Raw genomic sequence first — 118893 nt, 5'->3', positions numbered from 1 at the left:
CATTCCTGGTGCCAACATGCAGTCCCTTAGCAAAGCTGACTCTTAGTTTTTGAATATCTTAAGTGGTTTTGTAGCCATAAGTGCTGTTCACCATGTCTAGTTCTCTTTCCTTACAGGCACATGAAATAACAGTTATTCCCACCCTCTTCAAGTCAGGCATACCTCATGCCTTGCTTTGTCTAATGAAATGTAAGTGGTATGTCACTTCTTGGTAAAACTATTTAAGAGCTGGGGCACAATTCTCAATGTTCTCTCTTTTCTTGCAATGGTAATTGTACAAGACTATGTTGACTTTGAGAGACTGTAAAATCAAAGCAGTATGAATTGCTGAGTTAACACATGGAAGACAGTTACCTGGAAAGTCATGCAGACTTGTAGTGGACTTCCAATGAGCAAGAAATAAACACTTGTTATCTAAAACACTAATTTTCTGGCTTTTTAGTGTGTAATCTGGTTTATTCTGAATGATGAAAAGAGTCATGCTGCTATGATTCTAGTTAACATTGTCATTTCAGGATAATTGTTGACATTTTGGCATAAATATTCCCAGGCACACATTGTTGAATTAAACTGAATGAAATGTTTACGTACCAGTCACTGTTCTAAGCACTAATAATATAATTGTGAACAAAACCTTTAAAAATTCCTGCCCTCATGAATCTTACATTCTACTGGTGAAGACAGATGAAATGGATAATAAATATAAATAATAAGTAAATTAGACACTATGTTGGTAGAAGATGATATGGAGAAGTATAAAACTGGATAAAATGATGGGATTAAGATTATGAATGAGATTAGATTAAAAGTTAAATTTTGGACAGCTTTTAATTGTATATTAAGGTCTGTATCAAAACCAAAGTTTGGCTAAATGAGATTACCAAGTGGCAATTCATATTGAGCTAAAGCCAGATATCACTTTCACAAAGTTCACTTCTGAGATTAATTAAAAACCCAGAATTTTATCCAAAGATGTATTATCAAATTGTATATTAATAGATTCCAGATGGTTTTACAAAGTTTGACGTTATAATGTAGGACACATAATTTTCAGTGCTGATAATTATTACTGGCAGTGTGATGAAATTTTGTGGTGTTAAAAAGATATTCAGGCCTGGAGAAGTGGCTCACCCCTGTAATCACAAAGCTTTGGGAGGCCAAGACAAGAGGACTACTTGAGGTCAGGAGTTCCAGACCAGCCTGGGCAACACAGCGAGATACCATCTCTACCAAAAAAATAAATTAAAAATTAGCCTGGCATAGTGGTGTTTGACTGTAGTCCTAGGTACTCAGGAGACTGAGGCAGGAGGATTATTTGCGCCCAGAAGTTTGAGGCTGCAGTGAGCTATGATTACACCACTGCACTCCAGTCTGGGCAACCCAGTGAGACCCTGTCTTACATAAATAAATAAATAAGGCCAGGTGCAAGGTTCACGCCTGTAATCCCAGCACTTTGGGAGGCCGAGGCAGGTGGATCCCTTGTGGTCAGGAGTTCAGAACCAGCCTGGCCAACATGGTGAAACTCTGTCTCTACTAAAAATACAAAAAAACTAGCCAGGCGTGGTGGCGGGTGCCTGTAATCCCAGTTACTCAGGAGACTGAGACAGGAGAATGACTTGAACTCGGGAGGTGGAGGTTGCAGTGAGCCGAAATTGCGCCACTGCACTCCATCCTGGGCCACAGAGTGAGACTCTGTTTCAAAAAAAAAAAAAAAAAAAAAAAAAATTTAAATTACTAAATAGGTAGATGTATAGATATTCACTTTCAACTGAAATCTTTAGAGGAGCAAGATTTTTTTTAAGGCAGATTATTCTAATATTTCCTTCTTTTCTTCATATTCTTTATATTTTTTGTATGCCTGTATGGCATACAAGACCAAAAAAACATGTGGATGATCAAAATGATCCCATTTGCTTTTACTATCACCATAGTTCTTCCTAAAGTCCTCATTGAGTTCCAGGTTTTGGTTAATATTTTCAGGGACAAGTCAGTGTCTCACTATTTCTCCTTTTGAACCTGGCGATCCTGTCCTCTTGAACCCTGGAAGTTCTCTTGACCAGTCAGATAACTGCGTTCCCCACCCCTTCCCCTTCGGAAACTTCACACTGTGGACGAAAAGAACGAAAAGCAGCAACTAGGGGGCTGGTGAGGAAGGATGTCTCGGCAGTGTTTACTAGGCCTCCAACACTAGAGCCCATCCCCCAGCTCCGAAAAGCTTCCTGGAAATGTCCTTGTTATCACTTCCCCTCTCGGACTGGGGGCTGGGAGCGGGCGGTCCCCTCCGCCCCCGGCTGTTCCGCCAAGGCTCGCTGGGTCGCAGGCGCCGCCGCGCAGCACTGCTCAGATCGAGGCGCACAAGCTCGCAGCTCCGCGGCGCCCAGCGCTCCGGTCCCCGCCGCGACGCGCCACCGTCCCCGCCCGCGCCTCCGCGCGCTTCGAAATGAGGGTCCTGGGTGGGCGCTGCGGGGCGCTGCTGGCGTGTCTCCTCCTAGTGCTTCCCGTCTCAGAGGCAAACTGTGAGTAATCAATAGCGTCTCTTCTCCCTTCCCCAGCATTGTCGACTGAACTACGTGCCCTGGTTAGTAGGATTTTCTTCTCTAGAACTGCAGCCTCCTAGAAAGTTTCAGTAAGTACTGACAGACACCCAGCGGATGGAAACAGCCGTGGATAGAGCAAGCAGTGTAATGGTGGGGCAGGATCACTATTTGCACAGTTGCGAGAATGTATTGCCTACAGTACAGATGTAAGAACCTGGTTGACACTAAGTATCAATGGAGGGATGTGAACACCTGCCCGTTTCCCTTCAAAGCTGAAGTTCCCAGTCAGGATGAGCAGATTCTAGCATATGAGTAGGGAAGAAAACGTAACACACTGTGTTTTCCCTTTGTCCAGGCGCCTGCCCCCAACCTACACCGGTCTCCTGAAACCTACCTCCCTTTTGCAATTTCTGGACTTTGAGCTTGGTTTGCTTGTCTCACATTAACGACCTGTTTTAGGATGACTGAGGGTTTGTATAGCAGTAGATATATGTCACTTTCTAACCCTGAAATCAAAAGGACTGTTAAATACTGTATTCTATTTCTCAGATCGTTTGTACTGAGGATTTTTTAACACTGTGCCACTGATCTGAGGTGGTGGCATGAATTCTTTATCTTTGTGTTTCAAGTTATTTACGTCCTTATGCCCGGGTTCAAGACAGGATATTAAGTTTTCTCTGAAAAATATATAAGGAATAGCAAGGCAATTAGTACATTTTAGTGGTCAGTTAATTTGTTTTCTAAAGTTGTGTGTTTGTTGAATAAAAATGCCTTTTTGTTTGTTTGAGAGGGACTGCTTTGCTGCCCAGGCTGGAGTGCAGTGACTCCATCTCCACTCACTGCAACCTCCGCCTCCGGCTTCAAGTGATACTCATGCCTCAGCCTCCTGAGCAGCTGGGATTACAGGTGCCTGCCTCAACACCTGGCTAATTTTTTTTTTTTTTGTATTTTTACTAGAGACGGGGTTTCACCATGTTGGCCAGGCTGGTCTCAAATTCCTGACCTCAGGTGATCCACCCGCCTCAGCCTCCCAAAGTCCTGGGATTACAGGCATGAGCCACCACGCCTGGCCAAAAATGCCTTCTTGTTTTTTATGTTTTATTTTCAGGAATTGGAATGGGAGTGAGAACTCTAAATTACAAATAACTTTTAGGAGCCTAGAGCTCCAAAGTAAACTTTTCGAAGATGGAAATTTCTAGAGTATTATATATCAGTTTGCTAACATTCCACTAGTTTCTATTAGTCATCAGGATGAATGCAGTACTTTAAAAATCTAACTTGGGTCTAAAACATTATTTTTTGATCTTACATTAAGGAGCTACAACTGCAAAACTTCAGCATTCAAACCCCTATCATTAAGCCAATTTGTGACTCCAGGTGCTTATTACCTATATAGTTCATTAGGACAATTAAATATTTGCTTCATAGCTAGTGTTTTGGAGAGGAGAAAGGCAAAGTAGCTTGCCACACTTACTCCTTGTCATCATAGAAATTTGCTAGGCCTTTTCTTTTTGTAGAGATTGTTACATTTTGACTGAATCTAAGCAGAGGTAAAAATTATATGGGTTTGTGTGTGTGTATTATATATAAACATATGGGGAATTACACTTGTTATATATAAACACTGATAGAGCAGACAAATTAATTCTTCAAGTATATCACATAAAGAATAGTTGGCCCCATAATGCCTTTAGTTAAAAAGTTTTTGATTGCTTAATTGGATTAAAAGTCATCTGTGGTTTACTAAAGAGGAAATTTAGATATAGATGTGATGTTTTTAATCCATATGGTTTAATTTTACTTTATTTTTACTTATTTATTTGTTTTTTGAGACGGTCTGGTTCTGTCACTAAGTCTGGAGTGAAGTGGCATGATCACAGCTCACTGCAACCTCCCCCTCCCAGGCTCATGGGATCCTCCCAGCTCAGCCTCCTGAGTAGCTGGAACAGGCATCTGGCACCATGCCCAGCTAATTTGTGTGTGTGTCTGTGTGTATGGTTTTTTTTTTTTTTTTTTTTTTTGGTAGAGTTGGTGTTTTGCCATGTTGCCTAGCCTGGTCTTGAACTCCTGAGTTCAAGCGGCCTGCCTACTTTGGCTGGCCGAAGTGCTGAGATTACAGGTGAGAGTCACCATGCCCAGCCTCTATATGATTTTAAATTTGAGATATAATTTGAGTTATAAATATTTTATTTGTAATTCATTGTGTAGTCCCTTATTTAGAATTATTTATTTATTTATTTAGAGATGGAGTCTCACCCTGTTGCCCAGGCTGGAGTGCAGGAGTGCAGTGGTATGATCCCAGCTCACTGCAACCTCCGCCTCCTGGGTAGCTGGTATTACAGGCATCCTCCCACCTCAGCCTCCCGTGTAGCTGATATTATAGGCATGTACCACCACACCCAGATAATTTTTGTATTTTTTGTAGAGACAGAGTTTCACCATGTTGGCCAAGCTGGTCTTGAACTCCTGACCTCCAGTGGTGGTCTTGAACTCCTGACCTCCGGTGATCCTCCTGCCTTGGCCTCCCAAAGTGCTGGGATTACAGGTGTGAGCCACCACACCCAGCCTATAATTCATTGTTTAGGCCATAGAAAGCTATGGACCGTTAAAAAAAAATTTTTGTGATTAAAAAAAGTCTCGCTATCTTACCCAGACTGGAGTACAGTGACTATTCACAGGTACTACAGCTTTGAACTCCTGACCTCAAGCAATCCTCCAATCAGCCTCCTGAGTATCTGGGACTATAGGTATGCACCACCATGGCTGGCTTATAGTTGTTATTTAAAGAAAAACATTTACAAATCATAGTTTTATTTTAGGAAGAGTTATTAGAAATAATCTAATTCAACTTATTTGTTTAAAAATAAAAAAAGAAATTGTTCAGAGATATTAACTAATTTTCCAGAATACATATAATATATATACATACATATATATATGAGAGAGAGGGATGAGAATCTCTGTATTTAACATATATACTGTCACCCAGTCATGGTTGCTCACACCTGTAATCCCAGCACTTTGGGAGGCTGAGGAGGAAGGATCGCATGAAGCCAGGAGTTCAAGACCAGCCTGAGCAACATAGTGAGATCCTGTCTCTACAAAAGACATTAAAAAAAAAATTAGCTGGATATGTTGGTACCCACTTGTAGGCCCAGCTCCTCAGGGGTCTAAGGTGGGAGGGTCACTTCAGCCCAGGAGGTTGAGGTTGCAGCGAGCATGATTATGCCACTGCGCTCCAGCCTGGGTGATAGAGCGAGATCCTGTCTCCAAAAATAATGAAAATAAAATGGATACTGTCTACATATTTTAATCATTTCCCACTTAAGGCATGTGGTGAGGGGAAATAGGAGAAAGAGGATGTCCCTTTGGCCTTATCTAGACTGCCACCCTGGGTGAGTGCAGGCTACTGTAGACACTACTGACTCATATTTTCCTCCTCTTTTGTACCCTTTTTTTCCTTCTCTAACTATTCCATTTGCTATGTATGAAGCCTTGTCTTTTCTTAAATTATCTTCACTAAAAAGTCCAAAATGTTGTGCTGATGGAGAGATGTTATCAAGGTTAGATTATAGTCGGAGTTTGTGCTGGAAGAGTTAGAAACAATTTCTAATGTACAGCAATACATCAAACCCTATGCCATATTCTCCACTATTAATTCTATGCTAAGAAACAATGGGCCTTTTCTGTTCACCAAGTTTGTATCTTTGCAGCTTGAGGGATCTATATACATACTTAAACCTTCAAAATATTATGCCTGAAAATACAGTATTCTTTGCCTATAAGCAACAGTAATGAACTCTTGCTCACTAAAGGAAAGAAAAAGGGAAAAGAAAAAAGAGAGGAAGGAAGGAAGGAGGTGTTGAATAATTTATTGGAAGGCTACTGGATGGCTAGCTGAACAACCAGGACTACAGAAGCCAGGAATGTAAACATTTAGGTGACCTATACAATGGGAACTCATGTGACAGTACTTTAGGAGCTGCCAATCAAATGACTCAATTCTGTCTTCCAGTCCTGTGTGTCTCTGTGAACAGTTCAAATTCCTAGGAGACCCTGATCATTTTGCCTTAGCCTGGCACTGGAGTCCTGTGATTGACAGCTCACTAGAATTGCGTAGAGTGCTAGAAGAACAGTTCCCACAAAAGAATGGATGCTGGGAAGGACACAGAAATAAGAAAAGTCTACATATTCTAATTATTAGCTGTCTAACATATACACTTGCCCTTCTTTCCATACACACCATTTGAAAATATTTATCTAATATAATGTACATGACTACTGCACAGAGAAAGAACCCTCTCCTCGATTGGTTCCAGGAACCACATCCATAGAGGAAGGCTTGAGGCTCCCATTTCCTAGGTATCATCAAGTGATGGCCATGATTCCTGTATTTCTGTGCTATGCTTTATGGATAAAATGATACATTATAGTGTACCAACACATCTTATATGCAAAAAAAAAAAAAACAAAAAAAAAAAAAAAAAAAGGAAAAGCATAAACAAAAATACAGGCAAGGGAATACAGGTAATGGTTTTAGAGCTTGCTTGTCTCTCCCTTGGTTGCAAGCATGAGCTGGTATTTATGACTGTTTCCCTACCCATTTCATAGCTCTCTTGCCCTCAGGATGCAAGGGCCTCATGTTTGTGTTTGCTCAATAAGATGACCCATAGCATAATCAGGAAGAATCTGAGCCCTTATTGTCCCTACCTATGGATAGTCCATCCATTGTTTCTTTTCCTATTTCTCCTGTGGACAGTAGTCATCCTGGAGGGGCTTCACACCTAACCCTAATTAGTATGTGGCAACAACATTATTTTGCCTTGATTATTGTCTTCCTTCTAACATAATCCTCTTATTATTATTATTATTATTATTACTTTTCAGCAGGTAAAGAGCTTCAAATGGCAACACAGCAGTCTTAGCTTGTAATTCAGTGGGAAATAGGTTAGGTTCCCTGGTGAATGCATTCCTTGGAGACCATTCTTGGTTTCCAAATTTCTAGGTGAACAGAATGCAGTTGTGAGGACAGAATGTAAAAAATTTGAGATTAGGTAACTGTATTAGTCCCCTAGGACTGCCATAATAAAATACCACAAAGTGGGTGGTTTAAACAACAGAAAGTTATGGTCTCACGATTTTGAATTCTAGAAGTCCAAAATCAAAGTATCGGGAAGGTTGGTTTCTTCTGAGGGCTGTGAGAGGAGAATATGTTTCATGCTTTCTGCTAGCTCCTGGTAACCTCAGATGTTCCTTAGCTCTTGGGTGGCATTATTCCTGTGTCTTCACATCGTATTCCCTCCATACATGTCTGTTTCTGTGCCCACATTTCCCCTTTTTATAAGGGCACAAGCCTCACTGGATTAAGGCCTACCCTAATGACCTCATCTTCATTTGATCATCTACAAGGACCCTATTTCATAATAAAGTCATATTTACAGGTACGAGGGGGTTAGGACTTCAGCATCTTTTGGGGTCAGCCCATAACAGTCATTAAACATCATACCATGACAAGTACTTCTTTCCTTTTTCTTTTTATTTCTGATCTGTGTATTTCGGCTTTAGTAAAATAGCGCTGTATTTTATTTTATTTTAAGCCAGTCAAATTTGCCAGTTGGGGGTTACTGATACTAATATTAAGAAGCTCTGATAACTCAGTACTATTGGACCAACCTACAATCTTTTTTTTTTTTTTTTTTTTTAAGACAGGGCCTCATTCTGTTGCATGGGCTGGAGGAGTGCAGTAGTGCAATCATGTCTGACTGTAGCCTTGACCTCCCAGGTTCAAGTGATCCTCCCACCTCAGCCACCCAAATAGCTGGGACTATAGATGCATGCCATTACCAGCTAATGTTCTTTTTGATTTTTAATAGAGATGAGATATTGCCATGTTTCCCAGGCTGATCTTGAACTCCTGGACTCAAGGGATTCTCTGGCCTCAGCTTTCCAAAGTGCTGGGATTACAGGCGTGAGCCACTATGCCCAGATAGCACTATATTTTAATGATTGCTGGTACAGAGAACATACCACATTTTTAAAAACCATATTTTGAAAGATAGTGTTGTCTTACAACAACAAAGATAGTTGTGTCTTACAGTGTGTGAGCCCTCAATAATTGGTCAGTTCATCATTCCGTAAGGTTAGCTCCTTCCAGGTATTAGGATATACAGTAAGGCCAAGGAAAACTACAATCATTCCACTGATTTGTTTTCTTAATTGTGGTGTTAATTCCTTAGAGGTAGTGTTGTGTGGCTTAGCATAAAGCATTGAATAAGTCTACCAATAGTTGTGCTGACAGAAAAATAAAATCCCAAAAAGTGTGTCTACCTATGCTGCTCCTCCGTGATGGAAGAGCCCTTTTTAATCAACAATCCACCAGATATCTGATTGAACTTTGTAATATGTTCAACTTTCAGCAGCCCAAGGAATAGCAATCCTGCAGACAAACTTGGTGTTTTTACTTTGATAGCGAGAGTCTGGGCAGGCCCTAGTGAAGGAAAGTTCATGTGGCAGATCCAGTGTGGCCAATGTGTAGCCTCCATCCTTGCCACTGTGACTGCCTTTTTAAATAAACATTGGATAAACATTAGACTGAGGGCAACCCGAAGGCCATATGTGGCCTATAAACTTCTGTGTTTGGCCCTCATACATATCAAAAATTGGAACACTTCATGTCAACATCTGGTTTTATGGCTTCTCTTGAAAAACAAAGGAACATCTGACAACACTGGCCCACCTCCCAACATGGTAAGATTCAGCTCAAGCTGATTGTGAGCTGCGTTCTTCTCTTTTTTTGTTGAAACAGAGTCTCACTCTATCACCCTACCTCAACCTCCCGAGTGGCTGGGACTACAGGCTGTGCCACCATGCCCAACTAATTTTTGCATTTTTAGTAGAGATGGGGTTCCACCATGTTGGCCAGGCTGGTCTTGAACTCCTGAAATTGTGATCTGCCCGCCTTGGCCTCCCCAAGTGCTGCGATTACAGGTGTGGTGAGCTGCCTTCTTTAGATAGAATGTGCCCTCTCCAGTTTGCCACAATGCTGAGCATCTCCCATTGTCTTTAACCAAATTATCTTCCTTCCAAATTATGCTGCCTACTGGACACTTAGAATTTTTAGTCTGTGGTCCTTGCACCAGATAGACTTGAGAGGAAACATAACTGACGGTCATTAAGTAGGTCATTCTGTCCTCATTATTATTAAGAACTTCTCTGGTGTGGGGCTGTCTTGTGAATGTTCATCTGGAACACAAACATTCTCATCTCTGGGACAATTCTTGCTTGAACTTCATCCCTAAGCCTGTGATCTACCTCTTTACAAGTCACTGAACCTCGGGAAAGGCCATTTGCAATCATCTCAGGCAATTTCTCATTGTAGGCAAGGTGAACAATGAGAAATTCCACTTATATGTCTGCCCATAGTGAGGGTTTTGCTTCTCCAGTGCCTCTCAGGACTGCCCCTGAGAGAGGTTAGTTTGTTAGTTTTTGGCTGTAGCTTTATAGGAGGTCTACATCTGGCTCATGTTGGTATACCATAGAGAAACATCTGTTGATATGGTTAGGTCTACATCTGGCTCATGTTGGTATACCACAGAGAATCATCTGTTGATATGGTTAGGATGTTTTGTCCCCTCCATATCTCATGTTGAAAAGTGACCTCTGTCCAGGTGCAGTGGCTCATGCCTGTAATCCCAGCACTTTAGCACTTTGGGAGGCCGAGGTGGGTGGATCACTTCAGGCCGGGAGTTTGGGATCAGTCTGACCAACATGATGAAACCCTGTCTTTACTAAGAACACAAAAATTAACTGGACGTCGTGGTGTACACCTGTAATTCCAGCTACTCAGGAGGCTGAGGCAGGAGAATCGCTGGGACCTGGGAGGTGGAGGCTGCAGTGAGTTGAGATCATGCCACTGCATGATCTCGTTCTGGTGACAGAACGAGACTCTATAAAAAACAATAAATAAAAAAGAAAAGAAAGAAAAGAAAAGTATCGGGGAAACCTGCCCCCAATATTTCAATGTAGGTTCTTTCTATTTTCCGTAAGTGTCAGCCAGCTGAGAAATAAAGAGAAAGAATACAAAGAGAGGAATTTTACAGCTGGGCCACCATGGGTGACATCACATATTGGTAGGACCATGATGCCCACCTGACCCTCAGAACCAGCAGGTTTTATTTTGGATTTCAAAAGGGGAGTGGGTGTAAGAACAGGGAGTAGGTCACAAAGATCACATGCTCCAAAGGGTGAAAAGGAGAACAAAGATCACAAAGCAAAGGGCAAAAGCAAAGATCACAAGGCAAAGGGCAAAAGCAGAATTACTGATAAGGGTCTATGTTCAGCAGTGCACGTATTGCCTTGAAAACATCTTAAACAACAGAAAACAGGGTTCGAGAGCAGAGAACCAGTCTGACCTCAAATTTACCAGGGCGGAATTTTTTCCCTACCCTAGTAAGCCTGAGGGTACCACAGGAGACCAGGGCGTATCTCAGTCCTTATCTCAACTGCATAGGACAGACATTCCCAGAGCGGCCTTTTATAGACCTCCCCTGAGGAATGAATTCCTTTCCCAGGGTCTTAATATTAATATTCCTTGCTAGGAAAAGAATTTGATATCTCTCCTACTTGCACATCCGTTTATAGGCTCTCTACAAGAAGAAAAATATGGCTCTTTTTGCCCGACCCCACAGGCAGTCAGACCTTATGGTTGTCTTCCCTTGTTCCCTAAAATCACTGTTATTCTGCTCATTTTCAAGGTGTACTGATTTCATATTGTTCAAACACACATGTTTTACAATCAATTTGTACAGTTAACACAATTATCATAGTGGCCCTGAGGTGATGTACATCCTCAGCTTACGAAGATAACAGGAATAAGAGATTAAAGTAAGACAGACCTAAGAAATTATGAAAGTATTAATTTGGGAACTGATAAATGTCCATATTAACATGAAATCTTCACAATTTATGTTCCTCTGCTGTGGCTCCAAAAGGTCACTCCATTTGGAGTCCCTGACTTCCCACAACAGAAAAGAAAGAAAAGGAAAGGGAAGGAAAGGGGAGGGGAGGGGAGGGGAGAGGAGAGGAGGGGAGGGGAGGGGAGGGGCTTCCATAGTAGGAGGTGGTACCTGGTGGGAGGTGTTTGGGTCATGAGGTGGGTCCCTTATGAATGACTTAGCACCAGCCCCTTGGTGATGAGTGACTTCTCACATGAGATTCATAGAGGTTCACGTCAGATTTGGTTGTTTAAAAGTCTGGGACCTCCCCTTCTCTCTCTTGCTCCCATTCTGGCCATGTGATCCACCAGCTCCCCTTTTGCCTTCTACCATGATTGGAAGCTTCCTGAGGCCTTCACCGGGAGCAGATGCTGGCACCATGCTTCTTGTACAGCCTGCAGAGCCATGATCCTATTAAACTCCTTTTCTTTATAAATTATCCACCCTCAAGTATTCCTTTGTAGTGAGGCAGACAGATTAACACATTTGTAAGCCAGAGATTTTCACCAGTTGGTCATAGATCTCTTCTTATGAGACCAATGAGGGGGTTTGAGGGTGAGGAGGAAATCGAGAGTGACCAACCCATGTAGGCAACTAAGTTATGCCTTCAGTCTCATCCTATTTATACCACTTTAGCATGGTTTATGCTATCACAACTACATAGCTCAATGGAAAAGATAGCATCCAGCTTATGATAAGCTGTTCAAATCTCATGGTCACCAGGTGTCCTATGGTCAGATTTTCAGACTCCACTTAAGTCCCAACAAACAAACAAACAAACAACAACAACAACAAAAAACCAAGAGCAGTTTCTCAAAAGAAAGAAATTACTTGTCGAAGAAAACAAATTACTTGTTGAAGGAAATGAGACTTGCTCACAAATCATGGGGATCTCTACTGAAATTTCTCTTCTGAAACTTGCTGCAGCTTCTGAAGAGGACCCTGCTCTTTTATAGAAAATTTGAGCACGGTTGGATCTGATGGATCATTGGCTAGGCCAAGTGACAGAGCACTTGAATTGAACTTTGAACTAGCTGGAGAGCATTCTCTTATTGTGGTTCCCATCTGCATTTGGCAGCCTTTCAACTCCTATGATAAATAGATCATGGTAGAAAACCTTAAAATGGAATATGTCTCAAAAATAAGACATTTACCAAAATTTATTCTTCTACCTTAGTGATGGACACTCAGGTACATAACAACTTCTCTCACTTCTACAGCTATGTTCCAACATGACTAATCTCTTGCTGAAAATAGTCCACTGCTCTCAGTCCTCAGGAAGGAATGAAAGCCTTGGGTTTGAATCTGATTGGGCCTATAGTTAGATGGTTTTAGGACAGAATTCTGCTTATCAGCTGACTTGCATAAGCCTCAGTTCCAACCAGCATATGTTAATCAGCATACCTTAGGTCTTAGACATTTTGCTTCCTCAAAGGCCACTATCTAATAATCACTAAAGGTTTTTGGGATATTTCTCCTCAGTATAGTTATTCAGGTAAGATACCTTATTTTAGTTTGGACAAACTAGGAGAAAAGCTTATAGTATGAAACTGTAACAGAAGGATACTTCTTCAAGGGTCTCTCTCCTCTCCTTCACTCAAGAGATTCTGGATCAGTCAGGTAACTCAAAATGCGTGATTAAGGAGAGGCGGTGATTTATTTGTATTGTGATTGAAGTACAGCCTCAATTTGCTAATATAGGGAGTTTGTGCATGAAACAGTGAAGAAATCAGTGGGTTATCTATTCATCTTAATCGCATGAGATCTCTGCTTGTTAATCCTTTCTCCAAGATGTGATCACTACACACACCCCAGTTTTTGTTCAAGTGAGTAACAGCTGTTACCTAAACTCAGCCACCCCTGTTTCTTCCCATTGCACTTGAAATCTGGGGGCTCATTTCCATTTCTGTCCCTCCCATCAGCATGTTTGGTCTAGGGAGAACTGCCAGTAAAATGCTTATTAAAAATTCCAGTAGTTTCTCCAATAGTCTGTTTTTCACAGGATCAGTGAAAATATAGTCTTCTCTTCTATACTGGGGGAAAGGGGGGATGATTGAGGAGAGAGAATAGGTAGGGGCGACATAAAAAATTCAAGCCAGAATTTCTGTCTCCTAGTCTTTGTGAATTCTTTCTGTTGAATTATGCCAAGGAATGTCTGGCTTTTCAATGTTATTTAGTGTGTGCCAAGATTGGTCTAGGATGGCATTAGCCAACCAAGCCAACTGTTAGAACTGAAGCTGGCAGCCCTAGCTAGCAAATGGAATGAAAGCAGCGATATTACCACATTCAGCCTGATTAAAAATTGTGCTATCTCTTTGTGTATTCATTTTCTATTGCTTTGTAACACATTACCACAAATTTAACAGCTTAGGAAAACACAATTTATTATCTCACAGTTGCATTGGTCAGAAGTCCAGGCACAAATCCAGTTAAGTTGCTCAGAATCTCGCAAGGCTAAAATCAGTGGGTCGGTCATTGTTGAGATCTCATTTGAAGCTTGAAGTCCACTTCCAGGCTCCCTGATTGTTGGGAGAATTCACTTCCTTGCAAGTATAGGATTGAGGCCCTCAGCTTCTGAGGCCTCTCACCATTGCCATCATGTGGCCCTCGCCATAACATGGCAATTTGCTTCTATAAAATCAATTTAAAAAGCATCAGCTGCTGCTTTTTGTCTCCTATGTCTGTTTCTGAAATCTGAATTTGGCATACAAAGCTCAAAATCTAGGGGATTCCAGCCTTATCTCTTCCTACAAGTGACCTTTCCCTGCTTCTTCTCTCAAAATGGACCATTCTCTGTCCCTTCTCCCCTATGGCCTTTTCACATGCTGGTCCTTCTGTTTGAAAGACAATTCCTCTTTGTCATCCTCCCAATCATCCCCGGTGATCTATCCAAAGACTACTCGAGTTTTAACATACTTTATGATTTTGTTTCCCTTTTTCAGAATCATGAATTAAACTATGATAAAGCTTTGTAGATCTTAATTTTTCCATTTATAGTAAAGGATAATTTAGAAAATTGTTTTTTTTTTCTCAATAACTAGTCTCTAAAATTTTAAAATCCATCTTTGCTTTTTTTTTTTTTTTTGCTCTTTTGTTTTATTGGTTATTTTATTCAAGGAATAAACCTGAACAACTCTATTTTATCTATGTGTTTTTGCTTTGATTATAACCCTCTGATTTTTATTATTAACAAAGAAACAAATTAGCACATTATTGAATAACGTCTGTTACAGGTATTAGTTTAAATGTTTCATACCCTTATATTGGTTAAGATAAGATAGTCTATGAAGTGATAATACATTCATCCTCAAATCTCCAAATTGATTTTCAAATTTCTAAATCTTGATGACTTGGCAAAATAAAAATTTATTTCTTAATCATATAAAGTTCAGTGTGGTTTGCATAAATCTCTTCCATCTTTAGTTATACCATCTGGAATACATGGCATCCAATGTTCCTGAAAAAAAAAAAAAAAGAAACAATGGAGGTGGTGTACTTGTTTTTAACTGCCTTAGCTTAAAAGTGACACACGCACTTCTACTTATAGTTCAAATAGTTCCAACTCAATGAAGCACATGGGATATGAAGCTTGAGTTTTGGAAAGTTAAGTCCTGAAAACATGGTCTATAACTCTGCTACTCCAATGTGGTCCATGGAACATCACCATCAGCTTTACCCAGGGACTTACTAAAAATGAAATATATCTGGCCCTACCCTAGATGCACTCATCCAGAATATGCATTTTAACAAGACTTTCAGATAATTTCTATCCACATTTAAAGTTTGAGACAGTCTAGTTTTTAAGGAGATTGAGAAGATAGAGAAATGAACAAATTTTTGCAGAATGTCCAGAGGTAGTAATTAGGGCAAGAGAAGAGGATATGTCAGAGAAGGGAGAAAGAAAGCTGAGCACCATGGCAAGAGAATGCAGCTTGTGGAGAAGTTCTCCAGTGAGAAATTACTAGATGTGAGGTGGAAAAAGACTTTTAGGAATGGGCATTTCTTTTTTCTTTCTTTCATTATTTTAAAATTCCTTTTTTTTTTTTATTGTTGTTATTTTGAGAAAGAGTCTTGCTCTGTCCCCTAGGCTGGAGTGCGGTGGCGTGATCACAGCTCATTGCAGCCTCAACCTCCTGGGTCAAGCAATCCTCCTGCCTCAGCTCCTGAATAGCTGTGACTACAGGCATGAGCCACCATGCCCGGCTAATTTTGGTCATGTTGCCTAGGCTGGTCTTGAACTCCTGAGCTCAACGGATCCTTCTACCTCAGCCTCCCAAAGTGCTGAGATTACAGATGTGAGACACTGCACCCAGCTAGAAGTGGCATTTCTAAGTTTCAACTTTAAATTACAAAAGTTGCTTAAATATAAACAACTGAACCCCTAATTCCTCTGCCTCCAATGTTTTTTCAAAAAGTGTTGATTTTCACATCTAAATTGATTAAGTACTCTATTAGTCTGTTTTCATGCTGCTGATAAAGACATACCCAAGACTGCGCAATTTACAAAAGAAAGAGGTATAATTGGACTTACAGTTCCATATGGCTGGGGAAGCCTCTTTGATTGAGAATAACATTGCATTAATTTAAAAGAAAACAACCTTTGTGATGAAAAAGAAGTCTTGACCCTTGTTCTATTAGATGATACAAATTATTTTTACCTAAATATTCCTGTTTTATAGGTTTTATTTTACCTATATCTTACAAAAACATGTAAGTAAAAATAATAATAATTTAGGGGGGTTGGGTGATAATTCAATACTTTTATTTTATTTTATTGTTATTATTTTTTGAGATGGAGTGTCACTCTGTCACCCAGACTGAAGTGCAGTGGCACGATCTTGGCTCACTGCAACCTCCGCTTCCCGGGTTCAAGTGTTTCTCCTGCCTCAGCCTCCTCAGTAGCTGGGACTACAGGGTGCACTGCTGCGCCCAGCTAATTTCTGTATTTTTTTAGAGACAGGGTTTCACCATGTTGTCGGGCTGGTTTCAAACTCCTGACCTCAGGTAATCTACCTGCCTCAGCCTCAGGCAGAACTGTGAGTCAATTAAGCCTCTTTTTAACATAAGTTGCCCAGACTCAGGTATTTCTTCATAACAATGTGAGAACGGGGTTTGAGCATCCTTGGATTTTTATATCTGCTGGGGTTTTGGAGCCAATCCCCCAAGAATACTAAAGGACAACCATGTTTATAGGGTACACTGTAGTGTTTTGATATTTTTATACATTGTGAAACGATCTAATTGTGCAAATTAGCATATCCATCACTTCAAATATTTGTCATTTCTTTGTGTTGAGAACATATTAAGTCCTCTTTTAGTTGTTTTGAAACATACAATCCATTATTAACCTTGGAATTTGGGTCTTTGTGTCTCATTGGATATATTTCCCTGGCTTACACTACCAGCTGTAAGCCAGTGATTCCCTAATATTTTAAAACTATTCAAGAAATCCCTGTTTAATGCAATCTAATTTGAAAATATAGATATGCAATAAAAAATGCATCTGTAGTAACACTGACCAGAGACCAATGTAACATTTTGTTCTATATTCTTTGAAGCTTTTGTCCACAGATACACATTCTTAGAAATGAAAATACATGGAATTGTGCTCTATATAATTTTTGTAACTTGATGTTTCATGTCATAAAACTATGATTGTTTTTATATCAGTAAGTTGAAATCTATATCACCCTTTAAAATAGATACATAATTTTCCTTTATGTGTGCTTACTATAATATATTTAACCAAAACTATATTTTGGACTTTTAGATTATCTCCAATGTTTTGCTTATATCAATTATATTGTAATGAACACATTCATATATATTTCTTTATACATGCATTCATATATATTTCTTTATACATACATTGATATGTATTTCTTTATATATACATGTTTATTTCTTAATTTTCTAGAAATAGAGTTGTTAGCTGAAAGTCCATATAGTGTGCCTATTTTGAAAGTTTGGGATACATATTGTTACATTTCCTCCTGGGAATCTGCTTTTAAAAGTAGATTTTAAGGGTGACTTATTCCTCTCATCTTTGCCAAAGTTGGACTTTAACTTCATTTTAAATCTTTGTTAATGCAAACATATTAAAGACTTTTTTAGGGAGGTAGAGGGAGTGGATGGAGTGGATGTATTAGTTTGATGTGAGACTTGCCCAAAATGCTTTAAAAAACTTGGCAAATACTGGCATCTCTGGATCATAAAGTGAGGGTAAGAAGATCATGAAATTCAGTCATAAATGTTAATGTACCCTTGTGTGTATCCACTGTCTTGTGAGGCTTGAAAGAATTCCGATAACATTTGTGTGTATGTGTGTGTGTCTGTGTGTGTGTGTGTGTGTGTAGGGGGGAAGGGGGAGAGAGAGAGAGAGAGACAGAGAAACAGAGAGAGAAAGAAAGAGAGAGAAAGAGAAAGAGAGAGACAGGGTATCAGTCTGTTGCCAAGGCTGGAATGCAGTGGCATGATCTTAGCTTACTGCAGCCTCAGCCCCCCAGGCTTAGGCAATCCTCCTACCTCAGCCTCTTGAGTAGCTGGGACTGCAGGCATGAGCCATCATGCCCAAATAAACATTTATGTTTCTTTCAACTTCTTAAATGTCCTTATTAGTCTTTTTTTCCCTTCTTTTATGAAATGCCTAATTATGTTTTTAGTTTATTTTTTTTTCTAGTAGAGCTTTTCTTTTCTTATGGATTTGTAAATTTTCTATATATATTAAAAGCATTAAATTTCTTTCATAGAAGTGGCATGTTTTTTCCTACTTTGCACCTTGATTTTTACTAGTACAGATTGTGTTTTTGGATGCAGACATTTTTGCTATTTATGAGCCACATCGGTTTTTGTATTTTTCTTTTCAATTTTGACTTTAGTGTGGTATAAAGGAAGGTCTCTCCCACCTCAATAATATATAAATATAGTAAAACCCTGCCAAATGTGATAAGTGGGGTACAAAATCTCAATTTTACACAAATAGGTTACATTGATTGAGAGTTCATAAAAATGACAGACATGAACCCATTTAGCTAACCTCACCGGCCAAGTTTCGGGTCTGGCTGCAATATATGAAGGTCCTTGTTGTGGTGTGGCACTGCCTAGTGTTGTTGTCTGCTTAGCTTAAATGTTGATGAGAATGATTCTTGGTCCTGGCACTAACTGAGACTTTAAGGACAGCAGTGATGTACTCTAGGAATCTCCTGCTTAGTGAGTGCCTCTTTCTCCAGAGCAATTTAGAGACACTGGTCCATGAGAATCCTGGAGCCTGATAAACACATATTCCATGGATCTGTTATTCTGTTACTGTGCCATGCTTGCAATGTTTTTATTTCTCTGGCACATTTTTGATATCTGAAAAATGTAACTAACAGCCAGATTCTTGCTACCAGATACTTGCATAAAATCGGGAGCTTGAAAGAAATGAATAAGAGAAATGTATAGAACAAACAACCTCAAAGGAAATAGAGGTAATTGAAGTCACACAAGATATCTTTTAAAAACTTGTAACTAATATACTAAATAAAATAAATGTGAGAGGATCTGGCACCCATAAAACAAAAATAGGCTGCCATGGAAAACAAAAATTAGAGAACTAAAATATGATCTTTAGTCTTAAAAGTTATTTTCATTTAAGTTCTGTTTCTAAACATTATTCTTTGTTTATCATTCTAAATGGTCTTTATAAACAACTTTTAAAATTCTTCAACAACAATTCATGATTTTAAGTGAAATTACATCAACATTACAGATTAATTTGGGCATTACATCCTGAAAGTACTGGACTTTCCTATTCAGGATCCTGAGACATAAGACTTTTTTATGTCTTCCAGTAACATCTTATTTTTTTTGCTATATCATTCTTGCCCATGACTTACTTATTCCTTTGTATTGAATAATTCTTATTCAATTGTATCTCCCCACCACACACTATGTAGGTTTTCTGATTTTTGATGGTGTATAGGAAACCTATTGATTTTTTTTTTTTTTTAAATCTCAGTCTAGTCCAGGCGCGGTGGCTCACGCCTGTAATTCCAGCACTTTGGGAGGCCGAGGCAGGTGCATCACCTGAGGTCAGGAGTTCGAGACCAGCCTGGCCAACATGGTGAAACCCCATCTCTACTAAAAATACAAAAAAATTAGCTGGGCATGGTGGCAGGTGTCTGTAATCTCAGCTACTCTGGAGACTGAGGCAGGAGAACCTGGGAGGCAAAGTTTGCAGTGAGCCAAGATAGCGCTACTGCACTCCAGCCTGAGTGACAGAGTGAGACTCCACCTTAAAAAAAAAAAAAAAAAAAAATAAATAAATAAATAAATAAATAAATAAAATAGAAAAAAACTCAGTCTAGTTTTTTTAATACTCTTGTTAGTGCTAATGAATTTTTAGAGGGTTCTATTGGATTTCATTGGTAGATAATCATTCACCTGCATATCCTAATTTGTCTTTGCCCATACAATATTTATTTTATTTTGTTAAAATATGCATAACATATAATTTATCATTAAAACCATTTTTAAGTGTACAAATCAGTGGTGTTAAGTACATTCACCTCGTTGTGCAGCCATGACTGCCATCCATCTGCCATACTTTTCATCTTGCCAAACTGAAATTTTATAACCTTTAAAATATACCTCCCTTTTCCCCTATTCCTGCATCCCCAGGCAACCATTCTATTTTCTGTCTCTATGAATTTGACTACTCCAGGTACCTCATGTATATGAAATCATACCATACTTATATTTTGGTGTCTAGCTTATTCCTTTTTGCATAATATTTTCAAGTTTCATTCATGTTACAACATGTGTCCTATAGAATATTGTTACTTTGCTTCTTTTCATCAATTATTATTTAACTAAAATTTGGAACAGTGACAAATGATAATAATGATTTTATGTATCTTTGTCTTGATCTCGAGTTTAATGAGTATATCAATAGTGTTTAATTGGCTAATGTTTTTGTAGTTGGTCTCTGGTATGTACTCTTTGTCATGTTAAAAAAGATTCTTACACTTTGTAGATTCCTAAGGCTTTTACTTTTACTGTTAATTTTTCTTTTTTCTTTCTTTCTTTTTTTTTTTTTTTAAAAAAAAGAGAAGTCTGGAGTGCAGTGGTGTGATCTTGGCTCACTGCTACCACCACCTCCCAGGTTCAAGCAATTCCCCTGCCTTAGCGTCCTGAGTAGCTGGGACTACAGGCACGCACCACCACCCCCAGCTGATTTTTGTATGGGGTTTCACCATGTTGGCCAAGCTGGTCTCGAATTCCTGACTTCAGATGGTCTGCCCATCTCGGCCTCCCAAAGTGCTGGGATTACAGGCATAAGCCACTACCCCTGCCCAAGTTTTATTATTAATTTTTCTTATATCAGAAATATTTTCTGTTTTTTTTTTTTTTTCAATTGAGTTTAGGCAGTTAATTTGATGTTGTACTCATTCTGTAACACCTAATCATTCTTATATTTCTATAATAACATCTACTTGGTCAGGTTGTGGGGTTTTGGGGATCCATTATATTAAAGTAGTCAATAATTTATTTAGAATTTGACCATTATACTCCTGTCAGATCAGTTTATGTATTTTCTTTTCTGTACTATCTTTATCAGGTTTTGGTTGGTGTAACTATTTTAACTAAAAGAAATGTGAACATTATAGAAAGTCCTACCTGAAGCTATATAGAATACTAAATAGCTGGGCTTTAAGTAGAATCAGAATATTATTAATTTCAAATAGGGTTCTCTTTCCATGTTTTTCTTTTCTTTCTTTCTTTTTTTTTTTTTTTAGTAACTTTACTGTTGACCTGCCCCACTCGTGAAAGGTAATTAATTTTATTCATCCTCTTTTCTCCACACCATCTGAGTTTGACAGTAACATTATTTTTTCCCTCTGTAGGATTTTAGGATATTGTCTCTATTTATGAAGTTCTAAAATTTTCCTAAAAAGTCTTAAGTACAGATTTTCCCCCCATTTGCCTTGATCAAAAAATGAATATACTTTGAAGCCTTATGTCTTTTAACAGATTAGGAATTTTAAAATATTTTTTAAATACTATTTTAAATTATTACCTTCCCTCCGTTTTTTTAATTATTATTATACTTTAGTTTCTAGGGTACATGTATACAATGTGCAGGTTTTTTACATATGTATACATGTGCTATGTTGGTGTGCTGCATCCATTAGCTCGTCATTTACGTTAGGTATATCTCCTAATGCTATCCCTCCCCCTTCACCCCACCCCACGACAGGCCCCGGTGTGTGACATTCCCCTTCCTAAGTCCAAGTGATCTCATTGTTCAATTCCCACCTATGAGTGAGAACATGCGGTGTTTCGTTTTCTGTCCTTGTGATAGTTTGCTGAGAATGACGGTTTCCAGCCTCATCCATGTCCCTACAAAGGACATGAACTCATCCTTTTTTATGGCTGGGAATGCTTCCAGTTTTTGCCCATTCAGTATGATATTGGCTGTCGGTTTGTCATAAATAGCTCTTATTATTTTGAGATAGGTCCCATCAATGCCTCGATTACTGAGATTTTTAGCATAAAGAACTGTTGAATTTTGTCGAAGATCTTTTCTGCATCTATTGAGATAATCATGTGATTTTTGTCTTTGATTCTGTTTATGTGATGGAATATGTTTATTGATTTGTGTATATTGAGCCAGCCTTGAATCCCAGGGATGAAGCCAACTTGATCGTGGTGGATAAGCTTTTTGATGTGCTGCTGGATTCAGTTTGCCAGTATTTTATTGAGGATATCGAGGATTTTTGCATCGATGTTCATCAGGGATATTGGTCTAAAATTCTCTTTCTTTGTTGTGTCTCTGCCAGACTTTGGTATCAGGAAGATGTTGGCCTCATAAACTGAATTATGGGGATTGCCTCTTTTTCTATTGATTGCAGTAGTTTCAGAAGGAATGGTACCAGCTCCTCTTTGTACCTCTGGTAGAATTCGACTGTGAATCCATCTGATCCTGGAATTTTTTTGGTTGGTAGGCTATTAATTATTGCCTCCATTTCAGAGCCTGTTATTGGTCGATTCAGGGATTCAACTTCTTCCTGGTTTGGTCTTGGGAAGGTATATGTGTGCAGGAATTTATCCATTTCTTATAGATTTTCTAGTTTATTTGCGTAGAGGTGTTTATAGTATTCTCTGAGGGTAGTTTGTATTTCTGTGGGATTGGTGGTGATATTCCCTTTATCATTTGTTATTGCGTATATTTGATTCTTCTCTCTTTTCTTCTTTATTAGTCTCGCTAGGGGTCTATAAATTTTGTTCATCTTTTCAAAAAACCAGCTCCTGAATTCATTGCTTTCTTGAAGGGTTTTTTGTGTCCCCATATCTTTCAGTTCTGCTCTGATCTTAGTTATTTCTTTCCTTCTGCTAACTTTTGAATGTGTTTGCTCTTGCTTCTCTAGTTCTTTTTATTGTGATGCTAGAGTGTCAATTTTAGATCTTTCCTGCTTTCTCTTGTGGGCATTTAGTGCTATAAATTTCCCTGTACACACTGCTTTTAATGTGTCCCAGAGATTCTGGTAGTTTGTGTCTTTGTTCTCATTGGTTTCAAAGAACATGTCTGTTTCTGCCTTCGTTTCGTTATGTACCCAGTAGTCATTCAGGAGCAGGTTGTTCAGTTTCCATGTAGTTTAGTGGTTTTGAGTGAGTTTCTTAATCCTGATTTCTAGTTTGATTGCACTGTGGTCTGAGAGAGAGTTTGTTATAATTTCTGCTCTTTTACATTTGCTGAGGAGTGCTTTGCTTCCAACTATGTGGTCGATTTTGGAGTAAGTGTGATGTGGTACTGAGAAGATTGTATATTCTGTTGATTTGGGGTGGAGAGTTCTGTAGATGTCTATTGGGTCCACTTGATGCAGAGCTGATTTCAATTCCTGGATATCCTTGTTAACTTTCTGTCTTTTTGATCTGTCTAATGTTGACAGTGGGGTGTTAAAGTCTCCTATTATTATTGTGTGGAAGTCTGAGTCTCTTTGTAGGTCTCTAAGGGCTTGCTTTATGAACCTGGGTGCCCCTGTTTGGGTGCATATATATATATGGTAGTTAGCTCTTCTTGTTGAATTGATCCCTTTATCATTATGTAATGGCCTTCTTTGTCTCTTTTGATCTTTGTTGGTTTAAAGTCTGTTTTATCAGAGACTAGGATTGCAGCCCCTGCCTTTTTTTGTTTTCCATTTGCTTGGTAGATCTTCCTCTATCCAGTTATTTTGAGCCTATGTGTGTCTCTGCATGTGAGATGGGTGTCCTGAATACAGCACACTGATGGGTCTTGACTCTTTATCCAATTTGCCAGTCTGTGTCTTTTAATGGGAGCATTTAGCCCATTTACATTTAAGGTTAATATTCATATGTGTGAATCTGATCCTGTCATTATGATGTTAGCTGGTTATTTTGCTCATTAGTTGATGCAGTTTCTTTTAAGCATCAATGGATTTTGCAATTTGGCATGTTTTTGCAGTGGCTGGTACCAGTTGTTCCTTTCCATGTTTAATGCTTCCTTCAGGAGCTCTTGTAAGGGAAGCCTCGTGGTGACAGAATCTCTCAGCATTTGTTTGTCTGTAAAGGATTTTATTTCTCCTTCACTTGTGAAGCTTAGTTTGGCTGGAAATGAAATTCTGGGTTGAAAATTCTTTTCTTTAAGAATGTTGAATATTGGCCCCCACTCTCTTCGGGCTTGTAGAGTTTCTGCCAAGAGAGCCACTGTTAGTCTGATGGGCTTCCCTTTGTGGGTAACCCGACCTTTCTCTCTGACTGCCCTTAACATTTTTTCCTGCATTTCAACTTCGGTGAGTCTGACAATTATATGTCTTACAGTTGCTCTTCTTGAGGAGTGTCTTTGGGGTGTTCTCTGTATTTCCTGAATTTGAATGTTTGTCTCCCTCGCTATGTTGGGGAAGTTCTCCTGGATAGTATCCTGAAGAGTGTTTTCCAACTTGGTTCCATTCTGCCCGTCACTTTCACATACACCAATCAGATGTAGATTTGGTCTTTTCACATAGTACCATATTTCTTGGTGGCTTTGTTCATTTCCTTTTACTCTTTATTCTCTAAACTTCTCTTCTCACTTCCTTTCATTCATTCGATCTTTAGTCACTTATACCCTTTCTTCCACTTGATCAAATTGGCTACTGAAGCTTGTGCATGTGTCACGTAGTTCTCGTGCCATGGTTTTCAGCTCCATTGGGTCATTTAAGGACTTCTCTACACTGTTTATTCTAGTTAGCCATTCATCTAATCTTTTTTCAAGGTTTCTAGCTTCTTTGCAATGGATTCGAACGTCCTCTTTTAGCTAGGAGAAGTTTGTTATTACCGATCGTCTGAAGCCTTCTTCTCTCAACTTGTCAAAGTCATTCTCCATCCAGCTTTGTTTCATTGCTGGCGAGGAGATGCAGTTCCTTTGGAGGAGAAGACTCACTCCGATTTTCAGAATTTTCAGCTTTTCTGCTCTGGTTTCTCCCCATCTTTGTGGTTTTATCTACTTTTGGTCTTTGATGATGGTGACATACAGATGGAGTTTTGATGTGGATGTCCTTTCTGTTTGTTGGTTTTCCTTGTAACAGTCAGGACCCTCAGCTGCAGGTCTGTTGGAGTTTGCTGGAGGTCCACTCCAGACCCTGTTTGCCTGGGTGTCACCAGTGGAGGCTGCAGAACAGCAAATATTGCAGAATGGTAGATGTTGCTGCCTGATCCTTCCTCTGGAACCTTCGTCTCAGAGGGGCACCCAGATGTATGAGGTTCAGTCAGCCCCTACTGGGAGGTGTCTCCCAGTTAGGCTACTCGGGGGTCAGGGACCCACTTGAGGAGGCAGTCTGTCCGTTCTCAGATCTCAAACTCCATGCCAGGAGAACCACTACTCTCTTCAAAGCTGACAGACAGGGACATTTAAGTCTGCAGAAGTTTCTGCTTCCTTTTTTCAGCTATATCCTGCCACCAGAGATGGAGTCTACAGTGGTAGGCAGATCTACTTGAGCTGCAGTGGGCTCCACCCAATTTGAGCTTCCTGGCTGCTTTGTTTACCTACTCAAGCCTCAGCAATGATGGTTGCCCCTCCCCCAGCCTCACTGCCGCCTTGCAGTTGGATCTCAGACTGCTGTGCTAGCAGTGAGTGAGGCTCTGTGGATGTGAGACCCTCCAAGTCAGGTGCAGGATATAATCTCCTGGTGTGCCGTTTGCTAAGGCCTTTGGAAAAGCACTGTAGAGTGGGAGTGACCCGATTTTCCAGGTACTGTCTATCATGGCTTCCTTTTGGTAGGAAAGGGAATTCCCTGACCCTTTGTGCTTCCCAGGTGAGGTGATTCCCTGCCCTGCTCCGTGGGCTGCACCCATTGTCTGACAAGCCCCAGTGAGATGAACACGGTACCTCAGTTGGAAATGCAGAAATCACCTGTCTTCTACATCACTCATGCTGGGAGCTGCAGACTGGAGCTGTTCCTATTTGGCCATCTTGAAACCTCCCCCACTCCGTTGTTTTATTTCCAGAACTTATATTGATTCTGAGTTTTTTTACTGTGTCTCTTATTATTTTTTTCCAATTTTGCATTTATTTATTATTTTGTCTATATAACAGGAGATTTTCTTGACTTTATCTTTCATGTTACTAGACTGAAATTTAGCATGGCCCATTCTATTTTTCAGTTCACCCATTAACTTCTTATTTCAATCATACTTTAGTTCTCTATTTTTTTCTTTTTCATTGCAGGCTACTTTGTTTTTTTATGGATGGCAGAGCCTCTCAAATTTATTTAGGATATTAGATACACATTTTTTAAAAGTTTTCTTCTGTGTCTTCAATTACCTCTATTTTCTTTTGGGTCATTCTTGTTTATTTCTTCCATGCTATTAACTGTATGAAAATATCTGGTGATCTTTGATTGTTAGTTTATACGTTTTGAAGAAAGTCCTAAGTAAGCTGGATAAACTAGGTAGTGGGCATGAGTTCTTCTGTTTTTGTTTACGTCTGTTTCCCCAACAGGGCTTTCTCTTAATTGAGAAACTTTTTATCAGTCCTATAATTGGGCAGATGTATCAATAATCAGGCTTCTATTGAGGTGCCTATGAGAAAATTGTGCAAGGGCAATGCCAAGGTAAGGGGGGAGGGCATTTCTCTTTGAAAATAACTCTTTCTAGTTGCTTTATTGGCTTTCTCCCAATCTTAAGTGAGATGAGGTTTGGAGTGACTGGAAGTCCTGCTCTTTGTCATCCCAGATCCACAGATGGAACCTTCCTTCACGATGTCCTCCCTATCTTTAGGGAGCAGTTTTTAGGTTTTATTTTAAAGGCAAGAATCTTGGCTTCTTAGCTTCTGCAAACAGAAAAGGGAGAAAGGGAGGTTTCAATTGCTTTCTTATTCTGAATGGAGTTGTATAGTTAATCTGATAGTTATTCTTAGCACTGGTTGATTCTGGAACTTCTCTGGTGCCAGATGTTTTAAAATTGTATCATACTATGTCACAATTTGGTTTCTTTTCACTCATTTGGATTGGCACTCAGTAGACCCTGCTTATATGAAGACTATCATTTCTTATTAGCTCTGGAAAATATTCTACTCGTATTTATATAATAATTTCCTTCCTCCATATCTTCTGCTCTCTCCTTCTGAAACTTTTCCAGGATTGATTCTTTATGACTTTGACTCTTATGTTTTCTACCTTTTTGAAATCTTTCTCTAGATTTTAGGAGATTTCTTCAACGTTTTCTTTCTATTCCCCGCCTGCCCCCGCCCCCCACCAGGAAACAAACCTGGGCCTCCCACATGGCACAGGAAGGAGTAAACTTTTTCATTCAACACTTCTATTTTGACAATCATATGGTAAATTTCTTGAAATTTCTTTGACTTTACTTTTGTCCTCTTCTTTCTTGAATGCGTTATCTTCTTAAGACACTATAAAGATATTCATTTTACTTTTCAGTTTGTTTTTAAAGTTGTTTTTTTTTTTTTTTTGAATTATCTCCAGTCAGTTTTCTTGGTCATTCTTTTTCATGTTACCGGTAGCTGTTTTCTTCAATATTTCTGATGATTTTTTGTTGTCTTTTCATATATAAACAGCAAAACTGGGTTAGTTTTAGACGGCAGGTATAGGTTTCTTCTGCTGTTTTATGTGTTTATCTGGTTTTGTGTTAGTCTTCTACATGGGAGAGTTATCAGGTAGTTCTCTAAACATTTATTAGTTTTTTTTTTTTTTGTATACGTATGCAATGAATGTGTATTGGGTACCCAATCTGATTATATTACTGTCATGTGTGTCCATGTGAAGAGACTACCAGACAGGCTTTGTGTGAGCAATAAAGCTTTTTAATCAGCTGGGTGCAGGTGGACTGAGTCCAAAAAGAGAGTCAGCGAAGGGAGTTGGGTTGGGGCGATTTTATAGGATTTGGGTAGGTAGTGGAAAATTACAGTCAAAGGGGTTGTTCTCTGGGAGTTACAAGGTGCTCAGTGGGGGAGCTTCTGAGCCAGGAGAAGGAATTTCACAAGATAATGTCATCAGTTAAGGCAGGAATCAGCCATTTTCACTTCTTTTGTGATTCTTCACTTGCTTCAGGCCATCTGGATCTATACTTGTGGGTCACAGGGAATATGATGACTTAGCTTGGGCTCAGAGGCCTGATATTCCTGTCTTCTTACATTAATAGAAAAATAACATAAAATAGTGTTGAAGTGTTAGGGCAGCAAAAACTTTTGGGGGGTAGTATGGGGAGATAATGGGCAATGTTTCTCAGGGCTGCTTCGAGCCAGATTAGGAGCAGAGTGGGAACCTAGGGTGGGAGAGATTAAGCTGAAGGAAGATTTTGTCATAAGGGGTGATATCGTGGGATTGTTAGAAGAAACATTGGTCATATAGAATGATTGGTGATGGCCTGGTTATGGTTTTGTATGAAATGAGAAACTAAACGGAAGACACAAGGTCTGAATAAGAAAAGGAGAAAAACAGGTATAAAGGATTAAGAATTGGGAGGACCCAGGACATCCAATTAGAGAGTGTCCAAGGGGTTCAATGTAATTACTTGCTTGGTTGGTGAGTTTTTGGGCTCTATCCTTGACAGAGTCCTCCTTTTTAAGTTGGAGGCTGAGCTTGGTGAGGTGTGTTTTTAAAAGACCATTAATCCATTCTACCTTTGCTAAAGGTTGAGGATGGTAAGGGATATGAAGGTTTTACTGAATATCAAGAGTCTGAGAAACTGCTTGGGTGATTTGACTAGTAAAGGCTGGTCCATTATTGGAATATATAGAGGTGGGAAGGCCAAACCGAGGAATTATGTCTGACAGAAGGGAAGAAATGACCACGGTGGCCTTCTCAGACCCTGTGGGAAAGGCCTCTACCCATCCAGTGAAAGTGTCTACGCAGACCAAGAGGTATTTTAGTTTCCTGACTCGTGGCATGTGACTAAAGTCAATTTGCCAGTCCTGGGCAGGAGCAAATCCTCAAGCTTGAAGTGTAGGGAAGGGAGGGGGCCTGAGTAATCCCTGAGGAGTAATAGAATAGCAGGTGGAACACTGAGAAGTGATTTCCTTGAGGATAGATTTCCACAATGGAAAGCAAATGAGAGGTTCTAAGAGATGGGCTAGCGGCTTGTAACCTACATGCAAGAAGTTATGAAATGACAACAGAATAGAATGGGCCAGTGAGGCTGGAAGGAGATATTTTTCTTGGTCCAAGAACCACTGCCTTGTGTGGGAAGAGATTGATAGGTGGAAGTTTCAGTGGGGGAGTAGGTGAGAGTGACTGATGAGAAGGAGAAAAACTGGTAGTGAGGGACAGAAGTTGGAACACTAGCTGTTTCTTTAGCTACCTTAACAGCATAAGCGTTGCACTGAGTGATGGGATCTGATGCCTTTTGATGGCCCTTGCAGTAAATGACTCCAGCTTCTTTTGGAAGTAAAGCAGCCTTGAGAAGAGTTTTTATTAAAGAGGCATTACTGACGGAGGACCCTTGCATAGTGAGGCAACCTCTTTCTGCCCATATAATAGCATGGTGGTACAGGATATGGAAGCCATATTTAGAGTCAGCATAAATATTGATGCATAGTCCCTTTTGCAACAGTGAGGGCTCGAGTTAAGGCAGTGAGTTAGGCTTGCTGAAAAGTAGTGGAGGGGGGCAAAGCAGTAGCCTCAATTATAGATGTGGAAGATACTATAGCATAACCTGCCTTTGCTGGTGAGTGGTAATTAGGCCTGGTGGAACTGCCATCAATAAACAAAGTGTGATCAAGGTGAGGAACAGGAAAGAAGGAAATATGGGGAAATGGAGCAAATATCAGGTGGATCAGAGAGATACAGTCATGGGGGTCAGGTGTGGTATTCGGAATAATGTGGAAGGCAGGATTGAAGTCCGGGCCAGGAACAATGGTAATTGTGGGAGACTCAACAAAGAGTGAGTATAGCTGAAGGAGCCAGGGAACAGAAAGTATATGCGTGATGTGAGGAAGAAAATAGATTTTGGAAGTTATTGAGAGGTGAAACCGGCTGGGCTTCTGGGACAGGTGGGGACTTGGAGAACTTTTCTGTCTAGCTAAAGGATTGTAAACGCACCAATCAGCACTCTGTGTCTAACTAAAGGTTTGTAAACACACCAATCAGTGCTCTGTGTCTAGCTAATTGGGTAGGGGACTTAGAGAACTTTTCTGTCTAGCTAAAGGATTGTAAATGCACCAATCAGCGCTCTTTGTCTAGCTAAAGGTTTGTAAACGCACCAATCAGCACTCTGTGTCTAACTAAAGGTTTGTAAACACACCAATCAGTGCTCTGTGTCTAGCTAATTGGGTAGGGGACTTAGAGAACTTTTCTGTCTAGCTAAAGGATTGTAAATGCACCAATCAGCGCTCTTTGTCTAGCTAAAGGTTTGTAAACGCACCAATCAGCACTTGGTAAAAACGGATCAATCAGCACTCTGTAAAATAGACCAATCAGTTCTCTGTAAAATGGGCCAATCAGCAGGATGTGGGTGGGACCAATTAAGGGAATAAAAGCAGGCCACCCAAGCCAGCAGTGGCAACCCACTCGGGTCCCCTTCCACGCTGTGGAAGCTTTGTTATTTCGCTTTTCACAATCCATCTTGCTGCTGCTCACTCTTTGGTTCCACGCCACCTTTATGAGCTGTAACACTCACCGTGGAGATCTGCAGCTTCACTCCTGGAGTCAGCGAGACCACGAACCCACCAGGAGTAATGAACAACTCTGGACACGCCACCTTTAAGAGCTGTAACACTCACAGTGAAGGTCTGCAGCTTCACTCCTGAAGTCAGTGAGACCATGAACCCACTGGGAGGAACAAACTACTCCAGACATGTCCAAACATCAGAAGGAACAAACTCTGGACACACCATCTTTAAGAACTGTAACACTCACCGCGAGGGTCCGCGGCTTCATTCTTGAAGTCAGCGAGACCAAGAACCTGCCAGTTCCAGACACATTATGAGAACTGTAAAGAGTGAGTTGAGCATAGTTTGTGATTTTGAGGGCCTCTAAAAGTATTAGGGCTGCAGCCGCCGCCACACGGAGACATGATGGCCAGCCTAAAACAGTAAGGTCAAGCTGTTTGGACAAAAAGGCTACAGCACGCGGTCCTGGTCCTTGTGTAAGAATTCCAACCACACAGTCCTGCACTTTGGCTGTGTGTAATAAAAAGGGTTGAGATGAGTCAGGGAGAGCTAGTGTGGGAGCAGTCTCTAAAGCTGTCTTCAAGAAATGGAAAGAGGAGTGGGGAAAGGATTTAGGATCTATGGGGTCAGCTAGATTTCCTTTTGTGAGTTTATATAATGGTTTTGTTAGGATGGCAAAACCAGGTATCCAAAGGCAGTACAGCCCAGGTAAGTTGCTGGGACTGATGGGTGTCAGGTCAGTACTGGTAAAAGCAAAGAGAGGCTGGGACTAGGGGTGCAGAGGAATAGTGAAAAAAGCATCTTTAAGATCAAGAATGGAATAGTGAGTAGTAGAGGAAGGTATTGAGGGCAAAAGAGTGTACCGGTTGGACACCACATGGTGGATAGGCAAAACAATTTGGTTGATAAGGCATAGATCCTGAACTAACCTGTAAGACTTGTCTCGTTTTTGAATAGGTAAAATGGAATTGTAGGGAGATTTTGTAGGTTTTAGAAGCCCATGCTATAGCAGGCGAGTGATAACAGGCTTTAATCCCCTTAAAGCTTATTGTGGGATGGGATACTGGCATTAAGCGGGGTAAGAGTGATTAGTTTTTAATGGGATAGTAATGGGTGTGTGATTGGTTGCCAGGGAGGGAGTACAGGTGGGGGGATATGAGAGGAAGATGCGAAGGAGGCTTTGGGTTGGGAAGAAAGGTGGCAATGAGATGTGGCTGTAGTCCAGGAATAATCGGGGAAGCAGATAATTTGGTTAAAATGTCTTGGCCTAATAAGGGATCTGGGCAAGTGGGAATAACTAAAAAGGAGTGCATAAAATAATGTTGTCCAAGTTAACATGAGAGTTGGGAAGTTTTAAGAGGTTTAGAAGCCCATCAATACCCACAACAGTTATGGAGGCAAGGGAAACAGGCCCTTGAAAAGAAGGTAATGTGGAGTGGGTAGCTTCCATATTGATTAAGAAGGAAATGGACTTACCCTCCACTGTAAGAGTTACCCAAAGTGTCTGTGATGGTCCTGTAGGCTTCTGAGGCGATCAGGCAGTGTCAGTCTTCAGCTGCTAAGCCGAGAAGATCTGGGAAGGAGTCAGTCAGAGAGCCCTGGGCCAGAGTTCCAGGGGCTCTGGGAGTGGCTGCTGGGTGAGTTGGACAGTCTGATTTACAGTGGTGTCCCGCACAGATGGGACACAGCTTAGGAGGAATCCCGGGCTGTGGGCATTCCTTGGCCCAGTGGCCAGATTTCTGGCACTTGAAGCAAGATCCTGAGGGAGGAGGTCCTGAAGGAATGCCTGACTGCTCTGGCTTAGGCATTTTGAAGTTCTTGTGTGCTGGAGGTGTGGCTGGGGTTTCTCTCACAATGGAGGCAAGGAAATGCAACTCAGAAATACGTTGCTACTTGCTGCCTCTATTATTGTATGCCTTGAAGGCAAGGATAATTAAGTCCTGTTGTGGGGTTTGAGGGCCGGAATCTAATTTTTGGAGCTTTTTCTAGTGTTGTGAGCAGATTGGATAATAAAATGCATATTGAGAATAAGACGGCCTTCTGAACTTTCAGGATCTAAGGTGGTAAAGCGTCTCACGGTTGCTACCAAACAAGCCATGAACTGGGCTGGATTTTTACATTTGATGAAAAAGAACCTTCTTGCTAACTGATTTGGGAGAGGTTGGATTAAGAAAAAGGAGCATTAACCTTGACTATGCCTTTAGCTCCAGCCACCTCTTTAAGAGGAAATTGTTGGGCAGGTTGGGGAGGGCTAGTCACGGAACGAAACTGTAAGCTGGACCGCGTTCTTACTTCCACTGTCGGCGTCTTTAGGCAAAAGTGTTCTTATTTCCATTATAACTCTGAGTGTGTATATTGGATCAACTCTTCCTCTCCCTTGTTTATTCACCAACGGGTTCTCATCAGCTTTCCAGCTTGGAGAATTTATTGAAATCACTTATTTAATAAGTAGATAGAAGGGTTATAGGGTGGGGGAGCGGAGGCTGAGGAAGAATTGGAGCCTGATTCAGCCTGGTGGGGAGTGACCTGAGGAGGAGAAGTCTGGGGAGGAGGGGAGAGGTCAGATGGGTCGGTAGAAAAGGATGATTGAAAAGAATCAGTGGCGCTTGGGGTTGGGACTGAGGGGACAAGTGAGAGGGAAAGAAGGAGGATTTGGGATGAGTCGCATTGGGAGGGACTGGTATGTAAAAGAATGCCTAGATGTCAGGCACCTCAAGCCATTTGCCCATTTTATGACAAGAATTATCTAGATCTTGTAGGATAGAGAAATTGAAAGTGCCATTTTCTGGCTATTTGGAACAACTGTCGAGTTTGTATTTGGGTCAAGCAACATTGCAGAAGAAAACAAGACATTTAGGTTTTAGGTCAGGTGTGAGGTGAAGAGATTTTAAGTTTTTGAGAACACAGGCTAAGGGAGAAGAAGGGGGAATGGAGGGTGGAAGGTTGTTCATAGTGAAGGAAGCAAGCCCAGAGAAAAGAGAGGGTAGAGACACGGAGAAGGGGGGTGGGGAGCAGCCCTGGGCTGCAAAGTGGGTTTGCAGCCAAAGCAGGTATCCCCGCAATTGATTTGCCACCAAGGGAACGTGGGTGAATGACCAAGGCAGGCGTCAGACACCAATGGAGTGTGGGTGAATAATCAGGCAGGCGTCCCCGCAGTGATTCAACACCAAGGGAAGACTGTCTTCCTGAGTCCGTGACTGGCGCTGGAGTTTTGGGTCCATGGATAAAATGTGTCTCCTTTGTCTCTACTAGAGAGGAAAACAACTGGAATTGGAAGGACAGGGAGACTGAAGGGTAGTGAGAGAGGGAGATTGAAGGGTAGCAAGAGAGGCTGGAGACGAGAGTGAAAAGACCGCTTACCCAAATTGAAATTGGTGAGATGTTCCTTGGGCTGGTTGGTCTGAGGACCCGCGGTCATAGGTGAATCTCCTCATGGAGTGAGGGTGAGGACAGGGGACCAGTCTCCCGAAGGAGTCCTCCTGTCCCAGGTCTTAGGCACCAAATGTCACACGCCTCCATGTGAAGGGACCACCAAACAGGCTGTGTGAGCAATGAAGCTTTTTAATCACCTAGGTGCAGGCAGGCTGAGTCTTAAAGAGTCAGCTAAGGGAGATAGGGGTGGGGTCATTTTATAGGATTTGGGTAGGTAGTGGAAAATTACATTCAAAGGAGTTGTCTGGCTGGCAGGGGCAGGGGTCACAAGGTGCTCCATGGGGGAGCTTCTGAGCCTGGAGAAGGAATTTCACCAGGTAATGTCATCCGTTAAGGCAGGAACTGGCCATTTTCATTTCTTTTGTGATTCTTCACTTGCTTCTGACCATCTGGATCTATACTTTCAGGTCACAGGAGATATGATGGGTTAGCTTGGGCTCAGAGGCCTGACAATTACTTCATGTACATTGGGATGGGGAAACTATTGTTGGTGTGTCATTGGGGATTTTAAAATTAATCCCTCTGCTTCTAGTTGCCTTCTCCCACCCTCCTGCTGATGCTATGTTAAAGTCTTTCTGAGGGTCTTTAGGCGAAAGCGTTCTTACTTCCATTGTAGGCGTCTTTAGGCAAAAGTGTTCTTATTTCCATTATAACTCTGAGTGTGTATATTGGATCAACTCTTCCTCTCCCTTGTTTATTCACCAACGGGTTCTCATCAGCTTTCCAGCTTGGAGAATTTATTGAAATCACTTATTTAATAATGACCCCTCCCATGCTCTCAATTGTTATATTTTTTAAACAAAAAACATGTTTTTAAAAATTCTCTTACTCCTTAAAATTTTTACAAGCGTTTATCTTAATATCATTTTTACGTGGTCCTAGAGGGAGAAGACAGAAATACTCTCTACCATCGTTAACCGTAAGCATCACTTTCTATGCCTTTACAGAGAAGCTAGAAATAGTCCATTACTTACTTGCCTTGTGTATTAGTCTGCTCAGGCTACTACAACAAAACAACACAGACTTTGTGGCTTAAACCATAGAAATTTATTTTCTCGTAGTTCTGGAGTCTAGAAAGTCCAACGTTAAGTTCAGTTAATTCAGTTTCTGCTGAAGAAACTTTTTTCCTGGCTTGCAAATGGCTGCCTTCTCGCTGGCTACTCAGATGGCCTTTCCTTGGTGTGTGCACAGGGGATAGAGAAAGCACAAGAGAGCTATAGAGAACTCCCCTAAATCCCTTATAAGGACACTAATCTCTTTTTATTATTATTATTTTTGCTTTTATATTTATGTATTTATATAATTTTAACTTTTGTTTTAGATTCAGGGGATACGTGTGCAGGTTTGTTACATGGGTATATTACATGATGCTCAGATTTGGGGCAAAATGATCCTGTCATCCAAATAGTGAGCATAGCAAACAGCAGTTAGTTTTTCAACTCTTTTCCCTTCCCTCTCTTCCCCTTTTAATCATGATCAGTGTCTATTGTTGCCATCTTTATGGGACACTAATCTTAGGGGGTCACATTATGACCCCATCTAGTCTTAATTACTTCCTTCAAGGACCTGTCTCCAAAGACAGTCACACTGGGTGTTAGGGCTTCAACATATGAATTTGGAGCACGGGGTGGGGGTCGGGGGGGGCGGGGGGAGTGGTGCGGGGGGGAGATGAGGACACACATTCAGTCCATAACACCTTGCCAAGTACAACGAAAATGCTTATTTTATCATTTTACTTACTATGGGGAAGAAAAAGGTAGTTTTTTCATTTTGTCTGTGGCTGACTTTTTTTTTTTTAATGTAGACTTGAGTTTCTATGTTAACCGCCTCTTTTCTTGCTGCTTGTTTTATTTTTATTTTTTTCCTTGATTCCTTATCCCAATGATGTTCTCTCCTTTCCTTCATGAGTTATTGTTTTCACTGTTATTTAGACTGTGTCTTAAAACCTTTTGGTTATTTGACAGAGGGTTCTGAGATGCTGGTAGAAACTATCGAATTAGAAAGACTTACTTGATGATATACCAATATTCCAAGTAATCTCACTTGCAAATAAGCATTTTAATAGATAAATTATATCCTAAGAGTCAGGGGAACTCCATTGATATCTGGAGTCCTTCTAAGCTTCTAAGCACAGTTTCAGACTTGCTTATTTCAGGGATGTAGGGGCTATGGCAAGTAGGGGGATATTGCAAAATTAGGAGAATTCTTTTACTATTGCCTTTTTAAATGTCCAGGAACACTTTGCCTGTTGCTTTTCCAAATATAAATACAGACCCAGGTCACAGGACTAATAATATTGATGTAATTATAACAAAATAAGTCAAATAGAACAAAAATAAAACATTTTCTGTGCGGTAGCTTCTTGGTGCATGATGTCAAAATCAAATAATGTTTTGGGGTCCTAGCGGGTAGGAGATAAAAAAAGACAGTGAAAGCTGACTATGGGCATATCTTGCTGCACGTCATGAAAAAGACCTCCTGTTGTAGCATCAGGAAACATAACCAGTTTGCAATCTAGTGGTTAGGAGAAAAAAAATAGAGTTGTAGAAAATTCCTTCTTTATCCTTGCCAACATCTGAGCTCTTGAATCCCTTCAATGAAGCGTCTTCATTTATCACTGACCAAGAACAAACAATTCAAATAAAATAAATGGTCAGTGTAACTTTTTATCTGGGTAATAAAGCTGCCTATTTTATCATTTGAGTAAAGATATTTGCTGTTTGGAGGGAATAACTAATGTGTACTGCTTTCTCTGTCTAGTTAAAGGTTTTCATCTGTGGAAACAATGCCGGAGTGACTTTTTTTTTTCCCCTAGAAAGGGACTGTAAATTGAAGTTATAATTAAATCTTGGAGTAAGGAGAGGTCCATTTCACTTCTGTTGTAGTTAAACAGTTCAGGCATTGCTCCTATACTCATTCATTGATCTGTTCCATAATGGAGGGTCAATAGTCACATTTTTTTTTTTTTAAATGCCACCAGTGGCTTTTCTACTTCTAAATAAATGCCAGCCTACACTCCCCTATCCTTAATGTTTTAGAACTCACCTTTATATGTGCAACATTTCGTTCACAGATTACTTCCTCTTTTTCTCTCCCTGGATTTCAATCTTCATCCACACCTATCTCTTATGATCTTTGACTCTCGTAAAGTATTTCTCATCAGTCAGTATTTGCTCAGTCCTTCAAAAAGACCTAGATACAGTTCATCATTACAGAATGTTCTTTAACCCATTCCAAACCTTAGCACAATGTGAGAAGAAATTGTTGCACAGCAGCATAATCCTCACTGTGATACAAAGTGTACAATCTAGAGAAAAGCAGGGATAATAGTTGGCCAATCCCTACATAAAAACCTATCTTTGAGTTTTCCTTAATCCTGGCAACCTTCACATTTTAAAAATTGCTTCCTTTCCCCAACTAGAAATTTTCTGTGGTAGAAATCTTTATGAAAAATAACTGAAGTATTTTACAGTTAATGTAATTATTTTAAATACATTTTTGAATATGCAGCCATTTTTACCATTATTATTTAGTAATTTTTACCATTATTAACTAGCCGTGTGTGTGTGTGTGTGTGTGTGTGTGTGTGTGTGTGTGTGTGTGTGATGGAGCCTTGCTCTGTCACCCAGGCTGGAGTGCAGTGGTGCAATCTCTGCTCACTTCAGCCTCCGCCTCCCGGGTTCAAGTGATTCTCCTGCCTCAGCCTCCTGAGTAACTGGGATTAGAGGTGCCTGCCATTACTCCTGGTTAATTTTTTTTTTTTTTTTTTTTTTTTTTGAGACGGGGTCTCTCTGTCTCACAGGGTGGAGTGCAGTAGTGCAATCTCGGCTCACTGCAACCTGTGCCTCCTGGGTTCAAGTGATTCTTCTGCCTCAGCCTCACGAGTAGCTGGGGTTACAGGCATGCACCAGCACGCCCAGCTAACTTTTGTATTTTTAGTAGAGATGGGATTTCACTATATTGGCCAGGCTGATCTCAAACTCCTGACCCCGTGATCCATCCTGGCTAAATTTTGTATTTTTAGTAGAGATTGCATTTCACCATATTGGCCAGGCTAGACTCGAACTGCTGACTTCAAGTGATCAGCCCACTTTGGCCTCCCAGAGTGTTGGGATTACAGGTGTGGGCCACCACGCCAGCCCATTATTAATCAATTTTTAAAATAATACATGCAATTTTTTTTTCTCAGGCTTTTTTTTTTTTTTTTTCCAAGGTCTTGTGCTGTCACCCAGGCTGGACTGCAGTGACACAATCAGGGCTCCCTGTACCTCAACCTTCTGGGCTCAAGCAATCCTTCAGCCTCAGCCTCTCAAGTAGTTAGGACTCCAGGTGTGCGCCACCATGCCCAACAACTTTTTTTTTTTTTTTTTGATACGTAATCTCACTCTGTCGCCCAGGCTGGAGTGCACTGGCTCAATCTTGGCTCACTGCAAGCTCTGCCTCCCAGGTTCTCGCCATTTTCCAGCCTCAGCCTCCCGAGTAGCTGGGACCACAGGCACCCGCCACCACGCCCGGCTAAATTTTTGTATTTTTAGTAGAGACGGAGTTTCACCGTGTTAGCCAGGATGGTCTCAATCTCCTGACCTTGTGATCCGCCTGTCTCGGCCTCCTGAAGTGCTGGGATTACAGGTGTGAGCCACCGTGCCTGGCCCATGCCCAACTACTTTTTAATTTTTTTGTGGAGATGGTGTCTCCCTATGATGCCCAGGCTGGTTTCAAACTCCTGGGCTGAAGGGATCCTCCCGCCTCAGCCTCCCAATGTGTTGGGATTACATGTGTGAGCCACAGTACCCAGCCCCAGTCTTGGTTTAAATAAAATATACTGTTTCAACAATTGAGATGCGTGAAGCACAGTTATATCTCAAATTATTATCTGGTGGTTCTCTGTATTTGTAAAGTGAAAGCCATTTTCCTTCACCTCATCCAACACTGAAGCCCAAACAAAGATAAAAATAGTCAGCCAACCCAAATACTAGCCAAAGACTCTCTTCTCAGAAACATTCTTTCAAGGGCAATTTTTCATTTTTGAGATGCCAAATAAGAAGGGCCTAGGGAAAAGAGAGATGGAAAGTAGAACTAAAAGAGAGATGAGCTTTTGGAGGGAAGAGTGTGAGAACCATCTTTGCAAAAAAACAAGGAAGCAAAATGGAAGAGCTTCAGAGGATAAGCTATCCTAAGGTCTGGACCCTCCTCCATCTGCCACCTCATCCTTACCTGCCTGGTCAGTGTTGGACAATGCAGATCTTTGGTCCTGCCCTCCTTGAACAGAGGGTGGCATTAGCGGAGGCAGTGCTAGCATCACTATCATTACAGGGGCTCTTATGAAATCAATAACAATAAATTACTTTTTTGGAGGTAAGTCAATCAAATTTACTCTCAAAAAACAAAGATTTACCCCTCACATGAAGAGAACATATGAAGGCTGTGAATACAGTTTCAAAGAGAATTCCAGTTCATGTTTGCACAATGGTTTTATTATTGTCATAATTGTTCCATCTGCTTTGGTCATTATTTTGAAGAAGGAGTGACTCAGGTAAGTTAAAAAAATCAAGTTGACTCAGTTGTACTTCTTATTTTGAAAGACTCATCAACTCCACATTTTAACCTAAAATTTTGAATCTGAATGTAACACTTTTCAAGCAACATAGTTGGATTTTAACAAGCACTTTCTTGAGATACTTCTTAATACAAAGAAGTGAAACAAATGAGTAAGGGACAGTGTGCTAATACAAAAAGAGGACAGGTTTGGGATGCTGGTTGTCTGTGTTCTCAGCTGTGGTAACTTGGTAAAATTAACTCAACTCTAAGTTTTAGCTTATTCATGTATAAAATGGAAAATTTTAATCTACTTAGAACAGTTATGATTCAGATTAAAGGAGATAATGTAAAACAGCATTTATGTGCTTATATGTCATGGTTATTATGGCAAATTATGAAACTTCTTAGATATTCCTGCATATCAGCAAGGTGAATATTTTTGGGCAGAAGGACTTTGAGCCAACTGGTGAAAGCACTTCAGACCCCATGCTTGTCTCATCCCACAGTCCTGTAGTTTTAATTTGCATTCATGATGTCATGCCTGTATCTTTCTGGCGAGAAGCGGTAGACTGCTTCGAAATCTATTCTCTTAGATGGATGGGTTTATTTTGTAAAGGACAACTAATTATTTAAGATAGTGACCTTATCCACTGCACAACCACATAATTTCTTTTACAAAAATTAAAATCAGCTCATGGCAGTTGTGCAAGAGTAGAGTATGAGCTGTGGCAGCGGGAGTCATGGAGAACAAACATGTAGAAAGTTTCTTCTGCTCTTTGACCAAGTATTGTTTGGTTGAAAGTAGTGCAGCCAAAACTGTAACCAAAGAAGGTATTATGCTTCCACAAACTTCTCAGAAAAAGTATTGCAAACAACAGCAGTAGCTGTTGGATTGGGCCCTAAAGGAAAGGAATTCAAGTAGTTAGTGTGGAAGCTGGAGATAAAGTACTTCCCTCAGAATATGGAGGCGCCAAAGTAATTCTAGACCCCAAAGATTATTTTCTTATTTAGAGATGGTGACATTCTTGGAAAGAAGGTAGACTGAAATAATTCACTGTTGAAATGGCATCAATGTGAAGCTGCCCATTCCACTGAAGTTCTAAAATCTTATATCATATATTACCATGTCTTTTATTATAAAGTAATTATATTTAATGACATCAGTGTCTCTATAATTTAGTTTCACTGTACTGATAAACACATTTCCAAATAAAAATATGTAAATAAAAAAATTAAATCAGGTACATCGTGGACATTTGAGTAGCAGAATACACAGAAGAAAAGAGCACTAGGCTAAGGGGATGGGTATATTTGAATTCCATTAGCATAGCTTACAGCAAATGATGTCACCTTTCTCAGCTTCAATTTCTTCAGTAGGAAAATAGGGATGATAATTTTGTCTTATAGTTTATTTCATTATGTGAAAATCAAATGAAATAATTCATGCTTTGAACATTGTTATGTATCATACCAACTTAAAGCATCGTTGGGCTGAACTAGATTAAATCCAAATTTGGTGCAAATATATTTAGACAAAATTTTTTTTGTTGTTAGCTTAATTTTCTGTAGGACAGAAGCGTAACAGTTTTTGCTTTTTAATATTCCTCTCAACAATAGAGACAATAAAACTTCCTGATTTTTGAAAAGCGGCAGACAACAAACAATGGATTGCAGGTCTGAGAGTTGGGATGCCTATGATCCACCTGTAGTTTCATTGTTTATTCACTTTACAGTTATGGAAAAATATGTTGCATGCTTTTTACCTGAGTTTTGTCATCTCTTAAATAATAAAAGTTGTTATGTTTACTTTTCTAAACTTAAGTGGACATTCCTAAGACCTCGAAAACCTTGGCTACTCTAGGTGATTTAGACCTTTGCTTTCACAAGCATGGATACAGTATGTGTTATTTTACCTGGTTTGTACCGTTTAGTGGGGGCCCATACGGGGAAAGAGATGTTCTTAAAAATCACTATCAAACTCCTAATTCCAGAAGTTAATAATTGTGTAAGGAAAAAATGCCAAGAAGTGAATATTTGTGGCACTTTATTTCCTAAGTGCTTTTAACCTTGATTTTTAAAATTGTATCAGTGTATTCACCCTTTCATTAAAGTGTTATTGTTTCCCCTGAATCACATATTTGCTGTGAAGTTCAAAAAGTCCAATTTTTTTTTTGCTGTATTTATTACAAACTAGCATGCATAAAACTACTTCAAATAAATGAGATAATTGCCCATGCCAGGCTCTTTCATTGTTGACAGGACTGTCATTGATCAGTCAGTAACACACTTGGCAGATAGCATGATCACAGAGTACCATCTTTTATATACACACTGCCTTGACTTAATCTCTATTTTAATGAGCATGATAAACATGGCAAGAGATAGGGTTATAAATCTAACCCAAACCATTTATTCATTTATTCATTACATTTAAACTTCTGCTTTGGCAAGTGAGAGAAATAAAGTAATGTTACTTCACTCTTGAAAGATTTTTTAGTTACTTAACAAATATGGTGAGTGACTGTTGATTAGTCTTTTTGGTTTTTTTTTTCTTCTACTATTCAACTTTTGAGTATTTATTGCTTATTGTTTACCAGGTAATAAGAGACAAGAAAAAGAAAAGAAGTTCAGACATTTATATTACTTGTTTATCTTCTTAGTGAAAGAATCATTTGTGGTTAAAATCAGGAAAAAAGTTATTTGTAGATTTTATTTATGTTTTTTACATTTTTCATTGAAAAGCTATATTAACATACTAAAACAATAAACCAAAACTCTACACTCTCCATACTTTTCTCCAGATATAATTGTTGTATTAGCAGTTAGTCTTTCCAAACTCCTTTCTGTGTATTTTTCCACATGATACTTACATATCTACTACTTTAGCTGATTTATAGAGAGTTATGCTATGAGTGTGGCATTTTACAACTTGCATTTTAACTTACTGTATCTTTGAGATCTTCAGTACAAGAGTACCTTCCTTTTAGCAACTGCATATTATTCCACAGTACAGGTTTATTGTAGCTTTTATTTCCATTCCCCTCTTTTCTATTTTTTTAAAGTCAGGGTCTTGCTCTGTCACCCACACTGGAATGCAGTGCTGTGATCATAGCTGACTGTAGCCTTGATCCCCCGCAGGCTCAAGTGATCCTCCTGCCTCAGCCTCCTGACTAGCTGGGACTACAGGCATGCACCACTACACCTGGACAATTGTTAAAATTTTTTGGAGATATAGGGTCTCTCTTTGTTGTCCAGGCTGGTCTTGAACTCCTTGGCTCAAGTGATCCTCCTGCCTTGGCCTCCCAAAGTGCTGGGATTACAGGCATGAGCCACTGTGCCTGATCCTGTGCTCCTCTTGATAGATATTTAAGTCATTTTTAATTTTTTGATCTCACAAACAGTCTTTCAATAAATGATTCTATTTTTTCCAGCACATGGGCATATATGTAGGACATACTTAGAAGCAGAGTTGTTGAGATGAAGAGTATATGTGCTTTAAATTTTAGCAAAATACCTTCAAATAAAACCTGCCAGTTTATGCTCTACTACCAGTGTACAAGAATACATGTTTTCCCTTACTCTCACCAATAATTGATATTATCATTCTTTTAAAGTTTTGTCAGTCTAATATGCAAAAATCCAATTTTTAAAAAGTTTGATTTGAGCACTTTATAATGTTTATTGCCCATTTTTTCTTTGTAGTGATGGCTTATATGATTGTTTATATTGTTTTCTTTATAGTTTGTTTATATTTTAGAAATACAACCATACATGCATTTCTGTATCAGTCAGCTTGTCTGGATGCTATTTTTTCTTTTCTATATGCTGTAGGTATTTTCCTCCAGTCTGTTGCTTGATATTGAACTTTGTTATGTTATTTTTATTGTTGCTGTTCAACAGCAATCTCCACAGAGATCACAAAGGTTTTTCATTAAAATTGAGAAAGTTTATTACTCTTGCTTTAAAGATCATATGGCTTTCTTTTTTCTTTTTCTTTTTCTTGTTTTTCTTTTTTGAGACAGAGTCTTGCTCTGTTGCCCAGGCTGGAGTGCAGTGGCACAATCTCAGCTCACTGCAACCTCTGGCTCCCTGGTTCAAATGATTCTGGTGCCTCAGTTTCCCAAAAAGCTGGGATTACAGGCATGTGCCACCAGGCCTGACTAAGACTATGGCTTTTGACATAGGCATTTCATTATGTTTTTTTCAGATTTTTTTTTTTTTTTTTTTTTTTTTTAGAGTGAGGGTCTTATTGGCTGGAGTGAAGTGGTATGATCATAGCTAACTGTAACCTTGAACTCCTGAGCTCAAGTGGCACTCCCTCCTTAGCCTCCCAGGTAGCAAGGACTACAAGTGCATGCCACCATGCCCAATTAATATTTTTTGTGCGGTGGTACACTCCGGTAATCCCAGCTACTCAGGAGGCTGAGGCAGGAGAATCACTTGAATCTGGGAGACAGAGGTTACAGTGAGCCGAGATCGTGCCACTGCACTCCAGCCTGGGCGACAGAACAAGACTCCTTCTCAACTATATGTGTGTGTATATATATATACATATGTATATATATATATATGTATACATATATATATACATATATATGTATACATATATATATACATATATATGTATGTATACATATATACATACATATGTATATATATATACAAACAAATTATACATATATATATATATATGTATACATATATATATATATAATTTGTTTGTTTGTTTTTTGTAGAAATGGGGTCTCGCTCTTTTGCCCAGGATGGATTTGAACTCCTGGGTTCAGGTGGTCCTCCCACCTCAGCCTCCCAAAGTACTGGGATTACGAAGATGAGCCACCACACTTGACCTCAGCATGTTTTCTTCGATGTAGTCCTAATGAAGGAAATATTGAATATTACCTGGTGTGTTTAACCTCAAGTATAAACCTGAATAATTTGTGTAGACCATCATTCAAGGGCTGCAGCTGCACACCAAACCTGCTCTCCGAATTGTTAACTAACGTGCTTATGTATCTGCATTTCTTTCTTAGTTCGATCATACTGATTTTAAATGTCATAGAATTCACAGGCAGAAAATGAATTTAATGCTTATTGTTTAATAAAACAATATATTTTAGATGGAAAAATGATTAATTCATATAAACTTATTTTTTCCTTCAGTTTTGTCAAAGCAACAGGCTTCACAAGTCCTGGTTAGGAAGCGTCGTGGAAATTCTATGCTTGAAGAAACCAAACAGGGTAATCTTGAAAGAGAATGCATTGAAGAACTGTGCAATAAAGAAGAAGCCAGGGAGGTCTTTGAAAATGACCCTGAAACGGTAAGCATTTATGGAAACTATCAAGTTCACACATCTAGACATACAACTACAGACTGAACATTTCCAGCCTGTACTCCCTTCTGTTCCATCTTAAAGTCAATAATTTTGTGTATCACCTTCCACACATAACCACTTCCATTTCAGGAGGAAGTACCTCCAAAGGAAAATGGGCTTGTTAGGCAGACAGTTCTGACTAAACTACAGTTCAGTTACACTTCATTATCAACAAATAGTATTGACCTCATGGTTTGTAAATATTTTCTTCTAACCAGAATTTGATAGTGTTAGGGGGAGGGGAGAGGAAGTACCTTCAAAGGAAAATGGGTTTGTAAGGAAAATGGGGTTGGTCACCAATAACAGCTTGTTCTGACTAAACTATAGTTCAGTTACACTTCATTATCAGCAAATAGTATTGACCTTATGGTTTGCAAATATTTTCTTCTAACCAGAATTTGATAGTGTTAGAGGGAGGGGAGAGGATGTCTGAAGTATTAACGTGTGTGTGTGTGTGTGTGTGTGTGTGTGCTAGTTTGAATTGTTATCACAATGCTTCATTAAATTTCTCCATTGGCATTTTTTTAAATTTAAATTTAAATTTTTTGAAACAAAGTCTCTTTCTGTTGCCCAGGCTAGAGTGCAGTGGTGCAGTCTCTGCTCACTGCAGCCTCAGCCTCCCGGGTTCAAGAGATTCTCATGCCTCAGCCACCTGAGTAGGTGGGATTAGAGGCATGTGCCACCATGCCTGGCTAAGTTTTGTGTTTTTAGTAGAGACAAGGTTTTGCCATGTTGGCCAGGCAAGTCTGAAACTCCTGGGCTTAAGCAATCCACCTGCCTCGGCCTCCCAGAGTGCCGAGATTACAGGCATAAGCCACTGCACCCGGCCTACTGTTACTTTACATGAAAGATTTTAAGTCAGAATTGTAGGTATCATCTAATATTGAAATTTTAAATAGATTTTAAATAGATCTCAAAGTAGAGAGAACAGTGTAATAAATTTCAGTATACAAACTCCCCCACCCCTTTAATAATGATCAACACTCTGTCATTCTTATTTTACCTTTTTTTACCCCATCTCTTCTAATTTTTCTTTTGTTATTCTGGAATATTGTAAGGCATGCCTGTCTGCCCAGGATACTATATTAGTACATCACTCATTAATATTGAATATTTATTTCTAACATTGTAGATACATTCTATCAGCTTAGCCTCTAAGCAGCAAAAGCCCAGAGAGGGAGAAGACCTTAACACAGAGAAGGAAAGATAGTGAGTAAGGAAAACTCCTTTATGCGGTTCCTCTCTTCCACTAATTCTAACATTGGTCTCATTGACAGAAGAGAAAAAAGTGACAGAAAGAGCAAGACATAAAGGGGAGAAATGAAAAAAAAAAAGTTACTTTTTTTTGTAGAGAGGGGGTTTTGCCATGTTGCCCAGGCTGGGCTCAAGCAATCTGCCCACCTTAGTCTCCGAAAGTGCTAGGATTACACGTGTGACCACAGTGACCCCCCTGCCACACCCCCACCAAACATTTGTTACTGTGTCATGATTCTTGTGATTACAGGTGTCCACATCTCTAATACTGCAGTCCACATTTCCAGTCTTCTCAGTACCACTTATGCCTCAACATCTCTAATATATTGCTTTGACGGTCGCAACATCACCTTTGAATCCCATTATCTATTGTGTAGGTTTATATGTGAGAGGGGGAAAGAATGAGGCCTTTGACTCAGTTCTGGATGAGCTTATGTTCTGTACTTACTAAGTGGTAACACTGACTGTGTCTTTGTGTAGAAATTTTGGTTTCTCATGAGGTATTCTTGTACTGTTAATGGTACACATTAGATATATCATGGCTTAAGAATGCTTTCGTTGACCAACCTGAGAACTTTACTATCAGAAATTTTTAACATTTTTCTCCCTTTGAGAAAGCACATTCTTTACTCCAAATGACTGATTTACAGACAAACTTTTGGTACACAACCAATTTATAAGTAAGGTATTATATGTACATAAGATGTACAAGATAAATGTCTACTTTAATTCACTTCAAAGTATGTCACTGTTAGCTGGGCACCTTGGCTCACACCTGTAATCCCAGCACTTTGGGAGGCCAAGGCAGGAGGATCGCTGGAGTCCAGCAGTTTGAGGCCTAGGCAGCATAGTGAGACCCCATCTCTACAAAAAAATAATTTGCAACAACAAAAAATCAGCTGTGCATGGTGACATGTACCCGTAGTTCCAGCTACTTGGGGGACTGAGATGGGAGGATTACTTGATCCCAGGAGGTTGAGGCTGCAGTGAGTCATGGTCATGCCACTGCACTCTAGCATGGGTGACACAGAGAAACCTCATCTCAAAAAAAAAAAAAAAAAAAAAAAAAAAACAAGACAGAGTATGTTACTGTGATTGAACATTGAATCTGTGTGGGTCATCATTATGACATAAAATGTGTCAAATGGTTATCTAATCATTATGGAAAAATTAAAAGATGTACAAAAAAAGGGCATGCATGATTATATTTACCATCTTAAATCGAGCTTGTTTTCAGATTAGAAGCCTTTGAAACATGATTAATTGATCAGTATTTCTTTAAGCCTAAGTGTCTTATTGGTTTAACTTTATTGTTTTCTCTTAGTATATCTTACTATATAAAAAGTTATAATGTGAAAATGATGATTATATGTAATTTATTTGCATCTTTGATATAAAAACACATTATAAAATTAAGTTTTAACTCTATAATGAAATTTAGGTTTGCTAAGATATATGTTTTCTTTTTCTTCTTTCTAGGATTATTTTTATCCAAAATACTTAGGTAAGTTCAAAACATCTCAATTATATCATCTTAGAAATGGAAGGGAACTTAGATATATTCCTGTCTAACTCTCTACCCATCTATTCCATCCAATGTAATTTCATTATCCTTGGGAGTGAGGTTTCATTTTATATGCAATTTTGCTGTCTTTATATTTAAGACATGTTGAGAAATTTGGAACAGTTCTTTAATTACCATGTGGAATTTTAAATTTTAGTGTTTTTCTTTCTCATGTCTTTCTCATGAAGCTCTTGGGCTGATGCTCAGTTATATTGAGGTGCTCATAGTCTATGAGCTCATAACCCATATGCGTTTTCATGGGTTAACTTTTTTTATTTTGTTTTTTGAGACAGGGCCTTGCTGTGAGCCAAGAGCTGGAGTGTGGTGGCCTGCTCTTGTCTCACTGTAACTTCTACTTCCCTGGGTTCAAGTGAATCTCATGCCTCAGCCTCGTGAGTAACTGGAATTACAGGCATGTGCCACCACACCCAGCTAATTTTTGTATTTTTAGTAGAGACAGGGTTTCGCCATGTTGGCCAGGGTAGTCTTGAACTCCTGACCTCAAGCATCCACCCTCCTCAGCCTCCAAAGTGTTAGGGTTACAGGCATGACCCACCCTGCCCAGCCTTAGCTGCTGTAGTTTAAAAGGGCAGGGGGATATAGATATATATCCATGAAAAAGATGTTTTCTTTTGTAAGGTTACATGTTACTCCTCACTTTTCAAAACAAAAACCAATAATTTGTACTATTAAAGTGTAGAAAAGATAGTATATCTAGACTATTTCAGCTTTTTAATTTTAGATAGAAATGTAAATATTTTATAATAAAAATAGACAATATTTGACTGTTAAATATTACGTGTGCATTAAAAAATACAGTGTTAACTCTTGCTTTTTAGGTCCATGTAATGAGGCTGTGTTTTTGCAGGCACACTACTGTAGAGGATACATTCCTTTGATCAGAGTACATTTGGATAAAGATAAATACCATGTTAATACAGCATTATGTGTTCTGGGGAAGTTCCTTAGATAAAATATTTTTCTTTTCTCCTTGTATCTCTCTTCCACTTTTCTGGTCCCACCCAACTCTTTCTTCTCTTTGCCTACCTCATTTGGCAACATGGTAAAAAAAAAAAAAAACAAAGTATAAAACTAAACAAACTAAAACAAAAACACAAGATGTGGGCTCCAGCCTCAGACCTAAAAATTTTTAGCTGTATCAGGTGAAAGAAGTTGTTTAGCTTTTCAGGTTCTGTAGTTTTAAGTGTGCCCTGTAACTATATTTTCTAACTTCAGAGCTTTTAAATCACCAAATAAGTCAATGTACATAAATAACTTACTGTGTCAAAATTTCTTCAAATATATTCTTGTTTAATCACCCCATCATGTGAAACAAAAATATACTTTTTATTATGATTTGTTTTTTGATTTAAATTTCATATTTTGGTCTTTATTTGTATATAGGCATGTGTGGTGAATTCCACTGTTAAAAACAATTTTTAAAAATGTCCTGCCTCAGTTACACTTTTTTTGTTATTTGATGTATATATTCTATAGGCCAATGGCTCTAATTTGAAAAGCAAAACAAAACAATCCTTTCCCTGGTAAATCTAATAGTAGTTTTACTAACTACAACAGCTCATATAGGAAGGCCCCTGTGGTGAGATAAGGTCACCAAAGAAATTAAATAACTATAACCCATATATTTGGGGCAATATTTAGACTTAGTTTTCAGGGACTAATAAAGCACTTCAATTGGTCTACGTATTCCCTGTGCTATCTTGAAAACATGTGATTTGGAAATAAGTACTCTGGGTTCCATTATAGTTTTTAAATTGTGTTCTTCTCTTTTGTAAGAAGTAGAATAAATCACTACCATTTCCATAGGCCTCGTATCACCTAACAGAGTAGGTGTTTCTATTAAAGAGAGAGAAACTTCCTGGGAAGAATGGTAAACTCTGAGCCTAAATATAAACATTAGAAATCATTTTTTTGGTGTAAGCTGGCAAAAAATAAAATAAGAAAAAAACCCTGAAAATAAAAAAAAAAGAAATTATTTTTAGTTTCTAATTCCTGCCAAGTTGGTGAATTACCTCAGAATGCTGACTCCCTCCCTTCAAATCTTCTCTAAAGAAACAATAAGATTCCAAGCACGTTAATAACAAAATAAAATGACAGCAACAGGAAGTGTAAGAAATGTCTGGGTAGACGAAAAGCTGGCCTGACCTGCTGGTGTGTGTGGTGGGGGGGTTGTGTTCTAACTGACAAGGCAGTAGTGACAGAACAGATTTGACCATTTAAAACATGGCCTGAGCTTTCCAATTGAGAAAACAAACACAAAAAGTACAAGAGAGCAAACCCCGAGTCACAAGAAGTTTTAAAGTAACAAAAGCAGAGAGAGAAATAAGTGGAATAGAAAAACAAAAGTGAGCATTAACGAAAGCAGATTCTCATTCTTCAGAAGGGTTAGCGAGTGAGACTAACATCTGGCAAGAATAATTAAGGAAAAACAAAACAGAGAAGGAGGAAACGCCAATACATAGAGTACAAGATGGAAAGGGAAAATATTCTAAAGTCAACACAGGTTAAAAACAGTATCATAAAATATTACAAACAGCTACATCAAATACATTTGGGAACCGAAATAAAATGGATGTGTTCCTAGAAAAACATAAAATATCTGTAATTTCACAGGAAGCAATGGAGAACTTAGTTATACAAACAAGTATTAAACAAGTTGAAACCACAGCCAAAGCCCTCTTCTTCCTATTTCTCCCAAAACCCAGATCCAGATGGTTTTACAAATGAACTCTTACAAATTTTAGGAAATTGTTAATGTTTCCCTTATTAAGATATTGTCCTTGAAAAATGAGCTTATTCTAAGAGGCTTGTGTAATCTTGACTCCAAAACCAAATAAAGACATATAGTAAACTCATTTTAAAATTTAAGTGAGGGAATAAAAGAAAAGAAAAATAGAATTCCTTTTGCTTTCTGAATTAATTCTAAATAAAATGATATTCAGTCCGATCTTAAGTGTGTTAAAAATAATATCATGATCAAGTAAAATTATTCCAGAAATTTAAAGATGATTTAACATCAGAAAATCAGCTGGGTGCAGTGGCTTTTATGCCTGTAATCCCAGCCACTCAAGAGGCTGAAGTGGGAGGATCACTTGAGGCCAGGAGTTTGACACTAGCCTGGGTAACATAGTAAGACCCCACCCCTAAAAGTGTAGTATTACCTCAGTTCATACAGAAAAAGCAGTTGATAGAGATCACTACTTAGTTATGATCAAAGCTTTTGTCAAATTAGAATATAAGAAAAGGTTCTGAGGTTGGTAAAGGTTAAATATAGAATAAGTACCTAATTTATCTTCCAAATTTTCACATTTCAGTTCAGGATTAATACTGCACAAGGTCAATGTCAGCTGTAAAAAGAATAAAATAGGATTGTTTTGGGCAAATTGGCATGAGAAAGGAAGGAGGGAGGGATGGAAAGAGAAAGAGAGAGAAAAGAAAAAGAAAGGAAGCGAACAAAATCTACAGTAAACATTACACCTAATGGAGAAAATTTAGTTATAGTTTCTTGGAGGTTGAGAACAGAAAGAAAAGTACTGGAGGTTACATTCAATGCAATAAGGAAAGAAAAATAGGGATTTTATAGATCATAAGCTATAATATAGTCCTGTCATTGTTTTTAATTGATATAATACTGGAAAAAAATAGAATCCACAGACAAAATGTAAGAACACAGAAGAGATTTAGATAATTCTATGACTCTCCTATACAAATTCATAGTAGTTATTAACACAAGCAATAGTCTAGTAGAAATTAAAAAGATGATACCATTCACAATAGCAGCAAATCCCATAAAATATCTAGAAATATCTGAAGAACACATAAAAGCCCTATGGAGAAAATTTTAATACTCAAATTGAAGACATAGAAAATGAATTAAAACCATTGAAAGATACTTCATGATCTTGAATTGAGTGATGCTATAAAGTGATCAGTTCTCAAATTTATTTTATTTTCTCTTATTATATTTTATGTTTTTAGAAATGGGGTCTCTCTATGTTGTCCATGCGGGTCTCAAATTCCTGGGCTCAAGCAATCCTGCTGTCAGGGCTTCCCAAAGTGCTAGGATTATAGGTGTGAGCTACTATGTGCGGCCATCCTCAAATTTATATGTTCAGAGCAATCTTGTTTAAAGAAATATTTTTAAGAAACTTGATACACTCATTTTAAAATTTAAGAGAGCGAATGAAAGTCCACACATGTCTAAAATACAAAAAAGAGAAATACTTTATCAAATATTAATAATACAAAGGTATAGAAATAAAACTGTTTGGTATTTTCAGAACATGTAGACTAATGAAACTGAACAGAAAGTTCAGAGAAAGACTCATGTATCTATGACAACCTAATATTTGATAAAGATGATACTGTAAGTCACTGGATTATTTAAAGATGGCATTGAGAAGAGTGGCCAGCTATTGGCAGACAAATAAATGTGGGTTTCTAATTACCACCAAATGTAAAGGTGAATTCTAGGTAGAATAAAGACAAAAATGTTAAAATAAAACTATGAAATTAAAGAAATAATATGGGAGAATATCTTTGTGACTGATGGCCTGGGGGAAAATTTTAAATTCACAAACTGTAAGGTGAAATAATAAATTTTATTATAACAAAATTAAGAATTTATCTTACAAGAGAGACGTGAATAGTAAGATTAAGAGACAAATGACAGTTCTGTCTCTGTCAAATAAATATCAAAAATGTAAATATCAAGAGATGATATTTATAAATGTTTAAATTTTTTCAAATCTGCAGGAAAAACAAAGATCAATAGAAAAATGGTAAAAAAAAAAAAATAGGGAAAATTTTCAAAGAAGAAAACTTTCAGATTTGGAAAATGACATGAAAATATGCTCCATATCCTTAGAAATCAGAAAAACAATGTGATATTACTTTATTACTTATTAGTCTGCCAAAAATTAGAAAGCAAGGATATAGAAATCCTTGTATCCCACTGGTGAGAATGCACCTTTGCCAAGCCATTAAGTACAATCCTATTTAATGATCACACAATTCCACCCCTGGATATCTATTCCAAAGAAATTGTTATGCAGGTACTAAGGAGACATGCATGAGGATGTACTTTCCACTTTCTTGTAGAGGTAGAAAATTGGAGGTAATTTGAATATCTATCATGGGTAGACAGAATTCTAAAGTGGTGGTTGCATACTGTGATGTAATGCTTAGTGGTTAGTAACAATGAATTATGTGTAGCAGCATAGATTGATCATAAAAATCAGGTGCTGAGTGAAAAATATTAGAGGATGTGATATATTATACAAAACCATTTACACACATGAATGAAAACATGGACATGAAATTGTAAATATATATTTTCAAGAACACTTACAAATTTTAAAAATGCACATAACCACTGGGCATGGTGTCCCATGCCTGTAATTCCAGCACTTTGGGAGGCTGAGGAGGGCAGATCACTTGAAGTTAGGAGTTCGAGACCAGCCTGACTAGCATGGTGAAACTCCATTTCTAGTCAAAATATAAAGATTAGCCAGGAATGAAGGAGTGGTGGTGAGGCCTGTAATCCCAGCTACTGGGGAGGCTGAGGGATGAGAATCACTTGAACCCAGAAGGTGGAGGTTGCAGTGAGCCAAGATCGTGCCACTGTACTCCAGCCTGGGCGACAGAGACTCTGTCTCAAAGAAAAAACAAAACAAAACAAAACAAACAAACAAACAAAAAAACCAAAAACCACACAACTCATTAGAATGACTGCCTAAAGGATGAATGAAAGTGGAAACGGAGGAAATGGAGATAGAAAGAAATATATATGTATATTTTGAAAGCAAGTGATGGGCTTTTCAAAGATGAGCGATCATAATGCAGTCAAAGGGATGGGGTATGAATAACTCAGCCTTGTACTCCTCCAGTCAAAACAAGCAAACATTCAGCCTTTTATGTGATGTCTTTTCTGTGACTTAAAGACAGAGGGGTATAAAGTAGTTTCTTGGAGAAATAAAAAATTTACCTGACTCATGATCCATTACAATTCCTTTGTCTAGGAGTCAGTGACTGTTCGAACTATTTTTTAGAATTGACAAATCAAGATAGCTAGGATAGTGGTGCCTATAGAAAGTGGCAAAAGGAAACCAGTTTGATTGTTAATAAAACTAATGGTGAAAAATATAAGTAAAGGTACATGTAGCAAGATCTTTACCTAAGAGGTTATGCCTTGACCACCAGAACCTCTCTTGAAAGGGTCTGTTGCTTAGCCTTTCTCTCCTATGGTCCTAATTTCTGTTTTTAATCCCTTTTCTTGTGGGAGCTTCTGCGTCAGTTTACAGAAGCAGAGACAATCTCCCTCCAGCTTTCACCTTCCTGTTCACCCTCCTCAATTTTTCCTATTCCTGTTGTGTGGTAAAAAAGATTAAGTGGGACTATGAGGGTTCTGTATTGCACGGCTTTGGAGTGGCAAAGCAACTGGCTCTCCACACTGTAATTCTGAATGCACTTTTCCATGACAGTATTATCATGAATATTAATGTAGGCTTTTATATAATGTGCCTTATGTGTTTAAGCTAATGTAGTCTGGCCTGGGGTTCTAAATCCATATGAAACATTTCACTTGGGTCTCCAGCCTCAGGGCTTTCAAATTTTGGCTGTTATTCACTGTAAAATTTGCCAGAGATGCGAAATGAAGCTTTCTCAAAAGTGATGATTCTAATGAAATATTCACACTAGAATAAATGAAGTCTCAGAATAGATGATACAAGAGGAAGGACAAATGAACGAAAGATAAGACTACTCGAGACCTAAAACTACTTGGGTTTTACTGGGGCTGAGTTTGGCTCCCTTCCCCTCTCTACGTCTTGTACCCTTTTGCGTTACTACCTTCCATCATGGAATGCTGCCGTGCGTAAGAAGGCCCTTACCAGATGATTAGCACCTTCATATTGGACTTTCCAGTCTCCAGAACTGTGAAAAATGATTTTTTCTTTATAAATAACTGAGTCTGTGGTATTCTGTTATAGCAACACAAAAAGGGCTAAGACGAAACATTGGTGCCAGACACTGGCTTGTTTCTATAACAAATACCTGAAAATGTGGAAGCAGTTTTGAACTGGGTAATGGCTAAAGGCTGGAAGAATCTGGAGGAGCAGACTAGGAAAACCTAGATAGCTGTGAATGGAACATTGAGGATGAGTCTGGTGAAGAGTCAAAAAAAGAGAAGACATGTAGGAAAAGAATGTAACTTCTTAGAGATTACTTAAGTGTCATGATTAGATTGTCGGTAGAAATATGAATGCTAAAGGCCATTCTGATGAGATCCTAGATGGAAGTGAGAAACAAAGCACTGGAAACTAGAGTAAAGACCAACATTGTTACAAGGTGGCAAAGAAATTGGCTGAATTATCTCCATGCCTGAGGGCTTTAGGGAAGGCTGAATTTAAGAGATATGTACTAGGATAGCAGAGATTTCTAAGCAAAATATTGAAGGAACTGTGTGGCTACATTTATTTATTTATCTATTTATTTATTTAGAGACAGAGTCGTGCTTTGTCACCCAGGCTGGAGTGCAGTGGTGTGATCTTGGCTCACTGTAGCCTCTGCCTCCCAAGTTCAAGCAGTTCTTGTACCTCAGCCTCCCAAGTAGCTAGGATTACAGGTGTGCGCCACCACACCTGGCTAATTTTTGTATTTTTAATAGAGACAGCATTTTTTCATGTTTGCCAGGCGGCCTCAAACTCCTTACCTTAAGTGATCCACGTGACTCGGCCTCCCAAAGAACTAGGATTACAGATATGAGCTACTGTGCCCAGCCTTTGTGGCTACTTTTAACTGAATATAGTAATATATGAGAAAAAGAGAAATGATTTAAAGTTGGGATTTATAAGTAAAAGGGAATCAGGGCAAAAATATTTGGGAAATTCACAGCCTGGTCATATAAAGAGTGAAAAGGTCTTTAGGAAAGCAAACCAATGGTGTGTCCCAAGTTACCATTTGCCAAAGAGATTGCCATGAATAGAAAAGAGCCAGGAGCTCATTATTTTAAGTGAAGTAACTCAGGAATGGAAAACCAAACATTGTATGTTCACAGTTATAAGTGGGAGCTAAGCTATGAGGATGCAAAGGCATAAGAGTGATACAATGGACTTTGGGGACTCGGGAGAACTGGTGGAAGCGGGGTGAAAGATAAAAGACTACACGTTGGGTACAGTGTACACTGCTTGGGTAATGGATGAACCAAAATCTCAGCAATCACTATGAGAGAACTTACTTATACATGTAACCAGACACCACCTATTCCCCCAAAAACCTGTTGAAATTTAAATAAATAAATAAATAAATAAATGGAGCCAGGTGCTGTTTTTCAAAACAATGGGTGAAAGACCTCAAAGACATTTGAGAGATTTTTGAGGCTGCCTCTCCCATCACTGGCCCAGAGCAGGACCTTGATGTAGTTTCCAGAGGGGCACCTGCAGGACCACCACTGCTCAGCACGACCTAGGGACTGTGCTGCTGGAATTTCAGCACAGTGTCCCTTGGCCATCCCAAACATGGCTCAAGTGGGCCTAGGTGCATCTCAACCCACCACTCTGGAATGTACGTACCTCATAAGCGTTGGTGGCATTCATGTGGTGTTAATTTTGCGGGTGCACAGAATGCAAAAGCTGTGGGGTCATGGGGCTTCCATCTAGATGTCAAAGGTTATTATGGACAGTCTGGGGGTGCCCAGGCAGAGACTTGTTACAGCAGCAGAGCCACTGTAGTGAACCCCCACCGGGGCAATGCCTAGTGGAGCCATGGGAGTTGGGAAGCCCCAAGAGCCCAGAACTATAGGGCTACCAGTATGCAACTTCTGTCTGGGAAAGCTGCAGGCACAAGACTCCAACTTGTGAGAGCCGCAGCATGGCCTACATCCAGCAAAACCATAGGGATGGGTTGGCCAAGGCCTTGAGGTCTCAACCCCTACCCCTGTGTGCTCAGAAGTCAGGACATAGAGTCAAGGAAAACTGTATTAGAGCTTTAACATTTTATATTGTTTTTCTTAATGAGTTTTGGACTTCCTTAGGACCAGTTACGGTTCTTACCTGTTTTACCTTTTTGTAATGGAATCATGCTTATCTCACTGCATTTTGGAAACTCATAGCTGGTGGGAATTTGCCTTAGGGTGAATCATGCCTTGAGTCTCATCCATATGTGATTTAGATGAGACTTTGGACTTTGGACTTTTGAGTTGGTGCTAGTATGAGTTAAGACATGGGGGCTTGTATTAGCCTGTTTTCACACTATTATTATAAAGACATACCCAAGACTGGATAATTTATAGAGAAAAGAGGTTTAATTGACTTATAGTTCAGCATGACTGGGGAGGTCTTGGGAAACTTAGAATCATGACGGAAGGCAAAGGGAAAGTGTATTAGTTAATTTTCATGTTGCTAATAAAGACATACCTGAGACTGGGTAATTTGTAATTTAAAAGAGGTTTAATTGACTCATAGTTCCACATGGCTGGAAAGACCTCATAGTCATGGCAGAAGGTGAATGGGGAGCAAAGTTACATCTTACATGGCGACAGGCAAGAGAGCTTGTGCAGGGGATCTCCCATCTATAAAACCATCAGATCTTGTGAGACTTACTCACTACCATGAGAACAGTGTGGGGGAAATTGCCCCCATGATTCAATTATCTCCACCTGGCCCTGCCCTTGACACATCGGTATTATTACAATTCAAGGTGAGATTTCGGTGGGGACACAGCCAAACCATATTAGGAAGCAAGGCACCTTCTTCACAAGGCAGCAGGAAGGAGAATGAATACAGGAGGAACTGACAAACACATAAAATCATCAGATCTTGTGAGAACACCATGGGGAAAATCGCCCCCCCCCCCGATTCAATTACGTCTACCTGGTCTGTCCCATGATACATGGGGATTGGGGGGATTAGAATTCAAGATGAGATTTTGGGTGGGGACACAGTCAAACCATACCAGGGCTACTGAGATGGAATGAATATATTTTGCACATGAGAAGGACGTGAATTTTGGGGGCTGGAGCAAATGCTAGGCTTGAATGTGACCCTCAAAAAGCATGTGCTGGAAACTTAATTCCCAGTGGAACAGTGTTGGGAGGTGGGGCCTAATGGGAGGTGTTTAGGTCATTAAGGCTGCACCCTCATGAATGGCCTAACACCAATTATGAAAGGGCTGGAGGCTGCAAGTTTGGCCTCTTGCTCTTTCACCCTCTCAACTCTCTTGCCATCTGCTGGGGGATGGTGTAACAAGAGGGCCTTCATGAGATGCCGAAGTACCTTAATATCAGAATTCCCAGCCTCCAGAACTGGGAGAAGTAAATTTCTTTTATAAATTAGCCAGTCTGTGGTATTTTGTTATAGCAACACAAAGTAGATTAAGATAGGGGCTCCAGAAACACCCCCATGATGTGTAAGGTAAGACTTATTTGGGAAGATATTCTAACTCACCATGGTAGGCTGAATAATGACCTCCTTACTCCACCTTGCCTAGCCCTCCCCACCCCAAACATATCTATGTCCTAATCCTCAGAACTTGTGACTGTTACCTCATATGGCAAATGGAGACTTTGCAGATGTGACGAAAGATCTTTCCATGGAGACATTATCCTGGGATATCTGAGAGGACTCGATAAAACCATAAGGGTCTTCATAACAGGATGGCAGGAGATCAGAGTCAGTAGTAGGATATGGAATGACAAAGCAAGAATTGGCAGACATGCAAGGATGAGGCCACGAGCCCAGGAATGCAGATGGCCTCTAGAAGCTGAAAAAGACAAGGAAAGGGATTCTTCTTTGAAGCGTCCAGAAGGAATGGATCCCTGCTAACCCTTTGGTTTTAGACTCTCAGCACTGTAAAGCAATACATTTTTATATTTAAAGCTACTAAATTTGTGGTAATTTGTCATAGCAGCCATAGGTAACTTAAACATATACTGACTTCAAATGAATCTTTTAATCTGTCTGTGATAAATTATATTTTTCCAAAGATAGTTCAAAAATGTCTCCCGTTCCACATACCCTTCTGCAGTGTCATTTTGCCATATCCTGATCAAGAGGTAGAATAAATCCCCAACCCACACCCTACCCTTTGAATCTGGGTGGACCCTGGGACCCCTTTGATCAATATAATATATAGAAGTGATACAATGTCCCATAACTGCCATGGCAGCTGGCTTTCTCTCTCTTAGAAGTTAGCTGTCATGAAAGAAGTGCCACTGTAAGACCAGCATGCTAAGGGAAACACCCACACGGAGAACTTTGAAGCATGATCTATCATATGGAAAGAGAGATGCCGAAGAACATTAGCTCCATCTTGGAAGCAGTCCCCTGCCACAGCCATCCTGGTTGACTCCATTGGCAGCAGAGACAAACAACCCAACCAAACTCTGCAAATATTTGACTCACAAATCATGAGAAAAACACAAAGATTATTTAGGCTACTAATTCTGGGGGTGGTTTTTTACTCGGCAAAAGCTAAGTAAAACACCATCTTTTTTTTATAGTAAGTCAGTGACTGTCTGAACAATGAAGTAATACATATAGTGTCTTTAATGCCTGTTAAGAAATATATTTTTGGCACTAAGTAACTTCTAGTTACCTTAAAGTTGCAAAGTATTTCATCTTTACAATTCCAGCTGTCATTTCTTAGTTTCCTAGCAATATCTACCAGGTTGCTATATCTGATTTCACAGGGTTGTAGTGAAGAATGAAGGGAATGAAGTAAACCTGTTTTGTAATATAGAAGCATTATACAAATATTATTGTATTAATCTCAGGTCAACATTAGAAGAATTGGAAGTAGCCTGTAGCAAGTAGAAACAAGAACTGATTCTATTGACTGAATTATATATACTTTCTAAATCAGACTCTGGTCAATAGATTTGAGAGTAACATCTTGTTTCTGCTATGGAATTAAAAACATATATGACAATGAATTTCTGTGCTAAACCAAGGTTTTTTTCACTTCTGACTTTAAGGTTCTTCTCCAGAGAGAAGAAGCTGTCACAGACCTATTTTTTATGATTCTGTATCTGTTGCCATCTTGCTTGTAGATTTTTAGTTTTGCAAAAAGGTAGATGGAAACGTTTAGTGTTGCATTTTGAAGGCTGAATCTTGTGAATCCACAGGAGCATAAATAGTCTACCTCTTGGGACAGTTCCTACCATGAATTCAGATCAAGTATGTGTGTCTAAGAAGATTATGTTCGTTTTTCTTTTCAGTTTGTCTTCGCTCTTTTCAAACTGGGTTATTCACTGCTGCACGCCAGTCAACTGATGCTTCTTATCCTGACCTGAGAAGCTGTGTCAATGGTAAGCACTTCTACCATCTATTGAAAAAACAAAACAAAGACTCCGTAGGTAAAGTACACGCATGCTAATGTAAACTAATGTTTCAAAATCGAGAAATGATCCTTTGATGGGTTGTATGTCCAGCAAGGAAATATTTTCAAACTGCATTTAAAATACTTGTTTGTGGTTGTAAATGCTGCTGTATTACTCAAAATGAATTTTTTTGCCTAATGTTTAAACTAAACAGAGTTCTTTGTTTTAGTAAGCTTTAGATCATCAGCTTCAGAATTTGTATTCCCAATGGCTTTATTTTGGCTGTTGTTGAATAATCAAGTAGTGTGACTAAATGTTACAGTAGGTTAATAGCTCAAAGTAGAGCCACGTTTATTCTGCTAACTTTCTGGCATTGATAATATAAACGTGGAAGACGTTATATGAATCAAATTAGCTTTCTTGCTCTGAAGTTCACAAGGGACCTAATGATAATTCTGGTAGATTATTTTTGACTCTTTGTTGGGAAATTGGTAAATTAGTAAAAGCAAATGGTGCAACCACAGATATAAATTGTGATGTTTGTTCAGAGAATATTTTACATCCAGCATTGACATTCTCTAGGTATTCATTTAACTGTGTTTTTCTCTAATTTAAAGTGCTTGCAATTACACAGGTAGAACAGTTTGTCTGAACACCTATGTTTAATTATTTAATTCATGCTTTATCTTTTCTTAAAATTTACCAAAGAACAGAAGAATAATAATTTTGATAAAAATTTTCTGTTAGTTTGTTTTCTATGATTTTTAACTGATACCTAATGTATTGCCACGTTTCAAAAAACTTGATCCTATGAAGACTTTTTAAAAAAATTGTGCAATTAATTAGGCATTATCTAGGTTGGTTATTTATTAAACAACAAAAATTTTCTTTGACTAACATATGCAAAGAGATAGAAATATTGGGAGTATTGGAAGTATTGGAAGGATGGGAAGAACATGTACGGTTGATTGGGAAGTTGAGAAGCTGGTGTGCAAATGTGCAGAAACCAAGGGACTATTGCAGTGTGTAATGAGGGGACAGAAATTACAAATAAAAAACAAATGGCATGTCATTTGCCATATTGATAAAGTGCTTTGATATTTTAGGAAGAAAATAAACAAGGCACTATAATTGATCTTTACTTGTACTTTTTTTTTTTTTTTTTTGGACAAGCTCTTACTCTGTTGCCCAGGCTGGAGTGCAATGTTGCAATCATGGCTCACTGCAGCCTCAACCTCCTAGGTTCAAGCAATCCTCCTGCCTCAGCCGCCTGAGTAGCTGGAACTATAGGCACATATCATCACTCCTGGCTTATTTATTTATTTATTTATTTATTTATTTATTTATTTATTTATTTTTGAGACGGAGTCTTGCTCTGTCGCCCGGGCTGGAGTGCAGTGGCCAGATCTCAGCTCACTGCAAGCTCCGCCTCCCGGGTTTACGCCATTCTCCTTCCTCAGCCTCCCGAGTAGCTGGGACTACAGGCTCCCGCCACCTCGCCCGGCTAGTTTTTTTGTATTTTTAGTAGAGACGGGGTTTCACCGTGTTAGCCAGGATGGTCTCAAACTCCTGACCTCATGATCCGCCCGTCTCGGCCTCCCAAAGTGCTGGGATTACAGGCTTGAGCCACCGCGCCCAGCCTAATTTGTTTTTTATAGAGATGGGGTCTTGGGTATGTTGTCCAGGCTGGTCTCAGACTCCTGGCCTCAAGCAATCCTCTTACCTGGGCCTCCCAAACTGCTAGAATTACAGGCATGAAACACTATTCCAGGCCCTACTTTGTACTTCTTAATATTGCTCTTTTTCTCTGGTAATATTCCTTATTTTAAAATCTGTCTTATATTAATATAGTCACTCTGGCTTTCCTTTGATTAGTGTGTTTATGGTTTACTTTTCCATCCATTAACTTTGAACATACCAGTGTGTTTATATTTCAAGTGAGTTTCTTTTGGGTCTTGCTGTTTTCTCCAATCTGACAATGTCTGTCTTTTAAGTGGAGTGTTAGACTATAGACATTTACATTTAATGTTACCACTGATGATGGTTAAAGTCTATTAATCCCATCTGTTCTGTTTTTTTTTTCTTTCCCTACTTTTTTTTTTTTTTTTTGCGGGGGGGGCGGGGGGCTGGAAGTTGATTACATTTTTCCATTTTGTCTCCTCTGTTATTAATTATGCTTCTCAAACTTCTTTTACTCATTTCTTTTCTTTTCTTCTTTTCTTTCTTTTTTTCTTTTGGTCAGGATCTCACTCTCTAGCCCAGGCTGGAGTGTGGTGGGGTGATCATAGCTCACTGCAGCCTTGAACTCCTGGTCTCAAATCCTTCTTCCTTTCTGCCTCAGCCTCCTTAGTAGTTAGGGCTGCAGGCATGTAGCACCATGTCCAGCTAATTTTTAAATTTGTTTGTAGAGATAGGGCCTCACTTTGTTGCCTAGATAGTTTTGAACTTCTGGCTTCAAGTGATCTTTTTACCTTGGCCTTCCAAAGTGCTGGGATAACAGGCATGAGCCACTGTGCCAGACCTCATTTCCTCTATTTTTTTGTGCTGTTTCTGCCTTACATTTTAATATTATACATTATAAACTCCATGATATGTTAATTTATAAATAGCCTATCAAATGAGAAAATATTGTTTTATTGTATTATTTATTTATTTTTGAGGCAGAGTCTTGTGCTGTCATCTAAGCTGGAGTGCAGTGGCACAATCTTAGCTTATTGCAACCTCTGTCTGCTGGATTCAAATCATTCTTGTGCCTCAGCCTCCCAAATAGCTGGGATTACAGGCCTGGCTAATTTTTTTGTATTTTTGTGGAGATAGGGTTTTGCCATGTTGCGTTGCCTAGGCTGGTCTCAAATTCCTGGCTGCAAGTGATCCACCCACCTTGGCCTCCCAAAGTGCTAGGATTACAGGCATAAGCCATTGGCACCTGTCCCAGAAAACATTGTTCTATATTTTCTCATATGTTTACCATTTCTGGCATTCCATATTCTTTTTTATAGATCCATATTTCCATCTGACAACATGTTCCTTCTGCCTGAAGAAATTCCTTTAACATTTCTTATACTACATATCTGATGAAGATGGATTTTCTCTTTTTTTTTTTTTTTTTTTTTTTTTTTGAGACAGAGTCTTGCTCTGTCACCCAGGCTGCAGTGCAGTGGCACAACCTCAGCTCACTGCAAGCTCCATCTCTTGGGTTCATGCCACTCTCCTGCCTCAGCTCCCCGAGTAGCTGGGACTGCAGGTGCCTGCCACCACGCCCAGCTAATTTTTTGTATTTTTCATAGAGACAGGGTTTCACCCTGTTAGCCAGGATGGTCTTGATTTCCTTACCTTGTGATCTGACTGCCTTGGCCTCCCAGAGTGCTGGGATTACAGGCGTGAGCCACCGTGCCCAGGCTTTCTCATATTTTTTAATTAAAAAATAGTATATTGCCTTTATTTTTGGGAGATATTTTTATTGGGTAAAGACTTCCATATTGATAGTGTTCCATCAGTATGTCAAAGATGTCTCTCCATTGTCCTTACACTTGAATAGATGCTGATGGGAAAACTACTGTTATTCTTAGCTTTTTTTTTCTTCTATGTATGCACTGTGTTTTAGATTTCTCTTTTTCCCTGGTTTTCTCTAATTTGATATAGTATTTTTAGGTTTATCCTGATTGGTGTTTAGTGGGCTGCTTGGATCTGCGTGTTCATAGTTTTCATCAAATTTAGAAAACGATTTACTATTATTTATTCAAATTTCTTTTTTCTTTCTCCCTGCTATCTTTCCTCTTCTCTTGGAATGTCAATAACATGTATTAGGCCATTTGATATTGTTTAACAAGTCATTCATGCTCTAATTATTTATCAGTTTACTTATGTATTTATTGTTTTTATACTTCTTATCTGTCCTTCCTTAATTTTCGATAGTTTTTATGTCTTCAAGTTCACTCTTGTTTTTTCTCCCATGGATAATTTACTTTTAATCCCATTTACTGTATTTTTCATTTTATATAGTCTATTTTTCATTTCAATAAGTCCCATTTGGATCTGTTCCACATCTGCTATTTTATTTTATTTTTTTCATCATGCCTATATTTACTACGGGAACATGTGGAGTGCACTTAAAATAATTTTATTTGTTTATTTTTCTGATTTTTGGTCATCTCTTCCATTTTAGATATATTTTCATCTACTGATTTTTCTCTTGGTTATAAATTCTTTTCTTGTTTCTTTACATGCCTATTATTTTCTTAATTTAATTTAATTTTACATTGTACTTTATTTTATTTGGATATAAGGTCTCACTGTTACCCAGACTGGAGTCCAGTGGTGTGATCATAACTCACAGTAACTTCAAACTCCTAGTCTCAAGCTATCCCCCTACCTTAGCCTCTCAAATAGCTGGGACAACAGGCATGGACTACCACAGCTGGGGAATTTATTTTTTAAATTAATTTTAAAGATTATATCTCACTATGTTGCCAAAACTGGTCTTACCTCCTGGCCTCACATGATCCTCCCTCATCTGCCTCCCAAAGTGCAGAGTGAACCACTGCATCTGACTCCTACTTATTTTTAATTGTTTACTGAACCAAACAAACAATACTATTCTCAGTATAAATAGAAAAAAAGAACTTGGAACTTTCAGTTTGGGCTAAGATGATGTAACAGGGACCAAGTTTATCCTCCTGCCTTAAATAAGTAGAACTTCAGTCTAAGTATATAAAATAATGGTTTTGGACATTGGAGAACAGGAAGCAGAACACTGTGACTCCTAAGGAACAGAAAATAAGCTTACAGCTTATGTTGCTGGGTCCTGGATTTTCTTGTCTTCTTCCAAATAGTGTTTGATTTTGTTGTGGCGTTTAGGTAACTTATGTGGAATACATTAAAAACAAATCTTTTGAGTTTTGATTTTAGGCTCTGTTAAGGCAATCTGGAGTAGCCATTAGCTTAAAACTAATTTAGCCTCAATAATAAGTCTACATCCTTGTGAGGAGTCTGCCTGATGCCCTTTGTACTATGAAATATTTTAGGTCTGGGTAGTCTAAAACAAACTATCCCTATCTCTCTATGAGCTCTGGAAATTTTCCTGTGCAAATCGTCATTCAGCCAAAGACCCTGGGGGATCTTTTTGCAGATCTCTGGAGACTCTCTTTCTCTTCTCTCTCTCTCTTTCTCTCTCTCTTTCCATACACACACGTGTTTTTCCCTCTCTTTGCCTTTATAGTACTCTGAGCAGCAAAATTCCAATTTGATCTCCCCAAACTCCAATATTTGTTTTCTCAACCCAAGGAGACCACTGGGCTCTGTTTGTGTTTCTTGCACTGTTGCATAGAAGCTATCTCCAGGCAGGAATGTGGTCCAATTGTAGGTCTCAGCTTGTTTATTTTCTTTTCCTTAGGAATCATGATGTTCTCCTTCCTGTTCTCCAATGTTTGAAAAACAATTATCTTGCATAGTTAGACTGAAGTTCTACTTATTTAAGGCAGGAAGATAAATCTGGTCCTTGTTACATCATCTTAGCCCGAACTGAAAGTTTTAAGTTCTTTTCTTTTTCTTTTTTTCTTTTCTTTTCTTTCTTTTTTCTTTTCTTTTTTTTCTTTTTTTTTTTTTTTTTGAGAGAGAGCCTTGCTCTATCATGATCTTGGCTTACTGCAGCCTCTGCCTCCCAGGTTCAAGCAATTCTTGTACTTTAGACTCCCGAGTAGCCAGGACTACAGGAGTGTGCCACCATGCCCAGCTAAGTTTTATATTTTCAGTAGAGACAGGGTTTCACCTTGTTGCCCAGGACCCCAGTGATCGGCCTGCCTTGGTCTTCCAAAGTGCTGGGATTACAGGTGTGAGCCATAATGCCTAACCTCTTTTTTCTCTTAATGTTGAGAATAGTATTGTTCTGTCTACCTCATGGGATTGTTCTAAGGTTCAAATGAGGTAATATATTTGGAAAAATATCTAAATTACAGTTACAAAATACTGTATATATTTGCAATGTAAAAGTAGTGTTATGGAATCTTTGGGGTGTTGCTTTTCTGTCTAGAAACTTCTGTAGCCATTAGTGCCTTTGCCCAAGTTCTTGTCCTGCGTCCATGAAGAGTGAGGTATGCAGAAAACTAGAGAGTGAGCAAGATGAACAGGAGCTTTACTGAGCATTAGAAGAGCTCAGAGGACACCCTCAGTGGGTAGCTCATCTCTGTAGGCAGGTTGTCCCATCAAGTGTTCAGCTCTCAGTGGAGAGGAGGCTTTGAAGCGGGTGGCTCCTCTTTGTAGCCAGGTCATCCCATTGTCTCTGCAGCTCTCAGTAGAGAGGAGGCCTAGAGTGGGTGGCTCCTCTCTGCAGCTGGTTGTCCCATCAACAGTTCTCAGCAGAGGAGGGCCTGGAGAGGATGGTTCTTCTCTGCAGACAGGTCATTCAATGTCTGCAGCTCCCAGTAGAGAGGAGGCCCTGGAGATGGGAGCTCCTTTCTGCAGCTGGTTGTCTGTATATCTGTTCTGTTCTGGCTGAGTCTAGGGTTTTTATGGTCTTCAGAGTGGGAAAGTGCATGCTGACTGGTCCATGGGCTGCCATGGGTGGGCCCAGGAAAAAGCACCAGGAGTTCCCCCTTCAGTCAGCAGTACTGGCAGCCCAGTCCACAGGCCTCAGGCCTTTCCCAGCCTGAAGGTGGGACTTCACGGGGGATCCACCCTTTTCCACACAGGCAGCTGTCTACCTCCTGCCACTGTTCATGGCACCCAGGCTCTTTGTGCCAAGGGGGTGCCTGCAGGCCAGCACTGAGCTGCCCTCAGCACCCCCGTCAGCTCCCTTCCCATGCTTGTTGGAGCCCAAAGACTGGAGGGGGCAAGGGGCTGGCCTTTTAGCACTGCCCTGAGCCTATGTCCACCTGGCCGGGCTGCAACAGCAGCCGGCTTCAGCCCCAACCTTGTTCCATGACCAGAGTGGGTGCCAGCAGTGAAGAGAGACCAGGAAGCAGGAGCAGGCACTCTGAGCCTGTGGTGGGCACAATGGGCCTTCCCAGGCCCCCATGAGCACAGAGATGCCCAGGTTTACAGCCAGGCTTGGGCAGCTGCAGCTGCACTCAGGGGACTCTTGTCCCACCAGTTTGGAAGGGGTGGGGCCCCCCTTGTCCTTGGCTTTCACCAGCTCTGTGGCACGTGCAGCCCCAGCCATGCCTCTTAGATCAGAGTGGATGCCTGCTGCAGGGAGAAGCCTGGAAGCGGGAGCAGGCCCCCAAGAGCACAGAGACACCCGGGTCCGGAGCCATGACAGGGAAGCTGCAGCAGCATCCGGGGAGTGTGGGGCTCCTACCTGCTCTGTGGAGTGGGAGACCCTGGCCCACCTCCCTACTGCAGCTGGCATCTTGGCAGCAGCCACTCTAGATGGGCCACTGCTGCCGTCTGTAGTTTATTTTTACAAAATAATTATAAAGATTTACCTAATGGACTCACTTTTTGACTTAAGAAAAGTATTATTTAAAGGAAGGAGTTGTGCTTTTTTTTTTTTTTCCATTGGTTCCAGGCTTCAGGATTTTTATTATAGTGCACACAATTTTCTTTTACCATGACATGAGGTAAAAAAAAAATAAATAGATGTCTATTTCCTTCAGCCATTCCAGACCAGTGTAGCCCTCTGCCATGCAATGAAGATGGATATATGAGCTGCAAAGATGGAAAAGCTTCTTTTACTTGCACTTGTAAACCAGGTTGGCAAGGAGAAAAGTGTGAATTTGGTATGTATAATAACCCCCGCCCCCCAGCTCATCAGGATTGGTCTCCTGAAAAGTTCTCTGCAGGTTATATTACTTTAAAAATAATTCGTTTTTTTCCTGTTTTAGATATAAATGAATGCAAAGATCCCTCAAATATAAATGGAGGTTGCAGTCAAATTTGTGATAATACACCTGGAAGTTACCACTGTTCCTGTAAAAGTGGTTTTGTTGTGCTTTCAAATAAGAAAGACTGTAAAGGTAAGAGCAGGATGGTAGAATTAAAGCACATTTATTGTATGAGAATAATCCCAGTTAGAGAAATTTTACTAGCAAATTTTTGGAAAAATGATTGTAAGTGCTTATACTAACACATTTTTATCCACATTGAAGCCTTGTGATACTGTGGAACTGCTTTTTAGTTTTTGTTTCTTTTTGAGAGATAGGGTCTCACTCTGTCTCCCCAGCTGGAGTGCAGTGGCTCTATCATGGCTCACTGTAGCCTTGACCTCCCGAGCTTAATTGATCCTCTGACTTCAGCCTCCCAAGTAGCTGGGACTACAGGTACATGCCACCGTGTCCAGCTAATTTTGTTTTGTATTTTTTGTAGAGATGGGGTTTCACCATGTTGCCCCAACTGATCTTGAATTGAAGTGAGCCTCCTGCCTCAGCCTACCAAAGTGTCGGGTTTACAGGTGGGAGCTCTGTGCCTGGCCTGCATTTTAGTTTACAGTACTGATAACGTGATTTTTAAAAATTTTCTCATTGTATGTGCGTGTACACACTTGTGTGCATGTTTCAATAAGGAATTTCATTATAAAATGACATTTCAATGCAAGTCTTTGCATGCTACAAACTTTGCAAAATCATTGTTTGTCCTCTGTCTTCAGACATTATATTTTTTATTTTCTTCTAGGAAAATAAGTAGCCATAGAAAGAAATCCACTGTGATAACCTCTTCCATTGTATTTTATTTTTCCTTTTCAGAAATACTTTTCTGATTTCCAATATCAACCCTTCATCTGGCACCTCATTTCCTGTTGTGGTTTTGGGAAAGAAAAGAAGATCTAGTTTCTTTCTCTTTCTGCCTTTAAGATCATATCATTGGTCATAACTCGTTTTTCTTCTTCAGTCTTAAATATTCCCTGTTAGTTTAGCTTTCTAACAAGTCATTTTACTAGTGTATTTCTTTTATTTTTCATTGTTTTCCTATCTCTACATTTTGACTTTTTTTCTCTCTGTATACTGTCAGTTTGGCTGTGTTAATGCTATGACTAAATCTTCAAATATTCATAGCAGGTGTGTGGATGACTAAAAGCAAGATTTCCCACCTGGACTTAAAATTTTCCTTTAGAAACTGGATACAATTAATATCAACGTTCTCTCCTCCACTACTTTTTTTTTTTTGTTTTGCTAAAATGTTAAAAAAAAAAAAAAAAAAAGGAAGTTAAAATGTGAATTTCTTGTTCAACTCTTTATTTTATATATGTTTTGGTAAAGCCCTACATTGGATTCGTATTCAAATCATCTATCTTACTGAATAGCAGTGTTTAATATGATAAACTTTACTATAGTATTATTTAAACTGCAGTTAAATGACTCTAAAGTGAACACATTAAAAACAAATTCTTCTAAACAGCTACCCAATGTGTGACCATGTATCTTTCTTATCTGCCTATTTGAAGGTCTCTTTGAGTTTGGATTTTGAGACTATTTAGAATAAGACTGTCATTAGAACATGAGTTATAGAAAAACCATCACAATGCTGGATACCATATGCATTTTATAAACAAATAGTACCCATTGACACTTCTACACTTAAATACTTTAATAGTCTCTTTCTAAAGAATTTTTGTTTTTATTTATTTATTTTTTAAGATAGGGTTTTGCCTGTCACCTAGGCTGGAGTGCAGTGGAATGATCTCAACTCAGTACAGCCTCCATCTCCTGGGAGGTCCTCCCACCTCACTCTCCTAAGCAGCTGGGACTACAAACATGCACCACCATGCTGGCTAATGTTTGTAGCTTTTGTACAGATACAGATGGAGTTTTGCCACATTGTCCAGGCTGATCTCAAATTCTTGGGCTGAAGCGATCCATCCACTTCAGCCTCACAAGGTCATGGGATTACAGGCATGAGCCACCACACCTGGCCAAATTTGTGACTTTTTAAAAACTCAGAAGTATTTTAAATTCTTATCCACTCAGTTAATACACACATATATGTGTAAATGATTACAAAAGTGCTCTTATTAATAGGAATGTTCCTGATGACCACATCTGTTCTTATATTTATTTGCATTATTGTTTACCCATGATATGTAAGTAATAGAGTAGAAAACAGATAGAAGAATATATGAAAAACTATTACAGCCAGGTGTAGTGGCTCACGCCTGTAATCCCAGCACTTTGGGAGGCTGAGGTGGTCACATCACGAGGTCAGGAGATCGAGATCATCATGGCTAACACAGTGAAACCCCATCTCTACTAAAAATAGAAAAAATTAGCCGGGCGTGGTGGCGGGCACCTGTAGTCCCAGCTACTCGGGAGGCTGAGGCAGGAGAATGGCGTGAACCCGGGAGGCGGAGCTTGCAGTGAGCCGAGATCGCGCCACTGCACTCCAGCCTGGGTGACAGAGTGAGACTCCTCCTCAAAAAAAAAAAAAAAAAAAGAAAGAAACAGCAACAACAACAAAAAAAACTATTACAATGGGACCTTTGCCACAATGTAGAAATGCTTGGGATCCAGTTGCCAGTAACTGTCTAAAGATGAAAGAATAAAACTCTTCTCTTCTTCTTCTTCTTCTTCTTCTTCTTCTTCTTTTTTTTTTTTTTTTGAGACAGAGTCTCGCCATGATGCCCAGGCTGGAATGCAGTGTGAGCTCGGCTCACTTCAACCTGTTTTGCGGGTTCAAGTGATTCTTCTGCCTCAGCCTCCCAAGTAGCTGGGACAGATGCACGCCACCACAGCTGGCTAATTTTGTATTTTTCAGTAAAGATGAGGTTTTGCCATGTTGACCAGGCTGCTCTTGAATGCCTGAGCTCAAGTGATCTGCCCGCCTTGGCCTTCCAAAGTGCTGGGATTAGAGACATGAGCGACTGTGCCCAGCTGAAAGAATAAAACTTTACAATCAGACATTAGATGTCAGCGCGGAGTCATAAAACCAACCTACGGTAACTTAAACTTGTATGATCGAAATAATTCCCTGCAATATACCTCAAACCAAATACACTTAGTGACATATTTTTACTGATTTTATTTTAGTTTATTACGTATTTATTTAGTGATAGGGTCTCCCTCTGTCACCCAGGGTGGAGTGGAGTGGTGCAATCATAGTTCAAGGCACCCCAACTTCTGGATTCAAGTGATCCTCTCGCCTTATCCTCCTTAGTAACAAGAACACATGCCACCACTCCTGGCTAATTTTTTCTCTTTTCCTTTTTTTTTTTAAATGTATAGAAGTGGGGTTCCCCCATGTTGCTCACTTAGGCTGGTCTTGAACACTTTGGCCTCCCAAAGTGCTAGGACTACAGCACTGCCACCATGGCCGGCCACTCCTGGCTACTTTAAGAAAAAAAACTTCATAGAGACAGTGTCCCACTGTTGCTCCGGCTTACTTTATTTCAAAAACATAGTTTTTAGCTCTTTTTAAAAAATTGGATATTTTACTTTGAATTAGTTAAAGATTCACATGAAGTTGTAAGAAGTAATACAGAGAGATGCTATATACCTACCCTTTACCCCGTTTTCCCTTAATGATAATATTTTACAAAATGATGGTACAATTTCACACTCAGGATGTTGACAATGATACAGTCAAAATATAGAAAAAATCCTACAAGGAAACTGGTTTTATTATTTCTGTGCAAGTTATTTTAAATAATATCCTAAATTTTGACTATTAATCTGGAAAAAAGGCTGTCAACTTTTGGAATAGAAAACATATTTTCTGTTCTGAATTTGTCTTTCTCCAGAGAGTACACAGAAGAGTTCACTAATAATTACATCTCCGTTGAACTATTTCTGTCGCATGTTTTGTTTTCTTCACAGGTGCTCATCTAGTAACTAGTTACTATCAATGTGTTGTCTCCTTCATTTCGCACTATAATATATGCATCTGAAATTTCTGAAATATTCGTTTAGCACTAAATTCATATTGGATTAACTGCAGATTTATAAGTACTTAGAGACCTTAATCTTAATATAAATTTGAATCACTATCGTCTACTTTAGACAATAGTAGTGTACAAATTACATGTTTGTTCATTTCCAAAGAAACAAGATAGAATAGATGAGCCATCCCATGTACAAAAAATAATTGTGATAATATGGAGTGAATCTGTTTTCAAGACCTCTGTTTCTTTTCATACCACAACCTGGCAGATAAGAACATTTTTAAAGCTTTCTCCTTCTTAACATAACTAGAAAGGAACATGGCAAACATGAATCAAATTCCCTATGCATTTGTAGAAAGAAATCATATTTAGTGAACTAACACATGATAGATTTAATGTTTTTTTGTCCAAAGGCCAATCTGTTATCTCATTACGTATATTAAACTAGTCCAGGAAGCACAAATCAAGGGTTCTTTGCTAGTGTCTGCTGGTATGGGAAAAATGTTTTTAAATATGGTTATTTTATTTATAGATGTGGATGAATGCTCTTTGAAGCCAAACATTTGTGGCACAGCTGTGTGCAAGAACATTCCAGGAGATTTTGAATGTGAATGCCCTGAAGGCTACAGATATAATCTCAAATCAAAGTCTTGTGAAGGTAGAATGATGGTAGTATCATTACTGATTGTGGAGAGGGTGTGTGTGAAGCCTGAACTGATATTTGAAAGCATTGGTTTTGTTTGACATCAACAGTAATATTTTCTTATCCCTAATATAGCTTGTTCAATTGGGTAATCATTGGCTTCCTTCCAGAGTAAAAGTATGTAAGACACATGGTCTTTAAGGTTAGTGTTATGCGTGCTGATTGGCCCTTTGCGCTACCTATGAATTGGAGACCTCCATGTGTGATAAAAACAAGATGAATATATTTTCACGTCATTTACATTATATTCAAAGATAAAGAGAATTTCAGTTTGGAAGGAAAAACAGTAGATAGAAAAGAAAGACATAAGCTTAAAGGTCATCTGAGTGAGACAATGAGCATGGTTAAAAACTTTAGTTTTTATTCCAAGATTTTCATTGATTTTTCTGGGCATATATAAATAAGTCATTTATTCTAAAATAAAAAGTGACACAGTTCTATTATCTCATGATAAAGAAATGATAACAATACACTCGAAATTTAAGAAATATTGATCAGTAATGTCAGAGCCTGTGGGTTTGGGGCAACCCCTTGAAGGTGCTGTTGCTTCGAGTAACTGCAGTGGCTCTGCCCTGTGTGCCCCAGGAAGCTTCAACATATTGTAGTTGTTTGTTTGTAGGTCTGTTTGTCATGATATACAGATTATCTCATACCTTCCTTTGGATTTTTTAAAATTTTAAAACAGATTTAATGCCATGGTTGGAACTAATCAATACTAATTTTTCTATTGTGGCTGTGTGTGTGTGTGTGTGTGTATATGTGTGTGTATACACATACATAAGAAAATATTATATATATATACATATACATATATATGTGTATATTCACACACATGTATAGTGTACCTTTTAAAAAATAGATTTGTGGGTACAAGTACAGTTTTAATGTACCCTTTTAACCATTTTTAAATGTACAATTCAGTGGCATTAATTACATTCTTGCCATTGTGCAGCCATCACTGCTATTTCCAAAACTTTTTCATCAGCCCAAACAAAAACTCTTAACCAGTAACTATTAAGCAGTGGGTTTTCTTTTTTTTTTTTTTTGAGACGGAGTCTCGCTCTGTCGCCCAGGCTGGAGTGCAGTGGCCGGATCTCAGCTCACTGCAAGCTCCGCCTCCCGGGTTTACGCCATTCTCCTGCCTCAGCCTCCGGAGTAGCTGGGACTACAGGCGCCCGCCACCTCGCCCGGCTAGTTTTTTGTATTTTTAGTAGAGACGGGGTTTCACCGTGTTAGCCAGGATGGTCTCAATCTCCTGACCTCGTGATCCGCCCGTCTCAGCCTCCCAAAGTGCTGGGATTACAGGCGTGAGCCACCGCGCCCGGCTGGGTTTTCTTTTATTAGTTACCTTGATGGAAGTAACCTCTACTCTTGTTTCTTGTCTCTATGAAGTTGCCTAAATCAATAATAATTTTACAATATATTTTTTAACTACGTATGCTGCTTTTGAGATTTTGATGTTCTATCTCCTTTTGCACTGACCAAAAATATTCCCCTACCCACCACACACACATTTCTCCTTTCCCACCATTGCAGATAGAAACTACCATGGATAACTCTAGACATCTGCAGAATTATCATTAGCCAACTTCATCCCCTGTATTGTAGTTTTATTAATGAATGACATATTTTTATAAAAGATTTATATGACTCTTATCTGATCTATAAATTTAATAATATGCAATTTTAATACTATTGAAGGATTATTAATTTTGGGAATCTATTTTAAATTATTTTATGAGAACATATTCAATAATAGCATTTATGAACTTGTGGAGTTTTAAAGGTCATAGGGCATATCCAGTGAAAATGTAAATGATCTTATATAGTTCTGAGATAGATGTTTGCTTCAACATAATATTATAAATTTCCAAGAATGATTTTCTCAAAATACGGAGTAGGGACAGGGACCATATAGATTTCATAATATGGGAGATTACATCATAGTGAGGTTTAAAAAAAAAAAAAAGAAAGATAACAAATAAAGATATTTCCCTAAATTCACTGCCACCATTAATTATTGCATTATGAGAGGCCCAATGTTCTTGATATTGTCATTTAATTCCTGACTGTATCAACCTTCAGTTAAAGCGGTCTTTTCTTCTCTTCCCTACCTTTCTTTTCCTTTACTTCTTCCCCATCTTCCTCTCCCTTCCTCTTCCCCTTCCCATTTCTTTTTTCTTTTTCTCAAAGCAATGAATTGTGAGGTAATCTCAATGGAATTCAAATAATCAGAAATGACAGTTAAGTTGAGATTCTCAATCTTTTTTTCTTCAAATTCAAAATGAGAAATTTGGTAGAATTGTTATACTTAATCACCGAAAGTTATAAATTAATTTTAGTTTCAAATATGTAAATAAATAAAAATTACACTTGTAACTCGTTTAAATTTCCACATTAAGTATTATATTTAAATGTAGCTTGATGTCATAGTATTTCTTTCCCTAAGATTGGATTATCGTTGATTATCTCATACTACAATCATAATATTCCTGTGCCTATGAGATTGAACATTTAGGAGATACTAAAGTTTGTGTGTGTGTGTGCGTATGTTTTTACCTCAGATGTAGATGAATGCTCTGAGAACATGTGTGCTCAGCTTTGTGTCAATTATCCTGGAGGTTACACTTGCTACTGTGATGGGAAGAAAGGATTCAAACTTGCCCAAGATCAGAAGAGTTGTGAGGTAAACATTTTACACTGCTTAACTGCTCCCCTGTTTCCTAAAATGAGAGATCCGTATACTTATTTTCACATAACTGAGTTAAGTCAGGAAAACACAGATGTTCTACAACAATTGCTGTAGCTTTAAGCAGGTTATGACTCATGATTATTTACTAATTATGGCCGTGTAAGTCATAAACATTGGGGATAATTAGTGGCTGAGTTTAAAAAAAGAGGGTAGAGTCACAGTTTAGAGAGTACTTATCTGTAGCCTGTACATTTATAAAATACAACGTGTGTGTTTACTTAAGAAATCAAGAAAAGCTGAGTTTAATGGCCCTCATTGTGAAAAAAAAATCTCCCATAGAAACTTAAGTGAAAATATTTTCCCCTGTCTACTTTTCTGGATTCCACTCTGACTAGTTTGATCATGTCTTAGGCATGTTAGTGTTTGTAAAGTGCTCATGAAGTTTCAGAGGGTACAAGTGCAGTTTTAACGTACACTTTCAACAATTTCTAGGATTTAGTGGGGTTTAAGTATATCATAATTCAGAGAGGTTGATTTCTTAATCTGTGTCTCTCAGACTTGCTTTTAGTTACTTAGATTTAATGCATAACTGACCCAGGAATGGAATATTGGGGGTAGGTGCTCGTTTTTACTTCATTGAAATAAATGTCACCATCTGAGCTCTTTTTTTTCCCGCATGTTTTTTTTTGACAAGTGGAGGCAAAATTATATATAATTATGAGGCAGACCATAAAAAATGCCTAAATAATGATTTAAGTGTACATACATACCTCTATATCTGTTGCCAAGACAAAGCTGTATATGTCCGGAAAAATGTCACATTCAGTAGTATGCAACCTACCTGGAAATAAGCTAGTTGGCATGTGTAGTAATTTTGGTATGGTACTACTTAATTGAAATGCCACGCTGTGTGAACATCTATTCTGTAATTTAGTCCTTTGTTATTTCTGTATTTGGTGTACTTACATATCACCGTCTGCCTTGAAATAGATTTCTTAAAGTTTTAAGGGGAAACAAAATGTTATTTCTGGGCCTATATTTAATACAGTGCTATGTACGTAATTCTCCTCAAAATATCCTCATATGTGCTCAATCATTTATACATTAAAAGCTTTTCATTTTAATGTTTGTTTTCACTCTTAGAAGAAAATACTTGATACCATATGTGATGACTTTAAATAATCTTCTTGTAAATTCCTTGGAGACTATGAGATCTTAATTTATATTTATTTCCTTCATGTTTTCCAGTATTCCCTTTACTATCTAGATAGCACATTCTTGCTCAGAAAACTTTGGCTTAATGAATGAGTGAATGAATGAGGTGTTATTTATTGATACACTAATTCTTACACCTATTTCTGACTTCAAATAAAAATAATTTTCAGATATAATTCATGGAAGATATTATACCTGACAGTTAAAGAAATATATATTGGTTTTGGAAGAGTTTGTGTTTAGGACTAAAATTTGCAAAAGAAGAGTATTAAAGACAAAGATCTAAAACCATGCACATTGAACGAGACTTTAAAACCCACATATTCTTTACAGATAGACTGTACAAGGAAATGGAAGATATTTCTTTATTATTACCCAAAATATTCTTAATTATTTTAGTGTGTTACAGATGATACATTAGTAACCAAACAAAAATGCATGGCCTCACACAAACATTCAGCACTAACCTATGCATTTTGATTTTCTTGTTGTTTATTTGGTTTCTTTTATTCCAGGCCGTTTCAGTGTGCCTTCCCTTGAACCTTGACACAAAGTATGAATTACTTTACTTGGCGGAACAGTTTGCAGGGGTTGTTTTATATTTAAAATTTCGTTTGCCAGAAATCAGCAGGTGAGGAACCACTAGCAATGATAATTTCTAGAGGTTAAGCAGATGAGGGCAGGAGAAAAGTGGCTGAAAAGGTTTGAAATGTGTGAAATTGTATTACCTATCAGATAATGTAGTCATATTACCAATCAGATGATTTGGGGAGCCCTAAAGTTAATTTATTCCTTCACACATATAATTTTCATGCTAAAACCTTTTTGAGTCATTCTAGGCTGACTTTCCCCAATTAACATTTTACCTTACTCCATGTTCTTCCTTTTGTAGAAAGTGCATATTTACTAAGAAGCTGAGAACATAGATTTAATGTACTTGTGAAGTTTCCATTACTCTTTACACATGTTATGAAAACTAAGTAATAAAAAATACTCAGTATTGCTTTTAGAATATCATTATGTTCAAAATTATTAAGGAAAAAATTTAAACTTGCTTAAGTGGCATTATAAAGACATACATTACATAATTTTAGTTGGCTATCTAAATACGTTATCCATTATTATTGTAGTTAGATTGAGTTCAGAAGTGAAATAATTGATTATGTTTTTTAGTCTTGATTCCACTATATTTTTATAGCAATGTTTACATCCAATTTTTATTTTATTTTATTTTTGTTTATTTATTTATTTTTGAGACAGAGTCTTGCTCTGTCACCCAGGCTGGAGTGCAGTGGCACAGTCTTGTCTCGCTGCAACCTTCGCCTCCCAGGTCAAGCAATTCTCCTGCCTCAGCCTCCTGAGTAGCTGGGATTACAGGCATGAGCCACCACACCCAGCTAATTTTTGTATTTTTAGTAAAGAGAGAGTTTCACCATGTTGCCCAGGCTGGTCTTCAACTCCTGACCTCAAGTGATCACTCCAGGTGACCTGCCATAATTGTACTTTAGTTATCAGATTTTCTCAGAAGCATACATTGCTGGAAGTAGAAGAAAGACATTGGAATTTTTTTGGAATAATGACAAGGAAAAATACTTGAGACAGAGTATATAGTTCAAATTTTAAAATATTTTAATTAAATAAGCATGCATGTTTAGAATTTGATGTCAGATGCATGAATGATTACTCATTAAATAACTAAATTCATACACATTATTAAAAACATTGAAAATTATTCTAAGATCAATAACTTATGTAAACACTTAAGCAACTGTGCTCCTTCCATGCTTTATTTCTCCCAATAAGTGGTTTTTTTTCCTTTAACATCACAGAGCAAGTAATATCTTCTAATGATAGAGATTGGAGAAAACCCTTTCCTGCTCTGAGAATAATAAGAATGAGAGAGAAAAATATTATTAGTTGTAGTAAATAACACTTTTAGGAATACAATTGATCCTCCATATCCTTGAGTTACTCATCTGTGGATTTAACCAACCTCAGGTAGATAATATTCAGAAAAAAAACCACGATAAATATTGACAATACAATACAAAGTAATACAAATAAAACCTAATACAGTATGACAACTATTTACATACCATTTACATTATATTGAGTATTATACATAATCTAGAGATGACTTAAAGTACATGGGAGGATGTGCATAGATTATATGCAAATACTATGCCATTTTATATAAGGGACTTGAGCATTTGTGGATATTGATACCATCCCGGGGTCCTGGAGCCAATCTCCCATGTATACCTAGGGATGACTGTGTTCTTTCTCTCTGACGATTCACAGTAGTTTATTCTCTAACATTGGATTGGAATTGGCCAAATTATTTTTTCCAGAATTTATTATTTATTTATTTTAAACTTTTCATTGAAATATAAAGTATGTACAGAAATGTACACATTAGATTAAATGTACAGCTTGATGAATTTTTATAAACTGCTACCTGTGTGATCAACACAAAGAATAACTAGTGCTTTTATTTATTTTTGCAAATTTCTTTACATCAGTTTCTCATGATCAAATGCTTTCCCTACATAAATGTCAACAAATTCACTCTATTTTCCAGTTTACCACGCTTGTGAAAAAGAATGAATTGTTCCCCATTGTAATGAATCAATATGTTGATGATATATTCCAGAAACAAAATATGCAGAGCATGACTCTTTGAAATATGATTTTAGCCTGATTTTACAAAGAAAAGGAAGTTATCTCCATAATAGAATCAACTGCTTGAAGATCTTGAGCATACACAGATTTGGATTTTGGCAAGATAATATCGTTTCACATCCACAAAATGTTCAGATAGTTATGAAAGAGGATAGAAGTCCTTATTCCAAGCAAAACTGTTCTTTTTTATATAATCTGAGTTCAGTAAGTTCTTACTACATTTTTATCCATCCAGCATACTTTACTCCACATTTTACCTCTTTTTAGCATTTCTTTAGAATTCTAAAGATGAAACATTTATTTTGTCATCTTTTCTTTGTTCCATTTGAGGGAGATTTGTGCCCCATTGCAAATGGTGCCTCTATTACTATTACTCTTACATTGCGGTAAGAGTATGGGATTCTGTCCTGCTTAATTTAGCAATTATCTGAAGTCCAGACTCTTTAACTTAAATTGCCTGTAGTTTAACTTAGGTGACTAATAGTTACACATCTATTGTTCCTTTTCCCTGTTCGTCTTTTGTCAATCATTTGGATTTGCTAGTCCCTTGGAAACTTCAATGCTGATTCTCATTGAAGTGTTTTAAGGATACTGAATCAACACATGTTATTTTAAGTCCTGCATCCTAAGACTTTTCCCCCCTGTAATAACTACATATATGTCTAGAGTCTTAATAGCAGCAGATGTTGCCAGCACTCAGATACCCCCAAACATATGGGTAGACTGTATCTTTTAAGTTTTCCTTCTGTGTATTCTACTAGAGTGACTTATGCAATTAGAGTTTTAGGAAAGCTAATAGATATATTTTAAGTTTTTAAATTTTACCTTTCTTACAACACACGAAGGCTTAATGATGTCTGTAGTCATCCATATGCCATCTTGTAGATCTCCATGAGTGATTCCTGACAGGTGAAATTATAGGGAAAATATGCCTTTTGATGAATAAACCAACGATGAAATTGTAACACACTTTATGATCACTTATGGATACAGCAAAAACAAAAACAAAACAAACAACCACTTCTTAATGTTAGATTATATAGTGTATAAAAGGCTCCAGGAGAGATATAGTATGCCTGATACTTATACATGTGTATTAATTCCAGCATTTGGAAGGTGCTTTCAAAATATATGCCAAACAAAGATGACAAATTACCAAAGGATCTGTTCTCTGGGGAAAAGATTCCAAGAATAAGCAAGAAAAAATAATAACTTAATTTGAAACATACATGGAGCCAGAGATAATACATGAGCCATCTAATTCTGCCCTTCTCTTTTATTAATTCCAGAAAATGAAATAAATAGTTGACTCTTTGTCCGTGTTACTGTTTGTCAGTATAAGAAATAAAGAATAATGCATTGAGCTTTCTGTATTTCTCACTCTTAAGGATCTCTCTTTGTCCGTTTTTTAGATTTTCAGCAGAATTTGATTTCCGGACATATGATTCACAAGGCGTGATACTGTATGCAGAATCTATCGATCACTCAGCATGGCTCCTGATTGCACTTCGTGGTGGAAAGATTGAAGTTCAGCTTAAGAATGAACATACATCCAAAATCACAACTGGAGGTGACATTATTAATAACGGTCTATGGAATATGGTATGTTTGCAGATTTCATCAATATCTTCCCACTTTGATGCAGTTTGTATAAAATCATAATTTATTTTTATAGTGATACCAAATCAAAATGGGTTTGGAGTTATCTGATGCTATAGGAGGCATATTCTACATACTGTAAATCCCTGAAACACCCTGAGTAATAATATTCTCACTTAATATATTAGAAGCATTGTTTTTAGTTATTTGCTTGAACTACTCTGTCTTTAACTTTTTACCTTTTTTAGTGGCTGATTGATGAACAATAGTGTTAGGGATTATTAGGCGGCCTAACAGTTTTTTTTTTTTTTTTTTTTTTTGACACGGAGTTTTGCTCTTGTTGCCCAGGCTGGAGTGCAATGGCGCAATCTCGGCTCACTGCAACCCTCCGCCTCCCGGGTTCAAGTGATTCTCCTGTTTCGGCCTCCTGAGTAGCTGGGATTACAGGCATGCACCACCACGCCTGGCTAATTTTGTGTTTTTAGTAGAAACGGGGTTTCTCCATGTTGGTCCAGCTGGTCTCAAACTCCCGACCTCAGGTGATCCGCCCACCTTGGCCTCCCAAAGTCCTGGGTGAGCCACTGCGCCCAGACTTTTTTTGTTTTTTTGTTTTTTTGTTTTTTTTTTTTTTTTTGAGAGAGAGAGTCTCACTCTGTCGCCCAGGCTGGAGTGCAGTGGCACGGTCTTGGCTCACTGCAACCTCCACCTCCTGGGTTCAAACGATTCTTGTGCCTCAGCCTCCTGAGTAGCTGGGATTACAGGTGTGCAATAGCACACCTGGCTAATTTTTGTAATTTTAGCAGAGACAGGGTTTCACCATGTTGGCCAGACTGGTCTCAAACTCCTGGCCTCAAGCTGTCCGCCCCCTTCGGCCTCCCAAAATGCTGGGATTACAAGAGTGAGCAACCACACTCGACCAGCATAACAATTTGTGCAAAGACAACATTGACCAAGGAAAACTCTCCTCAACCGTCAATAATATGTTTTAAATTAAGGAGAAATAAACAGTGACAAATTCAAAAAGGTAATTCAAATTCAAATACAAGCAGATAGATAAGTAATCCTTTTTTAAAAAAATAGACACAGGGCCTTGCTATGTTGCCCAGGCTGGTCTTGAACTCAAGGAATCCTCCTCCCACTTTGGCTTCCCAAAATGCTAGGATTACAGGCATGAGCCATTGTACCAGACCTAGTAATCAGTTTTTGTGCAAACAATATATGGTAGCAGGTACCAGTGTGCTTAGAAATTAGCATTTTAGGCTGGGTGCAGTGGCTCACACCTGTAATCCCAGCACTTTGGGAAGTCAAGGTGGGTGGATCACCTGAGGTCAGGAGTTCGAGAGCAGCCTGACCAACATGGCGAAGCCTCATCTCTACTAAAAATACAAAAATTAGTCAGGCATGGTGGTGCACGCCTGCAGTCCCAGCAGGAGAATCGCTTAAACCGAGGAAGCAGAGGTTTCAGTGAGATCACGCAGCTGCACTCCAGCCTGAGTGACAAAGGAAGACTCTGTGTCAAAAAAGAAAGGAAAAGAAAGGAGAGGAGAAGAGAGGAGAGGAGAGGAGAGGAAAGGAAGAGATTAGCATTTTAATTTACTCCTACATATAGCCTTTATTCTAATGATCAAGAATAGCACTTTAATCAACTGGGTTAAAGTGGGACTTTTCTGAAGGGATCACTGCTAGTTAATACTATACTTTACTATACTATACTTTACTATACTATACTTTTCTGAAGTATAGAGTCATTGCTGCCATCAGCAGAGGATAGCTGAGAGAAGATTGGCTTCGCCTTAGAATGTGGTGCCCAAAGAGACATCTTTTATGCCTAGAGGAGCTGGCAAGAAGTTTGTGCTGATCTCAATTTATTTATTTATGTTATTTATTTATTTATCATCACTATTATTATTATTTTGAGACGGAGTCTTGCTCTGTCACCCAGGCTGGAGTGCAGTGGCATGATCTTGGCTCACTGCAACTTCCACCTCCTGGGTTCAAGCAATTCTCCTGTCTCAGCCTCTTGAGTAGCTGGGACTATCAGTACCTGACACCATGCCTGGGTAGTTTTTGTATTTTTAGTAGAGATGGGTTTCACCATTTTGGCCAGGCTAGTCCAGAACTTCTGACCTCAGGTGATCAGCTCTCCTCAGCCTCCCAAAGTGCAGGGATTACAGGTGTGAGCTACTGCACCCAAACAAGAAGTTTGTATTGAGAAGCCATGTGAGGTCATCACTAAATTATTTTGGTCTTTCAATTATGCAGACATGCACTCATTTATTCAATAAGCTTTTAGTGAGTGCTTTTGATGCTAAGTTCCTGAGTTCAAGGCATTAGAACTACAGCATATTGGGGGAACCTGCCCCCAATATTTCAACATAGGTTCTTTCTATTTTCCGTAAGTGTCAGCCAGCTGAGAAATAAAGAGAAAGAGTACAAAGAGAGGAATTTTACAGCTGGGCCTCCGGGGGTGACATCACATATTCGGTAGGATCGTGATGCCCACTGGAGTCACAAAACCAGCAAGTTTTTATTAAGGATTTCAAAAGGGGAGGGGGTATAATAACAGGGAGTAGGTCACAAAGATCACATGCTTCAAAGGGCAAAAAGGAGAATAAAGATTACATGCTTCTGAGGAAACAGGACAAGAGCAAAATCAGAAACTCCTGATAAGGGTCCAATAAAGATCGCAAGGCAAAGGGCAAAAGCAGAATTACTGATAAGGGTCTATGTTCAGCAGTGCACGTATTATCTTGATAAACATCTTAAACAACAAAAAACAGGGTTCAAGGGCAGAGAACCGGTCTGACTTCAAATTTACCAGGGTGGGGTTTTTTTCCTCACCCTAATAAGCCTGAGGGTACTGCAGGAGACCAGGGTATATTTCAGTCCTTATTTCAATTGCATAAGAGAGACACTCCCAGAGTGGCCATTTATAGACCTCCCCCCAGGAATGCATTCCTTTCCCAGGGTATTAATTATTAATATTCCTTGCTATGAAAAGAATTTAGCGATATCTTCCCTACTTGCATGTCCATTTATAGGCTCTCTGCAGGAAGAAAAATATGGCTCTATTTTGCCCGACCCCACAGGCAGTCAGACCTTATGGTTGTCTTCCCTTGTTCCCTAAAATCACTGTTATTCTGTTCTTTTTCAAAGTGCACTGATTTCATATTGTTCAAACACACATTTTACAATCAACTTGTACAGTTAACACAATTGTGGTCCTGAGGTGACATACATCCTCAGCTTATGAAGATAACAGGATTAAGAGATTAAAGTAAGACAGGTGTAAGAAATTATAAGAGTATTATTTGAGAACTGATAAATGTCCATGAAATCTTCACAATTTATGTTCCTCTGCCATGGCTCCAGTCAGTCCCTCTGTTCGGGGTCCCTGACTTCCTGCAACAATAGCAAGAGATTTTCCTCACTCTAGAGCTTAGTCATAGATAAGTAGCTGATGCTTCTTTGGGAAATAATATAATGTAACAGGAAATACATTACAGTAGAGGTATGAACAAAGCACACTTGGGCAAATGTGGTGAATTTATAAATGATTATAAATTCTTATCTTTGATTATGAGTCTAATATTAATCTTATCTTTGATTATGAGTCTAATATTAGGAATTTTAATTGTAAATGTATCATAATTCATTCAGCAAAATATTTATTGGCACTGCTATGTGCTAATCCTTATTCTAGGTGGTAAAGGTACAACAGCAAATAAAAAAAAGTCAGTGCTCTTATGCAGCTTGCATTCTAGTGGTGAGATGCAAACAACAAATGCATGAAAAAATAAATATGCCAGATAGTTATTCCTGTTATAAGGAAAAAGAAAAGCCAGGCAAGGACATAGAGAGTGATGGGTGTTAGTATACATATAGAATCAGGAAAGGCATCTCTGATTAGATTAGATCTGAGCCGAGATTGAGAGCACATGTCGTGAGAAATACATGAGGGAATAGAAAATGATTCTGCACCATGTGAACAGCAAGTAGAGAATTTCTTGGAATAGGATGTGTTTGGTATTTGAGGAATAACACAAAGAGTAGTGTAGCAGCAGGGGAGAGTAGTTAGAAAATGAGATTAGAAACGTGGTCTAGAATAAGATCATTGAGGGCCTTGGGGGCAATGATGAGGATGTAGATTTTATGCTAAATGGAAAGACCCTGGATGGTTTTGAGAAAGGACATGGATCTAATTTGCATTTTGAAAGATAATCCCGATCAGAAGCGGATGACTTTGTGGAAACCAGAAGTGGAGAGTGAGAGTAGAACAGGATATGGAGTTAGGAGACTGTTGGAAGAATCCAGCAGAGAGAAGATGGAAGCTTTGACTGGTGTGCTGATGATAAGGGTGGTGAGAAGTGGTCAGATTCTGGATATATTTTTAAAGTTAAGCCTTCAATTCAAATTTTTGAATGCTCAGCATAAGGAGGGGTTTTAAGGGCCTGAAACTGTTTGTGTTGACCAGTGGTTCCAAATACTATCTCATCCAATGTCTGAATGCTCCTTTACTATTCTATAATGAAATGTATCAATAATATAAACTACCTTCACATATACCCAATCAAAACCAACATAATGCTCTCATTATTATATTAATATGGATAAATTAAAGGAAAGTAATTTATAAGAAAATAATATGTATTTTGATATATACATAGCTATAACTACAGCACTTGTTAAAGCTTGCTTCTATGCATAAAGTAAAAGCTACAAATGAAGACTAATGCTGGGGTGTTATATTAGCAACTCAAATACCATTAAGTGCATACATGGTGTTGCCATTGGTATTATTAATTTTCCAAAGTGGTGAGAAGTTCCTGGTAAAGATATGAATGAAACAAATATCAATCTATCCTTAGTTTTCAAGATTATTATATTCTTGAAAAATGTAATGAATGCTAAAATAGTGCAGCAAGCATTTTGTGTATATGTATACACAAATTCAGATGATTGTAAGCATGAATAGTCTCTATATGAATACCTAGCAGGGATGTTCAAAAGATTTTAAGCATACTTGATAGTTTATTATTAGTTCTGCATTATTTATTATTATTAATTCTGCATGACTAGCCTATGTACATAATGCAGATTGTCTATCATCTTGCAGTTCCAGCATGGCCCCTACTCATTGTGACAAATAAAAGTGTTCCCCACCTCCAAATTTTCCAAATGCCCTGGAGTGGAGTCATGGTGTCTCACTTAAAATACTTGCATGGCTACAGGAAAAAGGTCTGGGGCCTGAGCCGTGGGGAGGGGAAGATCCAGCAAAGGAGACTGAGAAGTAGTGGTTAGAGTGTAGAGAGAGAAGCAAGCAGGGTCAGGTGTTGTAGGCTAAGTTAAGAAAGTCTGTAAAGGAGAGAATAGTTGTTCGAATGCTGCTAATTGGCTATATTAAAGAAGGAGTGTTGACCAACTTTAAGTTTGTGTTACTAAATGTATTCTATGTTGGAGGATAGTTTTTCCCTTCCTGTCATGTTGTTTTAATATGTTTATTGTCTGGCTTATATTATTAGTTAGTGAGTGAAGAGTTTGCACTTTGAGTGCTATAGTTTTACTTGAAGTGATTTCAGCAGTGGTTCTTCAAATTGCCTTTGTGGAAGGAACTTTTATTGTTGTTTACCCTTACTTGAAACCTTTTTTAAAAACCCAAACTACTCTCAAAATAGGAAAACTTCAATTTAATTTTATGTGTTTTTTTCTTATTGCCTCAATCACTTTTGAATTTTAGAGAAAAAATAATTTGTGTGCAACTAACAGAATACTGAACATATTGATTTTTCTGACTTTATATTAAGAACTTATTTACATTATTGATCCCATATGTATATTATCAGACAATTGCAAAATAAGACCACTTAAATTTTTCCTAAGATAGAATGGCTCACTTTACTGTTAATTTTCTAGCAGCCTGGGATTGAAAGATACATAATTGGATGTTTAAGCTTAACAGAATACTATTATTTTTTAACTTTAAAATATGATACGCTTTTAATTTTTGATCAAGTGCTGCCACGTTAAATGTCTTTTTATCACATTTATCATAATTTGACATTCCAAATGAGTTGTAACAAATTAATAATTACATTAAAATGATTACTTTACAAAAGTAGTTTTTGGGAATAATAACAATTTTTAGATCCCAGTATTTCAAATGATATGTAGTAATGCTTGGTTATTTGGTAATTTTTCTTTTGTAGGTGTCTGTAGAAGAATTAGAACATAGTATTAGCATTAAAATAGCTAAAGAAGCTGTGATGGATATAAATAAACCTGGACCCCTTTTTAAGCCTGAAAATGGATTGCTAGAAACCAAAGTATACTTTGCAGGATTCCCTCGGAAAGTGGAAAGTGAACTCATTAAACCGGTAATGATCCAAGCTGCTGTCATTCATCAGGGATGAATTCCTTTTGTCTGTAATAGATTTGAATATGTGTTTTTCTGAGAGTCAATAGAAGTTGTTTTGTTAAGCATACTAAGTGTGACAACTTGAAATGATCATGGAAAAATAACATTAGTAACCCTTGTAATTGTATTAATGAAATAAGAAAATGATATAGTGGTTTTGTGCCCATTTAAATCCCCAGCATAAATCGTGAAGTGGATTTCTAAAATTCTCAAGTTAATGCTTGACAATGTTAACACTACGGTTCAGTGTTAACATCATGATAATCCATACTCAGTCGTTAAACATATAAATTAATATATTTAAGTCCAAAATTATGCTATTTTGTGAAAGCCAGTCAAAGGACTTTCTCAAGTCTATTTTTAGGACTTAAATGCAAGAGCTAAAGAATACCACATAAGGTGAAATTTATTGTTAAAAAAATACATCTTTACTGAGGGTACAACTATAGCCTGTCACAAATTGAAATTAGATGTAATAGATATTTTTCTAAATATAATATTTGTTTAATAGTTATAGAATAGGTTTCATGAAAGAGACTAACCACTAACTCTTGAAAGAGTTTTAAAAACTTCATTTGAAATCACAGACCTGCCCGATACACTTGCTGGTTTAATTTAAGTATTTACTATCTTATATCCATCTTTCCCTCCTGGCAATTAATAGTCACTTTAACTTTTAAAAGATTTCTGTTATATGATATTAAGCTTGAATTAATTAACCTATGTTGACATCAATATACTTGTTGTTTGAAACTGAGAAATTAAGACACTTTTAATGTAAAATAAATTATTCAAAAAGTATCAATCATTTATGAAATGGCTTTTACATGCCTTGAGCCTGGCAGGATGCTTGATGGAGGCTAAAGAATGCAAACACTTTTGTGTCTGAAGAAACTTAGAGTCTGATTGGCAAGATAAACCCATATTGTAAATGCCACTAAAGAAAAACAAGGCCGGGCGCGGTGGCTCACACCTGTAATCCCAGCACTTTGGGAGGTCGATGCGGGTGGATCACCTGAGATCAGGAGTTCAAGACCAACCTAGCCAATGTGGCAAAACTCCATCTCTACTCAAAGAGGAAAAATAAGCCGGGTGTGGTTGCAGGCATGTGTAATCGCAGCGACTCGGGAGCCTGAGGCAGGAGAATCGCTTGAACCAGGGAGGCAGAGGTTGCAGTGAGCCAAGATCCCACCACTGCACTCCAGCAAGACTCCGTCTCAATCAAACAAACAAACAAAGAAGACAAACAAGACAGCTTAGCGCCCAGGGCCACAGCTAGAAGCAAATATAGAACTTGAGAGCAGAAAAGTTACCACTGGATGATGTAGGAGAGGCAGGTAGGGCTTGAAGTGTTAAAAATCATTAAGATGCCACTGAGGTCTTGTGATGGTATAAGCTCACTTGTACTGAAAAAGACTGTCCATCTGAAGAATACTTTGAAAAGAAAAACTTAAATAAAATTCAAAATATTTTCAACTATTATAAAGAAAGGATTTTTTTTCTGTAAATGAAAACCTATACTCATAATCGAGCCACTTGTTTAAGTTTAAAATGCACTCCTTGACTTATATTTTAATTTGCTAGATTAACCCTCGTCTAGATGGATGTATACGAAGCTGGAATTTGATGAAGCAAGGAGCTTCTGGAATAAAGGAAATTATTCAAGAAAAACAAAATAAGCATTGTCTGGTTACTGTGGAGAAGGGCTCCTACTATCCTGGTTCTGGAATTGCTCAATTTCACATAGATTATAGTAAGTGATTTTCCATTTATCTCTATTTTTGTCATTAATGAGTAAATTTATTCATCAACAAACAGTAATAATTTCTTTGGTAAACACTATCAAGTATCTGCTGTGTGCCCACTCTAGTCTTATGCTTATTCATACTATTATATACCTTTTACAGAAATTTTTCAGTGTATTGGGAAAAATATAAAGGCATTTGAATGTGCTTGTGTTGTTATTTCAGGTTTATCGGTACAAAGCCTGATTCCTTTTGGGTAAATTCAATTGAGCTATTTTAAAGATCACTGATTTCTCACTTGTATGGAGTCTACCAATGAATGCATCAAAAAGATTCATCTTCATTTCTAGCATTTCTATTTGATGCTTTCTTAAAATTTCTACCTCCCTGTTGAAATTCCCTATCTGTTCACATGTGTCTAGTTTATGTACTGAGATTTCAATGTAGTCATCATAATTATTTTAAATTCCCTGTCTCATAGTTCCAACTGTGTCATATCTGGGTCTGGTCATTTTGTTTGTTTTGTCCCTTGACCAAGTGTTGTTTTCCTTGCATCTTTGTGTATCCTGTAATTTTTGGTTTAGAGTTGGGCATCTTGTGTATAATAGTAGAGACTGAGATAAAGAATATTTGTGTCTGGAAATGAGCACGTTTCTTTTGCTAGGCTCTTAGTAATGAGATTGAATCAATCTGGTGAAAAGTTGAGCTTCTTAAGTTTTGCTGGTGCCAGGATTACCCTTAATGCACCACAGGTTTCAGATTTTTTAATTTTGTTTTGTTGTATTTTGTTTTTGAGATGGAGTCTTACTCCATTGCCCAGCCTGGAGTGCAGTGGCATGATCTTGGCTCACTGCAACCTCTGCCTCCTGGATTCAAGTGATTCTTCTGCCTCAGCCTCCCAAGTAGCTGGGACGACAGGTGCCCACTACCATGCCCGGCTAATTTTTGTATTTTTAGTAGAGATGAGGTTTCACCATATTGGCCAGGCTGGTCTCGAACTCCTGATCTTCATGATCCAGCCACCTCGGCCTCCCAAAGTGCTGGGATTACAGGTGTGAGCCACGGCGCCCAGCCTCAGATTTTTAAAATACTACCTTCTGCTTATAATAAGGGAATGGTTTGCTAGCAAGTTTTTCTCTTTCTTTTCTTTCCTTCTTTTCCTCCTTCCTTTCTTTTCTCTTCTTTTTTTTCTTTTCTTTTCTTTTCTTTCCCAAGTCTCACTCTGTTGCCCAGGCTGGAGTGCAGTGCCACAATCTCAGCTCACTGCAAGCTCCACCTAGCCGTTTCAAGTGATTCTCATGCCTCAGCCTCCTGAGTAGCTGGAATTACAAGGGTGTGCCACCATGCCCTGCTAATTTTTGTATTTTTGATGGGGTTTCGCCATGTTGGTCAGGCTGGTTTCAAACTCATGACATTAGGTGATCTGCCTGCCTCAGCTTACCCCGTGCTGGGATTATAGGCTTGAGCCCCCATGCCTGGCCTAGGGAGTTTTTCATCATAGCAGCTCAGTTTTATGTATTCCCTCCATAATATGCCTCAAGAAAATGTCTCTCCCACTTGTGTCTCTCAAGCGTCTTGCCCACCCCCAGCAGAGCGCTCTTGTTACTTGACATTTGCTAACATGGCAGAGAAGACGCGGAGGTTGGGGAAGCATTCTATGTTGTTCTGGTACAAATTCAGTCTTAGGCAGGTGTTGTATCCCTGGGTCTCAGGAGTGTGGAATTCACTCTTTCTCTTCGCTGACTCTCATCAGTAGGGGAGATATCCAGTGATCAGGACTCAAGATGTTTTCCTGCTCCTTCTCCATGATAGATAGCTTTTTTGTTTGCTTTTCCTAATCTGTAGTTGCAATGAGTCCTCATATGTGTCCTAATGACAAGGTTTGCTGCCTTTCTCCTGGCTTGAAAACTTTGTTGTGTAGAGAAGACAGAGAAAGATCTATGTGGGGCTTTGTGGCTTCCCTGTAACTGGTACTGCTTTCAGGACCGTATAGAGGCTTTCTCGGGTCTCTTTCCTCGCATTCTGTTTTCTCTTGAGTGCACAGTAAGGTCTGTGGAGAAGAGCCTGTGAATGAGTATGAATTGTCTTTGTGTCTGCAGTTTCTAGGGCTTCTAAGCTCTTACATCAGCCCCCACATGGAGTTCAGCAATTAGTTTAAATCTTTACCTAAATTATTTTTAGCAAATTGCATGGCATCTCCTATCTGCCCTGGGTTAGAAAGTGTTCTCATTCTGGCTCTCCTTGGAAACACCTGTCTTTCTTTAGGTTTCTGGTTAGTTTGTTGCTCTGTGACCTCAGCTCTTTGATAGTTCCAAGAAAAGTCATGATTATGCAGATAATTTGGCTTTTGTTGTTGTCAGGGTAGGGGTAGTGCTCCTTCCAATTTTCTACAGCCTAAGTAGAGCAGGGAATCTTGCCATAGTGACCTTATAAATAATACTTCTGTGAACATCCTAAATCATACCTCCTTCTACCTTTATGTGATTAATTCTATGGAAGAAAATTTTAGAATTAGGTTATCTCTATCAAAGGTTATGCAAATATATAATTATTAGAGGTTCAATTACATTCTTTTCCAAAAATCTTTTATCAATTAATATTTCTACCAACAGAATGAGAAAGTGTATGCTTTAGTATTTTTTCCCAATCTGATAGTTCAAAAAATAAATTTTGTAGGTTTGACTATTAATATTATTTCCCTAATTTCTATTGAACTTGAATATCCTCCCATATGTTTATTAGCTATTTATACATTCTATTTATTTTATTGAATCGTCTTTTTCTTTTTTAATAGTTCATTATTTGAGCTACTAACACTTTGAGCATTATAAATTGTTAGCATTAATCTGATATCTCTGCTTTAAGAAAAAAATTACATTTTATTTGTGTTTATTTGTAACCTAAAATGGGTGAGGTAAGGTGGCTCACACCTATAATCCCAGATCTTTAGGAGGCTGAGGCGGGCAGATTCCAAAGGGCTAGAGCCCAAGAGTTCAAGACCAGCCTTGGCAACATGGTGAAACCCTAACTTCACAAAAAATACAAAACTTAGCCAAGCCTGATGGCATGCGCTGGTAGTCCCAGCTACTCAGGAGGCTGAGGTGGGAGGATGGCTTGAGCCCAATAAGTTGACGCAGCAGAGAACCATGATCTTTACCACTGCACTCCAGCCTGGATGACAGAGTGACAGCATATCTCAAAAAAAAAAAAAAAAAAAAAAAAAAAAAAAAAAAAAAAAAAAAACTGTTTACTGCATTAATACAAATTTTTAAATTTTTATGTAATTAGGAGGTACAAATGCAGATTTATTACATGCATGTATTGTGATATATTGTGTAGTGGTGAAATCTGGGCTTTTGGTGTACACATCACCCAAATAGTGAATATGATACCCAATTGGTAATTTTTCAACCCCTGCCTTCCTGCCACTCTCCCATCTTTCGTAGTCTCTTTTTACTACATTTGTTTGTTTGTTTTTGAGATGGGGTCTCTCTCTGTCATCCAGGCTGGAGTGCAGTGGTGCAGTCATGGCTCACTGTAACCTAGACCTTCTGGGCTCAAGCAATCTTCCCGCCTCAGTCTCCCAAGTAGCTAGGACAACAGCCACATGCCACCATGCCTTGCTAATTTCTATGTTTCGCAGAGACAGAGTCTTCCTATATCGCTCAGGTCAGTTTTCAAACTCCTCGGCTCAAGTGATCCTCCCGCCTCAGCCTCCCAGTGCTGGTATTACAGGCGTGAGCCACTGTGCCTAGCCTTTTTTATTACATTTCTAAGGACAAATTTTACAAAAATGATTTCCCTTTTTCTAACATAAATTAATACAATGCCTAGCTGTGTTCTGCATATGAAGGATTTTTTTTTTTAAGTTATAAATGGGGTGAGGATTAAATTAGGATAAAACTAAATCCACAATGATTTGGCCAAAGGAAAAAATCCTGAAAAGGTAATGAAAATGAGTTACATTGTATCTAAAAAAATTACTTTAATAAGTAATTAATCATTTCATGGATAATTTGTAAGTGATCTACTTTGTAATTAATATTTAATGTTACATTTTAACTTCTATACATTTGCCTGTTCATTTTAGTTTGAGTTTAATATCCTGTGTTAAATTTACTTATTTCAAGATAAATGTTTAGGTGATAGAAATTCCAATTACCCTGGTTTGAGCATTACACATTGTATGCATTTATCAAACGACATATGTACCCCAAAATATGTACAATTATGATATATCAATTAAAAATTACTTATTTCACAATGATTACATATACACATTCTTTTTTTTTTTTTTTTTTTTTGAGACAGAGTCTCACTCTTTTTCCCAGGCTGGAGTGCAGTGACGTGATTTCAGCTCACTGCAACCTCTGCCTCCTGAGTTCAAGCGATTCTCCTGAATCAAGCCTCCCGAGTAGCTGGGACTACAGGTACACACCACCATGCTCGGCTAATTTTGTGTATTTTTTTTTCAGTAGAGATGCTTCACCATGTCGCCCAGGCTGGTCTCGAACTCCTGAGCTCAGGCAATTCCAAAGTACTAGGAATACAGGCATGTGCCACTGCACCTGGCCTATCTATTTTTTTCTTCTGGGTGGGAATTACAGGATTATAATGGAAAACTTTGTGACATTATATGTGGCTAAGTGGAAGAACATCTTGTCAAAGGAAAATGATTTTCCTTATTCACATTTACCCTTTCAAGGGCTCCATGTGGTATTTGGGCTTTGCTATATGTTACATTATATTACATGAGGAAGACTTCATTCAGATTATGAACTAATCTTTTTAGGAATCCAACTACTCTAGAAACATATTAATTCAACAAATATCTATCGAGTGACTGCTGGGGAAACAAAGCAATGATAGAGACATATACCTCCTAGAGCTTGCGCTTTAGTGGGATAGACACTTAACCTAGTAATGAGGAAGGAGAATGTGGAGGATTATGACAAGAGAGTCACGAAACAAGGGTTCCCATTCTGATTTCAAAACTAGCTGCTGATGTCAGTGTATTTCTCTAGTATCAAACTATCCAACTCTCCTATATATATAGATCATATTCATCCTTTGGAGTGATGATGGCAACTGTACCCAGATTTTCCCTCAATGATTACAGAGAATTTGTTGAACTTTCAAATGTGTACTTTGAAATATGATCACTTTGAGAGCATTGGTGAGTGTGCAAGGGAGAAGGAAGAGGTGTTAAAGAGCCAACAGGGAAAATGCATGATAATCCTTAACACCACATTCCAGAATTCTCTTCTAGGAAGAACGGGAAGATGGGACTCCATTTGCGTGTTTCTTACCTGCATTAAAAAAAATTTTTTTATTGTTTTGTTTTGCCTAGATTATATAGATCATTGAGAAAGGGAACGAAATGTTTAGTATTACACAAGATAGTTTTGAATATTATCCAGACTGTATTAATAATAATTCCTCCTGGTGCACTTTAGGAGTGCATTGATCATATTTCTGTTTCATTCTTTTAAATAGATAATGGATCCAATGCTGAGGGTTGGCATATAAATGTGACTTTGAATATTCGTCCATCCATGGGCACTGGTGTTATGCTTGCCTTGGTTTCTGGTAACAACACAGTGCCCTTTGCTGTGTCCTTGGTGGACTCCACCTCTGAAAAATCACAGGTAACTTAACTCTAAACCTATATGAGCCTTGTTTTTCTTTTCATTTTTTAAAATGGATATATAGCAGTACTTACCTCAAAGGACTATTTCGAAGATTAAATAAAGTAACTTATGTAAAGTGATTTGGCAGTATTTACCTCAAAGGACTATTTTGAAGATTAAATAACGTAACTTATGTAAAGTATTTGGCACAATCTCCAGCACATCATTAAGGACTCAAAAAAATGTCTATTATTGTTACTTTTTTTGCTGGCTTGTTTCCAAGGTCTGAACGAAGAAGTAAGGGGAGGGAGGATTGAAAAACCTACTGCATCTATAGGTAAGATTAGGCAGACTCTCACAGAGGCTGCTTGGAATCATCCGAGTGCATTGAGATCCACCCTTATTAAGAATCCTTTAAGCATCGTGGGAATTAGTCTGTACTGTCAACATAGAAGTGAGTCTAATTACAGTGCACTGTCAGATATTCAGTGCTTAATTATAATGTTTTGTTCTTTCTTACACTCTTAATCTTTTCTCCCAAGAGTAAGTTAGGAAAAAGGAGAGAAAGTTAAAACTGGTCCACTTGGCTTCTTACTGGCAACTCTTATTTGAAATTAGGAGGAAGAACACAAAAAAACCTTAGATGAAAGGAAATATGAGGGTTATCAGAAGATCTGTATTATTCAGACTTCTATTAGAGGATAATTGCTCTGTCTATGTGTCATCCACAGTGAATTCCAATAAGTTACAGCAAGAAGCTGATGTCTATGCCAAGGCTGGCTTGGTTGCTTTCAGTAGATTTTAGAAAGAGACCTATGGTTGAATAATGTCAATTGTAGTAAAACAGGTTATGCTGTTTGCAACTTAATGTATGATTCAGGGAGGAGGATGGGAAGTTTCTGGTGGTTAACCATAAGTAACCTAAAAATATCCTGATGAGGTTTTTTTGTTTTAATCTCCTGTCTTTAAGGAGCTTTCTACATTTGGATTTCAGGGGTTTTTTTATTTGCTAGTTTGTTTTTCTTTGTAAACAAAATTGAATTCCTATCTTCAACACTACGTTCATGCAGTGGAGGAGGTTAATGCATGCCATGTCTTTGATATTTATTTTATCCTTTGAGTGTTTGCCTCCATGATTCTTTCTTTGTATGTCAGATTTCCTTCATAAGGTCTGTGTGCAATATTTCATAACTATATTCCAGTTACCATTGATCTTTCTGGAACATTTTCTTTATTGACCATCTCTTTTAATGAGTTTAAGGATATGGACATGTACAACACAATAACAGATTTCCTCAAGCAACCTGTATTTGCAAAGTATAGTCTTTTCACTTCAAATAGGTATCTTGGATTCCTAAATAAACATTTCTGACTATGGTTTTATCACTTTCCTCTATGCCATATCAGCTACATGAAGAGATCACACTCAACACATTGAGTGATTTAGGCATAACGGCAGTTTGAAAAGTTCAGCAGAATGAACACAGTTTCTTTCTGGAGAATCTTCTGGTAAATGTTCTATAATGTACTGTTGGCAATCCCTGGTTTTTCTTTCTCAGGGCCTGTTCACTTATTTTATCCCAAGTCTATAGGATTGCTTGTGTGGCACAAAGAAACCTGTTAGTCCTGCTGACATATGCTTACTAAAGCATTTTAAATTTCCCAGGTCTTTTCTTCAACAAAGAGTGATTCAACTCCTTCCCTTTTCATATGTAAACTTGGAAATTAGGAAGGCTCATAAACAGAAAGATATTGCTTAAGACACTGCTGTAGGTTCCGGTTGTCTTACTGAATTTTCAGAAACCAGTATACATTTACATGTTAGCTAAACTTAGAGTTTGTAAAACTAGTGTGTATTTTAAAATTTAGTCATAATTATTATGTTAGTGTTATAATAATTAGTAACTTTTCACTTAAATTTAGAGACTCTATCATACATTTTCTTTCCTTATTGAAATTTAGTTTTTGACTTTCAAAAACTCAAAAGTCACTCTTAAGCAGCATTACTCTTACTCCTTGCTTATATTGAATCTTTGCTCTTCAGGATATTGTGTTATCTGTTGAAAATACTGTAATATATCGGATACAGGCCCTAAGTCTGTGTTCCAATCAACGATCTCATCTGGAATTTAGAGTCAACAGAAACAATCTGGAGTTGTTGACACCACTTAAAATAGAAACCATCTCCGACGAAGAGCTACGAAGACAACTTGCCATCTTGGACAAAGCAATGACAGGAAAAGTGGCCACGTACCTGGGTGGCCTTCCAGGTACTTTTTCTTCAGTTTTAAAAAGTGTATTTTAAATCAAATTGATAGTATTTTAAATACATAATTATACTAAAAAGGCATCAGAAGGGAACATAAACTCCAGTACTCATTATTCTTTTTCTAGGGGCTAGTACCAACAGTTTATTGGCATATTTTTGTTTTATTTAGTTTAAAAACTTTAAACTAAGGCTGATCAAGTTTTGCTGCATTTGGCTATTCCAGCCAGAAAGGATATGTTATTTTATTTCGTCGTCACAATAGTCTTATAAGTTCAATATTTGTATTTATACAATATTTATTCATCTATTATTCAGTTCTTCTTATCATTTATCCAACTTTTTTTTTTTTTCTAATATGGAATCTCGCTCAATCGCCCAGGCTGGAGGGCAGTGGCGCGATCTCGGCTCACTGCAAGCTCCGCCTCCCGGGTTCACGCCATTCTCCTGCCTCAGCCCCCCGAGTAGCTGGGACTACAGGCGCCGCCACCACGCCCGGCTGATTTTTTGTATTTTTGGTGGAGACGGGGTTTACCATGTTAGCCAGGATGGTCTCCATCTGCTGACCTTGTGATCTGTCCGCCTCCAAAAGTGCTGGGATTACAGGCGTGAGCCACCGCGCCCAGCCCCATTTATCCAGCCTTTATTAAGACCCTGTGTCCCAGGTGCTCGCAACGTAGTAATAAACAATCTAGTGGCAGAGGTAGACATTAAACAACTAATTAGGAAAATATCAAAATAATTAAAATTGTGATCACTTTTATGAGGGAAAAGTATGGGTTACTTTTAGAACCTGAAAATATGACTTCTCACCTGGTCGTGGGGACCAGAAACAACTGGTCTGAATAATAGACTAAACTATAAATCTGATACTGAAAAGGTTAAATAAATTTAACCAGGTGTGGGAGTGGGGATTGGAGTTATTATGCAAGTAAAATGTTCCATGTGTGGGCAGAGTGGAAAGGGATGACACCCTGGAGGAATCTGTAGGATATCAGTATGGTTAAAGCATACTGAGCAAGGGAGACAGTGGTATATAATGAGGCTGTGAACTGGGTGGTTGGATGGATTGTTTGTAGGCCGAATTCAGGGTCATAAATCTTATAATGAGAGACATGGAACTATTAAAAGTATAGCAATATTACAATTTTAAAAAGTCACTCTGCATGCTGGATGGAGATGGATAGGTGGGAGACAACAGTGGGTTTAATTGAGATGATCCGAGAGGCTATTCAGTAGTCCAGATGAGGAAGCAGTGACAATAGTTGCAGTATCTAAACTACCATCAACTATTGCAAAACAAACAGTCTGGGCATTGTTCAAAGTGCTTCAAATATATCCACTTGTTTAATTTTCAAAATAGTCCAGTGAAGTAAGTGCTATTGTTATCCCCATTTTACAGATGAGGAAACCGAGGAAGCTGCAGGAATAGGGTGATAGCAGTAAAGATGATGGACAGTGAATAGATTGGAGATATGTGTTAGAAACAAAATTAATAGGATTCAATGACTGAAAGACACGTATAAGGGTGACTTTTAGGTATCTGGCATGAGCAGTTGTGTGGATGGAGATTCCATTTACCAAGATGGGGAAAACTGGAGGAAAAGCAGATTCATCTTTAACTGAATATTGGAAAATATGAAATTGGCACCAATATTTCACTTTGAATGGAAAAAAAGAGACAGAAAGTTATTTAGAAGCATTTTCAGATGACATTTGCAATTTATTTTCATGGGGAGAATTCTGAGTTTGATGTCTGGATTTCTGATAACCTTCAATATATTGCTTAAACTGCTCAGGGTCTTGACTTCCCATACATGGAAATTGTATCTGGGGTTTTGGGAAATAGAAGTAAATAGGCTTTAAAAGCTATAGATAGATAGATAGATAGATAGATAGATAGATAGATAGATCAATAGGGGTAACATAGATCAATAGATAGATCGATTGATCAACAGAGGTAACATAGATAGATCAATAGAGGTAAGTAGCGAGCATGCCTAATTATTAGGGAGTGAAATTATAGTTTAAATGAATGAATTCTATATTGAAATCTACCTACTACCTTATCCACAAGTTAGTTGAACGCAATTTTAGGAAATCAAACCAACAAAGAGTTTAAAAGAAGCAGAATTATCAAAATTTCAGTGGTTTTGGGACTTTGGCAACAGCACTGAGGACTAACTTCAGGCAAAATGTCTTGAGAGAAAGAGTGGGGAAAATTTGAGAGGAGCTAAATATTGAGATATTAAGAGTATAAACTGTGGGATGGGTAAATTATTAATTGCATGCCAAGTAGGCATGCTAAATTACATGTGAAGAATTAAAACCCAAGAGAAATGGATGATTTTGAGTAATTGCGTTCCTCAAAAAATGAATGAATTTGAGTAATTTCTTTTCTCAAAAAAGGAAAAGTGGCAAAATCTATGATGTTCAGCCCAACTTGAAAGGGATTCTTAACAAATGCTATGAGCTCGTAATAATGTGTGAACTTTATTCACTGTGATGGCAAGTTAGAAATTGAAAATTTCAAAATTTTTTTTTTGCCACGAGGTACTGAAGATGAAGAATAGGGGCTAAAGAATATCCATTGTGAGTTAAGATTAATGGAGAGGAGAAGCCAACAAAGAGGAAGGAAAATTGTTATTTTTAGGAACTCCAAATAGTACATGAAAGTGAATCCTCTATCATGACCTATTGCATGCTCAACAAAAAACTATTTCTTTGGAAAAAATACAGAAATCTGCATTTATTCCAACAATAATAAAAGAGATATATTGATCATGGCATTGAAAAGAGATTTCCAAGTAGTTATAATCTGGAGTTGAAAAAATGATTTAACAATGCTTAACATGTTGCTTAAGTTTAAAGAGAAAATCATATGTTGTTTGTATAATAAAAATAGAATATCACAAGAATATGCTTGTTTTACTCTCCCTCAAATGTGTTTAAGTTTAAATGGAGCTAATTGTGTTTATGAAATCCGAGGAACTCATGACGTGCTGAATTCAATGAAGTACAATAACATGTATATCAGAGTCACTTAATGTGTATTTTTGGAATAGAATTTCATTATTAACTTTTCCTTTAGGATTAGAATTTTGCTGGAAATAGGAAGTCTGAACGACTTCTCTCACTGTAAACAAGTAAGATACTAAAAGTCTTGGACTAATAGTCTAATATTCTGCTTTTACAGATGTTCCATTCAGTGCCACACCAGTGAATGCCTTTTATAATGGCTGCATGGAAGTGAATATTAATGATGTACAGTTGGATCTGGATGAAGCCATTTCTAAACATAATGATATTAGAGCTCACTCATGTCCATCAGTTTGGAAAAAGACAAAGAATTCTTAAGGCATCTTTTCTCTGCTGATAATACCTTTTCCTTGTGTATAATTATACTTATGTTTCAATAACAGCTGAAGGGTTTTATTTACAATGTGCAGTCTTTGATTATTTTGTGGTCCTTTCCTGGGATTTTTAAAAGGTCCTTTGTCAAGGAAAAAAATTCTATTGTGATGTAAATCACAGTAAAGAAATTCTTACTTCTCTTGCTATCTAAGAATAGTGAAAAATAACAATTTTACATTTGAATTTTTTCCTACAACAGTTTCAATTTTTGTTCATAAAACTAAATTTTAATTGTATCATCATGAACTACTGTCTAAATACCTTTTTTTTTTTCAGAAAGCAAGGAAGTAAGCTCAAACAAAAGTGCATGTAATTAAATACTATTGTTTGTAGGCAGATACTATTTTGTTTTTGTTTTGATTTTTCCTGATGAAGGTAGAAGAGATGGTAGTCTATTACATCTGAATGGAATGGAGGGTCCCAATGCCTTATTTCAAAACAATTCCTCAGGGTGACCAGCTTTGGCTTCATCTTTGTCTTGCGTGGCTTCACATTTAAACCAGTATCTTTATTGAATTAGAAAACAAGTGGAACAAATTTTCCTGAGAGCAACATAGGAATCTTACTTCTTGGGAGCTACAGTCTGTCAGGATGAGACATCAGATTAGGTTGGATACATGGAGAAATCTGAAATGGGTACATTTCTTATATTTGGCTGTGTCATCATACAAGGTCTACATTACAAAAGATGGAATTCAAAGACGGACAGGAGAATGAACAAATGTGGGAGTTCGTAGTTTTCCTTGAATCCAACTTTTAATTACCAGAATAAGTTGCCAAAATGTGATTGTTGAAATACAAAAGGAACTATGAAAACCAGAACAAATTTTAACAGAAGGATAACCTCAGAGGGATGTAGTGAGTATTGTATGTTTGTAATCAAAGAAGGAGGTAAGATTGCCACGTGCCTGCTGGTACTGTGATGCATTTCAAGTGGCAATTTTATCACATTTGAATCTACCATTCATTGCCAGATGTACATCAGATGTTTCACCGACAGTTTTCAAAAATAAATTCTTTTCATTATATTTTATATCACATAATAAACTGGTGTATAATTTTAAAATGCATGTGAATATCTTTATTATATCAACTGTTTGAATAAAATATACAATTACATAATAGACATTTAACTCTTCATACAACGAAGTAGTTCTTCAGTTAAAAGACAGATAAAGCTCAAATATTTGAATAATATTTATGATTGGGTGGTAGACTGGAACTCAGAAAGTGAAGAGAAGTAAAAATAACATGTGTCTTTTGACACATCCCAGAAATTGTCTTGCTAGATATAATTTTTCTCCCGATTGCCACCAGGTACTAGGGGGGATGAATATCAGCAAGTGACTATTGATAATTACATTCATGTAAAAAAGCAAGGAAAAAGAAAAACAGAGAAAACATGAGAGAGGGAAAAAAGAGTGAAAGAAAGGGGAAAATGAATTTCTTCTCGGGAGGAATTCCCTGCTTTTCACTTGATTATGCCACATACAAGTCAGATATAGGGATCAATTCTACCTTTCACATCAGAAACCTTTCTGCATGCACTGATGCTCATCGAGGCTCCAGACACGCATTTATAAATTTCATCTACCTTTGAGATGTGCTCATACGTGGCTAGAGAGAGGGTCTAAACCTATGGCTAAGAATCTTTGATTGATGTTTAATTTTGAACTTTGCCAAGAAATATAGATGCCTACTTTTAAAGAGTTGGTAGAGAACAGTAGTTTTCTGAAGGCAAAGTGGATATTTGGTGCCATTTCAGCTTTGTATATAAGTGAAAAAACTCCAAATAACACGGTCATCCAGAGTCCCTTATAACTCACATTTTGAAAAAGTTTTCTTTTTTCTTTTTGAACATGTTATATGACATGGTAACAGAACTCAACCATTTACAGTGGTCAGTGATGGGTCAGTAAAACCATCAGTACTGGTTAATCTGTAAGAACAGGACTATTCACCTCATTTCTCCTGTCTGAAAGTATAATTCCAGTCTTAGTCCGTATATGTCAGTGCAATAAATATTTCCAATTTTCTTTGCATTCTAGAATTAAGGAACTGGTGGTATTACTGGAAAGGGGACTTTTTCATGTGAAAATTTATTTTTTCACAAAATAATTGCCTATTTATTTTTGCATTCCCCTAGACCTTTAGTTGCAATCATCAGTGGGAACTGAAATAATACAGAAGATGAATATCTGAAATAAATTTATTTCAGATTTCATCATGTTGCTATTAATATTGATTTGGGAGATACACAGTCACTAGAGACTCAAAGGACTAGTCTGATAATTTCTAAATCATTCATTCAGCAACAAATATTTATCAAGTACCTACTCTACTCTGTGCATGTGGAGTCAAAAGTAGAATGTCTGAGGGCTAAACCCAATGGAATAGGAAGTCACAATACTCAAGTTGGCCCTGGGTAGTCCTCAGATTCCTGTTCCTTGGAACTACAAAGCAGCTCTTTTCTGGTCATCCTAAGAAATTGAAGTGATAAAACTTTTGGTCGGCCGGGTCTGGTGGCTCACGCCTCTAATCCCAGCACTTTGGGAGGCCAACATGGGTGGATCACCTGAGGTCAGGAGTTCAAGACCAGCCTGGCCAACATGGTAAAACTCCATCTTTACTAAAAATACAAAAATTAGCTGGGCATGGTGGCAGGCGCCTGTAATCCCAGCTAGTCGGGAGGCTGAGACAGGAGAATCGCTTGAACCTGTGAGGTGGAGGTGGCAGTGAGCCAAGATTTTACCATTGCACTCCAGCCTGGGCAACAGGGTGAGACTCTGTCTCAAACAAACAAACAAAAAAAACTTTTGGTCAGTAGTTTGCTCCTTTTGAAGAAGATAGTTTTGATGATGGTCTTGCACACGAGTTTCTTGCTATAGCAAGCTTTGAGCCTTCAGAGAACTTGTATTTGAAAATTGGATCTTCTATGGAAGAGACATTGCTTAGGGATTCATCTAGTGCTGTGCAAGATAACCTCTGGCTATCTTGTATTTATGTTTGCAGAATGTGTAGGTGAGGGGCAGTTATCTTAGCCAGCATACGTGGGTTTTGGGTACATAATATTAATAATATAAACAGTGTAAGGCCAGATTACAAGGTCAAACTGACAATGGGAAAAGATCTTAGCTTCAAGGTGTGAAGCTAAGAGTGTCAAAAATAGAGGGGAACTGAGTATGGGGAGGTTTGGAACAAATTGCAAACCAGTGAGGTTGGGGGGTACTTCCTGATCCACAGTCCAATACTCTCTAGTGTACTTTGGACGTGCCATGGTGTAGCGGTTGTCTTGCTTGTGGATAAGAATAGCATTTGGTGAATTTACCCTCATTCCTGCTAACCTACTTGCCATAACAAGCCGTCCCCGAAGAGAATCCTATTTTCATGGGAAAGAAATTGCAAAGTAATATCTGCAATTTGCTACTGATTGATTCTCTTTCCTGTTAACATTTCAAACTGTGAAATCTAGAATCTCATTCGGGAACTGAGGTGTCCCTAATCTCCAGATGGGAGAACCACTTGATACATCAAATCCTTCCTCCAGTTGATTTGAAGAGAAGAGAGAGTGGGCCAATATTTAACTGACATAGGAAGAATCTGGCATTATGATCTGGAGGTCCCAAACAATAAATACAAAAAAAAAATTTAAATAAAGACAAATTGAACACTTGGGCTGACACTGGAGCTTCCGAAGATGAGCATCTTCTGAGCCAACTCAGCATGTATGGAGTAGCTGCAGGGGACTAACAACTGGCTGTTCTGAAAAATAGGCGCAGTCTTAGTCTGTCTTGTACATGTAGCTAGTCAAGTTGCAAAGCTGGGATTGCAAGGCAAGTTGCAAAGAACCAGGATGTCTGGGTCAAGAGTCCATGCCCAAATTTGAAACTACACCGTTCCCATATTCTTACTAGTTACCCTAGCACTTAGTAAATGGTCTATGGTTGGAATAAACAATTCCATCAAATCTAACAATTGGTTGGATAGAACTAATTCTCTCTCCAGTTCTACATATAACTGGTTGTGTCATTAAGTCTCATTTGTTAATATTGATCAGTTAATTAATGTTAATAACATTTTGAAGATTAAGTATGATATGACTTAATTGAATTAAGCAAATGCTGACACTGACTCTGAACACTTAGATCATTAGAAGTGTGGGCTAGAAACAATCCCAAGAAAACAATGGAGCAAAGATCTTGGTACTGCTGTCAATGTACTCAGTCTAGGGGAGAGCAGACACATGGACAAGTAATTAAAAAATGGGCGTAAACCCGGGAGGCGGAGCTTGCAGTGAGCTGAGATCCGGACACTGCACTCCAGCCCGGGCGACAGAGCGAGACTCCGTCTCAAAAAAAAAAAAATAAAAATAAAAATAAAAAATAAAAATAAAAAGTAATTAAAAAATGGGCCTGAGTTTGGTAAAGACTGAAATGCAGAAATAAATATTTGCAGGGGGTTCTGGGAAGGAGAAATGGATTCTAAACAGAAGCTCAGTGAGGTGCTATTTAAATGAGGCCCAAAAAGACAGATATGAATTTCTGTTCATTTCTTTGCATCCAAGTCCTGTCTTTGTGACCATCCTCGACAATGCTTTCAGATTCTCTCTGTCACACAGATGTCTTATTTCACCGTAGTCCTCAAAAATCTCCTTTCTTTTCCTATTGATTATTGCATGAGGTGAAAATAATTAATCTTGGCTTTCAAGGGGTTTCATCATTAAAGCAGTAGATCTAAACCCAGGCTTCTTGTTAGATTCATTGACCCCTTTGCAGACAACTCAATCAGAAGATTCTGGTGGGAAACCAGGGTTACAAACCACAGCTTCAGTCTCTGTGGGTAGCTCTCTAACCTCACGCACTCCCCTCCTTGCCCCTCCTGTCTTCTGTGCACATGTGAGGGGTGTGCATACACGTTGCACACACACACATACACAGACAATAACAGACGTAAAGTCAAAGAATGAGTTAAAAAACGGGACAGGAGGCCGGCCGCGGTGGCTCTCGCCTGTAATCCCAGCACTTGGGGAGGATGAGGCAGGCAGATCACAAGGTCAGGAGATCAAGACCATCCTGGCTAACACGGTGAAACCCCATCTCTACTAAAAATATAAAAAAATTAGCTGGGCATGGTGGTCGATGCCTGTAGTCTCAGCTACTGGGGAGGCTGAGGCAGGAGAATGGCGTGAACCCGGGAGGCGGAGCTTGCAGTGAGCCGAGATCACACCACTGCACTCCAGCCTGGGCGGCAGAGAGAGACTCTGTCTCAAAACAAAACAAAACAAACAAACAACAGCAACAACAAACGGGACAGGAGAAAGAAGTATAGGGAGAAAGAACAGGTGTGTGTGTGTGTGTACAAAACCAGGAGGAGAGAAAACGATAACAAAGAGAAGACATAAGAGAAAACAAGAAAGGTGGAAAACAGATTCAATGAAAGATCTGGTACGATACAAAATTGAAAATGAGGGAAAGAAAAGTAAAGAATATAGAAAGATACTTGATGAGGAGAGTGAATAAGAGATGGAGAAATAATAGAAAAATAAATATCTACTTTTTTTTGTAAACAAATAACAGTAGATAGTGACAAATTGATGCCACACCAGATGAGCATATAAGAAAGAGGAGAGGGGCCAGGTGCAGCATAATCCCACTGTGGAAGGCCAAGGCCAGTGGAAGGCTTGAACCCAGGAGTCAGAGATCATCCTGGGCAGCATGGCAAAACCTTGTCTCTACAAAAAACAAAACGAAACAAAAACTATCCAGACATAGTTGTGCATGCCTGTGGTCCCAGCTACTCAGAGGCTGAGGTGGGAGGATCACTTGAGCCAGGTGAGGTTGAGGCTGAGGTAAACTATGATGGTACCACTGCACCCCAACCTGGGTAACAGAGTGAGACCCTGTCTCAGAAAAAAAGAAGGAAGGAAGGAAGGAAGGAAGGAAGGAAGGAAGGAAGGAAGGAAGGAAGGAAGAAGGAAAGAAAGAAAGAGAAAGAAAGAAAGAAAGAAAGAAAGAAAGAAAGAAAGAAGAAAGAAAGAAAGAAAGAAAGAAAGAAAGAAAGAAAGAAAGAAAGGAAAGAAAGAAGAAAGAAAGAGAAAGAAAGAAAGAGAAAGAAAGAGAGAAAGAAAGAAAGAGAAAGAAAAACGGAGGGAGGGATGGAGGAAGGGAGGGAAAGAGAAGAGAAAATTAGAAAAGAAAAGAGGAGAGAAAACTTGGTAGGGGAGAGGAGGTTTAAGCAAACATATTAAAGGGGCCAGGTGCAGTGGCTCACATCTGTAATCCCCAAATCTTGGGAGGCCAAGGTGGGAAGATCGCTTGAGGTCAGGAGTTCAAGACAAGCCTGGGTAACAAAGGAAGTCCCCATATTTACAAAAATAAATATGAAAAATAAAAAAAAATTAGCTGGGCACAGCGGCATGTGTGCCTGTAGTCCCAGTTACTTGGGAAGCTGAGGCGAGAGGATGATGTGAGCCCAGGAGTACAAGCGTGCACTGAGCTGTGGTCACACCACTGCACCCCAGCCTGGACAACAGAGTGAGATCCTATCTCAAAAAACAAACAATAAAAACCCCAAATATAAAAAAGGGAGACAGACACAAAGAACAAATATAAATGGAAAGAAAGATGAAAAGATTTCTAGACTAAAGACAAGAAAGAGGCAGAGATTATAAAAAAATATAATTCAGAAATTATGAGAGAGAGAGAGAGAGAGATGAATATGTCTGGAAAGAGAAAATAGTAACTAGTAGAAAATGATTTCAAAAAATGAAAAAAGCCAGAGAAAGAAAGAGATGATGAGCAAAGAGAAAAACAGAGGATAAATCACAAAGGAAGAGATAAGGAAATGGAAAGTGAGGCAGGAGGAAGAGGGTCCTCAGCTAGTTTATCCAGGGTGAGGATGCCACCTTGACTTGCTGTGGAAATGATTCTCCAGTGCCCTGGAGGAGGAGCTGTTGGCCAAGTAGCTGCTAGACAGCATACACCCCAAATCGTCTCTGACCTTCTTGGTCATCAAGGAATCCTACAGAGGATTCTCTGTAGGATTGTACGGGAATGATGACCTTGTGACATCCTGCCAGCAGTGGGGATGGTGGAGAGCTTGCAACCACTAATCTGTCTCTGCCTTATTCCTGACCTCTTTAGGGTTCAGCCAATTTACAACAAATGGAGCTGTCAGTGATTATATTTGGGGAAGTGCAGAGTAAAAAGGGCTGTTCTGAGCTTCATGCTGAAAATGGAACTATGAAAACGTTTAAACTTACTGCCATACAACAAGCCCAAGTATCAGCTGTGGCTGGCACACAATGGCAAGCTAGAAATACAATGGGCAACACCTGGGATGGTGTCCAGTAGGATGTCAATTTATCAGCTTATGAAAAATCCAGTAGGATGTCAATTTACCAGCTTATGAAGACTACTGAGTTAAAGAGACTCGTATATTCATCCTATTACGTGAAGGAAGAAGCTTGCTTGGACTGCACTCTGTGGTAGAATCAATCGTTGAGATAATGCTGTAGCTACCCTTGATACGTGCTCAATACATCCTTGGAGGAGTTTTTATCAATTTCAAACATTCTTCTAACTTTGATATAGCTCAAGAAATATGTAGAATAATTATTCTAAAAGTTCAAATATTTTTTCTTTTCTTGTGCAAGTACCAGATTTTTTTTTTTAATTTTTAAGATTTGGGATACATGTGCAGAATATGCAGGTTCGTTACATAGGTATACATGTGCCATGGTGGTTTGCTGCACCTATCAACCCATCATATAGGTTTCAAGCCCTGCATGCATTAGGTATTTGTCCTAATGCTATCCCTCGCCTTGTCTCCCACCCACCGACAGGCCTGGTGTGTGGTGTTCCGCTCCCTTTGTCCATGTATTCTCATTGTTCAACTCTCACTTATGAGTGAGAACATGCCATACTTGGTTTTCCGTTCCTATGTTAGTTTGCTGATTTTTAAAGAATCTGCTCAGAGCTCAGAACTTTGTGCTCTTGAAAACCTTTGGCAAATGTATATCCAACTAAAAAGAGTAGCTTTCAAAGAAATTTTTATCTGTGCTAAGCCAATTTGAGTGAAACGCTCCTATTCCTGGTATCTATACTCTCCCCTCTGATGTTTCAAATAGATGTTCTCTAGGAATATCTTAGAAACCTAAGTATCTGTAGCTTTTAAGCACTCACTAGTTTTTCTCTCATCAGCTCTTTTCAGCTTCACAAAAAAATCTGTTCATGAAGCATGGCATCCAATCCCAAGTCTTCCCTCCTTCCTGTCAGTCTTTATTTCTAGGAAGAAAAACTAAGCCTTAATGAACCTAATTACTAGAAAGCATCTGGTATAATAATGTAGTCTTCTTGGGGGTCAGGTTGTTCAACCCAGAGAAGACCTACCTGGGTAGCTTTGGGGGCCATAAAACTAAACATGAAGACTTGTGAGAAGATTTCTCATTATCTTCTACCTCCTATGCAGAACGTTCCAAAATACCCAATAAAGAAAGAAAAATCAGTAAAATCATGCATCTTAAGTCTCTTGTTTGCATCGTAATCATCACAGTCCTCCAGTTATTTCTAACACATAGAACCTAAGAACCCACTGGTATGGTAACTGTGGGGGTGTTGGGAAGGCAATGATCAATCCATTAATCCAACAACTCTTTGTGGAGCACACAAAATGTGTCAAATACTATGCTTTCTGGGCATTTGGGCTACATGAATGAACAAGACACAAATATCTATGTACCATTGTACAAATATGGTCATAAAGATGACTAACCTAGAAAGCAAATGTGTCTTCTATGATTCTTCTCGTATCATGTCTTCAAAGATGCTAATTTAGTTTTTTAGTATCAAGCTGACAGATTCCAGGTTACTTTTAACTGTTAATGTTGAATAAAAAATAAATAACTCTGTGAGTGTGGAATTTAGATAGAGATCTAATCAAGTGGACCAGTCGATGTCACTGGGCAATCATCTCTCAGGCACTGTGTGGACATCTTCACTGATGCAGAGCTCACTATTTACCAAAGGCAGCTCATTTTCCCTTTGTTCATGGCATCAGTTTGGGACTTTCAAAAAGCAGATTCCAACAGAGATTAGACAGGTGTTAAGGTCTGAATTGTGCCTTCCCAGAATTCATATGTTGAAATCTTGAAATCCTAAACTCCAAAGTGACTATATTTGGAGATAGGGCCTTTAAGGAAGTAATTAAGGTTAAATGAGGTCATATGGGTTGGGCCAGAATTCAATATGACTGGTGTCATTTTATGAAAACAGAGAGACACCAGGCATGCTCAGACACAGAGGAAAGGCTATGTGAGGACACAGGAAGAACATGACCATTTGTAACCAAGGAGAGCGACCTCAAGAGAAACCAAACCTGCTCATGCCTTGGTCTTAGACTTTCAGTCTCGAGAACTGTAAAAAATCCAATTGCCCCCTAGTCTGTAGTATTTCATTATGGCAGCCCTAGCAAACAAATGCAACAGGCAACACATTTATTGGGAGAAACATCTCTGAAGGAAAAAGGAGGGTACAGGAATGGGTAGAAGAATCTTCAGGTAGCTGTATAAATTGGACACCTGTGAAGGAGAGAAGGAAGTAGGATGATAGGAAGTCTCAGCTCTGAGAGCAGTTCCAAGAAGGTTTCAGCTATGTTGATGAGGAGTTCTTGAAAAAAGTTGCCCATCAGAAGGGTCCTGTGTCAAGCAGGAAGGGCCTGGCATAAGCACCCTCACCATGCTCAGTCATTAGTTAGGAAGCAGCTCAGGTAGGTCCAGAGGAATAACAAGTGGTCTGTCAGTCAGCTCTGTTTTGCAGCAGGTTCTCTTGGAGATGGTCTGGGCAGAACCCTGTCCATGTCTGCTACAGTCAGCTCTATTACAAAGCAATCCTTTTCATGAAACCAAAAGCAGACTCTCCATATTCAACACTAAATACTCCTCAGTTACTGACAGTCAATGTAAATAAGCTTACTGCTCCCTTGGTTGAAAGTAACAGAAACTCAATTTGAATTAGCTTAAGCAAAAGGGGAATTGTAGAAAAGGTATTTAGCTAATGTATGGAATTCCAGGGCCGAAAGAATATTCCCGGGGCTTGGATTCGTTGTAGTGAAATAAGGATGTTCCTTCACTTTGTTTCTCATTACACTTTCTCTTCAAGCAACTACACATTACACTCTCAATACACGCTGGTTTCCTCAGCTCTTCAGTTTACATTGTGGGGCATGGCTGCCAACCACTTCTGCATTTATATGTTCATGTTAGATACACTTCAGACATAGTAGAGTAATAATCATTTCTAGGTTTCAGTCCCAGCTCCAGAATTCCAAGGGAAATATTATTGCTTTAATCCAGCGTATTTGTTTATGGAAAGTAAAACACAAAGGTGGACTGTTGAGTAAAAAGAAATATTAAAATATTGCTAAATACTCTGTATTGCTACTATGTGTACTATTACTGTTGTAATTTACCCATTTATAGACTCCAAGAATAAATTTAAAAATAAAATTAATGTTAAAAATGTGGTACATATATATCATGGAATACTACATAGCCGTACAAAATAATGAAATCATGTTCTTTGAAGCAACATGAATGCAGCTGGAGGCCATTATCCTAAGAAAATTAATGCAGAAACAGAAACCAAATACCAAATGTTCTCAGTTGTAAATGGGAGCTAAACATTGGGTACACATAGACACAAAGATGGGAACAATAAACCTTGGATATTTTAAGTGGGGAGAGAGGAAGGGACCAAGTGCTAAAAAACTACCTGTTGAGTAGTATGCTTACTATTTTTGCAATGGGATCATTAGAAGTCCAGATCTCAGCATTATGAAATATACCCGCGTAACAAACCTGTCTTGTCTTAAGCCAGTCTTGAAAATGGTAACAGGCTGCTTTATTTGCCTCATTTCCATTTTGTGCTGAAGAAGAGAGACTGTACTTTCCACTTCATCCAAAGTGGCTCAGATATGTCCCTTTGTTTCACAGTGCCAGATTTAAAAAAATAGTAATATTTTAAAACCTTAAAACGTGTTTTTATGCTGTATGTTTCAGCATCACAATTTTCACCAGCACCGTTGGAACATACCCGTTCAGACCAGTATGGTGTATGAACAGAAATGCTAATGCACTAAGCACTCATGTTGATGGTCAGTTAACAAAAGAAATAGATTCTGAGGTTGCTTGCAAATTATGTGAGGAGGAAGGTAAGGAACCTAGGAAATAATTAACTAGCATAATTCATTCAGATATATTTCCTCTGAAAGCATTAAAATGTCATTGTTGCTTCCTGAAAGAATTACTTTAAAGCACTGATATATTGTGGTTCTTTTACATGATTTTCAGAGAGCTGATTGTGTGGTTTAGAAAGTTAAAAAAAAATACTAGAATTTCGTATTCAATTTGGCCTTGATTTATAGACTATAGATTCATACAAATAAAAATTTAATTTTAAGATCTATTCATTTAATGATAGTTATATAATGCTTTAAACATTTTTTAATCCCTTTTATTAAAAACAAATACAAGGCTTCTTTGGAGTGGGCAGAATGGGAGATATTAAATAAATCAAATGTTAAATAAGAAAAAACAGTTTTAATTAATAAAGCTGTGTTTCTGAAAGTAGCTTTTATCACCTTTACTATTACTTACATTTAAGTTGGCTGACTAGAAACTAGAAGGTGCCAGGCTATTAGACCTGAAAAAGTAGTGCCATGACCATGTTGAGGTAAAGTCAGGAAAAGTGTCATTCAAAATTATTCTGGGGATTTATATTATCCTGTATCCAGGGACTAAATTATTCAGCTCTACTAATTGTATAATAGAATATGGAAAGTCTATTTTACACTGAGGAAAGAAGCTCAGAATACTTCCTCTGAGTTGTACAAGTTTACTAATTTGAATAGATACTTTTTATTTTTGTTTTTAACAACCGCGTTAGTTAATTTTAGGTGCCCAACTTATACTGGATTAAGGGATACCCAGCTAGCTGGTAAAGGACTATTTCTAGGTCTATTTGTGAGGGTGTTTCTAAAAGAGATTGGCATTTGGATCAATGACCTGAATAAGCAAGCACCATCCAATGGACCGAGGTCTGGGATGAAATATAAGGGCGGAGGAAGGTGAATCCCCTCTCACTTCTGGACCTGAGGAAATCTTCCTTTCCTGCCCTTGAACATCAGAACTCCAGGCTCTCCAGCCTTTGGCCTCTGGGATTTGCACCAGCAGGTCCCAAGGTGCTCAGGCCTTCAGCCTTGGACTGACAGTTGCATCATTGCTTTCCCTGGTTCTGAGGCCTCCAGACTTGGACTGAGTCATGCTAGTGGCTTTCCAGGTTCTCCAGCTTGCAAACAGCCCATTGTGAGACTGACTTCCCAGCCTCTGTAACTGCATGAGCCAATTTCCCTAATAAATCCCCTTTCATCTCTCTCTCTCACTCTCTCTCTCTATATATATATATAAAATATCCTTTATATATATCATTTATATATATTTACAATTTACATATAAATAAATATATTACATACAAATAAATATATAAATATATGTGTGTGTGTATGTGTGTGTGCATATGTGTGTGTGTGTGTATGTGTGTGTGTGTGTATATATATCTCCTTTGTCTCTATCTCCCTAGAGAACCCTAGTACAGCAACTTAGATTTTTAAAGTAGCATTTGGCATCCACCTTCTCTCCACGTATGCTTTTAGTTTAGTACATCAGTGGAACCCGTAATTAGAGACAAATGTGAGATATAGCTACATTTCCTCAGCTTTCCCTGACTCCAACATTTTTCCTCATCTGCAAAACTCTTCAGTTAAAAGACTAAGAATAAATCCTCATTAGCAACCAAAGGAGCTAGTCCCGTGGTAAAGCCCATTTTAAAAGCAGGCTACTTTTTTGGCCACTAATTGCTTTGCTTTATATTCAAGCTCTCTTGGGGGATTTCCAAGGTCCTTCATGATCTTTTTCCTAGCTGCTGTCCCCGGACATCTACTTTATCAGGTCATTACTTTGTGATTCTTCACAGGTACCATCTAATCCACGTGTCTTCATCATTTAGCTTTTGCTTATTGTGGTTTTTATTCAACTAAAACAGCCTTCCCCAACTTCCATTCAGATTTTTTCCAAATCAATCCATCCATTCTCCTTTTAGCATATTTCTCTATAATTTCATGGATACTGTTTAATCATAATATGTCTCCCTCCATAGATTATAATTTTTATGAAAAGATAGGCATTGTCTGGACCCCAGTGCCTGGCACTTAGTAAGTGATAATATGTCTGTTGAATAAATACATAATTTCTATTGTCTATAAGTACTTGCTTGACTTCCTTACTAACTAGGCTGTGATCATTTAAGTATAGCTGCTTCTGGACAATATCACTGCCTCATGAAATACCAATGAGTTCATGGATAGTGAAAAAGTCATGGTTTATTAAAATCATGAGGTACCAGTGATGGCCAAAGGGAGAACAAGGAATAAAGTAAAAACGGATGAATCATGTGAGTTTCAGTAAGCACTTTTTTAGCATGCCGAGATGAACTATATTATGCTTCACTATCATGTCCTCTAGAAGGCAGAATATTTCAACAATGAAATTTTTCAGAGCTGAGTGTTTATAGCAGAGCATTAACAGAAGATAAAAGGAAATATAAAAGGCTTCTGTATTTACGTTTCATCTATAAAGAAACCGGAATGAACTGTCCCTACTCAAGACCATAACAGAATGATTTAGGGTAAAAGATATTGTACCCTAAAGAGATATTACCCTGTAAGGAAGGTATTAACATGCAAAGGTGCATCCTATTTTTCTTCTCATTATTGGAATTTCATGTCCCAGGCAAAACAGATGACTCCTATTACTGTAGAACATCCCACACCCACAAATCATGCCAGAACTGTCCCAAAGGAAATCTTCAACTTTTATATCAATCTGGACATGTCATTATTTTTCAAATACTCTTACAAAAGAAGTGCTTCATCATTACTTTGACATCCTTGAGAATAACTCAAATGAATTCTATTCATTGCAAAGGAAAAAACACAATTATTCACATTTAATAGACCTGTTTTCTTCCTCTAGACTGAAAACCCTAATATCTTTAAAAAATTATTTTAGGTTTTCGGTTTATTTTAGATTCGGAGCACATGTGCAGGTTTGTTACATGGGCATATTGCTTGATGCTGAGGTTGGGGGTACAAATGATCTTACCACCAAGGTAGTAAGCCTAGCACCCACTAGGTAGTTTTTCAGCCCACAGTCCCTCTCCTTCTTTCCCTGCTGTAGTAGGCCCCAGTGTCTATTGTTTCTATCTTTGTGTCTGTATGTACCCAATGTTTCGCTCCCACTTATAAGGGAGAACATATGGTATTTGGTTTCCAGTTCCTGTGTTACTTAACTTAGGATAATGACTCCTTGCTGCATCCATGTTGCTGCAAAGGGCATGATTTCACTCTTTTTAATGGATGCATAGTATTCCATGGTGTATTGTACCACATTTTCTTTATTCAGCTCACCATTAGTGGGCGTCTAGGTTGATTCCATGTCTTTTATTGTGAATAGTGAATTTATTTGAATATTTTATTCATTCCTATTTCCTTGCACGAACCTTGATTGCAGGCTTCTTAGTTTCTCATTTTTGCTAAGTACCTTTTTTAATTGAGGTGAAATTCATATAATATATAATTGTAGTCATTTTAAAGTCATCAGGTAGCATTTAGTGTGTTTACAATGTGCTCACCAATTCTTTTACCTCTCTCTGGTTGATTCCTTATATTAGTGTTCTCCAGAGAAACAGAGCCAATAGGATATTTAGAGAGATATATAAGAGGGAATTTATTTTGAAAATTGGTTCACAGGACTGCGGGGGCTGAGAATTCTCATGATAAGCTGTCTGCAAAGGGGAAAACAAGGGAAGCCTGTGGTGTAATTCATTCATGTCTGAAGGCCTGAGAACCAGGGCAGCCCATGATGTAACTCCCACTCTGAGAACACAGGGTGTAGGTCCTGAAGGTTGAAGCCCAGAGTGCCTGAAGTTCTGATGTCCAAGGGCAGGAGAGGGTGGATTTCTCACCTCTGGGAGAGACTCTGATCTTCCTCTGCTTATTTTGTTCTATTCAGGTCCATAATGGGCTCGATGAGTCCAACCCATGTTGGTGAGGGCACATCGTGTTTATTTAGTCTGCTGATTCAAATGTTTATCTCTTCTGGATACATTTTCCCTCAGACACATGCAGGAATCATGTTTTACCAGCTATCTGGGCATCCCTTAGTCCAGTCAAATTGACACAGAAAGCTAATCACACTTCTTTTTCTATGAATATAACAAACTTCTATTGTTTCTTTATGCCTGAGCTCAACCCTGTGTCTTCAGAACTCACCAGATAAACTGATGTCTAAATTTCCTGAGAAAAACTGAGGCCTCACAATCTCTCTCTGTCTCCCTGTCAACCTAGATTTTCACTCTCTTTCACCTCTTCTTCTTTCTCTCTCTCTTTTTTTCTTTCTTTTTTTTTTTTTTTTTTTTTGAGACAGGATCTTGCTCTGTCACCAAGGCTAAAGTGCAGTGGTGTGATCTTGGCTCACTCCAGCCTCCGCCTCTCAGGCTCAAGCAATTCTTGTGCCTCAGCCTCCTGAGTAGCTAGGATTACAGGTGTGCGCCACTACACCCAGCTAATTTTTGTATTTTTAGCAGAGATGGGCTTTCACCATGTTGGCCAGGCTGGCCTCAAACTCCTGACCTCAGTTGATCTGCCCGTCTTGGCCTCCCAAAGTGCTGGGATTACAGTGCGGGCCACCATTCTTGGCCCCTTCTTTATTGAAGAGGAAAAGCAATTTTCCTCCTGTCCAGAACAACCTTGCCTTTCTTCTACTTCATTTTCTTAATTTTCTTGGCATCTTCCTTTAATTCCTAATGAGCTTTTTCTTCTGCCTATTTTGCCTGGTCTACAAATGTATCCAAGATTTCTCCATTCTGAAAACAGCCTTAGGTCAATACTTCTTCTTTCCAGATACCTATTTTTCTCCTTCCCTTCATCACTGCTAAACTTCTCAAGAGTAATTCATATTCTCTGCCTCATTTAAAAAATATTTTGTTTATTAGTTAATCCTCCACCCAACTCAGCTGTCCCACTAACACTGCTCTTATAAAAGTCACCATTCACTTCCTGTTTGCTAAACTGAAGGCTTCAGTCATAATTCTCATTGACCTTTTAACCAAATTTGACACATGTTAACCAAAGCCTCCTATCTGATCTGAAATACTCTTAGTCTTTGGTTGTTGTGCCCTGCCTCTCTCAGGATTCCTTTCCAGCCTCTCGGATTTCAGTGGTTTGGAGGTGGGAGTGGGGCAACTCTGGGAACATCATCCTTTAAATGTGAGTTTTTCCAAACTTCAACTTTGGCTTTCTGTTTACTTTATATACTTCCATAGCTGGTTTCGTAACCTTTCATTGCATCTCCTGTCTTCTATTTTAGTTGCTTTGCAAACTGAATAAGCACCACCAAAAGCATTGGGAAGTGAACTTGTGTCTTTTGGGTATTAATATTTGGAACTGTAACCTGAACTTTTTCACCCCCAGTACAAAATTACTTTGAGGTCTTGAGTTTTATCTTAACTCATGTAGATTTTATATTCTAATTGATATTATACCCACCAACGTTTAATTTTAAAAAGAACATGTTACTGTGGAACTAAGCTATCAGTTGAGGTAGTTTGGCTTCGGGATTTTCTTTTCTTAAACTTCATCCCATATACTGTGAGTCTCTCCCTGTCTCTCCAGGAATTGCGGATTTGGTGTGTACATGGAAGGGGTATAGTTTAACCTTTCCTTAGTCACCTCTTATTTTCAGTTCCTGCTTCTAATACAGTTCACTTTATGTATTATTTTGCTGTCTTTTAGTACCATCCATTCTTGTCAGGATATTATCATTCCAGATGTGGAAGATGGACTCTTCAGGTTTTCCCAAACATAGCTGACACAATGAATTTGTAGGCATAGCAAACTGACTGAAGGTTTGATGGCAATTAAGTGGACCTTAATAAAGTAAGTACAAATTTATATTAGCCATTTCTGTTTATAAAATTTCTCTGTTATCACATCATGTGATCATTTTCCATTTGCCTCTGTCTCTTTGCTTCCTGAAGATTTTCTGCATCTACAATGAACAATAAGAACCACTTCCTAAACCTCTTCCTATAAACTTAATTCTTTCAGCATGGAGTAGTGACAGGTTGACAATCCTTCATGTGAAAATCCAAAATCTGAAATGCACAAAAACCTAAAACTTTTTGAGTGCTGACCTGATACCACAAGTGGAAAATGCCACACCCGAGCTCGTGTGACAGGTCACAGGCAAAATGCTGTCAAAACTTTCTTTCATGCACAAAATTATTAAAAGTATTACACAAATTTACCTTCAGGCCATGTGTATATAAACCATAAAAAAAAAAAGCTTAGATTTGGGTTCCATCCCCAAGATATCTCATTATATATATGCAAATATTACAAATTCTGAAAAATTTGAAATCTGAAACACTTCTGGTCCCAAGCATTTTGGGTAAGGGATACTCAACCTGTACTTTGAATTTAGCTTTTAATCTGTTTTCATCGCAAATGCTTGAAATTACTTACCGTGGAGTAAAATGGATGATCCAAGAGGACACTTCTTGTATCTCCTGAAATGTGGCATCATCTCGGTGTGCTGCTGAGTATACTCACTTTGGAGTGTGCCCTACATTTTGAGAGTTCAAATTCTTTGGAGATAACTTCCAAAGATTTATCTCTGGTTCTGATTTCTGTATATATATATATTTAAATCTGTACCTCTAGAGTATCCACAGTGCCTATCTGGCATTACAAAATAAACAGAGCCAGAAATTAATAACTTTTTATTAATTCTGGCAAATCTGTTTTTTTTTTATTGTTGTATTCTCTATTTTAAATAAAAGGATTATCCTTCACTTGAGTACTTTCTCTAAAAACCTCATGCATGTGTAACTTCATGTTTCCTTCTTCCCTTGCTTCTCTCATGTGTATACATACATATATGTAAACACACATATAATTCAGCCATCAAGTCTTGTAAATACTACTACTATATTATTTGGGAATTTGCTTCTTTTTCTGAATTACCACTGTAGACCCCTTGTTTTAGGCTCATATTCACTCTTACTTGAATTATTGCATTTGTCTCTTAAATGTCTTTCTGTCTCAACTTTCTAATCACCTTGTCTTCATTCCCCTTTTTTGTCATTACATATTTTTTGAAAACAAAGATTAAGTTGTTCTTGTACCTTAAAACTGTATCTGTATGGCCAGGTGCAGTGGCTCATGCCTGTAATCCCAGCACTTTAGGAGGCTGAGGCGGGGGGGGATCACAGGGTCAAGAGTTCGAAACCATCCTAGCTAACATGATGAAACCCGTCTCTACTAAAAATATAAAAAATTAGCCGAGCATGGTGGCACATGCCTGTAGTCCCAGCTACTCAGGAGGTTGAGGCAGGAGAATTGCTTGAACCTGGGAGGCAGAGGTTGCAGTGAGCTGAGATTGCGCCACTGCCCTCCAGCCTGGGCATCAGAGTGAGA

General features: G+C 38.4%; 1 protein-coding gene across 1 annotated transcript; it reads left to right on the top strand.

Moving 5' to 3' along the window:
* The first annotated feature begins 2123 nt into the window (after positions 1-2123).
* Positions 2124-101442, top strand: PROS1 (protein S). Its single transcript, XM_010357309.2, has 15 exons — positions 2124-2516; positions 44769-44926; positions 47714-47738; positions 60034-60123; positions 67728-67850; positions 67956-68087; positions 72474-72599; positions 75209-75330; positions 77067-77182; positions 80646-80835; positions 87039-87206; positions 88832-89000; positions 94489-94640; positions 96667-96892; positions 100085-101442. Exons 1-15 carry the CDS (start codon positions 2441-2443, stop codon positions 100243-100245), a joined length of 2034 nt encoding a protein of 677 aa, XP_010355611.1. The 5' UTR covers positions 2124-2440; the 3' UTR covers positions 100246-101442.
* The last annotated feature ends 17451 nt before the right edge of the window (positions 101443-118893 follow it).

This window comes from Rhinopithecus roxellana, chromosome 1, assembly GCF_007565055.1.
Source record: "Rhinopithecus roxellana isolate Shanxi Qingling chromosome 1, ASM756505v1, whole genome shotgun sequence".
Classification (NCBI taxonomy): domain Eukaryota; kingdom Metazoa; phylum Chordata; class Mammalia; order Primates; family Cercopithecidae; genus Rhinopithecus; species Rhinopithecus roxellana.
The sequence above is the reverse complement of the archived record's forward strand: the minus strand, read 5'-3'. Positions and strand labels throughout refer to the sequence as shown.

What these genes read in the sequence shown, in the direction of transcription:
- PROS1 (XM_010357309.2), top strand. Translation starts at nt 2,441, where the DNA reads ATGAGGGTCCTGGGTGGGCGCTGCGGGGCGCTGCTGGCGTGTCTCCTC. An exon ending in TCCCGTCTCAGAGGCAAACT is followed by an intron (nt 2,517 to 44,768) that starts GTGAGTAATCAA and finishes TTTTTCCTTCAG; the next exon opens with TTTTGTCAAAGCAACAGGCT. An exon ending in TTGAAAATGACCCTGAAACG is followed by an intron (nt 44,927 to 47,713) that starts GTAAGCATTTAT and finishes TCTTCTTTCTAG; the next exon opens with GATTATTTTTATCCAAAATA.